Genomic DNA, 142,738 nt, shown 5'->3' with positions numbered 1-142,738 from the left:
TGCTGAACTACATAATGACATCAGAAGAGCCCTGCTGGGTCAGACCAGTGGACCATCTAGTCCAGCCTCCCGCCTCAAACAGTGGCCAACCAGTGCCTCTAGAAGGCCAACTACAGGGAAGAGAGGCTGAGGCCTTCCCCCTGTTGTTGCCTCCTGACTAGGATTCAGAGGTTGACTGCTTCTGAATGTGGAGGTTCCCCTCAGCCACCATGACCAGTGGCCACTGGCTGACTTCTCCCTCACAACATCTAATCCCCCTTTAAAAATGTTTATTCCTGTGTTTATTCCTGTGGCCATTACTACCCCTTTTGTACAAGACAACTTAGGACAACTGGTACAGACGGTTGGATCCAGCTCAGTGCTTCTGGGGGCTGCCAGAAAGAACCAGTGTGGCCCGATGGTTAGTGTTAGTCTGGGATATGGGAGGATACAGCTGGAATCCTCAATCCGCAAGTGATCTTGGACCAGTGACATACTCTCAGCCAAGCCTACATTACAGGATTGTTGTGAAGTTAAAACAGAGAGGAGAAAAGCAGATTTGGGCCCCCACAGGGCAGGGTTTCTTGATGACCCTTGAAGGGCTTCCCAAATGGGTTGACCCACTTCCCCCCTCCCAAAATGGCCAGTGATGGGCCTGGAGGGGGTGGGAAGGGGAGGGGCCCTGGGTGGGCGTGTCCGCAGCCCTGCTTTGCAACCACATTCTGCCCCATGGCATCACTTCTGGGGTTTCTCAAAGCCTGAAGAATATTTCAGGGTTTTCTCAACAGTAAAAAACTGAGGAAGGCTGCCTTAGGGTTAAAAGGCAGAGACAAATGAAGGTATAAAAAACTACCGGTGAAATGCCAAAAAGAGGATGTCTCGTAGGCAGAAGTCTCCTCTTGTAGCCCTTTCTTATATGCCAATGACTCAGATTAGCCTGGGGATGCTGGATGCTTTTTGCCACCTTCTGGACTTACAACAGGGGTTGCTGGGGAAGGGGCGGTAGGCTGTGAATCTCCTGCAGAAATCCTCATTCAATGGCAGCCAACGTGTCACAGCTAGATGTGTCCGAAACAGCACAGGCCTGTCACTGTCCATGTCCTGGTGGAGTTTTCTCTTTGCCTGCTGAGCTAGGAAGCAAACGGCAAAGCAAGAGAGATAGGCCTGGGCCGTAGGCAGCTCCTACGCTCTCGTCTTCTACACCGGCACAGACCTCCACTCGTCATGCTGTTTTGGACACATATGCTGCAGGGAGGCCGTACCTCTTACGCTCCCCAAATCTAGCAATCCCCCCCTCTGCTAATTTCACATGTGCTCAGCAAGGACCAACCAGGCACAAGAACAGGTGGACTGATCAGGACCTGGGCAGCGGGACGAAAGGCACAGAAGGCGTTCTAAGCCCGTTTTGGTTTTCCAAACCTTCAGCCAGATGCCGAGGGCATTGGTTCAGGTGGGCAGGACCATTTGCTTTTCTGCTTATGTAATTCTCTCCTCTATTCTATTCTCACAAGCGAGGCAGATTGAGCGCATGGCTTCTGCAGCAGAGCAGGGATTGCCCTTCAGAGAGCCGGCATGGTGTCGTGGGTAAGAGTGCCGGCCTCTAATCTGGCCAGCCGGGTTTGATTTCCCGCTCCTCCTCCACGTGCACCCAGCTGGGTGACCTTGGTCCAGTCACCGTTCTCTCAACTCCCCGACAGTTTTGTCAGAGCTCTCAGCCTCGGCTACCTCCCGGGGTGCCTCTTGTGGGGAAAGGGGAGATCATTGCAAGCTGCTTTGAGACTCCTTCAGGTTGTGAAAAGCAGGGTACAAAACCCCAGCTCATCTTCTGTACGACTAGCTTAGGCAAAGGCCAGCTTACTGGAAAACAGGAAAGGGACAAACTCCAAAGCCAGAGCGACCCCATTTTTATTTACACAGCAGCTTTCAGCACTGGCGGAGAGAGATGAACAAGGGCTCGGACCTTTTGCTTGCAACGTGAAACCATTTTATTCGGAGTAATCGCCGAGACGGGGTGCGTCAGCTGGGGCAGAACACCGTCCAGCATGGAGTTGACACCGTGAAGAGCTTGGAGACCAGAGCGGGTAATACAGGTTAGCTTCTACAGAAGCCGATGCCCTAACAACAGAGAGGCTGAGGTTGCTGTTTTCCGGGCAAGGAAGGCCAGCCCCCCCCCCCACCTCCCCCTCTGGAGGGGGGTCACAGTTGAAAGTGATGGAGGGGAGAGAACGCCTTCCGAGCAGCGCGGGGAAACCCAGGGCAACTTTAAGGCAAAGCCTTGAAGAAAGAAATGCTTCCTCTAAGATTGGCACACAGAGAGGCTGTGCCTCTTTCACTGCAGGGAAACAGGGCGGAGAGGAAAGAGATTCCCCCCCTCCCTCCCTCAAATGTTTCAAAGCTGGCTTTAGACTTTCACCTCGTGTCCGGGAACCTTCTCTTTTACTCTGAACGTGGCGGTGGATGTTATTCTTCGACCAGTCCCGGGGAAAGAGAAAGGACTGTTGGCGGCAGAGATCCAACGTAACCACGCTCCCCTCCGCTAAAGCAGCACCGGAACACTTCCCGACCCTCTCTCTGCTGTCCTCCGGCCCCTGCCCAGCAGAGACGTGGCACCCGTCCAGCGGCAGGAAAGGGGAGATTTGCTTTCCTCCTCCGAAAGCCCTCCTGGCAGAAGATGCTGGTTTCCAGGGGAAGGATCTGCCAGCCGGGAATTGCACGGCTGACGTTCAGGTGGTGTCGGCAAGATCCCTGCTGCGCCACTGAGGAGGACGAGGGCTGCCACGCGGGCTGCTCTGCTCCCAGCCAGCTCCTGCGCACAGTCCGGGCGGCTGCTTTATAGGAAGCCCTCCTTCCGGAACTGCTCCTGCAGGATGTTTCTGTACTCGTCAAAGCCGCCGTCGATGCGCTGCACGGTGCCGTTCCCGCACACCCACAGCTCCTCGCACACCAACCGGATGAAGCGCTCGTCGTGGGAAACGAGGATCAGGCCGCCCTGGGAGAAGGCAGACAGAGAACGCTTCAGGATGGGCCTGGAGGACCTTGGCTGCGCCGGCCCTGCATGGACCACCTGCATATTGCAGGGGGTTGGACTAGATGACCCTGGAGGCTCCCTTCTGTGATTCTCTCTGAGTCTGTGATTTCCCTGCAAGGCTCTGTAACTCATGTCCCCGGCCCTTCGCCATGGGCAACAGCTGTGGGCTTCTTGTTTGACCCTCTGTGCATTACGGAATTGAATTAATAAAGGCTAGGTTGCAGGTTAACATCCACGCCAAAACAAAACACAGCGCAAGGCTACATAAAAACATTTTATATAATAATAATAATAATAATAATAGTTTTATTTCCCACCACTCCCTAAATAGGCCCGTGGCGGGTAGCAAGAGTCTTAAAACCCACATTAAAAATCCCATTAAAAGTCTTTTAAAAATTCCCAACATGGCGTAAAAAAGTACCACTCTACCCCCTACCATCCAAGGCGATGGAGAATGGAGAGCAGTGATGTATACTTCGGACCCCGGGGGGGGGGCAATGCTCTACCTCGCCGACCCCAGCCTCAACCATAGACCTGGCGGAAGAGCTCCGTTTTACAGGCCCTGCAGAACATTGACAGCTCCCGTAGGGCCCACAGCGTACCCGGGAGCTCATTCCACCAGGTAGGGGCCAGGACCGAAAAGGCCCTGGTCGAGGCCAGGCGTACTTCTCTAGGGCTGGGAACGACAATCATGAACAATGGATCTTCACGCCATTGGTCAGTTTTGGTTTAATTTCTGTGAAAGAACACTCGCCTAATTTTATGGTTGGGGGTCACCACAACATGAGGAACTGTATTACAGGGTCACGGCATTAGGAAGGTCGAGAACCACTGGATTAAACAACTAACTCCTCTTGTCTGGCCTGAATCTACTGCCCGTTGGCTTTGTCGACCCACTTCCTCTCTGGATTCCAGCCAAGTGGCACCATCGTGCAGAATATGTCTGGGAAGCATTGCTGTATCCATGCCCACCTGGGTGCCCTCCCCTTCCCACCCCCTCCAGGCCAATCACTGGTCATTCTGGGAGGAGGACGTGGGTGGATCGACATGGCCATATATGTTTACATTGCCTGATAAATATTTAAGAAAGTTTAAAAATATATAAAAAATTAACTCCCATCCATTCAGGAAACCCTTCCAGAGCCATCAAGAAACCCCAGGGTGTCACAAAACCCTGACTGAGAAAGGCTGGCTTATGGAAGCAAAATCCTTTGCTCTATTACTGTGTGGAGGGTGTCTCTTTAAGAGCTCTGCCGTGTACAGGGTGGGGTGAAGGAGTATAGAAGATGTTGGAGGGAAGCCCCATCTGCACTGAGCTGCATGGGGTGTGTGTTTGTGTGCGTGTGAGAGAGTGAGATTTACCCGGAATTTATTGAGTGCCTTGGCCAAAGCCTCAATGGTCTCCATGTCGAGGTGGTTCGTCGGCTCATCCAGAATGTAGAAGTTGGGGCTGAAAGGAAGACAGAGAGAGAACTCCTTGAACCTGGGATCTGCCAGGAAGGATGCTTAAGACCACATTCTGAAAGGCACACCTTGGCTAGCTGACAGGGAGCCTCTTGCTCAGAGGTCCCCTGGGAGGTAGGTGGGGTTGAGAGAGCTTTAACAGATCTGCTCTGCAAGAGTAGCCCTAGAAGAACTGTGGCTAGGCCAAGGTCACCCAGTTGGCTGCATGTGGAGGACTGGGGGATCAAACCTGGTTCTCCAGATTAGAGGCTACCGCTCTTAATCGGTACACCAGGGGCAACCAAACTGTGGCTCTCTAGATGTTCATGAACTATAATTCCCACAAGCCCCTGCCAGTGGGCCATGCTGATAGGGGCTCATGGGAATTATAGTCCACAAACATCTGGCGAGCCACAGTTTGGTCACCCCTGCGGGCTTTCCAGACCATGTTGGCTTCTGAAGCTCAAGTTTGATTTGAAATATATTTCTTAGTCACCTCTCTTCCTTATGGAGCTCAGGGCTGCTTACCATATTGACACAAAATAGAGCATATATAAAATACATAAAGACCAAAATTTAAAGTCACAATTTAGGGCTGCTTTTGTCAAATGCAGTCCTAAATAAAACTCTCAGCTTCTCCCCTAAAGACTGAAAGCGCAAGCAGTTAGGCGCACCTTCATGAAGAGAGTTTTCTAAAATCATAGGGCTGCCACTGAAAAGGCCCTCTCTCGTGCACCCAACCAAATGAGGTTCTTTGATAGATGGGACAATCAGGAGGGCCTCTCAGTGATCTTAATTCCAGAGCAGGATTATAAGGGAGAAGACGGGCTTTCCGATACCCTGTTTCCAAGCTGTGTAGAAATTTCAATTCAAAACGAACACTTTAAATGAGGCCAAACTGGCAGCCAGTGTAATTGCTATATTACTGAGATCACCTGATTCCAGTAGCAGACCCCCAACCAGCTGTCTAACTGCAGCATTCAAGGGCAGCCCTAAGTACAGCACGCTGCAGTAGTCTAGTCTGAACTAAAGCATGGATCACTATGGTGAGATGTGACTGAATCGGGAACAGATGTCATGGATGCACCAGTCAAAGCTGAGCAAAAACCCTCTGAACCACCACAGGGCCCTGCTTTTCTGAGATGGTGACTGTGTCAGGTAGTGCAAACCTGGCTTTTCACGGGGAGCATAACCCCATCCAAGGCAGGAGAGATCTGAAGTCCCTGGTCTGCCTTTCTGCCAGCCCAGAGAACCTCTGTCTTGTCAAGATTATGTGTCAGGTTGTTCAGTCTCATTCAGTGAAAGAAGAAGACAGAGAACAACAACGTTACCAGGACATGGTCATCTGTGCAAACGCCACCCGGCTCTTCTGGCCTCCAGACAGGCTGGCAACGGGGCGGACCGCTAGCTCTCCAGACACTCCGTAACATCCTAGCTGGTGACGGTATTCCTCCTCTGTCTTTCCTGGGAAACAGAAAGGAGCCATCAGACCACTACTATTCTGCATCGTGGACTGGATCACTGCCCTAGCACCTCCCACCATGCATCCCCACAGGAAATCCCACCCTCGAAAAATCACCTGGGAACCTCTTGGCGAGTAACTCTGTGGCGCTAATGTCCAGGTCGAGCTGGTCGACGTGGTGCTGGCTGAAATAGCCGATCTTGAGGTTCCTGCCAAGAGAGGGAGGCAAAACCCTATTGTGAAACAGCCCTTCTCCTTTTCTTCTAAAGTTGGTACAAGTGCCATGTTCCCCCTCAAGGACAGAAGACAAGTATGGTCTGATTGAGGCGCCTGCAGTTCCCTTGAGATATACGTTACCCAGGTTCTGCCAGACGCCCCCCTGCCACAGCATTATAATTAACCTTTGGAGGGTGCAGAGGAGAGCAACAAGGATGACCTGGGGCCTGGGGAGTAAGCCCTGTAAGGAAAGGCCGAGGGACTCGGGGGTGTCCGGCCTGGAGAAGAGGAGGTTGGGAAGGGACAGGATGGCTCTCTTCCAATATCTGAAAGGTTGTCACTTAGAGGAGGGCTGGGAAAGGTTCCTGTTGGCAGCAGGGGACAAGGCCTGCAGTAATGGCTTTAAACAACGTGTAGAATGGCATTGACTAGATAGCAGGGGGAAATTTTCACAGTCAGAGTAGTTCAGCAGTACAATCGGCTGCTTATGGTGTGGTGGGCTCCCCCTCACGGGTGGTCTTTAGCAGAGGCTGAGCAGGTATTTAGCATGGATGCTTTAGGCCAGGAATGGCCAAATTGGTTCTCCAGATGTTCATGGACTATGAACATCTGGAGAGCCCCAGTTCGACCACCCCTGCTTTACACTGATCCTGCCTTGAGCAGGGGTTGGACTGAAAGGTCTCTATGGCCCCTTCCAACTCTGGGATTCTATGAATCAAGACCAGTTTTCCTATCACTTTTCATAGACGACTCTCCCCATCCCACCCCCTGGCAGCTCCAGCAAACCATTCCCCTCTTTGTACCTGTGGGCGTGCCTAATGCCTTGGACAGGTGCCAGGTCTCCCATCAAGATCTTCAACATCGTGGACTTGCCGGCTCCGTTCTCCCCGACCTGGATGAAAGGATGGAGACATTCCCAGATCTCCATCACTGGCCGGAGAATTCGGCAGGTGAGGAGCAGGCAACCTGGGGTACAGTGCAGTGGGGGCAGATCAAGATGGGCAGCTGTGTTCCATCAGCGTTCCCGTCTCACAGCTAAGCATCATACTTGGGGGTGTTTCTCAGCCCTGCTACCCCAATTCCTGCCCGTAAACCCCCCTTCCGTACCACGCAGATGCGCGACTCCAGGTCGGCGGAGACAGAGAGGGAGCGGAAGATGTAGTCGCCGGGTTCGTAGAAGAAGTCCACTTCGTCCAACTGCAAGATGGGAGGGGAAAACTTCTCAAAGCCGTCAGGGAACCTGTTGGAACGAACAATGAAGATGGGCACAAAAGGGAGAGGTACGGAGGGTCACCTGCCCCCAGCCCCTGAGCAGGGAAAATCACTAACTCCCACCTATTCATTAAACCTTCGAGCAATATTATGCTCAAGTGTTACACCTCAATAACATATTTAGCAGATTCAGGTGGATTCCTGTGTTGGCCCAAAGCAGACCACAATTTAAGTCCGGGGGCACCTTTGAGACCGACAAAGTTTTATTCACGGTGTGAGCTTTTGTGTGCATGCACACTTCGTCAGGTACAGTGAACAAGACATCCTGGATCTCTCTACCTATATACCACGGTTGAGGACATCTTGTTTTACTATACCTGAAGAAGTTTGCATGCCCATGAAAGCTTATCTGTTCCACTTAATATTTAAGGTAAGGGCTTGGAGGAGGACCGTATCTCATGACTTTGGCTCGCCACAGCACTGATAGAGCTGTTCTGACCGAGCAGTGATATCAGGGCTCTCTCAGCCTCACCCACCTCACAGGGTGTCTGTTGTGGGGAGAGGAAAGGGAAGGTGACTGTAAGCCGCTTTGAGCCTCCTTCGGGCAGTGAAAAGCGGGGTATAAAAACTAACTCTTCTTCTTCTGTTTCCCCATCTTTGAGTCGAGGTCTGTAAGCTTTGACATCCCCCTCTCAAGGCACAGGAGTGAAAGGGCCAGATCTCCTCGATGTTGAACACTTACTTCATGATCACTTCGGATTCCTTGTCCACCGGTTTTAGCTTGGGTCTAAAGAAATGGAAACAAAACCGAGTTCATCTCGAGAGGAAGGCCCACTTTCTTAGTGGCCGAGCCCCGACTGCAAGGCCTGGCGGCTCCGCCCCTTCCCTTCCTCCCACACCACAGAACCCAACTCACAGTTTCTCCAGCAGCTTGAGTTTGCTCTGGACTTGCGATGCCCGGTTGGCGTTGTAGCGAAAACGGTCGATGAAGACCTACGAGAGAAGAGAGGACCGGAGTTTCTCAAGCTATGAGAACTCCTCCTGCGGGGACTGAAAAGGAGTAGTGCTGGGGGGTTTGTACCCTGCTTCTCACTGCCTGGAGTCTCCAAGCAGCTCACAATCACCTTCCTTTTCCTCTCCCCACAACAGACCCCCTGTGAGGGAGGTGAGGCTGAGAGAGCCCTGAGATTCCTGCTCAGTCAGAATAGCTTTATCAGTGCTGTGACTAGCCCAAAGTCAACCCGCTGGCTGCATGGGGAGGAGTGGGAAATCAAACCCAGCTGGCCAGATTAGAAGCCACCCCTCTTAACCATGAAACCACGCTGGCTCTGAATACACGTATTAAAAGTAAACATGGCTACGATCCCTGAGCGCAAGAGCATCTTGCTGGTCTTTAATGGGATGACCTTTCCACAGAAGTACTCCTTGGTCTTCTGATGGGGCCGGATGTATATCGGCAATCTCTTCAATAACTGGAGGAACTGGGAGGCTGAGTGACCATATTCTGCATGTATCGCACATGAACATGCACGGAGGCGCATTATACTGAGTCTGACCTTTGGTCCTGCAAGGTCAGTCCTGTCTCTCCTAAGCTCTCCAGAGCTTTAGGTCTAGGTCTTTCCCATCACTCACTGCCAGACCTTTTAACTAGGTGAGGAGTACACCTTGTGCGTTAGGCATGCAAAATTTCTGTCTAATGCTAAGCTTTACCCCCCCTCCCCCCAAATTGGCTGCAGTTCTGGGTGCGAGTCCTGAGCTAGGGGCGGGCGCTTTGGCCTGAAGCAGCCAGCGCCATGGTGCTTGTGGGGGGGGGGGGGAGGCACCGGCGGGCGCACACAGGCAGGCGCAGAGCCCTGACCTTGTTTGAGGCTGGATGTATGTCTTTGGGGCCAGGGATCACTAGCTGGGGTACATCGACTGCTCTCCCCCGGGCTTCTTGAACATCGTTGACCTCCTTCTCCTCCACCCCCCCTTTTTTAGCAATGGGGGTAGGAAGGGGATCTTATTATTGTGCCGCCATGTTGTGACATTTTAAAGTCTTTTAATGGGAGTTTTAATGGGGTTTTTAAGACACTGTAACCCGCCACGAGCCATTTGGGAGTGGTGGGAAATAAATAATAATAATAATAATAATAATAATAATAATAATAATAATAATAATAATAATAATAGCCTCTGGGCATTGGCATCTCTCGCCTGGCAGGCAGTCTCCGAGATCCCAATGGCTCCCCCGTACCTGGATGTGCTCGCGGTACTGCTGCTGGGCCTCATATTCGCGCTGTTGGTTCTTCAGCCTCTCCTCCTTGATCTTGACAAAGTTCTCAAAGTCGCCGCGGTAACTGTCGAGCCGCTGGGAGTGCAGGTGGATGACGTCGGTGGCCACGGCGTTCAGGAAGTTCCGGTCGTGGGACACCACCAGGATGGTAGACTGCCAAGTCTGGCAAGGGGAGAGGACTTCAGATACTCAGCTCGATCAGCTACCTCCCCAAGGACACCTACCGCTCAGCCTCATTACGTACTTCATCAGATCAGACCCTTATATATTTCTTTAAAACACTTACTAGCTGCCTTTCGACCTCACAGAATTCAAGCCAGCTTACAGTGGAAATAGCACAAGGGTTGCAATAAAAGACTGAAGTTAAAATTCTCAGAACGGCTCATAAACAAAACCCAATTAAGAACAGTAGATTTTTATACCAACTTTTCACTGCCCAAAGGAGTCCCAAAGTGGCTTACAATCGCCTTCCCTTCTTCTCTCAACAGACCCCCCTTGTGAGGGAGGGGAGGCCGAGAGAGCTCTGATTGTACTGCTCTGAGAACAGCTCTAAGAGGGCTGTGACGAGCCCAAGGTGGAGGAGCAGAGACTCAAAACCGGCTTGCCAGATTAGAAGCTGCCGCTCGTAACAACTGCACCCAGCTGGCTCCCAACACCATGCTAAGCAAATGCAGTCCTAAATAAAATTGCCTTCAGCTGCCTCTTAAAAATCGAGAGTGAGGGGGCCAGGTACCCCTCCTTGGGGAGGTTGCTGGGGCCACCATCAAAAAGGTCCTTTCTCCTGTCCCCACGAAATAATCTCTGATCGGTGGGACAGTCAGGAGGGCCTTAATTCCCTGGCAGGAATTTATGCGCGAAAGCATGAACTGTAAATTGCTTTGAGACCTTCTTGGAGAGGCAGCTTAGAAATCTAAATACAGTATTTGCTGGCGTATAAGACTACTTTCCCCCCCTGAAAAACATGCCTCCAAGTGGGGGGGTCGTCCTATACGCCGGGTGCACTTCAGTTGGGATAGACATAGTGCCCATAGTGGCCCATAGTACTGTAATGTAATGTAACAAACTCTGTATTTTGAGTGGAAATGTTGGGGGGGTTGTCTTATACGCCCAATTGTCTTATACGCCAGCAAATACGGTACATAAATAAATATACATAAATAAATAATAAATTTAAAAAGCAAACACATTACACTGGGTTGGAATTGGAGGGGGACGGAACCCTCCTATGAGCTTAGAAATATATATATATTTGCTTTCCGCCACAGCACAGACCTGTAGATAGTTCTCCAGCCAGATGATCGCCTTCACGTCCAGCATGTTGGTCGGCTCTGGAAGTAAACAAAACAGCTGTTCGTGGACAAGGGATTTGATAGTTAATTTTCTAAAAAGGCAAAAACAGGGAACAAGAGTGGGGGATTTTTGGAAGCAGGGCTTGTAAAGTGTACGGTATTCAAGCCTTACGTGGCCTCTCTGAATATGTTCCCCAGAGAGCTCTTTAATCAAGTGGGGCCAATCAGCTTAGGATCCCTAGCCCTAAGGAAATCCACCAGGCCTCAGCCAGAGCTCTTTGGCCCTGGCCCCTGGTTGGCAGGATGAGATCCCAAGAGAGATCAGAGCCCTGTTGGAACTCTCCGAGTCCCGCAGGGCCTGCTAGACAGAGCTCTTCCACCACACCTATGATTGAGGCTGGCTGGCTGATTATCATTATATCCAAATCTCGGGCCGCCCTATCCCCCCTTTTGCCTTCCCCTCTCCGATTTCTCCAATTCTCACATCTAGCTAGAATCATAGAATCATAGAGTTGGAAGGGGCTATACAGGCCATCTAGTCCAACCCCCTGCTCAACGCAGGATCAGCCCTAAGCATCCTAAAGCATCCAAGAAAAGTGTACATCCAACCTTTGCTTGAAGACTGCCAGTGACTGCCAGCTAGCGATGAGTTAGTTATTGCTTCTGTGGGTGCAGCGGTGGTCATTGTGGCTTTTAAACTATTTTAAACTATCTTATTTTTATATTTGGTAAATGTATTGGCCTTATTAAATTTATAATATGTAAACCGCCCTGGGATGGTAAACCGCCCTGAGAGGAGCAGGATTAAAAAAAAAAAATCTCCAAATAGATAGATAAAAATGCACAGATTCTGGTTCTCCACCCAAACGATCCTCCATTTAAAGGAACTTCTGGGGCAGAAACCTGGAATTTCACTGCAATGAACTGAGGCCAGACTTCCAAGGTAGGAAGAGCAGGAAAGCAACACTTTCCTTAGGCTCAGCCAGTGTGCACAAGGCCGCATGTAAGTTTTGGAGTCAAGTATCGAAGCAGGAGAGGTGGGGAAGGTTGGCTCCAGGCCATTTCTACCTATTCCCTCCTTTCTGCAGAACTTCTTCATACTGTTCCTTGGGAGCTCGTACAAGCAGGGTGTCCCCAGCCCACTTTCAATGGTACTCCTATGGGGTATACCCAGGATACTTAATTGCAACGACGTTTACAGCTATGTACAAACTGAACCAAGGAGTTGAGTATTTTTTGCTGTCTCAGTTCAAACCTCCTGCCAGGTTTTGCAAAATGAGGAACATGCTGGTGGGATGCCTTTCCCCCCTGCTTGGTGCAGGTTCCCTTCTTTGTTCCTGACCAGGAATTGCCATGACGACAGACATTCCAAACATGGTTTGCTCAATTGCAGCAAATTTGGGCTAGAGCCGCCTGGAAGTGGCAAAGATTTTTCCTGGGAGAGAAGGGCAGTGCAAACTACGATCACACTTCTTATCTTCCAGAACTGGAGAAGAAGAGCTGGTTTTTTATTCCCCGCTTTTCACTACCCAAAGGAGTCCCAGAGCAGCTTACAATCGCCTTCCCCACAACAGACACCCAGGGAGGGAGGTGGGGCTGAGAAAGCTCTGGGAGAACTGCTCTATAAGAACAGCTCTAAGAGAACTGGGACTGGCCCAGGGTGGAGGAGGTGTGAGGAATCCAATCCGGTTCTCTGGATTAGAGGCCTCTGGTCTTTAACTGCAACACCACGCTGCCTCTTTTGGAAATGAGCCTGTGGACTATTTCTCTGCCCCCATCCTCCCTCCCGATACGCAACCTGGAAAGACTTACCATCAAGCAGCAAGAGGTCAGGCCTGATGAGTTCGCAGCCAGCCGGGGGGGGGGGGGGGGGCAGGGGAGGCAGGAAGACAGGAAGACAAGACAGTTTTAACATGGAGCCTCAGGATGAAGTCTGCTAGAAAAGCTGTCTTGATATTTTTAGTGCTTACAGTGGGGCTCTTGTGAATCAACAGATCGTGCAAGGTTTATGTTACTTTTCCAAGAGGCTGTGACCACCACCCCACCTGTCGTCAGCCAGACTTGCCCGCAGGTGCAAAAAGTGACCCGCCTTGGCCGTTCCCCACCTCAGCTAAGCATTTATGTTGTTTTGTCTCCAGAAGTTCTAGAATTTGGTGCCTAAGCAATGCCAGATTCAGTGACTCAAGCCCTGCAATTAAAAGTATGCAAATCCGAAACAAATATCCCCCGTGATCTTTCCTTGCATGCATATTTTTGCTGCACTTCCAAGCCCCAGCACTGCTGTCAATGCAATTTCTGGATACAACTGCCATGTAGCCAAATCAACAAGACGCACCTGGCAAAGAGGGCACGTGCTAAAGCCAGCCTCATCCTCCAGCCTCCAGAAAACTCTCTGGGGAAAAAGAAACAAACACCGGGGACGTCAGATACCCTGCATCCAGTGCCCCCCACCCCCCTAACGTGCCTACAGGTATGGCAGGCGACCTTGTGGTTGCAGTTGTTCCACAAGGGAATGCATACTGAGACGAGTCCAAATCTCTTCTCAAGCTGGGAAACATCACCCACCCACCTCAATCGCAACTGGAAAAGTTTAACCTACAGTAGTAAACCACCTACTTGGTTGTCTGCTGCTGCATCTTTGCACTGAATCCCAGCCCGGCCAGAATGACAGATGCTCTGCGGGAGGGAAGAGGAGGGAGAAGTGAGAAAGAGGGAGCGAATTTGCCCATTAGTTTGTCTCGAGTGTTGGGGGAAGTTCACAAACGAAAGAATGGCAATGAACTTCCACGAAGTTTGGCACAGTGAGCCTGGCAATCTGTGAAAAACAGAAAGCAGGGGTCCCCAACGTGGTTTTGCGGGGAGCGGAAAGCAGGGGTTTAAGTCGCTCATGAATCTCTATGAATCTGCTTGTTTTGCAAACAGGCCTATCAATTCATGTAGCTTTATGGTTCAGTTCGTGGCTGAGCCACAAATCATGGACCGATTCACAAAAATGCAGTTTGTGAACACTCTTGGTTCGCAATCTCAGCTCCGTGCAAAATACAGTTTGAAAGCAGGGATCCTTGTGGCTGGATCTGAGCCATTCTGGTCAAAGCTGCCTTCTGTGAGCTGCGTCCTCAACTGGGGTCTTTCCCCCTTATGAGAAGGGAAAGGAGTCGAATGCTGAGCAGGTGGCAGGAATGGCAAAGATCATGCAGACCTGCTCCCCCAGTCAGTCTGGCAGCCTCCAAGGCCGTTCTGATTCTTCACTTTTTAAAGTCCAACCAAATAAATTGGGGGAGATGGGAGAGGAAAACAAACTGAAGGGCAGGTTATAAAATGAATAAACTTATTGTTATTATTATGGTATTCCTGTCTCTACTGAATGAATCATAGAATCATAGAGCTGGAAGGGGCCATACGCTCTGCTCAGTGCAGGATCAGCCTCATCTTACCTTGCCGGGGCTTTGTCTGCCTCAATCTCTTCTAGCCGGGCATAGATTTCGGACAGCCTGGAGCCTTCGGTACCATCTCCCCTGAAACAGGACACAAGAACAGCATGCCAGGAGGTTGTGGGCAAAGACAGGCCTGTTCTACGCTGGATGGCTGGGGAACCAAAGATTTTACCTTCCAGAGTTGACCTGGGCTGTCAGCGCCTTCTCTTCCTTTAGCAGGCTTTCCCGGGTGGTGTCGCACTCCAGCACGCTCTGCAGGGCCGGTGTGTCGTCACCCGCCACTTCCTGCTCCACGTGGAGGATGCTGATGTGCGAGGGGATCCGCAGGTTGCGGCTGGCGATCATCTTCAGCAGGGTGGTCTTGCCCAGCCCGTTCCGGCCCACCAAGCCGTACCGCCGACCGTAGGCTAGGTTCAGCTCCGCGCCCGTGAGGAGGACGCTGCAATGGGAGAACGGGGTCAGCTACCAGCCCGGCTCAAAAATATGCCACTTTCCCACCTTGCTGTAAGGTCTCCTGGGCTTGGGGGTAAGGCTAGGCTGGGTGGAGGGCAGAAGGTCCCAGGCTCGCTTGCTGGGATTTGCAGCAGCTAAAGAAAGATCTTGCAGTAAAGACTCCAGAGAGCTGCTGCTGGTCAGAGCAGACAAAGATAGATAACTCATCTGGCTTGGGATAAAGTATCTTCGTATATGTTGGGCAGTAAACAAAGCTCTGAATCCCAGAGCCAGGAGGCAACATCAGGGGAAGGCCTTGGCCCCTATGCCTTGTTGTTGTTCCTTCAGACTTTCTCAACCAGGGTTTCCTAAAACCTGGGGTTTCTTGACGGCCTTGGAAGGGTTTCCACAAATGGGTGTGAGTTAATTCATTTTAAAATATTTTTGTAAATGTTGTTAAACATTTCTTGGGTGATATGACCATACATGGTCATGTTGACTCAACCCGCCTCGTCTCCCAAAATGGCCACTTACTTATTTCTTTCTTAGATTAGATTTTTATCCTGCCACTCTCTGGGGACTTGTGGCGGGTTACAAAAAGCAGAAATAAACACCAATAAAATAAATCATATCCCTCATGTTAAAAAATCCATAAAAGCCCATAAAGCCCCCTAAAACAGTGGCATAATCCCTAATCTTCCTCAATTTACAATCAAGCCACCACAGGTATAAGATACACAGAATATAATAGCGCTGGCTAGAGGAGGGGACTCAGTTGTCCCTGGAGAACCTGACCTTAACAAAAAACCGGGAGGAAGAGCTCCGTTTTGCAGGCCCTGTGGAACTGAGACAGCTCATTCCACCAGGTCGGGGCCAGGACTAAAAAGACCTTGACCCAAGTTGAAGCCAACCACGCTTCTCTGGGGCTGGGGACTCTGATGGGCCTGGAGGGGCGGGAAGAGGATGGGCCCTGGCTGGGCATGTCCACAGCTGTGCTTCCCAACCATGTTCTGCACGACTGTGAGACTTCTGGGGTTTCTCGAAGCCTGAAGAATGTTTCAGGGGTGCCTCAATGGTAAAAAAGTTGAGAAAGGCTGCTCCAGAGGAGCTGGTTGGCAGCTATGTGATTATGGCTACAGAGATCACTATCCTGACTCATCAGGGCTCTTCTTACATTTGCTTTCAAACCAACTGTCTAGTAGCCCACCTTCCTGGTATGGAGTCTTACTGAAGCTGTGTGCCCCAAGGCATCTGGCGGGGAGATTTCTGGCTCAGCTACCATGGAACAGCTTCCCTACAGAGACTTGTCTGTTTAGCAGCAAGAGGTTCAAAGGCTGAATGCACTCCGAGGCTCCTCCTTTCCATGTGGACCTCCCTGCTGCTTTACAAAGCCCATCAACCAACCACAAGGGCCCCGTAGACTTCCAACGGCTTCTCCCAGGCACTCCTGCCCGCAGGGTCTCTCCTCCTCCACTGGCGTGCAAAAGACTCACCGCTCACCGAAGGACACGTCAAAGTTCTCAATGCGGACATCGTAGGACTTGTTCTTGCCGGAGGTTTCCAGGCGGGTCTCCTTCTTGCTGGCAGCTTGGCTGGCGGAAGCCTCCTCAAGTACTCTGTGCAGAAAAGGCTATTAGAGGGAAGCAAAAGCGCCTTTCCCAAGCCACGGAGTAACGCAGCTTCTCAAAGCAAGTAATATTTGTGTCAGATTTCGTTCTCATGGAGGCGGTAAACTAGAGTCTGAGATGTAGCATTTTGGGGCATGCTTGACCAGGTAAGCTTTCTCTTTGCATGCTAGCAGTGGGCAATCTCCCACCTTTAATCGTTTGAAGAGCTGAAGGGGGAGGGGAAAGGTGGGGAACTGGTATTGACAGAGTTCTAGGAATTTCCCCCATCTCTATGGTCTTTACCAGAGGAAATTTCCAGCGTTACTCAGAAATGACATCACTTCCTCTTCCAAACGCCATCTCCTCCAGACACTGCCCCCCAAATCTCCCAGGAGTGATGGCAACTGGATGTTCCTCGTTGCCAGCCTCTTAGGAAGTACATGCCCCACCCCCACTGCCCGACTCTTAGAAGCAGGATTCATTTGCACTGGGATGGGCCCTTCGCTTACAATGGGTTGCAGGACTTCACGGAATCTCGCTCCTGCTTCTTGTTCTGCTTGGCTTTCAGGCGAGCTTCGGCCTTCTCCAGCTTCTTGGTGTTCACCATCTGTGGGGCAGAAAAGAGAGGCCAGGCTAGAGCAGGGGGGCTAGGCTGTGGGGCTCAGTGGGGGAGCAGCTGCTCAACATACACAACTCTGGCATTCAGCTGAGATTCCGCTATTGCGGCAGTAAAAACGTTTCGTATTGTTAAAGCATGTCTATCTTGCCTTCCTCCTTGGTTCAAGGCTACAGCATAACCTGCTGCAAAAAGGAAAGAGGGGAAAGCCGGCAGGGAACTCACTGCTCTGGAAAGGCAGCAAGAAGTTCAGAGGCAAGAGTAACGGGACCTCCGAGTTCTGGAGCACTTACGGAGGTCTGGTCTCTCTTCAGCCACAGCCCCGGGAGCATGTCCATACCGGAATCTGCAATCGGCAAGACGGGAAGTGAATGCATAGCTGTATGGGGAGTGAACAACACAACCCCCACCCACCCCCGGTGTTCCCAGACTAGGAAAAAGCACTGAACCATATGGACATTCAAGAAAAAGAAGAGTTGGTTTTTATGCTCTGCTTTTCTCTACCTGAAGGAGTCTCAAAGCAGCTGGCAATGAGCTTCAGCAATGAGAGCCAGCTTGGTGTAGTGGTTAGGAGTACAGACTTCTAATCTGGCGAGCCAGGTTTGATTCTGCACTCTTCCACATTGCAGCCAGCTGGGTGACCTTGGGGTCGCCACAGCACTGATAAAGCTGTTCTGACCGAGCAGTTATCTCAGGGCTCTCTCAGCTTCACCCACCTCACAGGGTGTGTGTTGTGGGGAGAGGAAAGGGAAGGCGAATGTAAGCTGCTGAGGCTCCTTCGGGTAGAGAAAAGCAGCATATAAGAACCAACCTTCTTACCTTCCTCGCCCCACAACAGATACCCTGTGAGGTAGGTGGGGCTGAGAGAGGCCTGAGAGAACTGCTGAGTTGAGTGCTCTCAGAGAAATGACTGACCCAAGGTCACCCAGCTGGCTGCATGTGGAGGAGGAGTGGGGAACCAAAGTGCTTCTTGATCAACTGGTGCCCACTGAAGATCAGTGATCTGAGTAAAAATATGTCAGAGATTTCCACTCCATCCTGAGAAAGTATTCAGCATTGATCTCCATGTGTTCTCACCAACACAGGATAATAGCAGCATGGCAGACTTCAAAACTGTCAACCCACAAGAAAACGGTTGGGCCACAAAAAGGTAGGTAACATATTTTGGTGGCTAGCACTGACTTTACGGCGATTGCAAACTTCCGCACCCAATTTACGGACAAAACTAAAAGCAGAAATAAAATCTGAAGTTGTGCTGGAGGTGGGGAGCGCAGGGAAGACTGCATTCCCTGTATCCTTCCCTTCCTCTAAGAGCTCAGAGCAGAATACATGACTAATGAAGTACTGCCTTTCTGAAGGTCACCCAATGAAACACATGCCCAAACAGGGAAGTGAAGCAACATACTGGTCAATGGCCCACTGCATTGCAGTGGAGTAGAGCTCAGTTGTAAAGTACCAGTTTTGCATGCAAACAGTCCTGTATTCAATCCCTGGCATCTCCAGGGAAAAGGATTGGGTAGTAGGGGATATCAAAGACTTTAACCTGAGACCTTGGAAAGCTTCTGCCAGTCCAAGCAGAGGCTGTGGTTCAAAGGCAGAACATCTGCCTGGCACGCAGAAGGTTCCAGGTTCAATCCCCTGACATCTCCAGTGAAAAGGATCAGGTAATAGGTGATGCCAAAGACCTTGGCCTCAGATTCTTGAGAACTTCTGCCAGTCCACGCTGGGGCAGTGGCTCAGTGGTAGACCAACTGCCTGGCTAGCAACAGGTCCCAGGTTTATAGTGATGGCCAGTAGCTCTGGTGGCTTTCCAAAGGGGAGGGCCTGTCGCTCAGGGAAGAGCCTCAACTTGACATGCAGAAGGTCTCGAGTTCAAGCCCTGGCTTCTCCAGATGAAAGGATCAGGTGATACAAAAGTCCTTAACCTGAGACTCTTTGAGAATGGGCTGTCAGCCAGAGTAGACACTGTTCACCTTGACAAGACAGTGTTAACCTTGACACTCCAATGGTCTGACTCCATACATGTCAACTTAATGTGCATTTCTTGGCTCTCACATCCTGCTATTGCTGTTCTGGGCTGGATTGGTGGTGCCCTCCAAGGTCCACAAAGCCTGGCCACAACCTGGCCACCAAAGTTGGAAGCACCTGCCCTGCCAAGAGGCACTACTCACCGTAATTATCTGTGATCTTAGAAAGCTGGATTGGAGAATCCAGGAGTACTTGTCGGTCTCCCTGTGAGTTCTCATTGTCCCTGTCAATCGAAATGGAATGTATCAGAAGAGGGAAGTTGTTCCACCCCCTTAATTGTTTTAGCTGCCCTTTACTGCCCTTTTGCGAAAGCGACTGTATCTTTTTCGAGGTGTGGCAACCAGAACTGAATGCAGTATCCCAAGTGAGGCTGCGGCACAAATTTATACAGGGGCATGATGATACCGCTTTGTTTTCAATCCCTTTCTTAATAACCCCCAGCATAGCCTCTGCCTTATTTGTTGCAGTTGAACATCTTCAATGAGTTATCTACCATGATTCTCTCTCCTGGCCAGTTGGCCAGCCCACTACCATGGTTCTCTCTCCTTGACAGACCCCTTTGGAGTGTCTCACAGTCCACCCTGGTTCTCACTGCCCTGAACAACTTAACCGAGGGACCGCCTAACTCCCCATGCCTGTCGCAGGCCTCTTTGCTCTGCGGGTTGGAATAGGCTGGCGCATGTGAAGGAAGACTGGTCTCAGCCAGGGCCAGGGTCTTTTCAGTCCTGGCCCCTACCTGGTGGAATGAGCTCCCAGAAGAGCTGAAGACTCTGATGGAGCTGTCTCAGTTCTGCAGGGCCTGTAAAATGGAGCTCTTCCGCCAGGTATTTGGTTGAGGCCAGGTCAAGAAAGATCTATTGGGCCCTCCTCTGCCCACCCCATTGAGGCGCTGGATTGAAGGGGAACAGCTGTGTTTGAAGGGGTATGGGGGAGCTGACGGATGGCTGGACTGTTTTATGTTCAGTTTGTGTTGTTTTATTCCATTGTTGCATACTGCCATGAGCCGGCTGGCCGAGAGCATGTGGTGAATAAGCGTAATAATAAAATCAAATAAAAATAAAAGTGCTGTTTGCAAACTTCGCCGCTTCACTGCTTCGTCCCAACTCCAAATCGTTAATGAACAATGTGGTGCTACGAAGGACCCCCTGGACTCGAATCTAGCTCTTCCACGGCATACCAACATGGCTACCTGCTGAAGCTCATCCCAAGAAGCCACTTTACGCATTTCTGGGTTCGATTCCCTACGGCCCTTTTCAGAGTTCCTTTCAATTAGCACTTTGCGCTTTGCCCCTTATTCCGGTATCGGTCAAAGGACACTTACAGGTGAAGGGTGTTGTACATCTGCTGGCAGATAGCACGGATGTCCTCGTCATCTTTGGAGTCTCGAGACACGTCCTGCAAAAGCTCACCAACGGCTTCAAACAGATCGTCCACTGATTCGAAGTCTGCGCTGCCACTGTGGAGGACACCTGCCAGAGAGAGATCATTCAAGCTCTCAGACTTCTGCAAAACTCTAGACAAAGTCCCTGTGGGAACTTAGGACAGCTTTTCTCAACTTTTTTACAGTTCAGAACCCCCCTGAAACATTCTTCAGGCTATGAGAGCCCCCAGAAGTGGCACAATTGTGCAGATTATGGTTGGGAAATACCCGGGGCCCCTCCCCTCCCCATCTATTCCAGGCCCATAACTGGCCATTTTGAGAGGGGGGGTGGTTGACCCGACCATAAATGGTCACATCACCCAATAAATGCTTAACAAATTAATTAAAATATATATAAAAATTAACTCCCATCCAGTCAGGAAACCTTTCCAGGGCTGTCAAGAAAAACCAGGGTTGCACAAAACCCTGGCTGAGAAAGCCTGACTTACAAGCTGTGAGAAGAGAGGGCCGATTTTATTTAAAACATTTGTGTCCTGATCTCCCCCCCCCATCCAAAAATCAGGTCCCCCAAGTCAGAGAGCACTCAAAAAGCCATTCAAAATCAATGTTAAAAACTACTACATACATGTAAACAGGAAGAAGGATTAGTCAAGGAACAACAAAATAAAAAGTCTTCACTTGCTGGCAGAAGGCACTGTGAGAGTGGGGACAGATGAATCTCCCTGGGGAGAACTTTAGCGGCACAGTAAGAGGCCCTTTTCGGGTTGCTGCCTGCCTATCCCCGGAAAACAGGCTGTGGCTCAGAGCCTCTAATCCAGGGGTGCCCAAACTGTGCACTCCTGTCCATGGACTATAATTACCATGGACATCTGGAGAGCCACAGTTTGGCCACCCCTGCTCTCATCTTTGTGCAGTAGATCGCAGGTTCAAACTCCAGCATCTCCAGTTAGGACCAGGCAGTAGGGGATGTGGGAAACCTCTGCCTGACTCCTAGGAGAGCCACTGCCGGTCAGAGTAGGCAGTTCTGCTCTTCATGGCTTGATGGAGTATGAGGCAGTTTCAGGTGTGTGGATGACCATTATAGTTGGGTAGGCTCATAGGAGATATTCTCATGCATCGGGAAGTAAAGGATAGCTCTCACAAACTAAAGCTGCCTGTATCAGGACCAGTTCTACTGAAGAGCTAACGTGATATTGTGGTTAAGAGTGCTGGGTGCTAATCCAGAGAACTGGGCTTGATTCCACTCCTCCACATGCAACCAGCTGGGTGACCATGGGCTAGCACAGTTCTCGTAGAGCTGTTCTCTGAGAGCAGCTGACTCAGCCCTGCCTTCCTCACAGGGTGTCCATTGTGGGCAGAGGAAGGGAAAGATGTCGATAAGCCACTTTGGGATTACTTCTGGTCGTACAAAGCAGGGTATAATTCCCCCACCCCCAAGGTGGTGCAGTTGTTAAGAGTGGCAGCTTCTAATCTGGCAAGCCGACTTTGATTTCCCGCTCCTCCACATTCAGCCAGCTGGGTGACTTTGGGCTTCTCACAGTGAATGAGCAGTCCTGTCAGAGCTCTCTCAGCCTCCCCTCCCTCACAAGATGTCTGTTGTGGGGAGAGGAAGGCGACTGTAAGCCACTCTGAGACTCCACAGGGCAGTGAAAAGCGGCATATAAGACCCACTCTTCTTCTTCTTAAACTGCTCATATAAGACCTAGCATCAGGGGATGAGCAGTGAAGGGTTGCGGAGGACAATCAAAGAGGATTTCTCCAAATTGGGTGAATGGACGCTGGTGGGGCAAAGAATTCAATATCAGTTACTGTGAAGTGGTATAAAGCAGAGCCAAAAAATCTGCTGAACTTGTGGAGACTAATCAGAAAGCAGATTTTTTTTTGGGGGGGGGGATGCTAGGTAATAACTCAATAAAAAAACGTTAACTCAGTATGTGACAGTGGTGAAAAATGCAAATACTAGAGGTCATTAGGGGACTGAAAACAGCCAGATCTATGGCGCGGCCCCTTTTGGAACAGCGTGTTCAGAGTTCTGGTTTCTGTTATCAGAACTGGACAGCAGGAAAGTGTTACAGAAAAGGGAGGCCACATTATAGGGAACACAGAGGTTTTATCTTATCAACTCTTTAAATCCAGCTTTAGGGATAATTTCTACACTACTTTTGTTACAGTGGCTTCTGTTTCAATGGTTTTTATTTTCATATGGTGTTTTTTAGTTGTAAGCCGCCTCCAGCAGAACCCTCAAGAGGAGGAGTAGAAATATACATCAGTTTTGTAAGAGCAAGTTCATGTCCATCCATGACAGGGCTGCCCACCTGAACCTATGAATTGTACCTAGACTCAGAATGAAACTGCGTCGGTCTTGATGGTCCTCCCCGGACTCCGACTTTGCGCTCCTTCTCCCAGTTACTGGGATCAACCTCCAGTTAGCACATTCATCCTTTCTTATTTGAAAACCAGTTTCCAAAGCATTCCAGCTCCACCAGTCCGAATCCTGGGCTGACCCCTGACCCTGCAGAGAAGCCTTAAGGCAGGGGTGGCCAAGACGGTGGCTCTCCAGAAGGCCATGGACTACAATTCCCATGAGCCCCTGCCAGCATGGTCAATTGGCAGGGGCTCATGGTCATTGTAGTCCATGGACATCTGGCGAGCCACTGTTTGACCCCCCCCCCCGCCTTAAGAGATCTGGACCCGGGCGGACAGGCGGTTTCCCCGGCCCAAAGAGACGGAGGGGCGATGCGGGGCCCTGTCGCCGGCCCTTTCCCTGCCCACGAAGCCGGTCCAACGGACGGCCACGAGCACTCGGCAGCCCAGCCGGCTCCACGGCCGGAGAGCCGCCCAGGAGGGCAGCCCAGTCCCTTCCCAGGCCAGGCCAGGCCGGCTGCCGCCTCGCCTCACCGGTCACGTAGTCGAACATCTCCCCGTCGAGTTCCGGGAACTCCCTCCGCAGAATCTCGGCGCAGGAGGCCGCCATCGCCGCCCGGCCTCCTCGGGCCTTCCTCAGTCACCGGCTTCAGGCTCGGCTGCGCCGCGGCGCCTGCTGGGAAATGTAGTCCGGGCGGGGAGAGGGCCGGTGGAACAGCGCGCAGGCGACTCGGGGCGTGTGCAAGGGACGACGGGAAAGAGAGGCACAAATCCCTCCCCCCCCTCCCGTCTCTTTCGGAATGTTGGGAAGGGAAGTTGAGCGGCCGTTCAACGGTTAAGCACATGGGTTGCCAACCTCCAGGTCAGGACTGGAAGTCCTTGCTGGCCGCTCTTCTGACTAGGGAGCTCAGCTCCCCTGGAGAATATGGCGGTTCTATTTTTTTTTTTTATTAGACACACATTTTATTTAAAGGTTGTACATTGCATGTTACAGGACTGTTATTCCTTAAAAACATTAAGACACCGTTTTATAATATAAAACAAAGGTGAAAAGAACACAACGTCTTTGCCTCAGAGACAACTTTGAAGAGACGGAGAAGAGAGCCATACTATTACAATGTACGTTTTAGAACCCAGTTGTTGTTATTTTTCCTTTCCAACTCATTTTACTGATCCATATAATCAGTATAATCCAGGGGTAGTCAAAAGGGCTCTCCAGATGTTCATGGACTACAATTCCCGTGAGACCCTGCCAGCATGGCCAATTGGCAGGGGCGCATGGGAATTGTAGTCCATGAACATTGGAAATGTTTAAATAAAGGCTGGCTAGCCATCTGACGAGGAGACTGATTCTGTGAAGGTTCAAGGGAGTGGCAGGTGACAGTGGATGAGCGAGAGGGTTGTGAGTGTCCTGCATGTTTCGGGGGTTGGACTAGATGACCCAGGAGGTCCCTTCTAACTCTTCTGATTCTATGATTCTAACATCTGGCATCCCTGATATAGTCTAAGATAGGACTCCAGAGAAAATGGCATTTCTATGAGGGTGAATTCTATAGACTCACACCCCTTCTGAACATCCTCCCCAGGATCCACCCCCAAATCTTAAATTCCTTTAAGAACAATGTTGCATAAGTCATACTTGCTTCATCCCAGATCAACATTACATATTGTTAGGATGTCGATGCGTTCGTTTGGACAAGAAGACACCATCAAGCAACGGTTTGGTTTCTTTCTGCTCTCCCTTTCCCCCTAATTCGGGGAACTCAAACTAACTAGCTATGATAGAAGAAAGAAATCAACCAGTTTGTCAGTGTAATTTTGTTGCAAAGGAGGAATTTTTGCAGCCTGGACTTGGCAACCCAGTTAGCAGTATTTATTTAGATATATGGGCTTCATAACTGCAGCATGGTTGTGAAGAGGGCTTCATTCCGAAGTATTGGGAAAATGGGATTCTTGGTGGATATGTCAAGACACCCTCCTTCCTTCAGGTCCTATTCATAGAATTATAGAATCGTAGAGTTGGGAGGGACCTCCACGGTCATCTGGTTCAACCCCCTGTACAATGCAGGAACTCACAACTATCTGCCCACCCACAGTGACCCCAATTTCATGCCCAAGCGATTCCTCCACCAAAAAATCTCCAGACTCCAGCCTGGCCTGGAGGAAATTCAAATACCATCCCAAAGCGGCAATTAGCAATTCCCTGGATATGCAAGGAAGGGCCACAAGAGACAAGCACTGGCACATCCCTTCCTGCCCACCCACTCCCAATCTGCCTAAGTTCACAAAATCAGCATTTCTGTTATCAGCACTCGCCCCCCTGCCCCCCCCCCTCAGAATTCCACCAATATGCTCTGGACCTGTTTGCATTGTTGCACTGTTGTATTGTTTATATTGTTTATACTGTTATATTGTTATATGGTTACAAACGAATAGTTATTATTATTGTAAGGTTATTCACATGTTTATAGACTGTTTTATGTATTGTTCTTTGTTCTTATGTAAACTGCCCTGAGCCTCTGGGGAGGGCGGTATATAATTATAATAAATAAATAAAATAAATAAATCTCATCTGATCCCAGAGAAGGTAAGCAGTGTTAGGTCTGTTTAGTACTTGGATGGGAGACCTCCAAGGAAGTCCGAAGTATCTGCACAGCAGCAAGCCTTGGATGCAGCTTGGCAGCACTTTCCACCAAATCCCTGTCAATACAGATGCCTCAGCATACTCTAAGAACTTTCTGGCTTGGCAGAACTTAGCTAAAATTAAAAGACTCTCCCTTCCCAGAGAATGACCTGAGGATGTTTCGGGAGTTATGAAATTACATGTTAAGAAATGCAGTGAGGCAGTGTGGCCAACCATGTGCCCACTAAACCCTTGTCCCTCATGGCTACTTAAAAGGGCCGATGAGAGGATAAGCACCCTCTTCTGGGATATAATTAACCCCTCCCTCTCAACCGGAGAATTCCCGGAGGGACTGAAGGAGGCAGTAGTACGGCTGAGAGCCTGCCAACTACCGCCCTGGCTCGCACATGGCATTTCTAGGGAAGGTGGTGGAAAAGGCTGTCATGGAATAATTATCAGCATTCCTGAGCGAAGCATTCCTGTTACAAATAAATAGTATTGCCATGTTCAATAGGGGCCACTAGATGGCAATGCAGGATTATGTAGGATCATAGATTATACTTCAACTGGGATTTATTTTCAGCAAAGTTTCCCTGGCAGACTTCCGGCCTGGCCGTGGCGTAGAAACAGTGTTGGTCGCCCTGACATTTGTCCTCTGTTGCCCCCTGGATCGAGCCGGCTCAGTGCTGCTCGTGTTGCTCAATCTCTCAGCGGTGCTTGACACAGCTGACTGTGTGCTTTTATCTTGCTGATGCTGGGAAAGGAGGGATAGCCCTCCAATGGTTGGTCCCTTTCCTCCAGGATCACGGATAGAGGGTTGCAATTGGAGAGAACCAATCTCACTGTGGCCAACTTCTAAGCGGAGTGCAGTTCTCTCCCCAATTCTATTCAGTTACTATTCGGTTACTTTATGCCCCCTCTTGCCCAGCGGGTACGGAGGTTCGGGCTGGGATGTCATCAATATGCTGATGTCACCCGGGTGGGATTGAATTATTTGTATTATTTGTAGTTGCAATTTTACTTTCTTGTTTAGATTGTCTATGAAAACGAAAAATCAAACGTAAAAAAAGGGCAATAACATAAATAAATAAACAAAAAGGAAAAGGAAAAGAGGGATTTGCTTGTTTAATATCCCAAGAGCGCATCCAATCCCAGGGGGAGGATTACGGAACTGGGGCGGTATTTCCAAATCGCTTCCTCCATGTAAGGACAAAAGTTGTGACCGATAAAATTGAAGGAAGGCAAACAAACAAACAAACAAACAAACAAATCAATCAATCAATTGGATAAACAAATGGAATCAATCAATTAAATTTAATCATAGAAACATATAAGTAAATATAACACAACAACAACAACAACAACAACAACAACAACAACACATATTACAAATAAACTGCTTTGCCGGGTTCAATGGTGGCCACTAGATGGCAATGCAGGATTATGTAGGATCATAGATTATACTTCAACTGGGAAATCTTTTCAGCAAAGTTTATTTTTTAAAGGGTATTTTGCCTATTGAGTTTTTAAAAACTAAAATATTTGTATGAATGTTTTATTCTTTACAATAAATTCACAATTGATACTAAATGTTTCTTGTTTTACAGGTAGAATTGCAATATATATATATTTAGAAAAATCTGTAGTTAATTGGGAGGCCTGTAGAACGAACACTATTTTCAGATAAAACATAGGCAGAGCTGTGTGCAATTCTGGGGCAAGATTTGTCTTTTCGGCAACATGCTGATGTCAGGACATCACATCCAGCGTAACCTGGAAAGGACGTCATCCTTTTGTGGACCTGCTCTAGTATTTGCCTCAAACACTTATAATTTAGTTTTGGGTTAAGACTATAGAATCCCCAGATACACTGGCAACATGTACAGATTGTGCCAGAAATGATGTCCTGGTATCAGCATGAAGCTGACATCCACATACTAAACTGGGGGGGGGTGTGTGTTGCAAATCCAACAGAAGACAGAATCAGAATACAGGATGATCTTGATAGGCTCGAGAAGTGGGCTCAACTGAATAAACTGAAATTCAATAGTGACAAATGTAAAATTCTGCATTTAGGTAGGAAAAAACAAATACCCCAATATAGGATGGGGGAGACTTGTCTTAGCAGTAGCATGTGTGAAAAGGATCTAGGAGTCTTAGTAGACTATACATTGAACATGAATCAGCAGTGTGACTCAGTGGTTAAAAAGGCAAATGGGATTTTGGGCTGTATCAAACGGAATATCTTGTCCAGTTCACGGGAGGTAATGGTACCGCTTTATTTTGCTCTGGTTCGGCCTCATTTGGAGTACTGTGTTCTGTTTTGGGCACCGCAGTTGAAGAGGGATGTAGACAAGCTGGAGCATGTCCAGAGGAGCGCAACAAAGATGGGAAGGGGTTTGGAGACCAAGATGTATGAAGAAAGGTTGGGGGAACTTGGTCTGTTTAGCCTGGAGAGGAGACGACTGAGAGGGGATCTGATAACCAAGTATTTAAAATGATGATGCCATGTAGAGGATGGAGCAGAGTTGTTCTCTCTTGCCCCAGAGGGATGGACCAGAACCAGTGGGATCAAATTAATTCAAAACAAATTTTGTCTAAACATCTGGAAAAAGTTCCTGACAGAGTGGTTTCTCAGTGCAACAGGCTTCCTCGGGAGGTGGTGGGTTCTCCATCTTTGGAGATCTTTAAACAGAGGCTGGATAGCCATCTGACGGAGAGGCTGATTCTGTGAAGGTTCAAGGGGGTGGCAGGTGACAGTAGATGAGCAATAGGGTCGTGAGGGTCCTGAATAGTGCAGGGGGTAGGACTAGATGACCCAGGAGGTCCCTTCTAAATCTACTATTCTACGATTCTATATGGATTTTACCTGGCATTTTCTCCCTGCCACCCAGCTTGCAACAGGTAGAGCAGGTGGAGGGCAGGTGGTCTCCCTATATAGGTAGAACTATTATATAACTCGTGTTATCTATATTGTGTTGTGCTTGCGATGTGGAAATCCCTGGTCATGATTAGCTAGGCCTCTCTGATAGAATGGAGTCTTTGCCAGCTTTCCAGGTTCTCAGGGAACAAAGCCTTCAGGATGTTGCCCGTTCTGCATCCATGGGGAAACAAGATTGCAAAGATAGGCCAAAGGCATGGTATCTTTGAGGAGCCCTGAAGAAGAAGAAGAAGAGTTGGTTCTTATATGCCGCTTTTCTCTCCCCGAAGGAGTCTCAAAGCAGCTTACAATCACCTTCCTTTTCCTCTCCCCACTACAGACACCCTGTGGGGTGGGTGAGGCTGAGAGAGCACTGATAGTCCTGCTCGGTAGAACAGCTTTATCAGTGTTGTGGTGAACCCAAAGTCACCCAGCTGGCTGCATATGGGGGAGCGGGGAATCAAACCCGGCTCACCAGATTAGAAGTCCGCACTCCTAACCACTACACCAAGCAGGGAGATACCTGGAGAAAATGGTTGCTGGGGGGGGGGCAGTGTCCAACTATGGCATTGTCCCCTGCCGAGGTCTCTTCCCTCTCCAAACCATACACTTCCTGGGTCCCCCCCCCCCAAAAAAAAAAAAATCCCAGGCATTTCCCAAGCAGGACAACCCTACCAAGGTTCAGCAGAGACTGCCAGCTAATGGTTCAGATCCTATATGGGCTGAAAAAAAGGGGGAAAATTGTTTTGAATCTGATGCTGGCCTGATTCTGTGTCAAGAGGTTCTGTTTTAGGAGGCTAATTTGCATGTGGGAGGGGTCGAGAGGGTGGAATTTTCAAACTGGGGGACAGTTGGAATGACAGTTGGTGGTTCTTCTCCCCACCTGTCCCCTCCATTGAAAGTCTGAGGGAGTTTCACCACAGTGTCTCTGGAGACAGAGAACTCTTTTGTCTGACAGGAGTCGTAGAGAGTTCCCAGGCCGTGAGGAGGCTCACTAGCCTCTTTGGAGCATCTCTGCAGTCGCTCTGAGGGGAAAGCAAAAACCAAACGGGGAAAGTGCCTGACATTGGCTCACTTTCTTGCGTGCTTCTGTATTTATTTTATTTAAAACACTTTTCATGCCACCTTTCCACCCAATCAGGATCCGTCTTTCTGTATGTCCACCTAAGGATCTCCCTTTGCCCATCGTGAACGGTAGGAACCCTGCCTGCCACTGTGACTGGGGAAATTTCCTCTCACAATCCTATATGGATTTATGGTTTTCCTATTCAGAAGGCGTTTACTGGGTGTCTTAGTGGGGTGAGCTTTTAGTTCTGATCGATGAGCTTGCCAGGAAGATCCGAGGGTGCCGGGAAATGTTGATTTGCATCAATATAACGAGGCTTTGATTACAAGGGATCATGTCATTAATGAGGTCTAAGACTACAGAGAACAGTTCCCCAGGAGAAAACGGGTGCCTTGGAGTGTGGACTTGATGGCATTGCATGACAGGACAATACTGATTTTTTTTCCAGCACCCACTTCAACACGCTACAAGCCGAGAAGGCAAATGTTACTGAAGAGTTTATTCAGAAAGTTGGGTCCCCTTTGTCTCTGACAGGTCTGGAGACTACTAGCATAATACAGTGCCAGAACTCTATACAGCACACTTGAGCAGATTCATAGCATAGCAGACTAGGAATAAAACAGGCTTTTGGGGGTGAAAGTGAGCATAAAATCTGCCTGAATTCATTCTTGGACTGTGGTACCTAAACAAAACATTTCCCCCCTGCAGCCCCGCAAGGAGATGCCAAATGGGCTCAAAACAGGCTCCTGCACCCCCATCAATTTTCTCATGAGAAAACCGTGCTTGGGGAGGAGCTATTTCACCATATATGCTGTTCCACATGCACCGACTCTCCATATGAAGTTGTGAAATTCGTTAAATCCCCTCCAGCATATTTTTTTGCATGGGAAGACACCTCAGGGAAGAGGTAGTAGCCCTTCCTCCTTGTGAGGAATTCAGAGTTCATTTGAGCTCACTTTTAAAAAAAGGCATTCCCGCAACTGCTGTGTGGAATAAGATAGCATATAGTCCAGGGATGGCCAAACTGTGACACCCCAAATATCCATGGACAACAATTCCCATGAGCCCCTGCCATGTGCCATGAATTGTGGCCCATGGACATCTGGGGAGCCACAGTTTGGCCACCCCAGATACAGCATGATACTCAGATGAGCATTAATGGGACATAGAAAGTCTGGAACAGTGAATTTAATCAATGGGAGCAGAATATTGGATGCAATTTAAATTAATGATGCAGAAATGGATAGGAAGAAATAAGCTGTTCTAATGCAAGTTGTGGCTTAGGAGTCACTGAAACAGGGAATAGCACAGAGCTTGTAAGGTCCTGGGGATATTGTCAGGCCTTTTACGGGCTCTGAACTGACTTCTGTCACTCCTTCCGGCAGCTTGAAGGTGAACGCTCTCAGCAGAGTGGTGAAGAAGGTGAAAAGCTCCATCATCGCCATCGCTTTCCCGGGACACGCACGGGCTCCTGCGAGAGCAAGGAAAACAAAGCCAGCAAGTAAGTCATAGCTCTACCTCTCCGGCGTCTTGTATGAAGGTAGCCCGCATTCATGGCAACACTGAACTAAGTTTGGATTTTCTCCTTTACCTGCGCCAAAGATCAAAAATTCTTCCCTGTTGACAAATTTTCCATCTTGGTCCAAAAAATGATTGGGGTTGAACATTCGAGGGGTCTCCCATATCTCGGGATCATAAATAACTGAGTGGACATCTGGAACCACCATGGTACCCTGCAAGGAAGAAGCAGTTGGTTTAGAGTAGAGTTGCGCGCTCTGGCGCAGTTTGGCCACTTCGGTGATCATCAAAGCCTGAGGCGGCCAGAGCCACGGTGCAGAGGGGACGGCCGGCACGCCAGTTGGTGTCCACGGCACAGAGCTCTGCACCTGCGTGTGGGCACTGGATTGCGTACCACCACCGCCCCTCCCCTCTGCAGCGCTGGCCACCTCAGGCTTCGATGATCGCTGAACCTGCCAAACTGTGCCGGAGTACGCAACCCTAGTTTAGAGTGCGCCCGCTCCAGCACCACCCGTTTTGGTCCCTCATTCCGTGCCGATCCTCTTGGAGTTCCAAAGATCCTCCTGGAACTCAAAACTCACATCTTTAAAATTAATACCCAAATAAATAAATCTTTATTCTTATAAGCCGCCCTTTCTACACAGCTCAGGGCAGGTGACACCACGGTTAAAATGACTGGTTGAGAACAGAATAATTCCTCATGTAATTTACCCTGAACTAATTAAACAGACCTCAGGGTTCAAATGTTTTGGGAGTAGGTCAGGCTTTCTCAATCTGGGGTTTCTATATAAAACTTGGAAGGGTTTCCTGAATGGGTGGGAGTTCAATAATGTTGTGTGTGTGTTTTTTAGGTTTGTTAAACATCTATTGGGTGATGTAACGATATATAGTCAATCTGCCCCCCCCCCAATGGCCAATGATGGACCTGGAGGGGGTGGGAAGGGAAGGGTCCCTGGATGGGCGTGTCCACAGCTGTGTTTCCCAACCATATTGTGCATGATCACGTCACTTTTGGAGTGTCTCAAAGCCTGAAGAATGTTTCAGGGGTTTTTCAATGATAAAAAAGTTGAGAAAGGCTGGAGTAGATCTTCAGTTTCCAGTACTGAGACCTGGGCAGAGTCTGCACTTACTTTGTTTATTCCATTGTCAATCCTGTTGAATTCAGATCGCTTTGAACTCGGATCTTCCTCTTCCCCCCCCCTCCCCATTGAAACAGGATAGTATTCTGTACGTGGTTAGGGTAGTTCAGAAGGGGGGGGGGGAGCCAAGCCTCTTTCTTTCTTTTCTTGAAGGGGGAGGGGGAGAAGCCAAGCAGGGAGCATTTATCTTTTCTTGGAGGGGGGTGGGTGGGAGAGGATCGAAAAAGGCAGAGAAGGGAGAAAAAATCCAGGACCGACAGAAGTTGAGAGAAATTAGGGGCTTCTCCTTTAAGGTAAGTTTGTCACATGGCCACCTGTGGCCAATCACGGGTCCTCTACCATGGAGGAGAAAATAGTGCTCTAGGGTGGAAAATAGTGCTCTAGGGGGGAAAACACACACACACTGAGGCACTTCTGGGAGCTGTTCATCCAATCCCTGGATGCTACCTAACAATCATAGGTTACCATAGATGACGTAAACTACTTTGGTGAATGTAGAAGTAGTCCTCTACAGTAGGATCCTTTACACTTTTGGGGAAGTGAGGACAGACTGGTTATTCTGGAAGTGCTTCAGTGCGTCGATGAAGCCATGGCTAGCCCTGTGCTAGCTTGCATTCTGTGTCCAGGTGCGATACAAGGTGTTGGCTTTGACCACTGAAACTCTAAACTGCTCAGGCCCAGGGAACCTGAAGGCCTGCCTTCACCCATTCCAATAGGGTAGAGGCCCCTTGGATAATGTTTGTTCTTGAATTACAGAACCGCATATTGAACAATCTATCGTACCTTAGGAATGAAAGCACCAAGAATGGTCACGTCCTGCATACACAGTCTAGGGTTCCCAGTTAATAAAATACATTTGAAACGCTGGATCTCATGAATCACAGCAAAGGTGTAGGGCACTTTCTTCCGATCTTGATAGCTGATGTTTTGGGAGGAACCGAAAGCATCTTCTAGTTCCTTCTGGACTTTCTCTGGGGAAAACGATGGGAAACGTAAGATTTATTTGGGGTAATTCATTTGTTTTGTGGAAAATTAAGCAATCGTTAGGAGATCTTTATTCCATCTGAAATTAGCTCATGTGGTTACCTTAAAAAAACTTGGTAGCAACAAATAGAAGATCCTGGCAATTTAAGGGAGACACATTATCTCCATCGTAGAAGGAAGAACAGAATCTAGGGAAAAAGGAACCAGAGCTGCCTAAACTCAAAGCAGAGTTGAATGCTCTCTGCCTCGTTCACTTGAATGCCTCATTTCTTGTTAATTCCCAACTCTGCATTTACTAGAATCCAGCGTATTGTCCAATGTAGTGGGTCTTAATCCAATGCTTTCTACCAGTGTGCCACTTAGTACTGCACAAGGAACAGATTTTTAAAAGGACATAAACATCACTCTCTAAACAAGGTACGCATTTTGAAAAAAGAGAGCTCTGTGTACAAGAACTGTGAGTATGAGCACTCAGTGGTGCACCTGGGTTCCTCCACTGGCTGTTCAAGAGAATTGCAGCCTCAAAGAAACAGATATAGGATGGAGGAGACTTGTCTTGGAAGTAGCATGTGCGAAACGGATCTAGGAGTCTTAGTGGACCATACAATGAACATGAGTCAACAGTGTGACTCGGTGGCTAAAAAGGCCAATGGGATTGTGAGCTGTATCAAACGGAGTATCGTGTCCAGATCACAGGAGGTGATGTTACCGCTTTGCTCTGCTCTAGTTTGGCCTCACCTGGAGTCCTGTGTTCAGTTTTGGGCACCCCAGTTGAAGAGGGATGTAGACAAACTGGAGCATGTCCAGAAGAGGGCAACAAAGATGGTGAGGGGTTTGGAGACAAAGACATATGAAGAAAGGTTGGGGGAGCTGGATCTGTTTAGCCTGGAGAGGAGACGACTGAGAGAGGATCTGATAACCATCTTCAAGTATTTAAAAGGGTGCCATATGGAGGATGGAGCAGAGTTGTTCTCTCTTGCCCCTCCAGAGGGACAGACCAGAAGAAATGGGATGAAATTAATTCAAAATTCTGTCTAAACATCGGAAGAAGTTCCTGACAGTTCAAGCGATTTCTCAGTTGAACAGGCTTCCTTGGGAGGTGGTGGGTTCTCCATCTTTGGAAATTTTTAAACAGAGGCTAGATAGCCATCTGACAGAGAGGCTGATTCTGAGGGGGTGGTCAAGAGTGGGGCACAGAAGGCAACTGGCTGGCTGCTGGACAGACAGGCAAGCCACTTGGAGGAGGAGTCAGGGGCAGACAGCCACCCTTAGTGGGTATTATGTGCTGAGACCAGCTTCTCCTCCAAGCCCTTGCCAGAAATATTAAGTGGAATAGATGAGCTTTTGTTTGCATGCACACTTCTTCAGATACATTGAAACTGAAGTCACCAGCTTTAGTCCAATCTTAGCTAAATTTACTGCTCAGTTACTTATGCATTTTGACTATAATAATCCCTTCCTGGCACTATCCTCACCCTTTACCTATATGTAAAGGTTGATGACTTCAGTTTCAATGTATTTCAGCCCATTAAGACATTATAGAACCCTAGTGCAGGAAGAAATCTATTTCTGTACAGGGAAAATTCACAATCATCATACGAATATAAAAGCAGAAGTCATGTTGGATCAGGCCAATAGCCCATCCAGTCCAACACGCCAGGTGCCATCCGGAGGTCCACCAGCAGGAACCGAACTCCAGAAGCCCTCGCACTCTTGCACCAAGAATATAGAGTGACACCGTCCTTGACAGCATGTTCCAGCTATATCTTGTGGCTAATATCCACTGGAGGATCTCTTGAAGCTCCAGCCAATTCTTCACAGACCCCCACCCCCTACAGTTCATACTGATATATAAATCAGCCTCAAGTCTGAACTCCTTAGTGAGTTGTAAGAATACGGTGGCCCTTGTTTAGATTGCACAATTCTGATTCACCTTGGATATCTGGATGAGTCACCATGAGAAGCAGTGCCCATTGCAGAGTGGCGCTAGTTGTGTCTGTCCCACCAGTAAAAAGGTCGGAAATACACTGAAACAGGTTGGCGTCATCGTATGTTGAAGTGGGATCATTCTTGCTCTATGGACAACAGGAAACAAAATGACAATGATTTTTTGCTTCAGTTTCCAATACACCATCCCATACACTGGCACATCCCTTCCTGCCCACCCACTCACCATCTGCTTGTTCATCAAATATTTTAAGATTACACTCTGCCCCAGGATGACTGGCTCGAGACAGGGGCAGTATATAAATCAAGAAATAAATCAAGAAATAAAATGACCTTCTCCATCTGAAGCAGATAGTAGTCGATGAAATCCCGTGGATCATGCACGGCCAGTTGCGCCCTATGCGCTTCCGTCTCTTTCATTGCATGCGAAAGTACAACATCTACAGCATTAAAGACTGCCTTGTATGGCCATCTGATATGTTTCATGAGCCCAGGTAGGACTTCATACATCTGCAAATAAATGAAAGCAAACCCTGCCCTTCAGTCAACGGGCCGAATAGCCCCTTCACCACCATGAACTGGATTACACTGACGAGCAAGCACATTAATACTATTGTTCCTGGGTCAAGATATGTATGACAGAGAGATGTGTGAACTGCGTCTTAACTTTTTTTGTTAGTTCTCCATTCCCAAAATCCAGTTACAGGAAGTGGCCAGTTTTAATAAATGATTAGCAGGACTAAAATTGCTCCGGTCTCAGTTGGAGGATGAGGATATTCTTGACTGATGGGGTGATTTAGCTCATTGAAAAAGGAGGCAGGGACAAATCTTTTCCTTCCTTACTTTTGATCCGATATAAGCTCTGTGATACAAAGATCTTGAGCAATGGATAGTCTCTCTTAATCTCTTATCACCCGACAGACAAAACGAGAACATTTTTACTTGCGGCTGCTAGAGTTCTTTTTGGATTCCTGTCAGAAAATAAAAAGGTAACTAAATCCTATATGTTCTATATGTCTGAAGGAATTTGCAAACATGGTTAAATAGAGCGCCTCCTGAGTACAAAGGGCACTCCGGAAGGATATGGACTATTGTGTCAGTCTTACCTAAGTGACGGAGCAGATTTGTTCTGAATTAGATAAACACATGAACCTACCCATCATAACTGCCAAGGAGTGAGCATTTAGCCTTGCCAGAATGAACGCTCTTAGCAGACTTTGAAAAGACAACAGATAGGTGCCGGAGGGAAGAGATTATTAATTAATGAATTAATTTATTATTATTAAATTTATTGCCCACCACGCGTGATGGATTACAGATGTCCAGTAAAACGCCAATAAAACCCCATTAAAACGGACAGCAAAAATTACAATAAAAACAGAACAACATGGCAGTAAAACTTCCCCAACTTCCCCCCACCCCATAAAAACACTCTAGGGGGAAATAAGGAGGGTCACAATGACAACTGACTGCTAAGTACACCAGGGAGGTGCCACAGATCTTCCTTGCCACACCCAGCCTCAACCAAAGACCTGGCGGAAGAGCTCCGTTTTGCAGGCCCTGCAGAATGCTGAAAGCGTTGGAGGTGGAATATCAAGAAATTGGGATGAACCGGTGCATCATGCGTCACTTTGGTGACTGATTGATTTCACACCATTTCTCATCAAAGCAAATACTGTATGGGAGCCCATGTTTATTTATTTGTTTTTTCGGCTTCTCTACTGCCCCTCACTTGGTGTCTCAGGGTGGTTAACCCTTCTGGAAGATCAAAGTATTATTGTGTGCCTCCAAGACTTAGAGATGACTGCAAACATGTTTATTTGTGAAAACAGTGGAGCTAAGAAACTCTGCTGCATTTAATTTGAATAATTAATTTCCAGTAACGGACTTTCCCTGAGCAGAGGTGATGGATCAAGCCTTCAGCTTCTCACAGAACTATTTTATCATCCATGCAGTGAGAGGCCCTAATCTCTCCCCAAGTCAACAGGAAAGGAAAATACTACTCACAAGATGAAAAAAGGTGCCTCCAAATTTCATATTATATTCCATGGCATCCAATAGCTTGAGGAATTCTTCATCATCAACAGAATACCGGTGTCCAAAAACCAGAGCACATATCACATTGCAAAGTGAATTAAAAATCGGTAAAGAAGGATCAGTAGGCTGCCCTGCAAACCAAGGTATATGCAAAATATTAATGACTAGGGGTAAAGCCCGTTGTATCCAGGAATACAACAGGTACTAGAGCTTAGTGGTGGGAAGAAGAAGGAGAGGGTTGTCCTGCATGCAAGGGCATGGGGATGAAGGAGTGTTTTTGGGGGGGTTGTGGTAGCAAATGGAGGTGTGGTAGTGGTGACATGGATGTGAAGAAAGTGCAGTAGGGAAGCTGCCTGCCCCAAAGTTCATAAGAGGGAGAAGGTGGCAGTTAGGGTGGTGGTGGGGTGCCAAAAATGAAGGATTATCTTCAGAATACATCCCCCCTGTGTCAAGCGCTAAAAGAACTCACAACAAAACTTCTATAATGAGAAAATTTTAATGGAAGTTTACTCTAGTCACTGTAACTCAAGAAGTCAAATCTACCCCACAATAGAATTGCAAGCCCTTTTCAATACAATTCTCCCGCCCAAAACTTGAATGTTCCCAAGGGGAGGGGTGCCCTCTTCCCCAGGTGCCATCCCAGGCATCCTGCCAGAGGTGCTACAATTAGCACGTCCTTGGACTGGCCGGCGCCTACTGACAAGATACATTGTTGCTGTTACAAAAAGCAGAGCGAGCGGGCAGGGATCAAAGCACAAACAATTCAGAGCGGGCACTACAAAGCATGATAACATGGGAACAGAGAATAGGCTTGGGTTACATGGAAAGCCAGGAAAAAGAATAGTGAAATACAGACAAGATGGGGTAACCCCTGTTCATGGACAATTCATGACAGAGAGCAGGCACTGATCCTGACACCCTGCTGTTTGTGATGGAAGCTACAAAACTGATGTTGTGTAATTTGTCATTCTCCGTAAGACATATCCTTACTAACTCCTGGACCCACAATGTCAAAATCTGGTATTTTCCCAGCAGGAATCACTCAGGTTTGGGGATACTAATGTAATTTGCTTCTCAGATGCTATGCTAATTTAGGAACAACCGTGGCAAGGCAGCTGGTGTTCTGTCATGGCTGGTGGACTTCCTGAAGGCACCTGGGTTTGGTCTAATGTTTGACACAGAGTATGGGATTGGAAAGGACATGGCTACTCTGAACATTTCTGAAGCACCCTAAAAAGGCAGCACTAAAGTCATTCACACATCCAAGAAGTAATGAATCAGAAGACAATCTTCAAAGATTTCTGCAGAGCAGGACATAGCACCCTAATCCCAGTAAAACATACCCTTTGTACGTGCAAAAGTCTCCATAAGTTGACGGGCCTCATCTTCTATTTGGCTCTGTACACTCTCCTTTCCCATTCCCAGCTTCTGCATGGTAGCTATCCCAAACTTCCTCTGCTGCTTCCATGTGTGACCATTTGAGAATACAATACCTGAGGCCATTAAAAATCAACAAAACATTATAACAATTTATGTTTAACTATTACTTAAATCGTTTCTAAGCATTCAAGAGCTACCTGTTATACATGGGTTGTGATTCTGATGAAGAATCAGTCAGTGTCTGTTATACTGGGTTTTGACATATATTTCAGAATCCAGAGCCTCAGCATCGGAAAAATGTATGGTGTAAATCTCAGAAGGCTATATGTTAGCTCATTAAAAAAGTTGAGAAGTGGTATTGTGAAACTTCAGCTTTAGAACGCTTTTGGAACAGGGTTAGGACACCAGCTCTCGAGACTCTTCCAGGGAAGTGAAACCCTTCTTATTTGATCCTTGGAGTCAAGCAAGCGGTAATGGAGGGTGGCACGCTGACTCTCAGTCGAGAACTGGTATTTGGGATCCCTCTCAACTTTCAGATGAGAGCCAGTCGTTTGGCCCTACAACATGACTCATGTGTACATTTATTTTATTTTAATTTTATTTATTACATTTAGATATGGATGATGTACTTGTGATCTGTACTCCTTTATTGTGTAAATACTGAAAACAAACACTGGTATGAAACAGCCAGCTAGATAGCTCTCTATTGTCATAGCCAGTGTCCTTTTTCCATGACTCCTCTACTATTCTTGCTTCTCCTTTTTTTCTTCTCCCATGGCCTCTGTAACAGAAAGAGAAGGGAATTCCACTTCCTCCTTTGTGTTTCTAAACTTCTGTGTGATAGATCCATTTTGAGTTGCAGCATGTAACCTCTAAATTGAAGAGCTCCTGTATGAGCTATAGGAAGATATGTACTTTCTTGTTTTTTATCCTGGTTCCCCTACCCTGGCAGTTCTACTAAATTAATTTATTATACTTTAACACTTCCTTGCCTGGTCTCATCATTAGTAACTCTGCAACTTTTAAACACAAAATACCCAACAGCTTTTAATGGAAACTTACCTTTTTCGTTGACTATAGCTTGATAGAACGGGGTGACCGGTCTCCCAGAGAACACCTCTGAATGCTTTATAAGGCCTTCTTTCATAGCGTGAAATCCAGACAGTATTACCACAGGTGTAGACCCTACCCATACAGTATAAATGTTTCCATATTCCTTTGCTGTCTGCAGTTTGGTAGAAACAGATGAATTTTAGTTTTTTCCCAAATTCGGCTTACCGTCTATCTTTCTTTATGGACTGGCAACTTCCATTTCAATATATATGAAGAAGTGTACTTTCACAGGAAACTTTATACTTTGAATAAAACTTGTTGGTTTTAAAGGTGCCATAGGATTTGAACTTTGTTAATCTTTTTAAATATTTTTAATGACTCAATACAGACTCAATATAGGGTGGTTTGCCAGTGCCTTCCCCAGTCAGTACCGTTTACCCCCCAGCAAGCCAGGTACCCATATATATATGAAGGGAATTGAGGAAATTCAGATCAATTTCCTGAATTTCCTCAACTCCCTTCATATATATATATATGAAGGGGGCAACTGAGGGGGAACAAGAATAAGAGTTGGTTCTTTGTTGTTGTTGTTATGTGCGAAGTCGTGTCCGACCCATCGCGACCCCATGGACAATGATCCTCCAGGCCTTCCTGTCCTCTCCCATTCCCCGGAGTCCATATTGGACACCTTCCGACCTGAGGGGCTCATCTTCCGGCGTCATAACGTTTTGCCTTTTGGAACTGTCCATAGAGTTTTCATGGCGAAGATACTGGAGTGGTTTGCCATTTCCTTCTCCAGTGGATCACCTTTTGTCAGAGCTCTCAGCTATGACCTGTCCGTCTTGGGTGGCCCTGCACGGCATAGCTCATAGCTTCACTGAACTACGCAAGTCCCCTTGCCACAACAAGGCAGCGATCCTTGAAGGGGGGAGTTGGTTCTTAGATGCTGCTTTTCTCTACCCAAAGGAGTCTCAAAGTGGCTTCCTTCCGCCTTCCCTTTGCTCTCCCCACAACAGACACCCTGTGAGGGAGGTGAGGCTGAGAGAGCTCTGATATCGCTGCTCATGGTTTTATCTCGGAGTCCCTCCCATCCTGTGGTTCCCGAAGGTCCCCCGTCCCTCCAAATCAACCTTCTATGGAGATTGGTGAGCTGCATCAGGGTACTGTCCCACATTCATGACTGTAATCATTGACATACTATTCCCGACCTGTGTAGGTCAGGCATAGTACCAAAACGTTAGGACCGACTCTTGAGATGCATTTTGGCTCATTCTCGTTTTTCAGAAGATTATTCAGAAACCACCACCCCACCACCCCGTACCTCAGCAAACATGTCAGGATGAATTCGGAATCTCGCCTGTATAAACTTGACAGCAACCAGATGCACAGGAGGCCCGGGAGGATACTTCTTCCGTGCTTGGAACGGGTTCAGGAAGTGGAGGCCCAGGAGACACACCAGCACAACCAGCAGTATTGCCTGGGTCCACATAATTCTGCTCCTTGGCCTTGGTATGGCCTTCCGAGTTAAACCCTCTTGGTCTGTTGACCGGTTTTTCCCCTCTTAAAAAGGATTTTCTCTTTGGGACTGTTGCAATGCATATAAGCAGCCTCTAGGGGGCAAGTGACTGCTTTGCAGGCCGTAGAGTTCTAGCCCTGCAGGGCTCCTGTATGGGAGTCTGCAGCAGAGCAAGCTGGTGGAGAGGCTGGCTGCAAGAGGGCCTGGCTAGAGAGAGCTAAATGAAAAGTGCTCTTTTTATTTAATGTATTGATTCGGGTTTATAAACCAGCCTCTCCGCTCGAGCAGACTCAGGGCAATGAACGACATATGTCCAACGACAGAATTAAAACCACCGTTTTAACAATTATGAAACCAATTCGAAAAAATGCTGCCCTTGGGTGTTGAGACCCGGGTGGGATACAGGAGGCAGGCCAATGGGATGTTGATATTTTAACTGGCCTAGGCCGTAGGCCTGGTGGAAGAGCTCTGCCTTGCAGTTGAGGCAAGCTGATGTGACCTACTGTTCATGATACTACAGGGATTGGAATAGGTGGCCCGTACAGCCCCTTCCAACTCTATGGTTCTGAGTCTATCATCTCATTAAAGAGATCATCTCATCATCTTATTAAAGTCATGTATGCAGTAAGCCTTTTGACAGTATGCCCACAGACTATAGGAATAGTATGTTAGCACATGTCATGATTCACATGATTAATGCCAGTCTGTAATCCTGAAGGAGCAGAGGAAACTGCCTTGGTTGTTTTGTTAGAAGAGCTAGCTGTGTTTACTAACAAGAATGATTCCTTTGTTGGTTCTCCTGCAGTGCTCAATGTGGATTTTTGATTCTCAGTCCGTTAGGTATAATATTCAATCTTTTAAAAATTATTACAGCCCTTCCAACACACCTTACATTTGTGCATCCTGTTGCGCTCCATCCAAATCAAATAGGTTTTGTCTAAGATTGACCTGATTGATCTTACTGTTGCTCTGGAAAACAGTGAAAATTAAGTACCAAAAGTATTAAAGTCCATTTTGAATGAATGAATGTAGCTGATTGAAAACATTTATTCTTACGAGTTCAACTATGTATTGCTTTGCTTATTTGTGTTATATGTTTGGCTTTACCTTTTAAATGCCTTGACCTTGTTCTAGTCACAGGAATTGTGGATGACTATGACTATGACAAATTTAAGTCCAGTGGCACCTTTAAAACCCCTAAAACCAACCAAATTCAAGGTATAAGCTTTTGTGTGCACACACTTTTCCTCAGATACAATGTTTCCTCAGATACAAATGCACACATTAATTAATTAATTAATTAGTGTGCCGCCGCTCCCCGACAGCTATCGCGGCGGTTCACAGCATAAAATTCTAAAAATAATAAAATCCCAATTTACCCAATAAAACAGTATCACTAAGATGGCAGTAATATAGAATCATAGAATCATAAAATTGGAAGGGGCCATACAGGTCATCTAGTCCAACCCCCTGCTCAACGCAGGATCAGCCCAAAGCATCCTAAAGCAAATATCCTTATTTAATCTTCCCACCTTGTTCAGGGTCCTGATCTTCCCCTAGTGAGCCCCGATATTACTGCTTGGTCAGAACAGCTTTATCAGTGCCTTGGCGAGCCCAGGATCACCCAGATGGCTGCATGTGGGGGAGTGCAGAATCGAACCTGGCATGCCAGATTAGAAGTCCGCACTCCTAACCAGTACACCAAACAGCACTGGGACCGTGCATCCTTAGAGAACAAGAGGTACAGTGAAGGCCGGGCACCAGGTACTCCCAGAGCTGATGGGGAGAACCTGGTGTCACAGTCCATGGTTGGGCAGTCACACTGGAAATGTTCCATTTGCTCATGAGTATAATATGGGTCCTATTGTGCAGCCATTACAGGCCCATCTGGGTCCCAAAGTCCCGGAGCCTCGTGAAGCTATGAAAAGGTCTCCCTTGAGAGGTTGGCTCAGCTGGTGGCTACAAGCCTTTACCCAAGCCCAATGGTCTTTTGTTTTGGGGCTGCAGGGCTGCCCTGGTCCAGGGATGGCCTCTGTCTTTGGTCCCTCAAGATGGCTTGTTGCTGCTTTTGCCACCACATAGTTCTCCAGTATCCTTATCAAAATCTTCAAGCTTGCTTCTCAGGACCCACACCCTAAACTCAAGGGATATGACTTGCTTGGCCAGTATCTTTTCCACCCGGGTGACTTTACCCAATATCATTGGACCTAGCCCCTGCTTCACAAATTCTGTAAGCTCTGCAATGGCTCGATGAGGTAGGCCTCCTCACTTCCACTGTCAAGCTCAGAACTGTGGATGAAAAAATATTGAAACAAGATGGGGGCTTCAGGGATGTCATAGCCATCTGGTCCTTCACTTAGGCTCATAAGGTGAATTGAGCTCCTCTGGTAAGATAAGATCCCAGAATGTAAGACCAGGTCTGGGTTGGATAATTCCTGGAGACTTTGGGTGTGTAGCCTGGAGAAGATGACATCTGGGGAGGAGAGAGAGCGCACGAGGGCATAATGCTATGGCAATTACCCTCCATAATGGCCATTTTCTGCAGGGAACTGGTCTGCAGGGAACTGTTATATTTCCAGGACTTCTCCAGGCCCCATCTGGAAGTTGGGAACCCTACAATATCTCACCCCTTCTAGCTAGGTTATAGGGCCTAGCTAAACTCAAAACTGCCACAACCCCTCAGATTGCGTGTTCCGTATTCAGTAGGGATGTGTCCACTGAGTAGGGTTGCCAACCTCCAAATGGCACCTGGAGATCTCTGGCAATGACAACTGACCTCCTGATGACCAGGATCAAGCCCCCTGAAGAAAATGGCTGTTTGGGGGTGGGGTAGACTCTATGGCATTCTCCCCTGCTGAGGTCCCCACCCTCCACAGGCTCCATCCCCAAGTATTGCCCAAGCAGGAGTTGACAAACCTCCCAAGGTTCAACAGAGACTGCCAAATATCTTATATGGCAGTGGTTCTCAACCTGGGGGTTGGGACACTTTTGGGGGTTTAACAACCCTTTCACAGGGGTCATGGCAGTGTGAGCAGCCCTTCTCTCCAAGGGGGTCTCAAAGTATCTGACATTGCTCCTCTTCCAGTGCATCCACACAACAGCCTTGTGGGGTAGATCAAGATAGAGCGTTCGTCTGTCTGGAGCAGCAGAAAAGAGTGAGATCAGCGTGGTGGGACAAGAGGCAGAACTGAACTGAGAAACCCCAGAAAAAAAACACAATTTATATCCAATCATGAACAATGGATCCTCATGCCATTGGTCAGTTTTGGTTTAATATCTGTGAAAGAACACTTGCCTAATTTTAATTCCTCTTGTAGAGAAACTGTATTGTACAGTTCCTGTACAAGAGGAACTGTATTAAAGGGTTGCGGCATTAGGAAGGTTGAGAACCACTGTTATACGGACTGAAGAGAAGAGGGGGTGGAATTATTTTGACTCTAATGCTGACCTGGTTCTGTTTAGAAGCCAGGAGGCTAATTTGCATGTGGGAGAGGCCGAGAGGGTGGAATTTTCAAACTGGATGACAGTTGGAATGACAGTTGATGGTTCTTCTCCCCAGCCCAGCCCAGCCCAGCCCAGCCCAGCCCAGCCCAGCCCAGCCCAGCCCAGCCCAGCCCAGCCCAGCCCAGCCCCTCAAGCCTGAGGGAGTTTCACCACAGTGTCTCTGGAGACAGAGGGACTCTTTTGCCTGTCAGGAATGGTCGAGGACACTGTGAGGAGGGTTAGGAGCCTCTTTGGAGCATCTCTGCATTTGCTCTGAGGGGAAAGCAAAAACCAAATGGAGAAAGTGCATGAATTTGACTCACTTCTTCTCTGGCTTTAATGATTATTCGTTTTATTTTATTGAAAACATTTTTCATGCCACCTTTCCACCCAGTCAGGACCTGTCATTCTGCCTGCTTGCTGGGAGGTCTTCAAGGTGCCACTGCTGCTTCACTCCCACATGGTTACCCGCTTGAATTTATGCAAGGATATGAAAAGAGTATCATAGAGTGTGAGGCTTAGATAAGTATTAATGGGGTGCAGAAACTAAGGAACAGTGAACTGAGCCAATGAGAGCAGAATGGAATTTAAATTAATAATGGAGAAATGGATATGAATGGAAACAAGCTGCTCTAGTGATTGTTATTGGTCAGGAGTCACTGGACCGGGGAACAGCACAGAGCTTGTAAGGTCTTGGAGATATTGTCAGGCCCTTTATGGGCTCTGAGCTGAGTTCTGTCACTCCTTCCGGAAGCTTCAAGGTGAATGCCCTCAGCAAACTGGTGAAGAAGATGAAGAACTCCATCATCGCCATCACTTTTCCGGGACACACACGGACTCCTGCGAGAGCAAGGAAAGCAAAGCCAGTAAATAAGTCATAGCTCTACCTCTCCAGCGTCTCGTGTGTAGGTAGCTCGCATTCGTGGCAACGCGGAACTAAGTTTGGACTTTCTCCTTTACCTGCGCCAAAGATCAAAAATTCTTCTCTGTTCACAAATTTCCCATCTTGGTCCAAAAAATGATTCGGGTTGAACTTTCGAGGGGTCTCCCATATCTCGGGATCATACATAATTGAGTGGACATCTGGAACCACCATGGTACCCTGCAAGGAAGAATCAGTTAGTTTAGAGTGCATCCACATCAGCATTGTCTGCTTTTCTCCCTCCCAGTAGATCACCCTGTCCTCCCCAAGCCCCACCCCCAAATCTCTAGGAATTTTCCAACACAGAATTTGCAACCCTAGGCCCACCTCAAGTCTTAGATTGGTTGATATGTAGGGTTGTCAGCTCTTGGTTGAGAAATACCAGGAGATTTCAGGGGTGGATTCTGGCAAGAGTGGGATTTGGGGAGGGACCTCAGCAGGAGTCCATACTCCAAAGCAGTTCTCCCTGTCACAGTGCTGGCATGACCTGGTTAGCCCTGGCAAGCCTGATCCCGTCAGACCTCGGAAGCTAATCAGATTTGGCCTTGGCCAACACTTGGAAAGACGACCTTCAAGGAATACCAGGGTCATGACTTGGGGCAGGCAGTGGCAAACCACCTCCAAACATCCCTTGCTTGGCTGCCAGATAATCTTAGGATCTCCTGGCGACGCTACACATATCCCATATAATAAATGTCTTAGTGCTGATCTTCTTGGAGTTCTAAGAATCACCTTGGAACTCTGAGCTCACTTTAAAATTATATCAAACACAAAAAGAGTCCTCCTGAATTAGAGCAGGGTAGAGATGCCAGTCTCCAGGTCAGACCTGGGGATCCCCTAGACTGAGTCTCAGCTCAGCTCCAGTTCCTGCATTGGAGCATGGACTCCTGCTGAGGTCCCTCCCCTCCCCAAATCCCACCCTTGCCAAAATTCACCACTGAAATCTTCTGGTATTTCGCAGCCAAGAGCTGACAACCCTACATATCAACCAATCTAAGACTTGAGGTGGGCCTAGGGTTGCCAATTCTGTGTTGGAAAATTCTTAGAGATTTGGGGGTGGGACTTGGGGAAGGCAGGATGATTGTCTGGAGATAGCTCTGGACTGGGGACCATCTTCCCTGATTCCACTTTTGATGCTTTACCTGGGTGTGTCCTTCTTGGTGCCCTAGGGTTGAAAAAAACAGGAGTAGCCTCACCGCACAAGATTAGAAGCAAGAATGGGACTGATGGGGCAGGCCTGGTCCAGCAGGGGTGGAGATGATGCCACTGAAGCAGACTCCAGTGGGGGACAGTCCAGCCAGAACTTGCTGGAAGTAATGATAGATAGGACTCTCTGCAAGGAGGAGGACCTGAATGCAAGGAGAAGGAGGCCGGAGTCAAAGTAGGGCAGGGCAAGGGTAAGAAGTAATGAAGGGGATTGGCCAAGGCACCAGCTAGGGTGGAACCCAGCTCAGGATTAGGTGCTGGTGGTGGAAGGGTGGAGTCAGCAGAGATTAAAAGAGGGAATCCCAAACATAGCAAGGAAGGAAAAACAGACATAGAACAATAAAATCAGAGTCCAGTGGCACCTTTAAGACCAACAAAGATTTATTCAAGGGGTGAGCTTTCGAGTGCAAGCACTCTTCTTCAGACTAGCTGTGAGATCTGCTGCCTATGGAAGAGAGGGTGAAGCAAGCCCCTTTGCTTCCATTTCTGAGGCTTAGGGAGGACACAAGGCCCTTAGAAACATGTAAGAGAGGAGTGCCTCAGGTCCAGTGTCATATACTCTACCCTCCAAAGCAGTCATTTTTTCCAGGGGAACAGATGTCTGTTGTCTGGTGATCAGCTGTAATACTGAAAACGCTCCAAGTTGCACCTGAAGGTTGGCCATCCTGTCATGGACCTGTGGGTCTCCTTCTGAGAACCAGCGTTGGCAGAGACCAAATTGGTGAAACTCAGCAGGGAACTTCTTTAGCTGTTGCATTTTTACTCTGAAATTCCTCTCCGCAGAAATTGAGAATTCCTTTAACATACCTTAGGGATGAAAGCACCAAGCATGGTCACGTCCTTCACTGTTAGTCTAGGGTTCCCAGCTAATAAGATACATTTGAAACGCTGGATCTCATGAATCACAGCAAAGGTGTAGGGCACTTTCTTCCGATCTTGATAGCTGATGGTTTGGGAGGAACCAAAAACATCTTCTAGCTCCATCTGGACTTTCTCTGGAGAAAACGATGGGAAACATAAGACTTATTTGGGGCAATTAATTTGTTTTGTAGGAAATTGGGCAATCGTTAGGAGATCTTTATTTCCATATGAAACTAGTTCATGTGGTTACATTTTAAAATATGCACCGAATGGTATCACCCAGCTTGGGGTAGTTAAGAGTGGCAGCTTCTAATCTGGTGAGACAATTTTGATTCCTTGCTCCTCCGCATGCAGCCAGCTGGGTGACCTTGGGCTCATCACAGCCCTGTTAGAGCTTTTCTGAGCAGTAATATCAGGGCTCCTCATCTACCTCACAGGGTGCCGGTGGGGGGGGGGGAAGAGGAAAGGGAAGACAATTGTAAGTTGCTTTGAGATTCCTTCTGGTAGAGAAAAACAGCATATATATATATAAACAACTCTTCAGAAGATCCTGACCTCTTTAGGGAGGCAAATTATTTCCTTGATAGAAGGAAAAATAGAATCTAGCGAAAAAGGAACCGGAGCTGCCTAAACCCAAAGCAGAGTCTAAACATCAGGACGTTTCTCAGTGGAACAGGCTTTCTTAGGAGGTGGTGGGTTCTCCACCTTTGGAAATTTTAAAACAGAGGCTGGATCACTATCTGACAGGGCTGATTCTGTGAAGGCTCAAGGGGCTGGCAGGTTACAGTGGATGAGTGATAGCATTGTGAGTGTCCTGCATAGTGCAGGGGGTTGGACTAGATGACCTAGGAGGTCTCTTCCAACTCTATTATTCTCTGATTCTCTGATTCTATTGCCTTGCCCATTTCAATGCCTTGCCTTGATTGCCTTGCCCATTTCAATGCCTCACTTCTTGTTAATTCCCAATTCTGAATTTCTTAAAATCCAGTGCATTGCCTAACATAGTGGAGCTGAACCTTTAATCCAGTCCTTTCTACAGAGTATGCAGTAAGTATCACTGAATACTCCACTAGGAAGACATTTTCAAAAGGACATAGCTTCACCCATGAATCCCAGTTCATCTTAGTTCTTTCCTCTATGCAGCATCACAATGCAACATCACAATTCTGGCTAATTCTATCACCTTGTACTGCTATTTTCATGTTACAGGTGCTTCCTTCATTCTACTTCCTTGCCCATATTATTCTTGCTGTAGGTGACAAATATCTAAAAAGAACTTTAACTTGCCTGTCTAAATTAATATCTAAGACCATTTCCACACTGAGAACTTCACTGCCCCAACTCCTGTGCAGGAGCATAAATTGGGGGCAGATGAGCCACACCGGGGCAAATTCTCTCATGTATGGGTGCCAGGGCAACTTGCCACGACTAAGACTCCAGCCTGCAGCCTGGCATGAAACCTCCAGTGCATAAATGGTCCAAGATACCCAATAAACAGATTTCTGGTCTGAGTCAAATCTTTTCCCCTAATAGTTTTGATATTTCTTCATGAATATTTCTCCAGAAATTGTTAGCTTTCTCACAACACTACTATTGGTGATAAAAGGTCCCCACCTCTTGACTACACTTCCAACAGTTACCATATTTGCCGGCGTATAAGACGACTGGGCGTATAAGACGACCCCTCAACATTTCCACTCAAAATACAGTACTATGGGCCACTATGGGCAACTATGTCTATCCCAACTGAAGTGCACCCGGCGTATAAGACGACTCCCCCACTTGGAGGCATGATTTTCAGGGGGGAAAAGTAGTCTTATACGCCAGCAAATACTGTACTTGCTTTTGATTTTTTCCATTTTAAAAATCTTTGAAGTTTTTAGGTTTATATACACATTCTTTCACATAATAACTTTCTGAAAATTTTAAACCTTTCCCCCACATTTGTGGCCAAAACCCAGGTGCCATTAGGATGCTTGCCAGTGGTGTGAGAACTCCAGAAGCTCCCCCCCCCCACACATACTTTTGTCCCCTAAGCACCAATAATACAGAGTAACACTACTCCAGACTGAGGGCCATTCCACACCAGGATCTATGTAGCAAATTGGTTTTGGAACGAAAAAACGCCATTTTAAATAGTGGAATTGGTCGTAATGCATACCTGCCTTTGTAGTGGAATCCAGTTGCGTTTCTATCATTTCCCACAGGTTTCCGGTCTCGGCAAAAATCGCTAGCCAGGAAGCGATATTGCCGAGCTTTGTCCCGCCCCTGGCCGTCAATCAAACGAGCAGCCAATGGGCGGCCGTTATCATGCTCCCAGAAAGCCCCTTTCCCTTTAAGGAAGGTTTAAAAAAAAACACGTTGCAACGAATCTGCGTTGATTCGTTGCAACGGAGAGAACCATCTAGCTAGCAGGTGGTGTTTGAGCTGCCGTTTCATCATTGCCACGCTCCCCCCGAGTGAAACCCCCCCCGCATGGGCGCTATTTTTGGCCGAAAATAGAATGAAAAATAAAGGGAAAATAAACCAGCAAACGGGGCTGTGTGGTGCTTGGTGCTTGGTGACTTAAAACAGCTCTGGGGAGGGACTGCAGCTGGGGAAGCCTCGCTGGGTAAATGAAGGCTCGCCGGTACGTTGATCTCCGCTTGCTCCAAGAAAAAAAAAATGGTGATCGCTTCGCCGGAAGATCAGAGGAGAGAGCCAGGGGGAGGGACTTTGCAGAAACTGCAACAATGGTAACACACAGAACTTTCCCGCTAGTGTTGCAGATTGGTTGCAAGAGTGTAGTGCTTTCCGGAGGGTGAATCCACTTTTTGGGATTTCCCTGAAAGCACTACAACGAAGTGCTTTTTGTGGATCGGTTTCAGGAGTGTGGCAGATTGTCAACGACGTTGTGCATAACAGCAAATTAGTAGCAATTTCAATTTGCAACCATTGTGCAATTTTGAACGAGTGTGGAATGGCCCTGAATGTTCCATCTATAGACCTCTTGAAACTCCCATCAACTCTTCACAAAACCCAGCTTGTGCTGGTATATTAATCAGCCCCGCTTTATGAACTCTTTAGCAAGCTGCCAAGAATAGAGTGGCCCTTGTTTACATTGCACAATTCTGATTCACCTTGGATATCTGGATGAGTCACCATGAGAAAGAGTGCCCATTGGATAGTGGCACTTGTTGTGTCCGTGCCACCAATAAAGAAGTCGGAAATACACTGAAACAGGTTGGCCTCATCGTATGTTGAAGTGGGGTCATTCTTGCTCTGTTATGGACAACAGGAAACAAAATGACAATGACTTTTTGCTTCAGTTCCCAATATACCATCCCAAGGACCCATTCATTTTTTTTCTAGATAGAAGGGGGAAGGATATAATGGGATGGACTCTACAATCTGAACAATGAAGGAATGTCAGCTGTTTTTTCATCCATAGATATAAATAAGGCGGTGCAAAAAGGACAGAAGAAGCTTCAGAACAGTACAGGCTAATGGGGAAGAGAAAAAGAGAACAGGGATTTTGTCAGGTGTTCTTTCCGTTTCCCACAGGTGCCCCTACAAGTTCCCTCTCTGATCTCTCCAGGTTGCCCTGATCATTGTTTACTGCCCCCCCCCCCCCCCCATATCTGGTGCTCTGAATTCCAGCCTGCTCGCCTCCAGTATTTCACACCTGGCTGGGTTCAAACACTTCCACCCTGAGAAAGGATTTCTGGCACTCCTGGTAAAGAGGGGGGGGGGAGACAGTTCTACTAGTGTAGAACTAGCCTATAAAACCTAGGTACAGTTGCAATTTCCCTGTTCCGTGTATTGCCTCAGCTAAGTGATCGCCTGTATGTCCTATCTTCAGTAAAACTAACTTCTGATGAAATGCCGAAATGTAGTCATTGAGTTGGGAAAGTGAGGAAGGGTTTCACAGCTGCACTTTGCCTTGGGTTCGTGAAAGATTTATTGCTCCCTGTTTTGAAAAGAGAATTGGATTGCGTGGCTTTAACAATCATGTACGATTTTAAAATGTTCATTCTGAATTTCTCTTATCTGTGGTGTCACTGTGGTCCTATCCCTGATTAGAATGGTTCAAGACTGGAAATGGGGATGATAGTTTCTGCCTTTTGAATTTATTTATATCAGTGCAGCAGAGTTCTGAATTCACATTTTGATGGGGAGTAATAATAACAACACATTTTTATTTATACCTTTCCCTTCCCCTGGTTGGCTCCGAGAGTCTGGCACCACCTCCTTAGGTAGCATATTATGATGCCTGGTGTAGTGGTTAGGAGTGTGGACTTCTAATCTGGTGAGCCAGGTTTGATTTCATATTCCCCCACATGCAGCCAGCTGGGTGACCTTGGGCTTGCATTGCCATACAGCCTTACCCCCTTTTCCTGGTTCTTTCTGTCCTTCTAGGGTTGCCAACCTCCAGGCAGGACTTGAGCAACCCTTACTTTCTCCATCTCTAGCAGACAGTAGTCAGTGAAATCCCGTGGAGCGTGCACTGCTGGCTTCTCTCCAGGATGACTGGCTCGAGAGAGGGGCAAAATATCAATCAAGAAATAAATCAAGAAATAAAATGACCTTCTCCATCTGAAGTAGATAGTAGTCGATGAAATCCTGTGGATCATGCACGTCCAGTTTCACCCTATGTGCTTCTGTCTCCTTCCTTGCATGCGAAAGTACAACATCTACAGAATCAAATATTGCCTTGTATGGCCATTTGATATGTTTCATGAGCCATGGAAACATTTCATACAGCTGCAGGCAAAATAAAAACAAATCCTTTACTTCATTCCAAGCTGAGGATTGTTGCTGCTGTTATTCTGTTTTTAAGTCATTTTTAAACCATCTCTCTTATAGGGCTTGAGACATTTTATAACATGTCAAAAGTACCTTGGTCTATACTTTATTTATTCCATTAATATTTAAAAATTAAGACCCTAAAATAACCAAATTCTGTGCCCGGCAATTAGTATTGACGAATTTACTGTCTACTTGTTACACCCTCCCCATACTTCAACCATTCTTTCATTCTCCTGGGGTCTGTCCTGGGGCAATCTGTCCTCGTGGGTGAAACTCCTCCACCCGCAGGCAGGGTCACAATTCTTTGGTGCTTCTCCTCTGTTTCCCTCCCCTGTCACCAGCCCTGTGTGCTCTGTTTTAGGGCAGCATTGCTGAGGTGGCCTTTCTCAGCACACTAACACACCGTGTGCACCTGTATCTGGGTGAGCCCTTTCTGAGAGCCAGCTTGGTGTAGTGGTTAGGAATGCAAACTTCTAATCGCGTGAGCCAGGTTTGATTCTGCGCTCTCCAACATGCAGCCAGCTGGGTGACCATGGGCTCACCACAGCACTGAGAAAGCTGTTCTGACCGAGCAGGAATCTCAGGGCTCTCTCAGCCTCACCTCCCTCACAGTCTGTTGTGGGGAGAGGAAAGAGAAGGGAAATGTAAGCCACTTTGCGACTCCTTCGGGTAAAGAAAAGCAGCGTATAAGAACCAACTCTTCTTCTTCTTCTTCTTCTTCTTCTTCTTCTTCTTCTTCTTCTTCTTCTTCTTCTTCTTCTTCGATGTTGCTGTTGGCGGAGGCAGAGCAGCATTTGGCTTCTCCTTCCTTGACTCCAAGCTCATTGCTGTATCCTTATTCCTGTTTTGTAATCTGCTGCCACCAATTTTTACTCCAAGCATTTATTGCATCATCTCTTAAGGATACAATGTCATGAATTAAAAGTTCCCTAGCTCCTGTCAAGTTGTTGGAGATGTGAAGGAAAGATCTCTGCTATCTCACACCAGGTGATAATATTCCCTGTCTGATGTCAGACAGTGATCCAAATACAACCGACTTGGCTGCCCAAGTATTGCTTAAGATCATGTGATCCTAGGAGCTCTGTCTGTGACCCTGGAGAACTGATGCCAGTCTGACTAGACAGTACTGAACAAAAGGTAGCTTCATGTATATATGTATACTTTATTGTTTCCAGCCATAGGCCATTACAATGCCAGCAATATAACTTCATGTATAAAACCGTTCTCCCAGCACTATTTTGTCACCAATGCAGTGAGACTCCCTAATCGCTCCCCAAGTTAACAGGAAAGCAAAAGACTACTCACAAGATGTAAAAAGTTGCCTCCAAATTTCATATTATATACTATGGCATCCAGCAGCTTGAGGAATTCTTTATCATCAACAGAATACTGGTATCCAAAAACCAGAGCACATATCACATTGCAAACTGAATTAAAGATGAATATTGAAGGGTCAGTTGGCTTCCCTGCAAACCAAGGTATACGTAAAACATTAACACTAACTCTATTATCAACATGGAGAATGAGATTTCTAAGACAGGAAATAGCTGAACATGAGATGACTTTTCTTGATCTCTCCACCCCCTTGGTATTAGATAAAGTTTCAGTCCTTTTGCATGCTGATGAAATGGTTCTGTAACCAATAAACCAAGACAGATGATATAGACATAAGCTAATTTTGATGATTTCTGTATGAAGGAGAAGTTTAGCATTAATTACTTGGTTTGTGTGTGTGTAGGGGGGAGATGGAGATCTATCTAAGAACTATGAATGGACTATAGATGTGGCAGGCATAACTCACCAGCAGAAAAGAAAGCTAAGAGTTTTAGAATTGATTATCAGGATTATCCGGGAAGTTGCAGTGCTGAAAATGAAGAGAATCAGAAAAACCTGTCCCAGGTGAGCTCCAGAATTCATCCCCCCTGTATTATGTGTGGTGGAAATATTCAGTGGAACAGATGTTCTCCTGCGTACAAGAAATACATGTAGTACAGTCCTCTGATAAATGTCTGAAATGCATGAAACATCAAAGGCTTAACCCAAACTGGTAAACTTTAAAAATGCTTTTGATGTTTCAAGTGTTTTTGAAGTTTACCAGATCAAACTTTTGTAGGCCAGCAACTTGGGGAATATGGTGTTCCAATTTTAATAGGCAATATCTTGCTGACAAAAAACAGTAACTACAGTTGCCAGCAGTAGGCCACAGGCAAGGGCAGATATTGCCAATTAAGCCCAGTGTTAGCAAGGAGACTTGATTGCTACAAAAGCAGCCTGCTGCAGAATGCCTAGCTGTGCAGAAGCCAGAAGATTCTTTGGAGGAGCCATGACAGAAGGCATAGTGTTCACGGCAGCTTCAGAGGGGGATGCAGGGGAGCATTTAAAGATCTTGTCCAGTAGGAGATTTGGGAGTGGATCCTCCAAAGGGTACAGTGCCCCAGAGTTCACCCTCAAAGCAGCCATTTTCTACAGGGGAAGTCATCTATGTTGTCTGGAGGTGAGCTATAATTCCGGGGGATCCCCAGATCCCACCTGGAAGCTGGCATTCCTAAGCCTCAATGGGGTACAATGCCACAGAGTCTCCCCCTCCTAAACAGCCATTTTTTGCCAAGGGAGCTGATCTTTATAGTCTGGAGATGAGCTGTAATTTCAGGAGATCTCCAGGTCCCATCCAGAGGTTGGCTACTCCTGGGTTGGAAATATTCCTTGAGGTTTGGAGGTGGGGCGTCAAAAGGGTACAATGCTGATCCTTTTTGGTTTGGAGAAGATCAGCAGTGGTGGAGACGAAGGGCAGGCTGAAGCTGGGGGCAGAGTAGTGCAGCTGTGTCCTGCAGCCTAAGTGATGGACTCTGGCCTGCTCTTACCAACAACAGTTTTCTAGAGCCCATTGTATTGTTTTGCACAATGGGCTTAATTGCTAGTCTAGAAGTTTGCCAGTATTTTGCAGAAGAATGTATTGGTCTTAGGCCTCACCCTTTCTAGATTTGGCTCCACCGCTTCAAAACAAGGGCCACTAAAATCCATTCCATTGGCCACCGACACGCAGCTGCTTTTCATTCTTTTATCCCTATGCAGCTCCTCTAATGTGTGTCTTATCACAGTCTACAGATCAGCTTAGAATGGGATGGATTGTCAAGCATAGTGTTGTTCCTTGGGATGGTTGGTATGCATCTTCCTCTGGCTGTGGGGAGTCCCTTGTGCCTCGCAAGTACCTACATGTTACCGGAGGTGAATGCATTAGGCTTCCCTGTTAGAGACAGTGTTTCATCAGATTTTTTTTTTTTACCATAGCTCACATAACGCCTTAGTTATTACACTGGAGGAGAATCATTTACCAACCATGAAATAGCCTGAGCTACCTCACGCCAGATACTGAGATCCTTGTAGCATGTGTTACTCACACAAGGTTATTTTGGTCAGAGCTTTTAGAGCATCGGGAGTGGAGAGCTGCCATCAACCCAGAGCAAGCAGACTTATTAATAATAATAATAATTATTATTATTATTTAATTTATTGCCCGGCTTGTGGTGTGTTACAGATGTCTGATAAACCCTCCAATAAAAACCCCATTAAAAGAGGCAACAAAATAACAATAAAAGCAGAAACAACATGGCGATAATACATTCCCCAACCTGTGCCCCCCCATCCATACTTCTGGGGGAAGAAAAGATGGTCAAGTTGGCAACTGATTGCTGCATAACACTGGGGGTGGGGAGGCCACCCCTCTTCCTTACTGCCCCCAGTCTCAACCATAGACCTGGCGGAAGAGCTCCGTTTTGCAGGCCCTGTGGAATGCTGAAAGTTCCTGCAAGGCCCACAGCTCACCCAGGAGCTCATTCCTCCAGGTCAGTGCTAGGACTGAAAAGGCCCCAGCTCTGGTCAAGGCCAGGTGTTCTTCCCTGGGGCCAGAAATGCCAGTACGGTGCCACCCGCAGAACGTAAGGCTCTGTGGGGGGCATAGGGCGATAGGTGGTCCCTCAGGTATGTGGGTCCCAGACTGCATAGGGACTTAAAGGTTAAAACCAAAACCTTGAACTGGATCCGGACAGCAACTGGTAGCCAGTGCAGCAGCCTCAGCAGTGGCTGAATATGGGCCCTTGATATGGACCTTCCTTACAAGAAGGAAAGTCTGCAAACACACAGGAAAAGTCTTTGGGTGGCTCCGTAATTGAGCATTTGGACATTTCTTTAAGGCTTTATGTAGGGTAGGCAGTGTTCACCTCTTGAGAGAAGAAAGGACAGTTGGCTGTTCAGCATAAAGGATGCCTTGCTTGGCTGGCTGCAGGCATAGGTGGGAGTACTGGAAAGGCTTTTCCCCCTCCCTCACTCTGTGGCAACTTTGTGCATCTGGGCAGATCCTTTTGGAGACTCTGGCCTACAGGCTTGCCTTCCCTGGTTGGGGACTCCTTTATGGAATCTTTGGGTCTGGGCCACCATATGGAACACCCCACTCAGGGGTTGTGCTTGGGTTAGTACCAGGTGACAAGTGGCACTACTCAGTGGAGTAGTAAGATCGGGGATAGCGCTTTTTAGGTTGGTGAATCCACTTTTTGGCGTGCACCAACTGGCGCTTTAAAATGGCAGATATAACGAGCAGTTTGGGAGGTTGATGACATTGTGCGGAGTACCCAGAATATAGAGTCTTCAAAAGGTAAGTAGGATGCTGAAATTATGGTGACTATGCATGGCTTCTCTTGTGTTCTTATGGTCGAACAGTTTGAAGCACCCTCAAAAGGCAGCACTAGATTAGTTATGTAGCAATTACCAGAGGATACACAGAAATATTCAAAATATGGAGTTTGCCTCTGCCTTCATTGTTAGTGAAGGCAATAGGTATGTCACAGCTCCCTTGGCTTATTTGACGAATCTTGAAGTGCCTAATCACTGGAGGGCCTTCACTTTAGCTCGCTGCAATGCCCTTCCCTCAGCTGTACTTGAAGGGCGATACAAGAAAATTCCCTATGGTGAAAGGAAGTGCCCCTGTGGCTCTAGCCAAATAGAAACATTGGAACATATCCTTTTGCATTGTCAGTTTTATAATGACAATCACCCCATATTTATCACACCATAGTTACATAAAGTCCCAGGGCGTTCAGGACAATCATATATCTCCCTGCTGCTCACAGACACACTGTTCCATCACATATAGTGTCGCCATGTTTTGTGCTGCAGCCATAAATAGGCGGCGGAAGTTGACTAAAACTTAACAGACCCTGGGAGCAATTAGAAAACCTTACCTATATTTCCATATCCATTTAGTTTTAAATTGTATTTTAGCAGACTCATAGTCAAAGTGTTTAACATAATGGTATTTTATGAGTAAAACCATGCTTTAGCCGTATTATTTCTGTAACTGTGAAATAGTTTTGATTTTGCTGGTCTATGACCGTAATTAAGATATGTATGTAGGTGCCTGATGTTTGTACTCAGGTGTTTTGTTATTGATAGATTCTTAATGTAGAATAATAGAATAATATAGTTGGAAGTGACCTCCTGGGTCATCTAGTTCAACCCCTTGCATGGTGCAGGACACTCACAACCCTATCGCTCATCCACTGTAACCTGCCACTCCCTTGAACCTTCACAAAATCAGCCTCTCTGTCAGATGGCTCTCCAGCCTCTCTTTAAAAATTTCCAAAGATGGAGAACCTACCACCTCCTGAGGAAACCTCTCTAACAGTCAAGAACTTCTTCCGGATGTTTAGGCAGAATTTCTTTTGTATTAATTTCATCCCACTGGATCTGGTCCATCCCTCCAGGGCAAGAGAGAACAACTCTGCTCCATCCTCTATGTGGCAGCCTTTTAAATACTTGAAGATGGTTATCAGTTGTTCTCTCTTGTAATTCAATGGAATTCAAAACAAGAACAGTAATCCAGGTAAACTTGTCATTTGACCTAAGAATCTGGATATAAAGACGCCGTCATTGAGCTTACTTTTCTGAGCTTCAATCAAAATCATGGTTTGAATTATACTATTTGCATACATGGATTGTTTGTACTTTGGTTTATATCTTAGCACGAAACTAGTTTACACATGAAAGAAATAATGAATCAGAAGACAGTCTTCCGAAAAGATGTCAGCTGAACAAAACATGCCTCCCCAGTCCCAATAAAACTTACCCTTTGTACGTGCAAAACTCTCTACAAGCTGATGGGCTTCCTCTTCTATTTGGCTTTGCATACCCTGTTGTCCCATTCCTAGCTTCTGCATGGTAGCTATCCCAAACGTCCTCTGCTGCTTCCAGGTGTGACCATTTGAGAATACGATACCTGAGGCCATCAAAAACCAATGAGATTACACTGCGTAGAAATTCATTGACAATTTTTAAAGGCATTAGCCTAGAAACCATTAACTCTCACGTCATCCATGTTTAAGCATTCAAAAGCTACCTGCTGTGTTAAGGATTGAGATTCTGATGAAGAATCAATCCTTGTCTGATACATTGGGCTTTGGAATGTTTTTCAGAATCCAGAAGATGAACATTGGAGGAATGTACAGTGGGAAATCTCAACAGTTCCTCCTTACAAGGCAGGGAATGATAGTGCTTTCAGTTGCTAGCCAATGCTACCTACCTAGCATAACAATCCCATTCTCATCACCAATATTAAATTTGTGGGTTTAGTAAAATGTGGACAGTCAGCTCCGAAGAAGAAGGAGAAGAGTTGGTTCCTATATGCCGCTTTTCTCTACCTGAAGGAATTTTAAAGTGGCTAACTTCAGGGATAGGCTAAAGGGGGCTAAACTTATAGAGACTGAGCACAAAGATCTTGGGGTTGTAGTACACAGTCCAATGAAAGCATCAACCCAGTATGCTGCAGCAGTGAGAAAAAGGCAAACTCTAATGTTAGGGATGATTAGGAGAAGGATTGAATATAACATTTATTTATTCATTAAATTTTTAGCCTGCCACTCCCGCAAGAGGCTTGTGGCAGATAACAAAGATCTACCATAACCCTCTCCATAAAACAACCCCTAAAAACTCCAGCAATAACCAGTAGCTAAAAACACTCTCCCCTGACTCTCATACAGACAACATCTGGGTCGTGAGGAGTGGCTTGATGTCCTGGCCCAGCCTGGGGAGGGACCCCTGATCTTACCTACCCTGGCCTCAACTGAAGACCTGGGGGAAGAGCCCTGTGTAACTGATAGCTCCGTCAGTGCCCTCAGCTCTCCTGGGAGTTAATTCCACCAGGTGGGGTCAAGACCAACAAGGCCCTGGCCCTACTCGGGGCCAGGCAAACTTCCCCTGGGCCTGGGACCTCCAACAGATTAGCTCCCACAGAGTTAAATGACCAGTATTGTGATGCGTCTCATTTGGAATACTGTGTACAGTTCTGGTTATTGTATTCTAAAACGGACATTGCAGAGCTGTAAAAAGTACAGAGGAGAGCATCTAAAACAGTTAAGGGCCTGGACCACCTTTCCTAGGAGGAAAGACCGAAGAATCAGGGACTTTTTAGTTTAGAAAAGGGGAGACAAGGTAGTTTTATAAAATTATGCATAAGGTTGAGAGAGTTGGCAGCATTTTTCCCCTCCCTCTCCCCAAATCCTAGAACTTGAGGTCATCCAATGAAGCTGATGGGCAGTAGATTCAGGACAGACAAAAGGAAATACTCCTTTACACAGCAAGTGATTAATATGTGGAATTTGCTGCCAGAGGATGTAATGATGGTGACAGGAAAAATCAGCTTTAAAAGAAAATTAGATTCATGGAGAGACTGATCTATTGGTGGCTCCTAGTGATAGTGTCTAAAGGGAATCTCCATGTTCAGAAGCACTAAAACTCTCAATATATATGCCAGGAGACAGTATCAGGGGAAGTCCTTCACCGCTATACCCTATTTTTGGCCCTCCAGAGCAACTGGTTCCAGCTGTGTGAGATGGGATGCTGGACTAGATGGGCCACTGGTCTGATCCAACAGGGCTCTTTTGAGGTTCTTATGAAGGCCTTGGCCTCTATATCCTGTTGTTCGCCCTCCAGAGGAACTGGCTCATGGCTGCGTGAGACAAGATGGGGAACTAGATAGACCACTTGCCTGGTCCAGCAGGGATCATATGAAAACAGCCCACCCCCTCAACCGAGCTGTGGGCTGCAGCCATACAGAATGATGGGTTACTTTATGCTGGATAGAGGAATTCCCAACTGGCTGAAACTTCCATGGTTTTCCTACCCCGCCCCTCCAAAAACTGTTCTTGAACATTCCTTGATCATTTGTCTGGAAGAAAACCAAGAGGCCTTTCATGGGAGCTTACCTTTTTCATTTACTATAGTTCGAAAGAATGGGCTGATTGGTCTCCCAGAGAATACTCCTGAATGCTTTATTAACCCTTCTTTCATAGCGCGTAACCCAGACAGTATTACCAGCGGTGTAGTTCCTATCCATAGAGTATAAATGTTTCCATATTCCTTTGCTATCTGCAGTTTGGGTAGAAACAGATCAATATTAAATTTCCCCCCCAGATTACGGTGATCAACATATTGACCCGATGCGGTTTATCATTATACCAGGGGCAAAGCCCGTTGTATCCAAGAATACAACGGGCGCTAGAGCTTGGCAGTGGGAAGAGGAAGGGGAGGAGTTGTCCAGTCTGTAAAGGCATGGGGTTGAATGTGTGTGTTGTGTGGGAGGTTGTGGTGGCCTGGTGGCAAGTGAGGGTATGGGTGTGGAGATATGGGTGTCAAGAACCTGTGGTGTGGAATGTTCGTTGAGTGTGGGAGAGGACTTTGGGAATTTTGGCATAGTGGTTACAGATGAGCTTTCCAGAGCCATGTCCTCAGATATGTGAAGGGGAAATCAGACTGGAGACTCTTCTTAGGGGAAGATTACATGGCAACCAATTCCTCCCAGTTCTGCGTCATTTCCCTTCTTGTGTGAATTAGGCCACATTCACTGAAATGCCCCTCTGCCCTAATATACATGGGCAGTACACAGGTGTCCGCCCTGTTCCTTCTGTCTCCCATGTTTTCACTGTTGGTAAAATGTTATGTGCCCACATGCTTCTTTCATGGTTGCTCCTTAGAAGAACGGATTTTTGTACCCTATTGCTTACTACCCAAAGGAGTCTCAAAGCGGTTTACAAACACCTTTTCCATTCGTCTCTCCACAATAGTCAACCTGTGAGGTATGTGGGGTTGTGAGAGATCTGAGAGAACTGGGAATGGGCCGCAGTGACCCAAAAGGCCTCGGGTGTCTCAAAGCATTTTCCAATCGTCTTCCCTTTCTCTCCCCATAGCAGATTCCACATGAGGGAGGTGGGATAGTGAGCCTCACAGGGAAGCTGGCAACCCTTAAGAGGAAGACACTCTCTGCACAGCAGTCTTGACCTTAATAAGGTTTTTTATCCTGTTTTTTTTTATTTGCCAGGCCAAGGTTATTTGCCAGGCCAATAAGTCATTACAGTTACTATTTGTCTCCAGACATTTACTTATTCTTTATTTACAGTTTCAGGCTGTAAATATTTATTTAGATCTTTCTGCACTTTCCAGACTCACAGGACTGATGCTGGTCTGCCTGTCTGCACCCCAGAATACAAACAGTTGCTGGTAAGGGCTGGCCATAACCCATAGGCCAGGAGGGACACTCCTGCACCACTCCCTACCAACTGCAGGCAAAAATGGCTCCTTTGAAGGCATTGTACGATTTTGAAGTCCTACCTCCAAACCTCCAGGAATATTTCCAACCCAGGGGCAGCTAACCTCCAGGTGGAGCCTGGAGAGCTCCTGGAGGTACAGCTCACCTGCAGAGTATAAAGATCAGCTCCCCAGGCAGAAAGGGCTTCTTTGGATAGGGTTGTGGTAGAGAAGAAACATTTAAGGCCTCCCACACAGGTTGTTGTTGAATTGAAAGACTTGAGGCCTACTGCACAGGGTTGTTGTGCAGATGAAACAGGAGACAAAAGAGCCAGTTTCCTCTGCAGAATAACGCTGTGCAGTGGCCTCAAATCTGCAGAGAGTTGCAAAGAAGAAAGACACATGGCTTGGCTGTGTCTAACCTCCGGGTAGAGCAGTATTTTAAGTGAGAAGGGGCTTTTCTTTGGCCTCCCTGTCAGGCAACTGTTTGGCAGAAGAGGAAAGTTCCCTCCCACCTCAAAAGGAAGGCCCTCAGACTCCCCTGCGTTGCTCTTAGAAAGGCCTCCTCCCCTCAGTCAGGGGCTGTTAGAGGCTCCTTCGCAGCAGGCCTGAAGGGGGGAGGGGGAGCACTCTGCAGCCTCCTGCCAGCTCTGTCAGGGTTCTGAGGCAATTTGAAGTTGGACTTGACAGTTAGGACAGCCTTGAGGCGAAAAGGGCTGGCACAGACTGTGTTCTCATCCCCCTTGGCAGCCCTGCTGACCTCCTCTCCCAGCGGTGGTCAGGGGCAGACTGGCAGCCAGACTGGGCTGGGTGAATGGAATTTTGGTCTGTCCTGGTGAGGGGCCAATTGGAAGGCGCTTTGCGCACCTTCCCATTGGCTACTTGGCCCTGGATGGACACTTCGCGGCTCCTGATTGGGCCCTCTGAGTTTTTATCCTGGACAGGGCCTGCCCTAACTCCTCCCCAGGTGGCCTTACCCTTTTATTTAATAGGAGCGGTTAAAGATGGACTGGCAGTTTCCATTTCAATGTATTGGAAAAAGTGTGCAAGCCCAGGAAAGTGTATACCTTGAATCAAACCTTGTTGTGCCGCTGGACTTGAACTTTATTAATTTTTTCCCCCAGATTAGCATAGGGAATTATGTGCTGACTTAAATTGCTTTCACACAAAGCTTATGCCACACACACACCTCTCAGGTGCAGCCAAGGGTTTCTTTGACTGAGCTTGGCGCCTTCCCAAACTGACTTTATATCTGATCTTTGCTGAGCTATTATGCTCAGAGTAGGTTTAGTTCTCATCAGCGTGGAAGCTGTGTTTTTCCAGTTTCTCATTTCCCCTCATGCCTCCCATTACCCCATAATGCTGAGCTAGCATTATAGTAATTAACCTACTGTGGAATTTAAAAACAAGAAGAAAAAGAGCAAACACCACCAGCAGCCTGAGTGTAGATAATCCTTCTTTGTTATTAGATTAACTAATATGCCTGAGAGTCAGTGTGGTATCTTAACATTTTATACACAGGTATATTTTGTATTGCATTTCCATTGCTCTGATGTAATTCCGTAATAAACTTACTGCTACTATTCTTGCCTTGAAAATCTTATGAGGGTACCGTAAGTTGACTGTGACATGTCAGCAACAACAACTACAATATGTGGAATTTGTATTTTTTGTATTTATTTTAGAATTTAGGAGGTGGTGGGTTCTCCATTTTTGGAAATTTGTAAACAGAGGCTGGATAGCCATCTGATGGAGAGGCTGATTCTGTGAAGGCTTAAGGGGGTGGCAGGTTACAGTGGATGAGTGATAGGGTTGTGCATAATAATAAAAGGGAAGAGAGCTCAGACAACTGAGAGCACGTGGAGAGAGCTACTGGGGAGAGTTGCTGCTGACCAGGTGAGGCGATTGTGCTGACTGGGTGAGGTGATTGCTGGGTAATTGTTGGGAGGCTTAAAAAGGGCTGCTCCTCGCCAGAGGCAGAGCTTAGACAACTGAGAGCACATGGAGAGAGCTACTGGGGAGAGTTGCTGCTGACCAGGTGAGGCTATTCTGCTGACTGGGTGAGGTGATTGCTGGGTAATTGTTGGGAGGATTAAAAAGGGCTGCTCCTCGCCTGAGGAGCAAGGGCGAGAGACAAAGGGCTCTTGGCCTGTGGCTCTTAGCCCGGGGTTCTTGGCCGAGCAATTAGAATCAGTAGATTATATTTCCCTAGTACTTGCACTGCCTAGACATTACAATGGACCCCCAGGACACTCATCCCATCATTTGCAGTGAGTGTGACATGATTCCCTTCCTCCCAGAAGACAAGATGGACTACAGCTGCCCCAAGTGTAAGCTGGTAAGACTTTTGGAGGAAAGGATTAGGAGATTGGAAAACAGAATTATTACTCTGACCCAAAGTAAGAAAGGGGAGGAGTTCATAGACCAGTGCCCTGCAACTCGGAATAAAGAGAATACAACTAGTCCTGAAGAGGATAAGGAGATTGACCACCCTAGGGAGCCTCTGCAGACAGTTCGGAAAAAGACTCAATGGCGAAGAGCGAGACAGTTCTCGGGGCCTTTGGAGCTCCAGAATAGATTTCAGGCCCTTGCAGAGGAGGTGCAAGGGTCAACGAGGGAAGAGGTCCCAAAACAAACTCTGACAAAGGGAAGAGGCCACGGGGACAGAAGGAAATGGAGTTGAGAAGAAAAGAAAAAGGAGAGTACTGGTAATTGGAGACTCCCTGCTAAGAGGAATGGATCGCCATGTGGCTGGGCCCGACCCCCTAACCCGAGAGGTGTGTTGCTTGCCAGGGGCGAAAATTAAAGATGTTTCAGAACGGCTGCCCAAACTCCTCAAATCTACGGATCACTACCCATTTGTGATGGTCCATGTGGGAACGAATGACATGTCTGTGAATACCATCGCTCCTATTAAAAAAGACTATCAAGATCTGGGGAGGAAGCTCAAGCAAATGGGGGCACAAGTGGTATTCTCTTCAATCTTGCCTGTCAAGGGAAGAGGAATGCGTCGGGAGAGGAAGATAATGGAGGTGACTCACTGGCTGTGTACTTGGTGCCGGCAGGAGAGATTTGGTTTCTGGGACCATGGGATAGGCTTTCTTGAGGAAGGCCTACTAGCACCTGATGGACTGCACTTATTGAAACTGGGGAAGAATGTGTTTGGTAGGAACTTGGGGAGATTCATCAGGAGAGCTTTAAACTAAAGCCACTAGGGGAAGGAGACGATCAACATAGGGAGTGTATGGAAGGAAAACGATCGGAGGCAGCCCAACTGGCAAAGCCAACTCATAGGGAACCAAAAGTAAAAGGATTCAGATGTCTTTATACTAACGCCTGAAGCATGGGCAATAAGAAGGAAGAGCTGGAGCTTCTCATGCTGATGGAAAGGTATGATCTAGTAGGCATCACAGAAACTTGGTGGAATGATTCTCATGACTGGAATGTAATGGTGGATGGATATGAACTGTTCAGAAAAAACAGAATAGATCAAAAAGGTGGAGGAGTGGCACTGTATGTGAGGAAAGGGCTTACCTGTCAGGAAATTCTAGTGAAGGAGAGCATATCTACAATGGAAAGCATCTGGGTGAAAATAAGCGAGGGGAAAACAAACAGTGTGGTGGTTGGTGTCTGCTACCGACCACCTGACCAATGAGAGGATGTGGATGCTGCACTTTGTGAGCAGCTTGAGAAAATATCCAAGTGGCAGGACCTTGTCATCATGGGTGACTTTAATTTCCCAGATGTGTGCTTGGATACAAACTCTGCGAAGCGTCCTCAGTCATGCAACTTTCTGACCTGCCTGGCTGACAATTTCATTTATCAAATGGTAGATGAACCCACAAGAGGTTCAGCCATACTGGACTTATTACTGACCAACAGGCAAGAGTTGGTGGATGAGGTGAAGGAGGTGGGGACCCTAGGGGGAAGTGACCATGTCCTCATAGAATTCCTTTTGAGATGGGGAGCCAAGGAAGCTTGTAGCCAGATGCGGATGTTGGATTTTCGTAGGGCAAACTTTAATAAACTCAGAGACATGATGAGTGTCATACCATGGACGAGAATGCTGGAAGGGAAGGGAGCATGTGAAGGGTGGGCGCTACTCAAACAAGAGCTATTGCATGCTCAATCAATGACTATCCCAGAAAGAAGAAAGCACTGCAGGAGCTCTAAGAAGCCCATTTGGATGAACAGAGAACTTCAAGAGGAACTAAGAAAGAAAAGGAAAATGTTCAGGAAATGGAGGGAAGGACAGAGCTCTAAAGAAGAGTACCTACAGGTTACTAGGCACTGTAGATCAATCATCAGAAAGACCAAAGCTGAGAGTGAGCTAAGATTGGCCAGGGAAGTCCATTGTAACAAGAAAAGATTTTTCAGTTATGTGAGGAGCAAACGTAAAGTCAAGGAGGCAATAGGCCCACTGTTGGGTGCTGATGGACAAACTCTAACGGAAGATGCAGAGAAAGCAGAAAGGCTTAGTGCCTATTTTACATCTGTTTTTTTCCCACAGGTCAAAATGTTTAGGCACATCTAGAGATGGCCGTAGCCAAAGGATAGTGTCTGGGTGGCAGGTTAACATGGATAGAGAGGTTATCGAGAGGCATTTAGCTGCACTGGATGAGTTCAAATCCCCTGTCCGGATGAAATGCACCCGAGAGTGCTCAAAGAACTTTTCAGAGAACTTGCACAGCCCTTGTCCATCATCTTTGGAACCTCTTTAAGGACTGGAGATGTCCCGGAGGACTGGAAGAGAACAAACGTTATTCCGATCTTCAAAAAAGGGAGGAAGGATGACCCGGGAAACTACAGACCAGTGAGTCTGACCTCTGTTGTGGGTAAGATAATGCAGCAGATATTAAAGGGAGCGATCTGCAAACATCTGGAGGACAATTTGGTGATCCAAGGAAGTCAGCATGGATTTGTCTCCAACAGGTCCTGCCAGACCAACCTGGTTTCCTTTTTTGACCAAGTAACAAGTTTGCTGGATCGTGGAAATTCGGTTGATGTCATTTACTTGGATTTTAGTAAAGCTTTTGACAAGGTTCCCCATGATGTTCTGATGGATAAGTTGAAGGACTGCAATCTGGATTTTCAGATAGTTAAGTGGATAGGGAATTGGTTAGAGAATCGCACTCAAAGAGTTGTTTCATCAGACTGGAGAGAGGTGAGTAGTGGGGTACCTCAGGGCTCGGTGCTCGGCCCAGTACTTTTAAACATATTTATTAATGATCTAGATGAGGGGGTGGAGGGACTACTCATCAAGTTTGCAGATGACAACAAATTGGGAGGAAGTGGCAAATACTCCGGAAGATAGATTTCAACGAGATCTGAACACAATGGAAAAATGGGCAAATGAGAACAAGATGCAATTTAATAAAGATAAGTGTAAAGTTCTGCATCTGGGTCAGAAAAATGAAAAGCATGCCTACTGGATGGGGGATACGCTTCTAGGTAACACTGTGTGTGAACGAATCCTTTGGGGTACTTGTGGATTGTAAACTAAACATGAGCAGGCAGTGTGATGCAGCGGTAAAAAAGGCAAATGCCATTTTGGGCTGTATCAACAGGGGCATCACATCAAAATCACAAGATGTCACAGTCCCATTGTATACCACACCTGGAGTACTGTGTGCAGTTCTGGAGGCCTCATTTCAAGAAGGATGTAGATAAAATTGAAAGGGTACAGAGGAGAGCGACGGAGATGATCTGGGGCCAAGGGACCAAGCCCTATGAAGATAGGTTGAGGGACTTGGGAATGTTTAGCCTGGCGAAAAGGAGGTTGAGAGGGGACATGATAGCCCTCTTTAAGTATTTGAAAGGTTGTCACTTGGAGGAGGGCAGGATGCTGTTTCTGTTGGCTGCAGAGGAGAGGACACGCAGTAATGGGTTTAAACTTCAAGTACAACGATATAGGCTAGATATCAGGAAAAAAATTTTTCACAGTCAGAGTAGTTCAGCAGTGGAATGGGCTGCCTAAGGAGGTGGTGAGCTCCCCCTCACTGGCAGTCTTCAAGCAAAGGTTGGATACACACTTTTCTTAGGATGCTTAGGGTTGATCCTGCGTTGAGCAGGGGGTTGGACTAGATGGCCTGTATGGCCTCTTCCAATTCTATCATTCTATAATGCAGGGGGTTAGACTAGATGACCCATGAGGTACCTTCCAACTCTATTATTCTATGACTAGAAAATAAGCCCACTGCAGTCTGAATGCAGCAGACACTAGTGGGGATCGGGAACGTCAGGGGCCGGCTCTGCAGGCGTGGTGGGCCAGGGGCCGGACCCAAGGGCAGTCATGGGGCAGTTCGCAAGGCGGACCGGGCTCATCCTGGCTCCCTCCCCACCCGCGGCGCGGCCTACCAGGTGCTGAATGTGGTCAGGGGGTGAGGCCAGTGGTGGTGCGGCAGTAGTCGAGCGGCGTGGGCGCTTCAAAGTCTGGGGCAGCGGGGGCTGCGGTGGGACTGACGGATGGCGATGGTGGCCCTGCGAGCAGGCCGTTGGTCGATGCAGCGCGGAGGCGGAGGGGTCCAGTGAGGGAGTGAGCGGGGCGGACGGCTTGGTGAGTCCCATGGCGGGACATTCGCGGCTGTGCGGGCCGGGGGGCGATTTGTCGAGGAGGCGGCTTCGTTTGGAGGCGGCGGTGGAGCTGGACGCGTCGGGCGGCCATCCCTGGGCACATGTAAATCTGGAGGCGGCTGGACGCCGGGCAAGGACGACGGCGTGCGGCCCTGAGTGGTTGGGCGGGGAAGCATCAGCCGGGCGGCTGGAAGGGCATGCTGGTAATGGTGGCGGCGGGGCGCCATTGGGCAAGGTGGAAGCGGGGCAAAGCGCCTCTCGATTAGTCAGCCCTGCGCCCAGGGACCAATTGCAATTGGTCACTTGGTGCAGGACTGACAATCGGAGGACTGACTATCGGACTGACAATCGCAGGACTGACAATCGGAAGGCCCAATCGGCAGGCGCTTCACGCCTGCCGATTGGGGTCTCCGATTGTCAGTCCAGAGGAAGGGGCCTATGGGCACCCTTCCTCATCACGGACAGGGCTCACCTTGGGTGCCCTTACCAAATTATTTAATCCGCTCCGCTAGGAGTGGGTTAAAGATTCTATCATTCTATATGCTGCCACTCCTGGGTTTACCAGCTTGTCGTGGCTTCCAGGATCTTGTGGCTGATACCTGGGGTGGAATTTGTATTTAAAACACAGATCTGACAACTTGAATTAGTGATTTTATCTCAGAATCCCTCCCATCCTGTTTTTCCTAAGGGTCCTCTGTCCCTCCAAAGCACGATTTCATGGAGATCAGTGGGCTTCAGTATGGTATTGTCACACATTCATGACTGTAATCATTTATATACATGTCCATCTCTGGAAGACTTTATTTATGGTCATTTAAACCAAAAATTTTTTAGATGTACTACTATACAATGAGCCTCTTGTGGCGCAGAGTGGTAAGGCAGTGACATGCTGTCTGAATCTCTCTGCCCATGAGGTTGGGAGTTCAATCCCAGCAGCCGGCTCAAGGTTGACTCAGCCTTCCATCCTTCCGAGGTCGGTAAAATGAGTACCCAGCTTGCTGCTGGGGGGTAAACGGTAATGACTGGGAAAGGCACTGGCAAACCACCCCGTATTGAGTCTGCCAAGAAAACGCTAGAGGGCGTCACCCCAAGGGTCAGACATGACTCAGTGCTTGCACAGGTGATACCTTTACCTTTACTATACAATAGTAGTTTGTAAAAGGGAAGGTAATACATTAAAAGGTTAGAAATGCATCAACAATAAAACTTAAAAACTTCACCATAAAAGTCAACATTTAAAAGCATTAAATACTGGACTATGTTCATCTCTGTATTCCTCATGTAGTTTTATAGCCTATGTAGGGTTCATGTCCCCCTTCAAGGATTGCTGCCTTGCCGTGGCAAGGGGGCTTGCGTAGCTCAGTAAAACTATGAGCTATGCCGTGCAGGGCCACCCAAGACGGACAGATCATAGCAGAGAGCTCTGAGAAAAGGTGATCCACTGGAGAAGGATATGGCAAACCACTCCAGTATCTTTGCCATGAATGAATGAAGCGACTGGGCCAAAGCCAAAAGGATGCTCAGTTGTGGATGTAACTGGAGGTAAAAAGACAGTTGGATGCTGTAAAGATTTTTATTCCATAGGAACCTGGAATGTCAGATCCATGAATCAAGGCAAGCTGGACGTGGTCAAACAAGAGATGACAAGACTGAACATCGACATTTTAGGAATCAGTGAACTAAAATGGACAGGAATGGGTGAATTTAATTCAGATGACCATCAGGTATACTACTGTGGACAAGAATCTCGCAGAAGAAATGGAGTAGCCTTCATAATCGATAAGAGAGTAGGAAAAGCAGTCTTGGGATACAATCCCCAAAATGACAGAATGATCTCAGTTTGAATCCAAGGCAAACCATTCAACATCACAGTAATCCAGGTCTATGCCCCAACCACTGCTGCTGAAGAGGATGAAGTTGACCAGTTCTATGAAGCCCTACAACACCTTCTAGAAGCAACACCAAAAAATGATGTGCTTATCATCATGGGGGATTGGAATGCTAAAGCAGGAAGCCAAAAGATAACCGGGTTAACAGGCAAGTTTGGCCTTGGAGTACAAAATGAAGCAGGGCACAGGCTGGTAGAATTTTGTCAAGAGAATACAATGGTCATAGCAAACACTCTTTTCCAACAACTCAAGAGACGACTCTACACATGGACATCACCAGACGGCCAACACAGAAATCAGATTTACTATGTGCTCTGCAGCCAAAGATGGAGAAGTTCTATCCAGTCAATAAAAACAAGACCAGGAGCTGATTGTGGTTCAGATCATGAGCTTCTTGTTGCAAAATTTAGGCTTAAATTGAAGAAAGTAGGGAAAAGCACTAGGCCACTCAGGTATGAACTAAATCATATCCCCGACTAATATACAGTAGAAGTGACAAATAGATTTAAGGAATTAGATCTGATAGTCAGAGTGCCTGGAGAACTATGGACGTAGGCTAGCAACATTGTACAAGAGGTAGCAACTAAAAGCATCCCAAAGAAAAAGAAATGCAAGAAATCAAAATGGCTGTCTGAGGAAGCTTTACAAATAGCTAAGGAGAGAAGGGAAGTGAAAAGCAAGGGAGAAAGAGAAAGATACACCCAATTGAATGCAGAATTCCAGAGAAAAGCTAGAAGAGATAAGAATGCCTTCTTAAATGAACAGTGCAAACAAATAGAAGAAAACAATAGAATGGGGAGGACCAGAGATCTTTTCAAGAAAACTGGAGATATGAAGAGAACGTTTCATGCAAAGATGGGTATGATTAAGGAACAAAATGGTAGGGACCGCACAGAAGCAGAAGAGATTTTAAAAGGTGGCAAAATTATACAGAGGAACTATACAAGAGCGAGCTAAACATCCCTAATAAACATTATGGGGTAGTTACTGACCTGGAGCCAAACATCCTGGAATGTGAAGTCAAATGGGCCTTAGGAAGTCTGAGCAACAATAAAGCTAGTGGTGGTGACAGCATTCCAATTGAACTATTCAAAATCTTAAAAGATGATGCAGTAAAAGTGCTACACTCAATATGCCAGCAAATTTGGAAAACTCAACAATGGCCACAGGATTGGAAAAGGTCAGTTTACATTCTAATCCCAAAGAAGGGCAATGCCAAAGAATGTTCAAACTACCGCACCATTGCACTCATTTCTCATGCTAGCAAAGTTATGCTCAAAATCCTACAAGCTAGGCTCCAGCAATATGTGGACCAAGAACTTCCAGAAGTACAGGTGAAGAAGCAACAGTGAGAACTGAACATGGAATCACTGATTGGTTCAAAATTGAGAAAGGAGTTTGGCAAGGCTGTATTGCCCGTTTAACTTGTATGCGGAGCACATCATGAGAAAGGCGGGGTTAGATGAGTCACAAATTGGGATCAAGATTGCAGGAAGAAATATCAACAACCTCAGATATGCAGATGATACCACTCTAATGGCAGAAAGTGAAGTGGAATTAAAGAGCCTGTTGATGCGGGTGAAGGAGGAGAGTGCGAACGTTGGCTTGAAACTCAACATCAAGAAAACGAGGATCATGGCATCTGGGCCTTCAATTCCTGGCAAATAGATGGGGAAGAAATGGAGATAGTGACAGATTTTATTTTCCTGGGATCCAAGATCACTGCAGATGGGGACTGCAGCAAAGAAATTAAAAGACACTTACTCCTGGGGAGGAAAGCTATGGCAAATTTAGACAGCATCCTAAAAAGCAGAGACATCACCCTGCCAACAAAATTGCGTTTAGTCAAGGCTATGGTCTTCCCAGTTGCAATGTATGGCTGCAAAAATTGGACCATAAGGAAGACCGAGCATCAAAGAATCGAGGCTTTTGAACTCTCGTGCTGGAGGAGAGTCTAGTGAGTCCCTTGGACTGCAAGGCGAACAAACCGGTCAGTGCTAGAGGAGATCAGCCCTGACTGCTCTTCAGAAGGTCAGATCCTGAAGATAAAACTCAAATACTTTGGCCACCTCATGAGAAGGAAGGACTCCCTGGAGAAGAGCCTAATGCTGGGAGCGATCGAGGGCAAAAGAAGAAGGGAACGACAGAGAATGAGGTGGCTGGATGGAGTAACTGAAGCAGTTGGTGCAAACTTAAATGGACTCCGGGGAATGGTAGAGGACAGGAAGGCCTGAAGGATCATTGTCCATGGGGTCACGATGATCAGACACGACTTCGCACCTAACAACAACAAAGGGTTCATGTGTGGCTCTTGAGATGCATGCATGACTAAAGAAAAAGTGGATTTGCTATTCTTTAATTATAAGCCATTATAGCTGTATAACCTTGCTTTGACAGTTTTGATGAGTATTATTCCTTTGAATTGATTAGGTTTGTTGTAAAGATCCATAAAGTCACAGCTGACTTAGAGTGACATAGTGGGGTTTTCAAGGTAAGTGGCATTCAGAGGTGGTTTGCCATTGCCTGCTTCTGTGTCGGGGACCCGCTTGCTAACTGAAAAAACAGGGTGCCCCTTTGAAGAAAACGTCACGCCAGGCCTGGTGAACGATACAACAGGAACAAGCTTTATTTTCAGCAACGTGGAGTCCGCTGGTATGGAGTAAGAGCTTCCACCGAACTCTAGGTGGAAGCTCCCTTTTATACAAAACCCACCTCCTTAGGCTGTATTGCCCCACCCAGTACTTGCGGAGGGAACATGCTGATACAATCATGACTCATGCACATATGCGAGGTTTTCCGGGGTTCCTGATGGCCCATTTTCCTGGAACAAAGGGCCATCTCCGGGCCCTTGTCAAAAGGTGGAGGGGGACATTGAGGTTCTTTAGCGGCCATTGCCACCTCAACGATCGGGTGGGGCGCCCAGCTGCCGGCTTGCCTATGATCACCATGCCCTACCTCCGTGATCGCGGGCGCCTCTGATGGCGGGGTTCGGTCCGGTTCCCAAGCCACCAAGGACCGAACCACGACATTCTGCCCCCCCAAAGGTCCATTCTCCAACCCCCCGGGACGGCCAGGATACCGCTTGTGGAAACGTTCAGTGAGTCGGGGCGCAAGGACGTCCGCTGCCCAGACCCATTCCCGGTCCCCCAAAGCGAAGTCCTTCCATTCCACGAGGTACTGCAACTTCCCCCTGTGGAGTCTAGAGTCCAGGATATCCGCCACCTCGTGGTGCTCCCCCCCCGGCAGGACCTCGGGCGCTGGCGGGGAAAACACGGGGTGCCAAACGTCACCGTCCGGAGTTTTTTTTAGAAGGCTCACGTGAAAGACGGGATGGATGTGCCGGAGGTTCTTGGGGAGCTTGAGCTTGACCGAAACTTCGTTGATCGGGGCCAAGACCTCGAAAGGCCCCAAAAACCGAGGGCCTAGCTTCTTGCTGGGCAAATTCAACCGTAGGTTCCGGGTGGAAAGGTAAACTCGATCCCCCGGTCGGATCTCCTCAGCTGGTCGTCTCTTCCGGTCGGCGTCCTCTTTCTGCGCTGCCTTGACTTTGTGGAGCTGCTCCTGCAGCGACTTCCAGCAGCTCCCGGCACGCTTCCCCCACTCGCGAAGGTCGGCCGATTCCCGGGCGGGGACCTCTCCAAGCTCCGGGAAGTGTCTCAGGTCTGTCCCGTAGACGACGGCAAAAGGCGACATCTCCGTGCTGCTGTGGTCTGCGTTGTTGTACGCGAACTCGGCCAGGGGGAGCAGGGGCACCCAGGTGTCTTGATGATAGGAACCGAAACACCGCAAGTACTGCTCCAGTACTTGATTAACCCGCTCGGTCTGCCCGTCCGTCTGGGGGTGGTAAGCGGAGCTCAGCCCTTGCTCGATGTCTAACAGGCGCAGGAAAGCTTGCCAAAACCGGGACACGAATTGTGAGCCCCGATCGGAAATCACCTTGTCCGGCAGCCCGTGCAGTCGGAACACGTGATCCAGGAACATCCGAGCCAATTGTGAAGCACTGGGGACACTGGCGCAAGGAATGAAATGGGCCTGTTTGGAAAATAGATCTACCACCACCCAGATCACCGTTTTCCCCTTGCTGGGAGGCAAGTCTGTTATAAAGTCCATGGAGATCACTGACCACGGCCGGGTCGGGACCTCGAGCGGGTGCAGCAGACCTTTCGGCTTGCCAACCCCCGGCTTGCAGGTCAGGCAGACAGGACAACCACTGACGTAAGCTTTTGTGTCCCGCCGCAGACTGGGCCACCAAAACCGCCGCCGGGCCAACTTCCAGGACTTTACGAAACCGAAGTGCCCGGCGGTCTTAGCATCGTGGCAGAGGCTGAGGGCTTCCCGTCGTAGCCCTTCCGGGACGTAGACAGCCTCCCCCCTCCGCCAGAGACCGGAGTCCAAAATCAAAGAGTCCCGGAGCTCAGCCAGCTCCTCGTCTGTCCCGTAGGCTGCCACTAGGCGGTCTCGGAGCGGGGCGGTCGCCGGGTCGGGCTCCCATTCCTCCCTGGCCCGACGCCTAGTGACGACCCCCCGTCCCAGCTGCTCCTAACCAAACACGGACCTGGTGCAGGGAGCGTACCCCTCCCCATAATGCGGCAGACGGGAGAGGGCGTCCGCGAGGAAATTCTCTTTGCCGGGGATGTGACCAAGCTTGAAATTGTACCGCGAAAAGAACTCCGCCCACCTCATCTGCTTGGCGTTCAGGGATCGCGGCTGCCGGAGCGCCTCCAGATTCTTGTGATCTGTCCAGACCTCGAACGGCTCCTCTGTTTCCTCCAGCCAATGCCGCCATTCGGTGAGGGCGAACTTAATCGCAAACGCCTCCTTCTCCCAGGTAGACCAGTTCCGCTCCGTTTCGGCGAATTTTCGTGAGAGGTAGGCCGCCGGCCTCAGCTGTCCCGCCTTGTCTCGCTGCAGGAGAACCGCCCCGGCTGCTGCGTCGCTGGCGTCGACTTGTACCACCATCGGCTGGGTTGGGTCGACGTGCAGTAGCGTGGGCTCAGACGCGAAAGCTTGCTTGAGGGCCAGGAACGCTGCCTCCGATTTCTCATTCCAGCCGAGCGCTGCGCTGGGCCGCGTGGCGCGAGGGCCTCTCCCCTTGGTACCTAGCAAGTCCGTGAGGGGAGCCACTACGGAGGAGTATCCGGGGATGAAGCCTCTAAAAAAGTTAGCAAACCCCAGGAAGCTTTGTAGCTGTTTCCGGGTGCGGGGCCTTTCCCAGGCCAGCACCGCCTGCACCTTCTCGGGGTCCATAGCTATGCCCTGGGCTGAGATGCGGTAGCCCAAATAGTCCAGGGAGGGACGGTGGAATTCACACTTAGCCAGCTTCACGTATAGGTGGTTTGCCAGCAGGCGCTTTAACACCTCCCTCACCAGGGTCACGTGCTCTTGGGGATCTTGGCTGTAGATCAGGACGTCATCCAAATAAACAACCACCCCCTGAAACAGAAGGTCCTGCAACACCTCATTAATTAGACTCATGAAAACCCCAGGTGCCCCGCTTAAACCGAACGGCATCACTTTAAATTCGAATTGTCCCAATTGACAGTTAAACGCTGTTTTCCACTCATCCCCCTCCCGGATGCGTACCCGGTAGTACGCCTCCCTTAGGTCCAGCTTAGTGAACAGAGTCCCTTTGCCCAGCCGGGCCAGCAAATCCGGGATCAGCGGGAGGGGGTAAGCGTTCCCCGCTGCGATGGCGTTGAGGCCCCGGTAGTCCTGGCACAGCCGTCGGGACCCATCCTTTTTCCGGACGAACAAGACTGGAGCTCCCATGGGACTGGAAGCGGGCCGGATGAAACCTCGGGCCAGATTTTTACCCAAAAACTCCCGGAGGTCCTTGAGCTCACCCTCACTCATCTTGTAGATGCGCCCTTTGGGTAGTACCGCCCCCTCTGGGATGTTGATGGCGCAGTCCGTGCGGCGGTGTGGGGGTAGCTCGTCCGCTTCCCGCTCGCTGAAAACGGCTGCGAGGTCTCGGTACTCTGGCGGGACCTCGGGCTCTGGTATCTCCTGCTGCGCCGCCGCCGCTCCCCTGGGACGCGCCGCCGTCCTCTTGTGGCTGGAATTCTCGTGGGGGACCCGATGCCGTGCACCCACCGTCAAGTCGAACTTCAGGGTCCCCGCCCGCCAGTCCACCACGGGGTTGTGTTCCTTCAGCCAATCCAGGCCCAACACCGCCCGATATCCCGCTACGGGGACCTGGATCAGCCACCGCAGCTCTTGGTGGTCCCCTATGTGGATGGCGATAGGACCCACCTCCTCCCCGAAAGGTCCCCCCTGAATCGGGCTGCCGTCCATCTGGACGAAAACCAGGGGAACCTTCCGAATGCGCTTCGGTAGCCCCAAAGCCCGGGCTATCTGGGGGTGGACCATGCTGTGGTCGCATCCAGAGTCCAAAAGAGCCTCCCCCACCCAACTTAGTCCGTTCTCCGGGTTCCGGAGCTCTAAAACTACCACGTTCGGAGGTCGCGCCTCATGCTTTAGGGGTTTTCCCTCGCACCGCGGGACCTGCTGCCCGGCGCCGTCTACAGCAGGTCCTGGCCGTTTCCCGTCGCCTGGGCGCTTCCCGGTTCATTGCGGAGGTCCTCCGCCCGGCGTGCCTGCTGGGGGCGTGTCGCACCTCCCCCCTGGGAGAGCCCGCGGTCCTCCCCCCCTTGCCGTTGGCACGCTGCTGCGAAATGTCCTGACCCCCCGCATTTCAGGCACAGACCTTCCCGGCGTCTCCTTTCCCGCTCGGGGTTCGGGGGTCGTTTGGGGCGAGAGTTGTCGGGACCCGGTCTCGGCGCCTCGGCTGACCCGCCTTTGGCCTCCCGGGGGGGTGCGGCGGCCCAACCCAGGCTGGCTTCCAGCTTGGCGACCACAAAACACCACCCCTCCAGTGTAGACAGATCTTCTTCCGTCCCCTTGACCACGGCCCATTCCCTGAGCTTCGGGTTAAGGCCCTCCCGGAAGTACTCGATTTGGGTCTCCTCGTTCCAGGAGAACACCTTGCCTGCTTCCCTCCGGAAAATGTCTATATAGTCCATAACCCCCCTAGTACCCTGTCGAAGTCCCTTGATCCGACTCTTTGCCTTGTCCTCAGCCTGGGGGTCCTGGAATCGTCGGCGGAGCGCGACCACGAAGTCCTGCAGGTCCCGCGTTGCCGGGTCGCCGCGCTCGGCCAACCCTAGATACCACTGACCCGCCTTGCCCTGGAGACACGAGGCCACCCCCCAGACCAAGTCCTCGGAGTCCTCATACCGGTCTCCATACCTCCGGGCATGCGTCAGCGCGTGGAGGAGGAACTGCGGGAGGTCGTCCGGCGTCCCGTCGAAACGCGCCTTAAGCTCTGGGGGGGAACGTTTTGGAGAGTAGTCCGACCCCCTCCGGATCCGGGATTCTCGGCGTCCGCCGTCTCGTCCTGCTCCGCTCCACCGGCTACCAACTTGCCCAACGACGCCGTGCCGCTCCCTGCCTTGCACGTCGCTCCTGCGTTGGTCCGGCTCTCGCCGCCCCGTCGGCTCACCCGCTCCCCCGAGATCCTCTGCTGTCTCGCCTCTCCGCTGGCCGTCTCGCCTACTCGGGACTGAAAACTGCTCCGGGTCGGGGTCCGGGGCCCGCTCACCAGGGCCGGGCTCGTCCTCGTCGCTGGAGACGTCCTCACTCGACGCGATCCCCTCCGCCGTTGTATTACCAGTCCCTCCGGGCCCGGCCCGAGCTTGCTCACGGGCTTCAGCTGCCTGCAAGCGCCTGGCCAAGTCCGCCATGGCCCGCCGCAGGTCCTCTAGGGATTCCTCAGGTCCTACCGGGCGAAGCGCCTGCCTCAGCTGGGTATCCCAGGTTGGGGCCAACCCCCCAGACCTCGGCGCGCTCCCCGCCGTGCTTGGGAACCCCATGGCCCGGCGCCTTCCCTTGGCCGCCGCTGCCGAGGGTCTCGGGGTCCCGGACAGCTGCTCCTGGCCCCCCGATTTTCGGAGGAAATCTCCCGGGGACATTAAACTCATGTTCCCGGGGTTCGTGGGGGTCGAGACCGCCCCGTTGCTTGAAAACGCCATCTCTGGATCCGTCCCGATAAGCGCTCGGATGCGATGCCGACCCTGGAGTTCGGTGGGAAGCTCTTACGATGTCGGGGACCCGCTTGCTAACTGAAAAAACAGGGTGCCCCTTTGAAGAAAACGTCACGCCAGGCCTGGTGAACGATACAACAGGAACAAGCTTTATTTTCAGCAACGTGGAGTCCGCTGGTATGGAGTAAGAGCTTCCACCGAACTCCAGGTGGAAGCTCCCTTTTATACAAAACCCACCTCCTTAGGCTGTATTGCCCCACCCAGTACTTGCGGAGGGAACATGCTGATACAATCATGACTCATGCACATATGCGAGGTTTTCCGGGGTTCCTGATGGCCCATTTTCCTGGAACAAAGGGCCATCTCCGGGCCCTTGTCAAAAGGTGGAGGGGGACATTGAGGTTCTTTAGCGGCCATTGCCACCTCAACGATCGGGTGGGGCGCCCAGCTGCCGGCTTGCCTATGATCACCATGCCCTACCTCCGTGATCGCGGGCGCCTCTGATGGCGGGGTTCGGTCCGGTTCCCAAGCCACCAAGGACCGAACCACGACATTCTGCATCACAACCGTGGTATTTTTTAGAGGTCTCCCGTCCCAGTTCTAGCTAGGACATTCCCTGCTTAACTTCCAAGATCTGATGAGATCAAGCTAGCCTGGGCTATCCTGGCCAGGATCTCATTTCATTTAGCTTTTGATTATTTCATTTAGAGGACAAGTGTGTCTTAAAGTGAGAAAGATGTATTTCATCTTCATAAATATCACCTTCTTTATAAAAGTTGCCATGTAAGTCTTTCTGCTGATGGTTTCCAGTCAAAGGAGATCTTCCATTGGGTGACCATATCTTTTGTACTGGGCACATAACATGCAATAAATGATGCATATAAATGATGTGTATAAATGATTACAGTCTTTTAAAAAGCATTCTACTATGGCCGGAGGGATGCCAGTTAATAATAGAATGGCCTTAGCTGGAAAAGCGAAAATGGCATCTGGTACATAGCTACCCCCTGAGATGTGAAAAAGTTGTAAGAGGGCTGAAGACTGCACTGAAGCTAATTCTTTAGCAGTGTACAAGAATCCAGCTATTCTTCTTCTGAGGGGAAACAGTGAAAGAAGCATGTGGGCACATAACATTTTATCAACAGTGAAAAAATGGAGACAGAAGGAGCAGGGAGGTCACCTGTGTACTGTGACTACCCCATGTGGATTAGGGCAGTGGGATGTTTCTGTATCTGTGGCCTAATTCACACAAGAATGGAAATGAAGTGGTAAGCAGAACGGGGAGGAATGGGCTGCCATGTAATCTCCCCCTAAGAAGAGTCTGCAGTCTGATTTTCTCTTCACATATCTGAAGATATGGCTCTTGAAAGCTCATCTGTAACCATGACTATGCACTTCCAGACTGGACAACCCCTCCCCTTCTTCCCACCCCCAAGCTCTAGCACCCGTTGTATTCCTTGATACAACGGGCTTTGCCCCTAGTTCAATATATGGCTTAAAATAAGATGAGCCCAAAAGATGAGCATGACATGCATAAAACAAATTTAGAACAGATGCTTGAGGCAAATGAGGGGGATTTGTTATTTATTTATTTATTTATTTATTTATTTATTTATTTATTTATTTATTTATTTATTTATTTTAGATTTATATACCGCCCTCCCCGAAGGCTCAGGGCGGATGAAAGAATTTGGAAGTTTCTGTGGCTGTTGCATCCCTGGCGCCATTTCACTAGGCACCAAAACCTCAACAAGCCTTCCAAACTTTGAAGAGCCAGTTTGCAAACAAATTGCTTCTACTACCATGTACTCCAGATAACTCACATCAGTGGAGTGGAACTACAGTATCTGAGAATGGGAGTTGTTGGCCATCAAGGTTGTGTTTAAAGTATGGCATCATCACCTGGAGGGTGCCCATCAAAATGCTCCAACTGGACACCCTTCCATGGCAGCACATGCAGCTGGGAGCACTGTTAGCCCAGTGTTTGCAAAGAAAGGATAGGGATGGGGAGATAGCAGCAGTGGCCCTGACAAGAACTCTTGTCTGCAGCAACTGGACCATTTCAGGGTGTTCTGCCATGTATTCTTGGTGGCAAAAGTGGGAGGAATTCTGGTGTTCTGCCCACACTAGTAGACCTCCTGAAGGCACTTGGGTTTTGGTGACTGTTTGATTGGATCGACCACTAACTTCTCTTATGTTCTCTTTTGTTCTTATCAGTGTTATTGTGAATATATTCTGGAAAGCAAGGCACAGCAGCGCAGTTGCTTTCTGCTGCAAGATCTGATTGGTGGCTATTGATTAGAATTTTCCTACACCAGCTATATCCCTTTTGACTCTTTCCTGATCCTTTGAGGCTGAATTCTTTGTGATCTTTTAAAAACCAGGCGGCAAGGCATGGGGGCATTCAAAGAAAGGAACCATTCATTGTGGTTTCCATTTGTATTTGTTACCTTAATCTGGAGGGGGTGGGGGTCAGAAACCTTTTGCAGTTAAAGGACTAGAGATGATGTCAAAATTCAGAGCAAGAAATAAACGAAGTGTCAGTATGCATGGGATGGGTAATTCGGGATGGTGACTCTGCCTCCATCCCAGCCCTGGCCTGGCACAGTGCCCTGGAAGGCCCGTGGTAAGGGAACGTGGGATGCCGTGGGTGCCAGCGGGGACTAGGTCAGCCCAGTGCCATGCATAATCAGTGCAGTGCATAATCCTCCCCCGACATCTGGATGCTGCATGCCCCTGTCAGCTCTGCAGAGCTGCACAGCTGGCTGGGGCATCCCCCCACCCACACCGTGGTGGGAAAGCGGCATACCACTCCCATGCCATTGTGCAGTGGGGGCCCCAAGCCCCCCGCACCCTCCTACTGTAACCACTGCTGGGCAGCACACTGGGCTTTCCAGCTCAGCCGTTGTGTCCGTGGGCATAGTATACCAGGGCAGTCCGTGTATGCCAGGGGATTCCCTTCCCCATGCATACGTGGGAACCACCAGGGCATGTCGCCCCAATGCAATGCCCGGCGGCAGCAGCCCGGCATGGCTGCTGCCATGTATAATGGGTCTATGAGAGTCTTTGCATAAAGACATATATGCATATATATGTGTGTATATATACCAGCCTTTCTCAATATTTTAACCATTGAGTACTCCCTGAAACATTCTTTAGGCTTTGAGAAATCCCAGAAGTGGCTCCATCGCACAGAATATGGTTGGGAAGCATAGCTGTGTACATGCCTGCCCATGGCCCCTCCCCTCTAGGCCCATCATTGGCCTTTTTGGGAGGGGGAACAGGTCATATCACTTAATAAAAACTTTTCCAGGGTTGTCAAGAAACCCCAGAGTTTCACAAAATCCTGGTTTAAGAAGCCTGGTGTAGATAGATGCATATGCATATATAGCTTTAACATCACCGAAATCAACATATCTTTAAACCGCCCGTGGCGCCGTGGGCGCCACGGACTAAATAAATGGTTAAGGGCTTGCTAGGTGGGATTTGTCCGTGATGAGGAAGGGTCCGGATTGGACCCTTCCTCACGACAGACAATCGGAGGGACCAATCGGCAGGCGCTTCGCGCCTGCCTATTGGTCCCTCCGATTCCCAGCCCCAGCAACTGCGAGCCGCGCGCAGCGCGGTTCGCAGTTGCTTCCGGCCTGACGCGGCGAGAGGCACGAAGCTCCCAAGGGAGCCCCCGGCAGTTGCACGGAGCGCGGCTGCCGGGGGCTCCCTGCCTGGCGGCCTGATGCGGCGAGAGGCGCTTCGCACCTCTCGACGCGTCAGGCCGCCACCGCCGAAAGAACGCCGCCCAGGGCAGCCACCGCCCCATCGGACCGCCGCTGCCGCCGGAAGAACGCAGCCGAGGGACCACCCACCCACAGTGAGTCCCTAGCGCCCGCTGCATTTAGCTGCAGCGGGCTTGATTACTAGTTGTTTTATAATTGATGAAGTTTCTGCAGCCCCAAATACTGGATGCTCTAAGTGGTTTATCACACACTAGGACTCAAAATGATTAATAAGCATACACAGGGCCACCCTGTGTGGTTATTTTAGAACACGTATCAATCAGTGTATGATTTGTATTTCGATTGCTGTCATTTCCCTTTCTGTAAATCATCTCCAAGAAGCCGTTTAGTCCAGTAAAAATATTTCATTGCCATTTTCTTCACAGGGTCCCCTTTGATATCCTTTAACCCCAAGGTTTCATTTTCTTTTTTTAAAGAACCCTGTTCTGTCCTGAGCAACCGGTGCCCTCAGAGCCACCGATTTCAGAGTTCTTTGGCTGGTTATCATTTTTCACCAGATTGACTATCTTTAACCGCTCCTATTAAATAAAAGGGTAAGGCCACCTGGAGAGGAGTTAGGGCGGGCCCTGTCCAGGATAAAACCTCAGAGGGCCCAATCAGGAGCCGCGAAGCGGCTCCTGATTGGGCCCTCCATCCAGGGCCAAGCGTCCAATGGGGAGGTGCGCAAAGCACCTTCCAATTGGCCCCTCACCAGGACAGACCAAAATTCCATTCACCCAGCCCAGTCTGGCTGCCAGTCTGCCCCTGACCACCGCTGGGAGAGGAGGTCAGCAGGGCTGCCAAGGGGGATGAGAACACAGTCTGTGCCAGCCCTTTTCGCCCCAAGGCTGTCCTAACTGTCAAGTCCAACTGCAAATTGCCTCAGAACCCTGACAGAGCTGGCAGGAGGCTGCAGAGTGCTCCCTCCCCCCTTCAGGCCTGCTGCGAAGGAGCCTCTGACAGGCCCCGACTGAGGGGAGGGAGGCCTTTCCAAGAGCAACGCAGGGGAGTCTGAGGGCCTTCCTTTTGAGGTGGGGGGGGGGGCTTTCCCCTTCTGCCAAACAGTTGCCGGACAGGGAGGCCAAAGAAAAGCCCCTTCTCACTTAAAATATTGCTCTACCCGGAGGTGAGACACAGCCAAGCCATGAGTCTTTCTTCTTTGCAACTCTCTGCAGATTTGAGGCCACTGCACAGCGTTATTCTGCAGAGGAAACTGGCTCTTTTGTCTCCTGTTTCATCTGCACAACAACCCTGTGCAGTAGGCCTCAAGTCTTTCAATTCAACAACAACCTGTGTGGGAGGCCTTAAATGTTTCTTCTCTACCACAACCCTATCCAAAGAAGCCCTTTCTGCCTGGGGAGCTGATCTTTATACTCTGCAGGTGAGCTGTACCTCCAGGAGCTCTCCAGGCTCCACCTGGAGGTTAGCTGCCCCTGGGTTGGAAATATTCCTGGAGGTTTGGAGGTGGGACTTCAAAATCGTACAATGTCTTCAAAGGAGCCATTTTTGCCTGCAGTTGGTAGGGAGTGGTGCAGGAGTGTCCCTCCTGGCCTATGGGTTATGGCCAGCCCTTACCAGCAACTGTTTGTATTCTGGGGCGCAGACAGGCAGACCAGCATCAGTCCTGTGAGTCTGGAAAGTGCAGGAAGATCTAAATAAATATTTACAGCCTGAAACTGTAAATAGAGAACAAGTAAATGTCTGGAGACACATAGTAACTGTAATGACTTATTGGCCTGGCAAATAACCTTGGTCTGGCAAATAAAAAAAAAACAGTGAAAACATGGGAGACAGAAGGAACAGGGTGGACACCTGTGTACTGCCCATGTGTACTAGGGCAGAGGGGCATTTCAGTGAATTCACACTGAATTCACACACACCTAATTCACACAAGAAGGGAAATGACGCAGAACTGGGAGGAATTGGTTGCCATGTAATCTTCCCCTAAGAAGAGTCTCCAGTCTGATTTCCCCTTCACATATCTGAGGACATGGCTCTGGAAAGGTCATCTGTAACCACTATGCCAAAATTCCCAAAGATCAGTCCTCTCCCACACTCAACGAACATTCCACACCACAGGTTCTTGACACCCATATCTCCACACCCATGCCCTCATTTGCCACCATGCCGCCACAACCTCCCACACAAGACACACATTCAACCCCATGCCCTTACAGACTGGACAACTCCTCCCCTTCTTCTTCCCACTGCCAAGCTCTAGCGCCCATTGTATTCTTGGATACAACAGGCTTTGCCCCTAGTATAACAATAAAAAAGTACCTCGTTGAACATGTCAGGATGAACTTGGAATCTCGTCTGTATAAACTTTGCAGCTACAACATGGGGAGGAGGTCCTGGAGGATATTTCTTGTATTTTTGGCGCAGTTTTAGAAAGTGTAGAATCAGGAGACACGGCAGCACGGCGACCAATATTGCCCATATCCACATAATTCTGCTTCTTAGTCTTGGTGACCTTCAAAAGTCTCTGCTGTGTTGGGCACTCTTTGTCCATTGACCTGTTCTCCCCAAATGAGTAGTGTTTGGTCTTTGGGGCATTCTTTTATACTCTCCACTTATTAAAGATGCATAGTCAACAAGTCTTCTGACAGCATGTCCAAGCGCTGTGGAAATAACAGATCTCTACACCGCATTATTCACATGATTAATGCCACTGGTAGTGCTGAAGTAGCAGAGGAAACTCCCATAATTGCTCAGAAGATCTAGGTGTATTTACTAATGGGGAGTCAGAGTGGCGTGGTAGTTAAAATGTTGGCCGAAGATCTGGGAAATCCAGGTTTGAATCCTTACACATGCCATGAAGCTCACTGGGTAACCCGGGGTCCGTCACATTACTCTCAGCCTACTGGAGGCAGGAAATGGCAAACGACCTCCAAACGTCTCTTGCCTGGTATCCAGACAACCTTAGGATCTCCTGGCTCCAGTGCACCATACAATGAATAATATTATTGGAAAAGAGTGCTTTAGTTGGTTCTTCTGCAGTGCTCAATAGCAACCAATAACTTGGTATTTTGAATAATGCAATATTTTTCTGGGCCACCTAGCTAAGGTTTCTAGGCTTTCTTGGAAAGCAGATCCTAGGGGCATTTCCACACACCAGCAAAAACAGTGTTATACCAGCTGAATGGACTAGCGCTAAACATTATTGTGCCTCCCGCACCCTCCTCACCTTTTTGCTGCCTCGCTCTAATCTGCTGCCTTTTTGCGCTTCTCACCCTCCACATTGGCTGCTGGAAATGGCAGAAGAGAGCAATGCCCTAGGAGTTCAACCCTTTGACAACTGTTCTATAAATTGAATGAATAAATGGTGGCAAAATTGGTGAAATCACTTCCCTCAAGCAGTGTTTTGCATGAGAAATCTGCTTAGGGAGAGGCAGTAGCCCTTCTTCCCCATGATGCATTTGGAGCCCATTTGAGTGCTCTCTCTCTCTCTCTCTTTTTAAAAAAGAATTCCCTGTGTAACCTATTCCATTTAAGTGGCAATACCAAATACATCTTTATTTTTTTAAATAAAAGAATGGAGAACATTCACATCCATGACAATATGATCCCACCTTGTGAAATCTGCATTAATGAAAATAACTATAAACCAACTTCTGAAGATATCATATTTGGAACAATAATCCAATATATTCAACAACATCCAAGAAGTAACAATTCAGGCCTGTTGTATTTGGGCAGACCAAGGTCTCAGTCTTTCTGATTTATGTTTGGGCAGTCCGTTGAAGATGCATCAACTTGCAACTCTACTCTGTGTTAGAAGGTCTTCACCAAAGTCTCTGGTATCCCTGAATACTCAAGATGGAAGGCATCAGGATGCAGATAACAATTCAGTTGTTCATCTAAAATGTTAATATATGGGGCGTTTCTGCTTGTGCAAAATGTAGCTGAACAGCCTCTGAATGCTGGTGGCATATTCAGGCCCTTCCACATGACATTGCCGACATCCCAAGGCTGTCCAGTAGCTGGATTGCAATTTGGCCATTTTTAAAGTGTGAGGCGGAATATCCAGAAAACTGGGGGCATTTATGCACATTGCCCAAAATAGTGAAATGCTCATTGAATGCTACAGGGGAGGTTGGAATGGCAGTCAACATGCATGTGCCTGCCGATCCCAATGGAGAAGAGGGTGGCTGTGGTACCTCGCCAGCTCGACATGCTACAGGCTGGTTTCGGAGCAATTCAGACTGGAAATGTCCACCATTGGTGAGATCGTGCTGGAGTTCTGCTTCACAATGCAGGCTGAGCTGTACAGCAAGATGATGTGACTTGGCAACTTAATTGGCAAGGTAGGTAATCTTTGGAGCTCCATAAATGTATGAAATGTTTTTTTTTCTACTAGGAAAAACCACAGCCTCAAGTCACAGAATCACAGAATCACAGAATCTTAGAGCTGGAAGGGGCCATGCAGGCCATCTAGCCCAACCCCCTGCTCAATGCAGGATCAGCCCTAAGCATCCTAAAGCATCCAAGAAAAGTGTGTATCCAACCTTTGCTTGAAGACTGCCAGTGAGGGGGAGCTCACCACCTCCTTAGGAAGCCTATTCCACTGCTGAACTACTCTATGAAAATTTTTTCCTACATCATTGTACTTGTAGTTTAAACCCATTACTGTGCGTCCTTTCCTCTGCAGCCAACGGAAACAGCATCCTGCCCTCCTCCAAGTGACAACCTTTCAAATACTTAAAGAGGGCTATCATGTCCCATCTCAACCTCCTTTTCTCCAGGCTGAACATTACCCAATTACCTCAACCTATCTTCTTAGGGCTTGGTCTCTTGGCCCCAGATCATTCTCGTCGCTCTCCTCTGTACCCTTTCAATTTTATCTATGTCCTTGAAGTGAGGCCTCAGAACTGCACACAGTACTCTAGGTATGGTCTGACCAGTGCCATATACAATGGGACTGACATCTTGTAATTTTGATGTGATGCCCCTGTTGATACAGCCCAAAATGGCATTCGCCTTTTTTACCGCTGTATCATACTGCCTGCTCATGTTTAGTTTACAATCCACAAGTAGCCCAAGGTCTCGTTCACACACAGTGTTACCTAGAAGCATATTCCCCATCCAGTAGGCATGCTTTTCCTTTTTCTGACCCAGATGCAGAACTTTACACTTATCTGTATTAAATTGCATCTTGTTCTCATTTGCCCATTTTTCCATTGTGTTCAGATCTCGTTGAACTCTATCTTCTGTAGTATTTGCCAGTCCTCCCAATTTGGTCTCATCAGCAAACTTAATGAGCAGTCCCTCCACCCCCTCATCTAGATCATTAATAAATATGTTAAAAAGTACTGGACCTAGTACTGAACCCTGAGGTACCCCGCTACTTACCTCCCTCCAGTCTGATGAAACACAAATGACAACAACTCTTTGAGTGTGGTTCTCTAACCAATTCCCTATCCACCTAACTATCTGAAAATCCAGATTGCAGTCCTTCAATTTATCCATCAGAACATCATGGGGAAACTTATCAAAAGCTTTACTAAAATCCAAGTAAACATCAACCAAATTTCCACGATCCAGCTAACCTGTTACTTGGTCAAAAAAGGAAACCAGGTTGGTCTGGCAGGACCTGATGGAGACAAATCCTTGGATCACCAGATGTTTGCAGATCGCTCCCTTTAATATCCCTTTAATATCTGCTCCATTATCTTCCCCACAACAGAGGTCAGACTCATTGGTCTGTAGTTTCTCGGGTCATCCTTCCTCCCTTTTTTGTATATCGGAATGTTTGCTCTCTTCCAGTCCTCCGGGACGTCTCTAGTCCTTAAAGAGGTCTTGAAGATGATGGACAAGGGTTCTGCAAGTTCTCCGGAAAGTTCTTTGAGCATTTTCAGGTGAATTTCTTCCTGGCCAGGGGATTTGAACTCATCCAGTGCAGCTAAATGCCTCTCGACAACCTCTCTGTCCATGTCAACCTGGCACCCAGACACCATCCCTTGGCTACTGCCATCTCTAGATGTGCCTAAACCCTTTGACCTGTGGGAAAAAACAGATGTAAAATAGGCGCTGAGCCTTTCTGCTTTCTCTGCATCCTCTGTTAGAGTTTGTCCATCTGCACCTAACAGTGGGCCTATTGCCTCCTTTACGTTTGCTCCTCACTTAACTGAAAAATCTTTTCTTGTTACAATGGGCTTCCCTGGCCAATCTTAGCTCACTCTCAGCTTTGGCCTTTCTGATGATTGATCTACAGTACCTAGTAACTTGTAGGTACTCTTCTTTAGAGCTTTGTCCTTCTCTCCGTTTCCTGAACATTTCCCTTTTCTTTCTTAGTTCCTCTTGAAGTTCTGTGTTCATCCAAATAGGCTTCTTAGAGCTCCTGCAGTGTTTTCGTCTTTCTGGGATAGTCATGGATTGAGCATGTAATAACTCTTGTTTGAGTAGCGCCCACCCTTCACATGCTCCCTTCCCTTCCAGCATTCTTGTCCATGGTATGACACTCATCATGTCTTTGAGTTTATTAAAGTTTGCCCTAAGAAAATCCAACATCCGCGTCTGGCTACAAGCTTCCTTGCCCCCCTATCTCAAAAGGAAATTTACGAGGACATGGTCACTTCCCCCTAGGGTCCCCACCTCCTTCACCCCATCCAACAACTCTTATCTGTTGGCTAGTACAGTATGGCTGAACCTCTTGTGGGTTCATCTACCATTTGATAAATGAAATTTTCAGCCAGGCAGTATGCATTTATGTTCTCCCCCAGCCAGGTACATGCTAGAATGGAGGACAAACTTCTTTGCATGTGGTTTTTCCACTTAAACCTTCCTCCTTTGTCCATTTCTCCACTACAGAGCATGGACAGATTTATTAGGCATGGCTTCCCACATTGTTTTGTCACAGTGGATGGTTGCCACATTCCCATAAGAGCCCCAGAAGGTAGCATCAACAAGTTCAGGATCAGGAAGGATTTCTGCTCCATGCTTCTTCAGGGACTGTGGACCACTCCAGGCATTTCATAGATGCACAGGTGGGCTGGAATGGAAGATGTCCAACTTGCACAGTGCCATGGACGCAGGGGTCTTTGTCCTAGGAAACGCAACAGTAACCATCAAGAAAGTCCAGGTTCCAGCTCTGATCCTAGGTCATGCTGTATATCCCTGAGAAGGTGGCTCATGACACCCTACAAATGGCCACGCACCAATAGTCAAAGCTATTACAATCTTAGGCATTCCCATGCTAGAAATGTGGTGGAGCAAGCCTTTGGGAGGCTTAAAGGATGATGGAGGTATTTGAAAGCAAGGCTCCATGTCCACCTTGATAATATAACCGCTCTTGTGATTAGAACCTCTTGTGGCGCAGAGTGGTAAGGCAGCAGACATGCAGTCTGAAAGCTCTGCCAATGAGGCTGGGAGTTCAATCCCAGCAGCCGGCTCAAGGTTGACTCAGCCTTCCATCCTTCCGCTGTGGGGTAAACAGTAATGACTGGGGAAGGCACTGGCAAACCACCCCGTATTGAGTCTGCCATGAAAACGCTAGAGGGCATCACCCAAGGGTCAGACATGACCCGGTGTTTGCACAGGGGATACCTTTAACTTTACCTCTTGTGATTGCTTGTGTCATCCTCCAGAACATACCTGAGAAAGGGCCACGACAGGTGAAGGAGGAGAAGAAGAAGAAGATGAAGAAGAAGAGTTGGTTCTTATATGCTGCTTTTCTCTACCCAAAGGAGTCTCAAAGCAGCATTTAAAAATGGCAGGACATGTGGGGGGGCGGGGGGGGCACCTAGCAGCAATCTTGAAGTTTAAGAGGAGCAAGTAGCAATGGTGGTGGATGAAGAGCCACCCATCACAGAGCAAAGAAAAAGGATTTATACTGAGGGGATCAGGGTTAGAGACATCAAAGCTAAGTTCCTTTATAGTCACTGGGTGGATAGATCACAGTGATTTTCTCTTCAATCTATATAAATTATAAAGTTTGCATTGTTCATTTAAAGGTCCAGATTCTCTGTTCTTGCTTTATTTCTCTGCATCATCTGGGAAGGTGTTCCACAGGCTTAGGATAGGTCTTCGCCACAGCCTACACTACAGTCCACCCCCTGTGGTTCCTTGTGTGCAACAGGGATATCTGTTAAAGTTGCCCATCCTATTGACCAAGGAATTTGATACATTTTAAAAAAATATGGGAGGGGTGATTATTTGTTGCTCTGCTTGAAAATTCCCGTTCTCCAACATGTCCACACCACGCAAGGGAGGCTGTTGGCAGAAGGCAGAAATTGAGGCTCTCTTGGAGCTGGTACAGGTGTCCAAAAGCCTGTCCCGGTTGATGGCCAGAACAGACATGCAAACTAGGAGAGCGTATGTTATGCTGGCCAGAAAGCTGGCAGCAAGGGGCTTCAACCAGACCTGGGAGCAAGTCCAGATTAACTTTAAAAGGGTAAGGCTGAACTTTTTAAACAGTCTGGAGCAGTGTCAGAGTGTTCCTCAGGAGACTAGAAGAACTCCCTTCTACTCCCAGATGATGGCCATCTGGGAGGCAGCAGGATAGAATCATAGAATCACAGAATCATGGAAGGTGCCACATGGGACATCTAGTCCAACCCCCTGCTCAACACAGGATCAGCCCAAAGCATCCTAAAGCATCCAAGAAAAGTGTGTATCCAACCTTTGCTTGAGGACTGCCAGTGAGGGGGAGCTCACCACCTCCTTAGGCAGCCTATTCCACTGTTTAACTACTCTGAGTCTGAAAAACTTTTTCCTGATATCTAGCCTATATCGTTGTACTTGTAGTTTAAACCCATTACTGTGCGTCCTTTCCTCTGCAGCCAACGGAAACAGCATCCTGCCCTCCTCCAAGTGGCAACCTTTCAGTTACTTAAAGAGGGCTATCATGTCCCCTCTCAACCTCCTTTTCTCCAGACTGAACATTCCCAAGTCCCTCAACCTATCTTCATAGGGCTTGGTCCCTTGGCCCCAGATCATCTTCATCGCTCTCCTCTGTACCCTTTCAATTTTATCTATGTCCTTCTTGAAGTGAGGCCTCCAGAACTGCACACAGTACTCCAGGTGTGGTCTGACCAGTGCTGTATACAATGGGACTATGACATCTTGTGATTTTGATGTGATGCCCGTGTTGATACAGCCCAAAATGGCATTGGAGCAGAGGAGGCATCTGCATCCATTACAACAATTTTCTTGGGTGTGTGGTCAAGATGGCGTTCTGAGAGGATTGCTTTGCAATCACTGAAGCCTGACAGGGGCCAATTGTGGAAGCACAACCCAGGAAGTTCTAGGGATCTCTTGGGGCCGTTTCCAATCCTTTAGGGAGTTTCTCTCCCTGGATTATAGGCTGTCAGCATTTCATGTCAAGAGGACGACCGCCACATTTTATTTTGGACTAATTTTCCAAGCTTGAAACAACCAGCCAATAATAGCCTGCATTCTTCCTAGAGAATCTTTTTTTTCCTCTCCAGTTTGAAGAGAGCAGTAGCTGGAGGAACGCAAAAAATGTGAGTGTTCTGCTTGCTTTCAGTTTCTTCCAAGATAGGCATTCCAGTTCCACTCCTCCCCCTCCGCTCCTTGCCCAAACTAATTTACAAGAGAATTCTTTCTTCGGGCGGGAGGCAAGCCAGCTAAATATACTCGCTAAAACGGACAATGAAAGAGCTTGAGAATTTGTTAATGAGAGTTCAGGGGAAGTTCCTGAAAGAACACGGAGATTTTGCAAATTAAAGATGTCCCAGAAGAACTTGGGAAAACAGATCTAAGGAAGGAAATCGCAAAAAGCCTCAAACATTACAGACAAGAGGAAGAGATCCGGATTGACAAAGTATACAGAACCTACTTAAAGGCGACTGCAAGCAAGAATCAAGCAAGAGACTTTTTTGGCCCTGACAGAAAGGCAACCAGAAATACTCTATGCAGGAACCATCAGGCGACACCGCTGAGTGTGGTGGATCAAGAAACACAAATACTTCGAGACCCGCAAGCAGATACATCATGGAAAAGAACACAATTTCATTTTCTGCGAACACCTGAAGAATGTGATGAACAGTGGAGCGTTCTCTTGGCTTCCTGTGGGAAAGCAGCAGTAACTCTTAGGTCAGGGCCAATATATGAAGGGAACTGACTATACTACCTAAGACAATAATAGAATATATTCTTATAATAGATTATACTCTCATATGTATCAACAATTACTCTGCTAAGAAAGATGGTAATAACTTCTAGATCAGGATTAATATGTGATGGGAACTGAATATGTATGCTAATATGTATGCTAAAAGAGGATGGCAAACTATACTTTCATATGTATCAACAAGACAGCAGCAGTAACTCTTAGGTCAGGGCCAATATATGAAGGGAACTGACTTTATACTACCTAAGACAATAATAGAATATATTCTTATAACAGATTATACTCTCATATGTATTAACAATTATTTCGCTAAGAAAGATGGTAATAACTTCTAGATTAGGATTAATATGTGATGGGAACTGAATATGTATGTTAAAAGAGGATGGCAAACCACACTTTCATATGTATCAATAAGTATTTGGTTAGTTGATTGTTCTTTTCTCTTTATAATTTAAGCGATGGGAATTGAGCACGTACATTTCAAGATAAGAATGGATTGTGTTTTTATATAGATTAATGATTACTCTGTTAGCCGGCTGTTTCCTTTTTCTTTTTTTTCTCTTTCTCCCCATTTTTTTTGTAAACTTAAGAAAGACAGCAGTAACTTAGGCTAGGACTAACTAGCAATGGTAACTGATTATATATTGCTTGAGATAATATTAGAATATACTATGTATGGTATACACGCATAGACGATGTATAGACTGTGTACTAATAATTATTTATTAGCTGGTCGTTTTCTTTTTCTCTCTTTACCTTTCTGTAAATGCCTTACATAACAACAAACAATAAAATCTCAGAAATAAAAGGAAAAAAAAACAATTTCTGATGGTTTAATAATGGACTGAATGCCTTCCACCCCCAAGCAATTTTGTCAAAAACATAATGACAAGGCAAAACTTCAAGATTGCTGCTAGGTGTCCCCCGGGTAGAATATGTGGACGCTTTAAGGGAGTTTTCCAACCAAAGGCCATAAACCAAAGGGATCCAACCAAAAGGGATCCCGACGATCACGGGCCAGGGGCGCTATGTTTGGGGGAGGAGGCTGGACAAGAGAAGGGTTGGGAGTACTGGTGTCCCGTATAGGGCCCGGCCGTGGAAACACAACCGGTGTTCTGGGTGTGCTCGATTCCCTTCTAACCTCCGTCCCATCCCCAGGGATGTGAGGGTGGAGGCTAAGGGGAAAGTGGGTCTGACATTGGTCTTGTGCAATGCAAGGTCAATCAAGAACAAGGCTGCGACTCTGCAACACTTCTTTGCGGAGTCAAAGGCTGACCTTGCGTGCATAACGGAGACCTGGCTGAGAGATGGAGAGGAGGTGGCCTTGAGAGAACTAGCCCCAGCAGGATACTCCGTTCTTCACCAATCCCGGACCCACAAGAGAGGAGGGGGGTGGCAATCCAGGCCAGGCATTTTTCTACTTTCGCCAGGCCCGGCTACTAGCGCCCTACCTGTCCCCTGACCACTTGGCCACAGTGATCCATGCGACAGTCACCTCCAGAATAGATTTCTGTAACTCGCTCTACGCGGGCCTACCCTTGTCCCTGACCTGGAAACTACAGCTGGTACAAAATGCAGCTGCCATGGTCCTCACTGGAACATCTTGGAGGGCCCACATCCAGCCGGTGCTGAGGCAGCTGCATTGGCTGCCAATTGCTGCCCAGATCCGGTTCAAGGTTTTGGTTTTAACCTTCAAGGCCATACGCGGGTTGGGACCCACATACCTGAGGGACAACCTACTGCTCTATGCCCCCCACAGGGCCTTACGCTCTGCGGGTGAGAACCTGTTGGTCGTTCCCGGCCCGAAGGAAGCGCGCCTAGCCTCAACCAGGGCCAGGGCTTTTTCAGTCCTGGCCCCTACCTGGTGGAATGAGCTCCTGGGTGATCTGCGGGCCCTGCGGGATTTGTCAGTTTTCCGCAGGGCCTGTAAAACGGAGCTCTTCCACCAGATCTATGGTTTAGGCTGGAGTCAGCGAATCAGGGACATCGCTCCCCCCCTAGGAGTTGGAGTGTACGCTACTCCCCCATCCTTTCCTCTTAACCTCTTTGATAATTGGGGGAGGGATGGGATTTTTAGCCGTCATGTTAGTAGATTGATGTTTTAATGGGAATTTTAATGGGATTAGTTGTTGTCACCCGCCTCGAGCCTGTCGGGGAAGGTGGGAAATAAATATAATAACAACAACAACAACAACAACAACAACAACAACAACAACAACAATAATAATAATAAAGGGACTCTTAAGGTGAAAGGGTAGGTGAATATAAGGCTCAAACAATGTTTTAACTCCATTTTTTTCATAGAAGCAAATGTTGGTTCAGTGACACCTATGTCCACTTGATGGCCACACAAGAACATGCCCCCCTTAAAGTGACCCACACCATTGTCCCCCATGAGTGGCCAATGCCTGGTGTTTCCATTGTAAATAGTTGGCATGCCCTCCCTCATTAGAAGAGGCATCTTGAGGCTTGGTCCTTTCCTGTTAGATACCCACCTCTTTCATTCAGCCAAACAACACATCAAGATACTGCAAAAACATTTATACTTTATTGATGACAACACAAAACAAGACCCTCACTTCTCTTTCCCCTCTTTCTTCTGCTTGCTCCTCACCTCTTCAGCAACTCTGGCACCAAGAAGACTTGGTGGATGCCACCATCAGTCCCACCCATGCAAGGAGAGGGCCACTGAGGGCGCAGAAATTGAGAGTGCGAAAGAGGAGGGACCATTCACCTCTTAAAAGCGCAAAAGATTTTTTATTTCGTAATGATAAATACTGGGCACATGGGCAAGCATGACATGAGACCTTTCTAACTTCCTCCCTCAAGTGTTATTTTAGCACAACCCCATGCCACTCACCCTGAAGACTTCCCCGCAGCCATCGTGTCCTTGGAAAAGAGATGCATGTCAGCTTGTAAGTGTGACCTACGTGTAATGTAGTGGTATTGTCCAAAGCTTGCCCACATTACATTTTGGCCTCTAATGTAACCAGTTTACCAATGTTTTCCCCTTATTTCCACAGTGTGTGCATTTGGAGAGAGAATGGGCACGATGTACCGCTGGAGGAGGAGGGGAGGAGTGATATGGACCGCCAAGTGAAAGAGCTGAGGAAGAGGGCGGAGGATGCAGAAGAAGGAATGAGGAGGGGGGAGGAGGGAGAGGGGATGTAAATAGTTCTGGGGGTTGATATGATATTGTGGGTGGAGGGTGGGGTAGGGTGTTAAAAATGTTGTTGGCTTTATTGTTGTGTTAGAATTCTTGTAGGTGAAGGAATGGAGGCCTTGAGGGAGAGAACGAGGGAGGGTGGTTTTGATGTGTGTTAATAAAAACAGGTTAATAAATGTACAAATCTCAATATCAGCATCCTTTTCTTTCTTTAGTAAACATTTAAAAAACACCCCCACCCACCATGGCAACCACAAACCTTCATATATTACTGGAAGTGATTCCTCACACTTTAAAGGTGTGCCACATTTCATCACAGCTGATGGAATGCAAAAGAGCACTGCTGTAGAACAATAAACTTTTTTATTTTTAAACGTGGGTGGTAGGATCAGAAGAGAACTCTCAAGGTGAATACTTCTCCCTCGGCTTGATTACTCTCTTCCTTTTGACCAGGCATCTGGTCTGTGTTGCCTAGCTAGTTTCAGGATTGTGTGTGAGGAGTGGAGGCTGGTGGTGTTGGGGGTGGGGGTGGGGTCTGTGGAGTGGGGAGCTGTGGTGAGTTGGCCTGCTCCTGTACTTCCCGGGCCTGTTCCCATATTCCCCTGGCCTCCATGAGGACCACAATCCTCTCCACCATGTCTCCCATCCTGTCCATAGACTGGACAGTCCCATGAAGGATAGCAGTGCTTTCCTGCATCGACACAGTGACTGCCTCCCTCGCTAATCTAGTTTCCGCCCTGTAATTTTGCATCTCCCTACTGGAGAGCTCCATTTTCACCCTCTCCAAATGCTCCATGGATTCAGCAATGGTCCTGTACTGCTCCATGTCTTCTTCTCCCTGCTGGAGGAGCCTCTGGCCAAGGTTCATTAGCAGGGAGACACGTTTCTGCCTCCTCTGCTCCTGCATTAGGCACTCCTCTGCAAAGACGCTGCCTCTTGGAACCTCAGCAGGCCCCTGGGCTGCATGTTCCTCCTCCTCCTTTCCAGACACTTCTCCTGCAAATAAAATGAAAATTAAGTTATCTATTGGGTTGTGTGTGTGTGTCTGTGGGTGGGTGGTTAAACCCATTCTCCACCCAGCAGCCTTCTCACTCAAAAGGCTTGGCAGCACTCACTGTACGTTCCTTGCCCTCTTCCCTGAGGAGAGATTAGACTCTCAATGGGAGGGAAGGAGACATGTGCAATGCTGGTTTACCAGTTGCACATTCCTATGGAAGTGAAACTGCTTACAATCCCTGTAGTTAACTGCTAAGGCTTTCCTCCAGGTGCATCCTGTGGTCGTGGGGTGAGAATCTGAGAAGGAACAGCTGCAGCATGCACGGAGGGAGTTTGTGAGATGTAGTCTTTGGAGTCCCCCGTCAAGGATTGCTGCCTTGCCGTGGCAAGGGGGCTTCCGTAGTTCAGTGAAGCTATGAGCTATGCCGTGCAGGGCTACCCAAGATGGACAGATCATAGCAGAGAGCTCTGAAAAAAGGTATTCCACTGGAGAAGGAAGTGGCAAACCACTCCAGTATCTCTGCCATGAAAACTCTAAGGACAGTACCAAAAGCAAAACAATATGACGCCGGAAGATGAGCCCCTCAGGTCGGAAGGTGTCCAATATGCTTCTGGGGATGAGCAGACAGCTAGTACGAGTAGCTTCAGCATGAATGAAGCGACTGGGCCAAAGCCGAAAGGATGCTCAGTTGTGGAAGTAACTGGTGGCGAAAAGACAGTCCGATGCTGTAAAGATTTTTATTCCATAGGAACCTGGAATGTCAGATCCATGAATCAAGGCAAGCTGGACGTGGTTAAACAAGAGATGACAAGACTGAACATCAACATTTTAATAATCAGTGAACTAAAATGGACAGGAATGGGTGAATTTAATTCAGATGACCATCAGGTATACTACTGTGGACAAGAATCTTGCAGAAGAAATGGAGTAGCCTTCATAATCAATAAGAGAGTAGGAAAAGCAGTCTTAGGATACAATCCCCAAAATGATCTCAGTTCGAATCCAAAGCAAACCATTCAACATCACAGTAATTCAGGTCTATGCCCCAACCACTGCTGCTGAAGAGGATGATTTTGACCAGTTCTATGAAGCCCTACAACACCTTCTAGAAGCAACACCAAAAATGATGTGCTTATCATCATAGGGGATTAGAACGCTAAAGTAGGAAGCCAAAAGATAACCGGGATAACAGGCAAGTTTGGCCTTGGAGTACAAAATGAAGCAGGGCACAGGTTGGTAGAATTTTGTCAAGAGAATACAATGGTCATAGCAAACACTTTTTTCCAACAACCCAAGAGACGACTCTACACATGGACATCACCAGACGGTCAACACAGAAATCAGATTGACTATGTGCTCTGCAGCCAAAGATGGAGAAGTTCTATCCAGTCAATAAAAACAAGACCAGGAGTTGATTGTGGTTCAGATCATCAGCTTCTTGTTGCAAAATTTAGGCTTAAATTGAAGAAAGTAGGGAAAAGCACTAGGCCACTCAGGTATGAACTAAATCATATCCCCAACGAATATACAGTAGAAGTGACAAATAGATTTAAGGAATTAGATCTGATAGATCTGATAGATCTGATAGAGTGCCTGAAGAACTATGGACGGAGGTTAGCAACATTGTACAAGAGGTGGCAACTAAAAGCATCCCAAAGAAAAAGAAATGCAAGAAATCAAAATGTCTGTCTGAGGAAGCTTTACAAATAGCTAAGGAGAGAAGGGAAGTGAAAGGCAAGGGAGAAAGATACACCCAGTTGAATGCAGAATTCCAGAGAAAAGCTAGAAGAGATAAGAATGCCTTCTTAAATGAACAGTGCAAACAAATAGAAGAAAACAATAGAATGGGGAGGACCAGAGATCTTTTCAAGAAAACTGAAGATATGAAGAGAACGTTTCATGCAAAGATGGATATGATAAGGGACCAAAATGGTAGGGACCTCACAGAAGCAGAAGAGATTTTAAAAGGTGGCAAAATTATACAGAGGAACTATACAAGAGCGAGCTTAACATCCCTGATAACCACGATGGGGTAGTTATTTTCCTGGAGCCAGACAACCTGGAATGTGAAGTCAAATGGGCCTTAGGAAGTCTGAGCAACAATAAAGCTAGTGGTGGTGACAGCATTCCAGTTGAACTATTCAAAATCTTAAAAGACAATGCAGTAAAAGTGCTACATTCAATATGCCAGCAAATTTGGAAAACTCAACAATGGCCACAGGATTGGAAAAGGTCAGTTTACATTCTAATCCCAAAGAAGGGCAATGCCAAAGAACATTCAAACTACCGCACCATTGCACTCATTTCTCATGTTAGCAAAGTTATGCTCAAAATCCTACAAGCTAGGCTCCAGCAATATGTGGACCATGAACTTCCAGAAGTACAGGCAGGATTTCAAAGAGGCAGAGGAACTAGAGATCAAATTGCCAACATACGCTGGATCATGGAGAAAGCTAGGGAGTTTGCAGATGATACTACTCTAATGGCAGAAAGTGAAGAAGAACTAAAGAGCCTGTTGATGCGGGTGAAGGAGGAGAATACAAAAGTTGGCTTGAAACTCAACATCAAGAAAACGAGGATCATGGCATCTGGCCTCTCAATTCCTGGAAAAAGATGGGGAAGAAATGGAGATAGTGACAGATTTTATGTTCTTGGGCTCCAAGATCACTGCAGATGGGGACTGCAGCAAAGAAATTAAAAGATGCTTGCTCCTGTGGAGGAAAGCTATGGCAAATCTAGACAGTATCCTAAAAAGTAGAGACATCACCCTGCCAACAAAAGCGCATTTAGTCAAGGCTATGGTCTTCCCAGTTGCAATGTATGGCTGTGAAAGTTGGACCATAAGGAAGGCTGAGCGTCAAAGAATTGAGGCTTTTGAACTCTGGTGCTGGAGAAGGACTGCAAGGCGAACAAACCGGTCAGTCCTAGAGGAGATCAGCCCAGACTGCTCCTTAGAAGGCCAGATCTTGAAGATGAAACTCAAATACTTTGGCCACCTCATGAGAAGGAAGGACTCCCTCGAGAAGAGCCTAATGCTGGGAGCGATTGAGGGCAAAAGAAGAAGGGGACAACAGAGAATGAGGTGGCTGGATGGAGTAACTGAAGCAGTAAATGCAAACTTAAATGGACTCCGGGGAATGGTAGAGGACAGGAAGGCCTGGAGGATCATTGTCCAAGGGGTCACGATGGGTCAGACACAACTTTGCACCTAACAACGACAAAGTCTTTGGAATAAAGTATTTATTAATCTTCTAGGCATAAAAAGAGAAAGAAAGCAGAGGGTGTTTGCATGCCACCAATACAAAAGACAACTTTCCTCCTTAGAAGGTAACCTCCTGCTGCTTACAGGCAAACCATCAGCACCCTTTTCAAATAATCAGAACCAGAATGAAAGAATACCCACTGATCTCAGTGGCAGAGGAGTCACTGCCTTGGTCTTCCTCTGGCTCGGAAGATATCTGCTGACTTGGCTGGGTTGAAGGCTTGGGAAGTTGGGTCTCTGTATAAAAAGAAAAAAACTGCACCTCTAGCAACCCAGAATAGTTGCCCCGAGGACACACCGAGGAAGGGATTACCAGAGACAAGCAGTGTTTAATGCACACTGGACCTCTTATATTAGGCAGGACAAAGGCAGAGCAACCAAGGCAGCGGCAGCTCTGGGCAGCCCATGCAGAGAAACAAATAAGTATATAAACATCTGCCACACAACAGAGGTTCAGGTAGCCTAACCTGCAACTCAGGCGCCCTATGCTTACCTGAGGCTAGGGGAGTAGAGCAGCGGAGACTGGATTCCTCCTCTGGTGGGATTGGAAAAAGGTTTCAGGTAACCATCTCCCACTCTGCATGGATCTTTGGGTGAGACCTTCCAGTGGATGGTCCCTTGTTGGGATCGTCTGGGTGCTGCTGGCCGCTCTTCCTCTGCCACCTGATTCCTCTTTGTTAGTTTTAGGCTACAAGCAACCCTTTCGGGCCACCCATCGCCATCACCCTGCCCATGGATTCCCCTTTGAATAAGGGCAGGTTACCAGAGCTGATCCAGAAGCTCACTTCAGCCCAGGCCAATTGTGGCCATGAGCCCGCATTCACATGGCCACCTCCTCGAAAACTTCCCATTTTCTTTGGGAGATGGTAAGGGCATTTTGAACATTCTCCTCTGTAAAGATGGTGAGAAGGTCTCTGACCTTGGCGTCCCTCCATGTAGGTCCCCTGACACTAGCCTGGAAGCTCAATGCCTGGGAAGTCTGCTGCGAGGTGAACACCATCTTGTCCTAGACATGAAAGACAGATGGCCAGCCAAGGAAGCCAGTTTTGTTTTTCTTGCTTCCCGCCTCGCTCTGCCCAGGGGAATTCTCGACTCCTAATTGGATCAGGAGCCTGGCAACATAGATTAACCTGATGGGATCATGAGTCCACCTGAATTCTTGCTGGCAATTTTTCCTTTGTCCGCAAAACATGCGGTCACCACCAATTTATTTTGCAGGCGTATAAATGAAGATTGTGAGCCCACCCAAAACAGTTCTGTGGCAATGGTATGGTGATGATCAACAATTAAACGAGCTTGGTACATAATGTGCCCATTTAGTGATGGCGAAGCAGTCACAGTTAGGGAACATAAGACATTTTTTAGTGGGGTTTGCTGGGGTACGCAAAAAACATGTCACCTTTGCGATGCTTTGAGAAGTTTGAACACTTCATAGCTTTGTGAAATGATAAACCTTTGAGAAGCAAGCTTTGTGAAACATCACTGAATAAAATGTGCTTCCGTGAGTCTCTCCTACTAGCCTCTCCTACGTGCGTATACACATATTGGTTGCCTTAGACACATTGCCATTTTTAAAAAGAAAAAAAAATCCTGTTCCCAGGATCAATGGAGAGGGAGGGTTGTGTGAGGGCGGGACATTGCAGAGCAGATTATAGTGCGATTGAGCCTCCATATGTTTCTTCTGCTGGTTGCCTGCCAGGTGCCAGCCAGTGGACAGCGCTATTTAGGTTAGTGAATCCACTTTTTGCGATTCCCGAAGTCGAACTTTAAAATTGAGGATGTACCAAGCCGGTTACTGCTCAGACGCTTGATGTTGGTCATATGGAGGGGCCAGAATATAGCGACTTTTTCCGGCAAATATTACGCTACTTTTCATGGGTGCGGAAATCCCCTGGATTTACCACCCTAAATCACGCAAACCTCCAGTGAGCCTTCAGTGAGCCACCAGTGAAAAGACGGTATGGAAGGGGAGATGTGCGATAATCTTGGCAGCTTTGTCCCTCACTCCCACCCTCCCCTCTCCATTTCCTGCTTTGAGTAATTTTTTTCTTTTTTAAAATGTCGTGGTCCATGTTGCAGCAGGACCAGAAACCTTCATTATCCAAGGTGAAATAAAATATTATTTAAAGTGTCCACGGTCTTCTTGGGATCAGGTAGGCAAAACACAGCCCCATTTCTATTTTCTGGAGTTGGGAAATGAGCTGGGAAAGGGGGGGGGAAGGTGATCTGTCAACTTCCTCCCTGTCATTCAGCCATGCGTGCACTTTGTTTTTAAGCTCCCTATTAGCACAAAATATCTTTCTGGCTTCAGTTACCTATCCAGCCTTCTCACAACTGGGGCTGGCAAAAATAGTCCCATTTGCATCTTCTAGATGTGGGAAATGAGCTTGGAAATTGAGGGGCAATTGCCCATTCTTACAGGGGGTCTGACATTTCTCCATAGCAACGGGGCAGTCTTGATTTTATTAAAAATGCATATATGTTGTGGCATTACCGCACAGCAATGCAGAAGTGGCTTTTAAAAAATTAATTTAGCGGCTGGGGCGAGGGAGAAAGTTTCAGTCCATGAGAGAACTGCTGTGCTGTGATTGGTGGCTTGCTGTGATTGACAAGCCAAGGAGAGAAGGGAGAAGCTCACCTTGTTTTCCCTTGCAGCCTCGCTAGGAGGCAAAGAACAGCGATGGGGCAGAGGGAAAACTGGTACATCTTGGAGGGCCCATATCCAGCCTGTGCTGAGGCAACTGCATTGGTTGCCAGCTGTGGCCTGGATCGGATTCAAGGTTTTGGTGTTAACTTTTAAGGCCATCCACGGCTGACCTGGTGGAATAAGCTCCCGGAGGAGGTGAGGGCCCTGACAGAGCTATCTCAGTTCCTGCAGGGCCTGCAAAACGGAGCTCTTCCACCAGGTATTGGTTGAGGCTGGGACCAGGAACAACTGAGGCCCCTCCTCTGGCCAACAGTCTGCCATCTTGCAAACTCCCTCCCCGTGATGATGATTGACTATGGATAGGGAAGGAATGGGATTATGCTGCTTCTTGTGTTTTATGTTATGGGGGGGGGGGAGGGTTGATTGGTTTGATTTGACCCGTCACGAGTCCATGGAGAGCGGTGGGAAAGAAACTGAAATAAAAAATAAATAAATAGAACCTCTGAAACAGAGAACTGAGTCAATGAGAGTGGAATAGTGGATGGAATTCAAATTAATGAAGGGGGAACGGACATGACAGGAAAAGCTGCTTGTTTGATTGTTATGGATCAGGAGTCACTGAGCCTGGGGACAGCACAGAGTTTATAATGGTGTGGAGTCATTGTCAGGCCTTTTACGGGCTCTGAGTTAACTTCTGTCACTCCTTCTGGCAGCTTGAAGGTGAACGCTCTCAGCAGGCTGGTGAAGAAGGTGAAGAGCTCCATCTTTGCCATCTCTTTCCCCAGACACATGCGAGCTCCTGCAAAAGGAAGTAGAGCAAAGCCAGCAAGTGAGTAATAGCTGTACGCATTCTACAGTATTTGTCTGCCTTATTCAGCAGCTAGTGTGTGCAAGAAATTGAGTCTCCTTGAAGAGAGCCCCCTTTCATAGCTGAACTTATAAAGTCTGGACTTTTGCATTTACCTGCACCAAAGAGCAAAAGTTCTTCTCTATCCACAAATTTCCCATCTTTGTCCAAAAAATGGTTTGGGTTGAACTTTTGAGGGGTCTCCCATATCTTGGGATCGTAAACAACCGAGTGGACATCTGGGACAACCATGGTACCCTGCAAGGAAGAATCAGTTGTTAGAGTATGCCCACACCAGCACCAGCACCACCTGCTTTTGTCCCTCACTGTCTCAGTGCTGGCATTCCAAAGATCCTCTTGGAACGTAGAACTCACTTCTTCAAAAGTATACCATAACTTAACATAAAATAATATAAGGAGCTCGGTTGGGTCAGACCAGTGGTTTATCGACTCCAAGTTCTTGTTTTGCACAGTGGACAGATAGTTACCCTGGAGGGCAAATAGTGGCTCCTCACACTGGCATTCAGAGATTTGGTGCAACTGTGTATGGAGGTTCCCTTTAATCACTATGAGTAATGGCCCTTGATGGACCTCTCCTCCATGAATCTGTCCAATCTGTTTTAAAGCCATCCATGCTTATGGCCATCGCTACATCCCCCTGCCCATGATTTTCACATTTTAATCATTTCCTGTGTAAAAAAATACTTCCTTAATGATATTGGAAGTTGTGCCTATGATCCTATCAACATATCCCCCCAAAACCTGTACAGTTTGAAAAATGAAAAGAAATATGTGTTTGCTTGGCAATGGGGCTGATGCAACTGGAACACTGTAGATAAAAAGGTAAAGGTATCCCCTGTGCAAGCACCGAGTCATGTCTGACCCTTGGGGTGACGCCCTCCAGCGTTTTCATGGCAGACTCAATACGGGGTGGTTTGCCAGTGCCTTCCCCAGTCATTACCGTTTACCCCCCAGCAAGCTGGGTACTCATTTTACCGACCTCGGAAGGATGGAAGGCTGAGTTGACCTTGAGCTGGCTGCTGGGATCGAACTCCCAACCTCATGGACGGACAGCTTCAGACAGCATTTTTGCCGCTTACCACTCTGCGCCACAAGAGGCACTGTGGATACATTTCTTAAAATACACTTTGGATAATGTTTGTTCTTGAAATACAGAACTGCAACTATAACCGTCTATTATACCTTAGGAATGAAAGCACCAAGAATGGTAACATCGTCCACCGTTAGTCTAGGGTTCCCAGCTAATAAGATACATTTGAAACGCTGGATCTCATGAATTGTCGCAAAGGTATAGGGCACTTTCTTCCGATCTTGATAGCTGATTATTTGGGAAGAACCAAAAGCATCTTCTATCTCTTTCTGGACTTTCTCTGAGGAAAATGTTGGAAAAAACATTTTATTTATTTATTTATTTGATTTATTACCTACCACTCCCAGGATGCTGGTTCACAGTGGGTTACATCAATAAAACCCCACAATAAAAATATAAAATTATCCCCACTTTAAAAACCATTCTTCCTTCCTGATGACAAGTGCTAGCCTCAGATCCCCCCCATCTGTTCCGTATTTATGAGATTTATTTTGGATAGTTCTTTTGTCTGTGTAAAGTTGAGCAATCATTAGGAGATATTTATTTCATCTGAAATTAGTTCATGCAATTACATTAGGAATATACACTGAGTAGTGGCGGTAGCAATAAATAGAAGATCTTGACTTCTTAGGGAGACACATTTTCCTTATGATAGAAGTATTATTATTATTATTGGATTAATAAACCTCCCTTTAAAGCTAGAAGTAGTACACAACATATTAAAATTTACATAAATTCAATAAAAGCAAAAGAATCTAAAAATAAAGGAACCAGAGCTGCCTAAACTCAAAGCAAACTTGACTGGTCTTTATTGTCCATTTTAATTGCTCCCTTGTTAACTCCCAATTCTGCATGGCCTGGAATCCAGTGCATTGTCCTTCTAGTGGATCTTAAATTTAATCCAAAATTACCTACCAAGAGTGCAACAGTATCACTGAATACCTCACAAGGAACATTTTTTAAAAGGACATAAACAGAACTCTGTAGACAAGAAAAGGTATACATTTTGAAAAAGAGAGCTGTGTGTATAAGAACTGTGGGCATAAGTACCCAGTGGTATACCTGCTATCCTCAGTTGGCTGTTAAATTATACCAAACAGCTATAAGGAAAAGGACTGAAATCAGGGTTCCCCATCTCTAGATGATAGATATCTCTTTGCCTGGAGAAAATAGTTGCTTTAGAAGCTATGGTATTATACCCCCTTTTAAGTCCTTCTCCTCCTCAACTCCTGCCCTTCCCAGACCCCACCCTGTGGGTTTGTGGGTTTACAGATTGTTTTTATGATGTTTATGTCCAATTGGTGCATATGTTTATGGATTCTTGTTTTATATTGTTATATGTTGTTTTGAACCCTGAAGAGGCAGCATAGAAATATATTCTAAATAAATGATTACATTCAATCCATAAAGATAAATTCAAGTGGGCAGCCTTGTTGGTCTGAAGCAGAAGAACAAAAATTGAGTCAAGTGGCAATTTTAAGTTTGTGAAGGAATACATTTTTCTCTTTGGAGATCTGAAATGAGTATACCCTCCACTGATTTCTAAGCCCCCCCCCCCTTGGAAGAAAACAGGCAGAAAGGGGGGGGGTCAGTTCTATTCCTTTTTAGATTTAACTCAGCCCGTCTTCATAAAAATGCTAATAGGTTTAGGAAATGGAATTGCCAAGCTCTCCCCTCCAAACATGCTACAGAGGCTCAGAGATGTCAAATACTAGAGAGACTTTTGGAAAGATTTCCTTGAGATCTCCAGAAAAACCTGGACAGCTGAAGTAACCTTCAAAGTAATGAAAATGCTGCAGCTTTCTAAGCTCAGGAGTCTGTCTTACATTCTAAGATCTGATAGGGCATGTATAGAGAGCGGGACAGAGGAATTGCATTTTACCTAGTTCTTTTGGATCCATTGCTCAATCTTGTGCTGTGCTAAAAGTATGCTTGTGAACATACAATAAATTTCAATAAACTTCATAACTCTGGATGCTGGTAATGATTCTCTGTACCACATAGACATCCATCGACTTGGACACACTATTGTAAAAGGGGAATCAGAGGGAAGGCAAGGAAATTGGCAAGTGGCTATTCCTTCATGGGCACTCAAGACAGTAAACTGTCTCCTTGAAGACCAAGTGCTGGGCAGCAAGAGACAGAAACAAGGCCTTGGAAAGATTTGGAAGAGAAGCTAAGAGCCCTAACACTCCCAGTGGGCCATTTCTTATAAAGATCAGGTGGTGGCATTGAGTTACCTGAGAGAGAAAGAAAAGCCTCTCCAGGTTTTCTGTAAACTGTTGAGGGAAGAGTGGAAAAGGATCTGCAGGTTGGATTAGTCCTGTTCCACCATGAAGACCAACAAAGGTTAATTCTGGGTAAACTTCCAGTGGCACCTTTAAAAGCCAGCTTGGTGTAGTGGTTAGGAACGTGGACTTCTAATCTGGCGAGCTGGGTTTGATTCCATGCTCCCCCACATACAGCCATGGTGACCTTGGGCTTGCCACGGCGCTGATAAAGCTGTTCTGACCGAGCAGTGATATCAGGGCTCTCTCAGCCTCCCCTCCCTCACAGGGTTTCTGTTGTGGGGAGAGGAAAGAGAAGGTGAATGTAAGCCCCTTTGAGACCCCTTCAAGTAGAGAAACGCAGCATATAAGAATCAACTCTTCTTTTTCAGTAATATCAGGACTCTCTCAGCTTCACCTCCCTCACAGGGTGTCTGCTCTGTGGAGAGGAAAAGGAAGGCAAATGTAAGCTGCTTTGAGATTCCCTCAGGTACAGAAAAGCGGCATTTAAGAACCAACTCTTCTTCTTCTTCAGTAAGATCAGGGCTTTCTCAGCCTCACCCACCTCACAGGGTGTCTGTTGTGGGGAGAGGAAAGGGAAGGTAAATGTAAGCCGCTTTGAGACTCCTTTGGATAGAAAAAAGCAGCATATAAGAACCAACTCTTCTTCAATTAAGTTTTATTCTAGGTGTAGCTTTCTTGTGCATATACTTTTTAGATACATTGAAACAGAAGTCACCTCCTGAGCACCCTCCCAAACCTCGACCTATGTATACAAATTATGTGGTGATTTCAGTACAAACCTGGAGCAGGAAGAAATCTAATTTTATACAGGGCAAATTTTCACCAGCTATCCTCCCACCAAATGTTCACAGCTTGTTTGTGCTGATATATTAATCAGGCCCAGGTGATGAACTCTTTAACTGAGTTGCTAGGAATAGAGTGGCACTTCTATACATTACCTAGTTCTTACTTACCTTGGATATCTGGATGAGTCACCATGAGAAGCAGTGCCCATTGCAGAGTGGCACTTGTTGTGTCTGTCCCAGCAACAAATAAGTCGGAAATACACTGAAACAGGTTGGCGTCATCGTATGTTGAAGTGGGATCATTCTTGCTCTGTTATGGACAACAGGAAACAAAATGACAATGACTTTTTGCTTCAGTTCCCAATACACCATCCCAAAGACCCATTCAGTTTTTTCTAGATAGAAGGGGGAAGGATATAATGGGATGGACTCTACAATCTGAACAATGAAGGAATGTCAGCTGGTTTTTCATCCCATAAAGGTAAAGGTATCCCCTGTGCAAGCACTGGGTCATATCTGACCCTTGGGGGTGACCCCCTTCTAGCGTTTTCATGGCAGACTCAATACGGGGTGGTTTGCCAGTGCCTTCCCCAGTCATTACCGTTTACCCCCCAGCAAGCTGGGTACTCATTTTACCAACCTCGGAAGGATGGAAGGCTGAGTCAACCTTGAGCCAGCTGCTGGGATTGAACTCCCAGCCTCATGGGCAAAGCTTTCAGACTGCATGTCTTCTGCCTTACCACTCTGCGCCACAAGAGGCTCTTCTATTATTCTAATGTAGTGTTAATAATATAATTCCATTATTTTACTATATTATCTCCATAAAAATCATATAGTGTATTATATACAATTAAAGATAAAAAAAGAAAATAAATTCCACAGTTTAAAGAAAAGCTATGGATGGTGGTAGCAGAAAAAGGAATTTGATTTGTTGGCAAGATAGGAGCTGGCAAAGCATCTAGTTAGTACAGTAGGGTTCTATTTGCCCCTTTCACCCATTATGCTGTTGCATTCACCGTCAGAATGTGAGAAAAATATTTCTCAGATGTCTATTTAGAGGGGATACTTATTACATTTGCAGACGATACTAAACTGGGAGTAGTGGCAAACACTACCGAAGACAGAATCAGAATACAGGATGATCTTGATAGGCTCGAGAAGTGGGCTAAACTGAATAAAATGAAGTTCAATAGGGACAAATGTAAAGTTCTGCATTTATCTAGGAAAAACTAAATACACCAATACAGCATGGGAGAGACTTGTCTTGGCAGTAGCATGTGTGAAAAGGATCTAGGAGTCTTAGTAGACCATACATTAAACATGATTCAACAGTATGACTTGGTGGCTAAAAAGGCAAATGGGATTTTGTTCTTTATCAAATGGAGTATTGTGTCCAGATCACAGGAGGGGATGGTCCTGCTTTACTCTGCTCTGGTTCGGCCTCACTTGGAGTACTGTGTTCAGTTTTGGGCACCTCAGTTGAAGAGGGATGTAGACAAGCTGGAGTGTGTCCAGAGGAGGGCAACAGAGATGGTGAGGGGTTTGGCAACCAAGGCGTATGAGGAAAGGTTGAGAGAGCTTGGTCTGTTTAGGCTGGAGAGGAGATGACTGAGAGGGAATCTAATAGCCATCTTCAAGTATTTAAAAGGCCACCATATAGAGGATGGAGCAGAGTTCTCTCTTGCCCCGGAAGGATGGACCAGAACCAATAGGATGAAATTAATTCAAAAGAAATTCCATCTAAACACCAAGAAGAAGTTCCTGACAGAGCAGTTTCTCAGTGGAATAGGCTTCCTTGGGAGGTTGGTAGCCCTGGAAGCATTCATTCATTCATTCATTCATTCATTCATTCATTCATTCATTCATTCATTCATTCATTCATTCAATCAATCAATCAATCAATCAATCAATCAATCAATTTATTAACCTCCCCTCACTATGATGTCTCTGGGTGGTGTACATAGAACCAGTAAAAGACGGAATGTACATTAAACTACTTTAACATACTCATTTCAATTAATAGATGACAGCAACATAACTTAGAAACATGAGCAACTGTAACAATTGAGAAGGTGGAGATTGTGAGCTTGGGGCAGTGAGGCTACCTGACAGGGATAGATCTGGCTGCAGGAGGCCCTTCATCACTAATCTTCAGCAGAAAGCCTGGCAGAAAAGCTCTGTTTTGCAGGCCCTATGGAACGGTTTAAGTTCCATTAGCGCCCTGACCTCATTGGAAAGCTCGTTCTATGAAGTTGTGGCCAGGGTCAAGCTGAATTCACAAAATGGATACATACCCTCTCCATCTGAAGTAGATAGTAGTCGATGAAATCCCGCGGATCATGCACTGCCAGTTGCGCCCGATGCGCTTCTGTCTCTCTGCTTGCGTGCGAAAGCACAACATCTACAGCGGCAAATGCCTTCTTGTATGGCCATTTGATATGTTTCATGATCCATGGGAACCCTTCATACAGCTGCAGGAAACATAGAAGCAAATCTGAGCAAGCACATTCATTCTTAGGGAACGGAAGATTGTTCCTGGGTCAAGATCTAAATGAGAGGGAGGAGACATGTGAAGGACACCCCAACTGTGGGTTCGTTCTCAGTTCCCAAAACATAGCTCCAGGAAATGGCCATTTTAAATAGGCGATTAGCAGGATCACGCTGCTTAACTCTCATTCGGAGGATGAGGATATCCTTGACTGATGGGCGATTATCTTTCCCATCGAAACAAAAGGCAGGTACAAATCACAGCTTCCTTTGATCACTACCGGGTGTCACTCTGCTCTTCCTTTCCTGCCTTCTGCAGGGAGTGAAGGTGACATTTGGAAGTTTTGCTTTATGATGGTCCTAGAGTGGCTTTTGCCTCAGTTTTCCTCTTTCTTTTCCTCACGTTGTTGAGGTTTTTTTTGGGGGGAGGAGGAGTTAAATCCTCTGTCTATTTTTATGTTAGCTCAGACAAAGGCTGAAAGAAGATCATCATCCACATCAGAACATTAAACCACAGAGTACTTATTTGCAGCTCTGAGGTCTACCAGTATATAATTTTGTTACCAAGCCCATGGAACTTGTCAAGTTCTGCTGGGCCTGCAAGACAGAACTCTTCTGCAGGATGAATGGTCAAGGCCAGCTAAGAAGCTTACGAATCTAAATGCCAGCCCTCCCTCCCCTCCTCCCTCCCTCTCCCCTGTAGTTAACATCACAAATGGTCTCAGTGACAATCATTGGTGCAGGTAACAGTTTGGGTAGAGTTTCTAAAATTCACTGATTGATTTTAATGTTGATTCATGCATAATACCGTTCTCCCAGCACTACTTTAGCATCCATGCCGTGAGATACCCTAATCTCTCCCCTAGACAACGGGAAAGGTGAAGACTACTCACCAGATGAAATACGGTACCTCCAAATTTGACACTATATTCAATGGCTTTCATGAGCTTGAGGAATTGCTCGTCATCGACAGAATACCGATGCCCAAAAACCAGAGCACATATCACATTGCAGACTGAATTAAGTATGGGTAATGAAGGGTCAAAGGGTTGCCCTGCAAACCAAAATAGATGCAAAACATTAACGGTAGATTTAACTCTCTTGTTAATATGGAGAATGAGATTTCTTAGGCAGGGAACGGCTGGATGTGAGACGTCCTCTCTTGATCTCCCCCCACCCCTTTGGTGTTAGAGAAAGTTTTAGTCCTTCTGCATGCTGATGAATGGTTCTGTTATCAACAGTCCAAGACAGATGAGACTAATGCAAACTAATTTTGATGCTTTCTGTAAGAGGGAGAAGTTTAGAATTAATTACTTGGGGGGGGGTTGTTGAAAGCTATCTAAAAATATGAATGGCCTATAGATGGACATCTCACTGAACGGTGTAAATCTTGGGACACAGTTTAATGAATAACTTAGTTGAAGAATTGATTACAATTTCACAAACCATTCAGCAAATTATGAGATTAAAAAAAAAAAGAAGAAGAATGGTTATATTTATCAAATTTCTAGACTGCCCTCTCAAGACCGGCTCAGGGCGGTTATATTCAAAACACATCCCTCGTAGGATTTGTGATGACAGTTCGGTTATCTCTTTGTAGCAAGCATAGCTCACCAGAAAATAAGGCTAGGGGTTTTCAAATTTTTCCACCCGTTTCAGGATGATCATGAACAAATTACTCCCGGTTATCTCCAGAAGATGCTTCTGTTATTTGCGACAGATGTGACAATTGTCTATTCATGGCAGGCATGATTCAGCAGATAATAAAGCTGGCAGTTTTAGAATTGATGATTTGGAAGATCATGGAAGTTGCAATGCCCCCAAAATTGAAGAGAATCAGAAAAACCTGGCTCAGGTTAGCTCCAGAATGCATCCCTCCCCCCAATAATATATTATACAGTCCTGTATATGTTTAGGAGTTGTTATTCTGCAATTAATCTCATTAGGATGTGAATATCAGGAGCCAAACTGAGAGTGGGATACTCCGAAATGGAACTGAGAGAGTATAATGGGGGGGGGGACAATTCCGTGAGAAGCGATGGGCAAGGATGAGGTGGGTTCTGGTGAAAGAACCTGAAGGTGACTGCAGAGGGCATGCCTTCCTACAATTGGAGCACAGCTCTTCCATGATTATTTTTACTCAGCAGGAGGTACCTCTCTTTTGAATGGACTTTGTTCTCAAGGGAAGTGTGCAAGCTAAGGCAGAAATTCTATGAGCCCAATAGTGAGAGGTCAGCCCTCCTTCTTTTTCAAGGACCACCCCTCCCCGATATCAATATATTGGGCAATGTCTCAGGTCCTCTCCTCCTATTGAAGCCCTTTATCAAAGGCTTTGTTCTAGCTATCATCCAGGCTTGCTTCTTTATAGGAATGGCTCCCTCCTCCTTGTGCCAGTTTGGTGGTGGGGAGGGGAAATTATGAAGCGAGTCCTAACTTTGTTCCAGTTTGGCAGGCAGTGTTAAGACATCATGCATGCCTTTGACAGGCACTAGACTCGATTTCAGCCATGGCTGATAAAGGAGCTACTGCTGAGGTTTTGATTTGTATGATCCTTTTGATGTTCATGTCCTGTTGCTAGTTATGGCTTGTTTGGTAAGCTGTCTTAAAGTAATATTTAAGGAGATAAAGTAAGTTCACACATCCAAGAAGCAATGAATCAGAAGACAATCTTCACCAAAGATTTCTGCAGAGCAGGACATGCCACCCCAGCCCCAATAAAACATACCCTTTGTATGTGCAAAAGTCTCCACAAGTTGATGGGCCTCCTCTTCTATTTGGTTCTGCACACCCTTCTTTCCCATTCCCAGCTTCCGCATAGTAGCTATCCCAAACTTCCTCTGCTGCTTCCAGGTGTGACCATTTGAGAACACGATACCTGAGGCCATCAAAAAACAATGAGATTATACTGTGTAGAAATTCATGTTAACGGTGATTAGAAGAAGAAGAAGAAGAGTTGGTTCTTATATGCCGCCTTTCCCTACCCGAAGGAGGCTCAAAGCGGCTTACAGTCGCCTTCCCATTCCTCTCCCCACAACAGACACCCTGTGGGGTGGGTGAGGCTGAGAGAGTCCTGATATTACTGCTCGGTCAGAACAATTTTATCAGTGCCGTGGCGAGCCCAAGGTCACCCAGCTGGATGCATGTGGGGGAGCGCAGAATCGAACCTGGCATGCCAGATTAGAAGTCCGCACTCCTAACCACTACACCAAACTGGCTCTCTAGAGTTCTCACCGTAGAAATTCTCGTGTCATTCATGTTTAGGCATTCAAGAGTTACCTGTTGTGTAAGGATTGGGATTCTGATGACGAATCAGTCATTGTCTGATACACTGGGCTTTGGCATATTTTTCAGAATCCAGAGCATGAACATTGGAGGAATGTATGGTGGGAAATCTCAGAATTATTATTATTATTATTATTATTATTATTATTATTATTATTATTATTATTATTATTATTATTAATTTATTAATTTATTTATCAATTATACTTATATACCGCCCTCCCCGGAGGCTCAGGGCGGTTTACATTATAACAGAGAACAATACATAAAACAGTCTGTAACATGTATAACTGATAACTAATAATTGTAACCAAATAACAGCACAATATAACGGTATAACAATATAGTACTACAAACAGGTCCAGGGCTTATTATTATTATTATTGGATTTATTACCTGCCACTCTCAGATAAGCTGGCTCATGGGTTACATACAAAATACAAACAATAATACAATTGCCAATAAACCCCCCCCCCCATTAAAAACCCCATAAAATTAGAGAAAAATACAAAAACCATATGGTGGAAATAATAACATTTTATCTAACAGCCCCCACTAACAGCCTGGGTGCCTAGAGAGGGGTATTTCCCCTAACCACGCCAGTGGACCGGCGTGGAAACATATTTTCCAGGGGGGGGAGTCTCACCTTATGTTCTCGTAGCACTAGCCCTGACCTCAACCATAGACCTGGTGGAAGAGCTCTGTTTTGCATGCCTTGCGGAAAGCTGAAAAACTCCTCCTGGACCTAACCCCCCAAATCTTCTTAATCTAGAGGGCAAGGTGCAAGAGGGTGCAGGTAGACTTTGCTACTGTCACTCCTATGGGGGGGGGAGGCCCTGATCTTCCTTGCCATCCGGCCTCAACTCTGTTTTGCAGGCCCTACGGAATGCAGAAAGCTCCTGCAGTTACGCTACATCGGGTTCTCATCAGTTAGAATGAAACCTGAAACAACCCAGTTTGATTTTTGAACATCCCTTGTGTACTGAAGCAGTGAAAAAGTTAAATTCTGTGTTGGGGATTATTAAGGAATGGATTGAAAAGGAAATCTCCCATAATATACAGATCTCCCTGTCTCTCCCCAACCAACCAACCAACCAACCAATAAATAAATAAATAATTGCAAAGCTGGAAAAAGTATAGAACAGTATAACTAAAAGAACAATTGGGTGTGAGTATCTTCCTAGGAGGAAAGACTGAAGACAGAAAAGAGACAACCAAAAGAGACAGTTTAGAAAAGAGACAACCAAGAGAAGACATGATAGAGGCTTATAAAATTATGCATGGAGTGGAGAGTTGACAAAGAAAATGTTTCCCCAAATATGAGAACACGAGGGCTTCCAATGAACCTGATGGGTAATTGAAATTTTGACACAGCAGGTGAATTCGCTTGGAATTCAATGCCAGAGTTTGTAATAACGGTAACAGGAGCAAACAATTTTTAAAAGAAATTAGCTAGATTCATAGAAGATAGGTCTCTGGAATAAAATTAGTTCCCTGGAATAAAAACAAGATGGCTGATACTTTCTGGGTGCTCCTTTGAAAAAAAATAATCCCTAAGATTCCTTTATTAGTTCTCTGGAATAAAATTAGTTCCCTGCAATAAAAACAAGATGCCTTGAATGGGAACTTACCCTTTTCTTGTGCTACAGCTTGATAGAATGGGGTGACCGGTCTCCCAGAGAATATTTCTGAATTCTTTATTAGCCCTTCTTTCACAGCACGAAATCCAGACAGTATTACTATATGCAGAGTCACTCCCCACAGAGTATAAATGTTTCCATATTCCTTAGCTGTCTGCAGTTTGGGTAGAAACAGGTAAATGTTACTTTCCCCCACTCCAGATTTAGGTGGGTGGCCATGTAAATAAATACAAATACAAATACAGATACAGATACAGATACAGATACAGATACAAATACAGGTCTATCAGTATACCTATCAGTATGGGCAGCAAATTCCATTTCAATGTAGCTGGGAAAGTATGTCTGTGCACAAAAATTTATACCCTGAATAAACTTTTGTCGGCCTTAAAGGTGCTGCTAGACTCGACCCCCCCCCCCCCCCGCCACTTGCCCCAGATTAAAATGTGGATTTCAGCGTTCTGCACCTCTGTTGACTTAGATTGCTTCTGCACAGAGTTTTTGCTCAGTACATCAAAGAAGTTCCTGTAGGCTTCCTACATGGTATTTCATAGCTTCCTTGTAAATTGTTTTGAGTGCAGGAATGGGATTCATATAGAACCTGAAATGAAGCTTAACCTTCACACACACACTTGAAAGAAAGGGCTTGGTACAAGAGATTGATTTAATCATACATCTTCTCTAGAGTCTCAGCAATTAGGAAAGTCTGAGAGTTTAAAATCTGAAGAGTATCCTTCTCAAGTACCTTTTCCTTGCTGAGTTGGTCAGGAGAAGGCAGCACGGATTTATGTTTAGGCCAGCCTTTTTCAACTTTTTTACCATTGAGAACCCCCTGAAACAGTCTTCAGGCTTTGAGAAACCCCAGAAGTGGCAAAATTGTGCAGAATATGGTTGGGAAGCATAACTGTGTACATGCCCACCCAGGGCTCCACCCCTCCCCACCCCACCCCACCCCCTCCAGGCTTATCATTGGCCAATGGGGGGCTGGGCAGTCAAAGTAACCCAATATGGTCGTAAAGGTAAAGGTATCCCCAGTGCAAGCACCGGGTCATGTCCGACCTTTGGGGTGACGCCCTCTAGCATTTTCATGGCAGACTCAATACGGGGTGGTTTGCCAGTACCTTCCCCAGTGCCTTCCCCTTCTGGGGCCAAGGGACCAAGCCCTATGAAGATAGGTTGAGGGACTTGGGAAAGTTCAGCCTGGAGAAAAGGAGGTTGAGAGGGGACATGATAGCCCTCTTTAAGTATTTGAAAGGTTGTCACTTGGAGGAGGGCAGGATGCTGTTCGCATTGGCTGCAGAGGAGAGGACAAGCAATAATGGATTTAAACTTCAAGTACAACGATATAGGCTAGATATCAGGAAAAAAATTTTCACAGTCAGAATAGTTCAGCAGTGGAATAGGCTGCCTAAGGAGGTGGTGAGCTCCCCCTCACTGGCAGTCTTCAAGCAAAGGTTGGATACACACTTTTCTTGGATGCTTTAGGATGCTTAGGGCTGATCCTGCGTTGAGCAGGGGGTTGGACTAGATGGCCTGTATGGCCCCTTCCAACTCTATGATTCTATGATTCAGTCATTACCGTTTTACTCCCCCCCCCCAGCAAGCTGGGTACTCATTTTACTGACCTCAGAAGGATGGAAGGCTGCCTTGAGCCAGCTGCTGGGATTGAACTCCCAGCCTCATGGACAGAGCTTCAGATTGCATGTCTGCTGCCTTACCACTCTGCGTCACAAGATGGTCATATGGTCATATCACCCAATAAATGTTTCAGAATTTAAAAAAATATTAAAAATTAATTAACTCCCACCGATTCGGGAAACCCTTCCAAGGCTGTCAAGAAACTGTAGGTTTAGGCGCTGGAGGGTTGTGAGTTAGTAATGGAAGAATTAATTTGTAATTCATTTTCCTCTGAGGGAAAAAAAGTTATCTTGCAGAGGTGAACAACTATTACTGGTTTTAATATTATAGTCAAAGAAAGTATCCAGATTAGTCTGTCTGTTTGCTGGAAGCCTACTATAAAACATAGAATTAATTACTGCTTTAAAGACGTAAAAAGGGAATTAATATAAATGAATAAAAGTGAAGATAATACAGGATCATAAAAATAAAAGCCTCGCAGATGGGGCATTGCCCCTTAACATTCTGCAATAGCTCTTTGGAACTGGATTGTAGTCATTTACAACTTTAAAAATAAACAGTTTAGAGAACCAAACCTCCCCACATAACCTGACAAACAGCTGATCGCGCAGAAAAAAGTCTCTCAATGGCATCAGTTTGATCTGTGGGGGAGGTTTGATTCAGCCCTCCATGCATAGTTTGACAAACAGCTGATCCCACAGAGTGGCTTCTCTCCCTAGGATTGGTTTAGGCAGTTGTAGGGGTCTGGCTTGAACTGTCCTTTCCCATGCAACCTGACAAACATCATAAATGGAGAGGCTTCTCTCCAGGATCATCTGTTTGTTGGACTGCATGGTGAAGACTAGTTAAAACCTGCCTTCTTCTCAGAACGGATAAATAATGAAACACAAATGCAAAAATGGAGTTCATAGGCTGAGGAAGAGTGCTTGCACTCGAAAGCTCACGCCTTGAATAAATCTTTGTTGGTCTACTACTGGACTCTGATTTTATAAATGCAAAAAATATTATACAAATTGAAAAAGTATACAGACAATTTTAATAACAATATACAAATTCTACAAAACTATTCTCAAATACAATTGTTGTTGTTGTTAGGTGCGAAGTTGTGTCCGACCCATCGCGACCCCATGGACAATGATCCTCTAGGCCTTCCTGTCCTCTACCATTCCCCTGAGTCCATTTAAGTTTGCATTTACTGCTTCAGTGACTCCATCCAGCCACCTCATTCTCTGTCATCCCCTTCTTCTTTTGCCCTCGATTGCTCCCAGTATTAGGCTCTTCTCCAGGGAGTCCTTCCTTCTCATGAGGTGGCCAAAGTATTTGAGTTTCATCTTCAGGATCTGGCCTTCTAGGGAGCAGTCAGGGCTAATCTCCTCTAGGACTGACTGGTTTGTTCGCCTTGCAGTCCAAGGGACTCGCAAGAGTCTTCTCCAGCACCAGAGTTCAGAATTCTTTGACGCTTGGCCTTCCTTATGGTCCAACTTTCGCAGCCATACATTGCAACTGGGAATACCATAGCCTTCTTATCTCTTCTAGCTTTTCTCTGGAATTCTGCATTCAATCGGGTGTATCTTTCTCTTTCTCCCTTGCCTTTCACTTCCCTTCTCTCCTTAGCTATTTGTAAAGCTTCCTCAGACAACCATTTTGATTTCTTGCATGTCTTTTTCTTTGGGATGGTTTTAGTTGCTACCTCTTGTACAATGTTGTGAACCTCCGTCCATAGTTCTTCAGGCACTCTGTCTATCAGATCTAATTCCTTAAATCTATTTGTCACCTCTACTGTATATTCATCGAGGATATGATTTAGTTCATACCTGAGTGGCCTTGTGCTTTTCCCTACTTTCTTCAATTTAAGCCTAAATTTTGCAACAAGAAGCTGATGATCTGAACCACAATCAGCTCCTGATCTTGTTTTTACTGACTGTATAGAACTTCTACATCTTTGGCTGCAGAGCACATAGCCAATCTGATTTCTGTGTTGACCATCTGGTGATGTCCATGTGTAGAGTCGTCTCTTGGGTTGTTGGAAAAAAGTGTTTGCTATGACCATTGTATTCTCTTAACAAAATTCTACCAGCCAGTGCCCTGCTTCATTTTGTACTCCAAGGCCAAACTTGCCTGTTATCCCGGTTATCTTTTGGCTTCCTACTTTAGCATTCCAATCCCCCATGATGATAAGCACATCATTTTTTGGCGTTGCTTCTGGATGGTGTTGTAGGGGTTCATAGAACTGGTCAACTTCATCCTCTTCAGCAGCAGTGGTTGGGGCATAGACCTGGATTACTGTGATGTTGAATGGTTTGCCTTGGATTCAAACTGAGATCATTCTGTCATTTTGGGGATTGTATCCCAAGACTGCTTTTCCTACTCTCTTATAAATTATGAAGGCTACTCCATTTCTTCTGCGAGATTCTTGTCCACAGTAGTATACCTGATGGTCGTCTGAATTAAATTCACCCATTCCTGTCCATTTTAGTTCACTGATTCCTAAAATGTTGATGTTCAGTCTTGTCATCTCTCGTTTAACCATGTCCAGCTTGCCTTGATTCACGGATCTGATGTTCCAGGTTCCTTTGGAATAAAAATCTTTACAGCATCGGACTGTCTTTTCGCCACCAGTTACTTCCACAACTGAGCGTCCTTTCGGCTTTGGCCCAGTCGCTTCATTCATTCTGGTGCTATTCGTACTAGCTGTCTGCTCATCCCCAGTAACATATTGGACACCTTCCGACCTGAGGGGCTCATCTTCCGGCGTCATATCGTTTTGCCTTTTGAACTTGTCCATTTGGTTTTAATGGCAAAGATACTGGAGTGGTTTGCCATTTCCTTCTCCAGTGGATCACCTTTTGTCAGAGCTCTCAGCTATGATCTGTCCATCTTGGGTGGCCCTGCATGGCATAGCTCATAGCTTCACTGAGCTATACAAGACGCCTTGCCATGGCAAGGCAACGATCCTTGAAGGGGGTCAAATACAATACACTCTATAAATTATCAAAGGAACATATGATACATGAAGAAGTCAGAGAAAAATATACAATATTTCATGATATCTCCTATGTACAATATTTCAAAAAGTCTCAAGAGTGCAATATTATATAATGTCTCACAAGCAATCAAAACAAATGTTTATAACTCCCAACAGGACCCAGGCGTTCAGCCCGTTTTGCATCAGCTTCTGCAGGGGGATATACAAAGGAGGAAACAAGTGAATAAGGCTTTTGTTTTAATATATAGAGTTGGTTGCAATTATAGAAAAGAACACACAAAGACTTACTGGCTGGCTGTGCCGCAAGCAGGTACTTAGAATAAGTTACTATCCAAACTAGAACAAGTGGAATTTTTCAGACTAACAATAAAGACAACAAACGTTGTGTGTCTCATATGTGGCTAGAAGGTTAAACGAGGGGAGGAAAACAATAATGGAGGTGACATTTCTGCAGACCTACGAGCAATAAGTAAGCTAAATAAAGATTTCAGTAGCACGAGAGATGAGCTAATTAAAGAAATAAAAAACTACGTTAGCTCCTGCAAAAAAGAATTTTCAGTGAACATTATGTACTAGAAGACAAGTGTGGTTGAAAATGCTAAGCAGATTGTTGGGATCCAAAACCAACTGAAATAAATGGTGCCAGTAGTTAGAGAGGTTCAAGAAAGACGCAGATAAAAAGTTGGAGATAACCCAAGAGAAGGTTGAACTTTTGGAAGTTTCAAGCAGGGACAGAAATTTAAGATTTCGTGGAATTCCTGAAAGCTTTCGGAAGAAATATCTAAAGCAAAAGTTTAAAAAGCCAATTAAAAATTCCTACAGAAAGATGAAGATATAGGCATTGGAAAAAAATAACAGGGCCAACTATGCAACCTAGGGATATCCTGACAATATTTAATAAGAAGATCAGAGACTCAATTTTAAGTAAAAACAGAGAAACATTTCTACTCTTTCAAGATCAAGAAGCAAAGTTCTTTCAGGACCTGCATGCAGATTTACTAAGAAAAAGAGGAGAATTTCATTTTTTGTGCCAGATTTTTATTCGGAAGGAGGTCAGATATTACTGGAAGATTCCATTTTTGCTAGAAGGAGTCCTATCTTCAGGCAGACACACCATTAAAGCCATTGAAGAAGCTAAAATTCTGACTGCTGAGCTGGAAAAAGGTAAACAGTTTGAGGACAAAGGCAAGAAATAAAATGGAACATTTGAAAATAATTTCTGTAAATATAAATGATTTGAATGCCCCTGGGGAAAGATCCAAAACTTTTACACAATTAAAGAAATTGAAAGCAGATGTTATCTGCATCCAAGAAACTCATATTAAAAAGAGTCATGAATATCTTTTGGAAGTGAAAAGACTGGGAAAAGTGTATTCAGCCTCTGCACCTTCAAAGCAAAGAGGTGTAGTCATTTATGTTAGTCCAAAATTGTCAGCACAAGTGAAATTTAAATTTCTCCAAGGAAGATAACTTTTTTTTAAAGCTTAAATTGGCAAATGGAAAAGAATGTACATTGGTGAACCTTTACACTCTTTGAGTTTTCAAAATTACCATGGATGACTAGAGGGTGACATAACAAGAATAGGTGATTTAAATGCTGTGCCTGATCCAATAATGAATCCAAATTGTGAAAGGAAGTTTTAAATCACCTTCATCTAGCATCATTCATTGACATTTGGAGAGACCAAAACAAAGCCAAGTGGCAATTTACTTAGTCAGCACAATAGCCATCATATTCCCAAATAGTTAAATGCTGGATAACTAAGGGAATGCTCCCTCAGTGAAAATCAGTAGAGATCTTACTGGCCACTTTCACAGCTCATTCCCCCATTGAATTAATCTTGATACAACAAAGGGGGGGGCATAATAAGATGTAGACTCAATGAAATAGTTTTAGAGAACCCTGAAATGCTGAAAAGATGTCAAGAAGCCCTCAAATATTTTTTTAGATGTAATAACACCACTGAGGACACTAAGATGACTATCTGAGAAGTAGGTAAAGCATTTATGAGGGACAAGTTGATGACTTATTGTGCTACTCTGAAAAGGAAGGCCAGAGAAAAAATTCCCAATATTCTGACGAGGCTGCAGGATTTGGAATTTCAACATAAACAAACACCCATGAAGACACTTTAGAACAAAAATTAAGGACCTACCCCTGGAAAGAGATCTACTACAGACAGAGGAAATTAGGAAGAAGCTTAATTTTTGAATACAAAAGAATTTTGAATTTGCAGATAAACCAGGTAGATGGTTAGCACATAGACTAAGAAAAGCATTTGAAAGAATGATGATGAAAAAGGGAACAGCAATTTGCTACACGGAACAAAAAATTCAGGATTGTTCTGTGGAATTCTACAAATGTCCTCAAACAAAAACCCAAGCAATTCAAGAGTTTCTAGCAGATATCCCAACAAATAAGATATTCTTGCCGCTTTGCCACAAGTCTTCCTCCATACTCACTCAAGTCGTCTCACTTCCCTCTTCCTCTGCTGAAGCTCCCTGATTTACCATACAGCCTGTTTGAAGTGAAGGCAGAGAGGACATCTAGGAACGATCTTATCAGTGGCAGCTGCCAAGTGGGACTGCCAGTCTTCCACTAGCACTGCCAACGAGTCGCCAGGAAGTATTAGTTTTGGTTCTGGATTCACTTTTCCCTACTGTCCCATTTATCACTATCCTCTCTTCATTTGACACCAGCAAGGCATATAAAATGGATTTACTTGTTCACCATGGCTGCTGTAACTTTCACTGGTAAAGTGTACATTATGTAGGAGGTACCTTCCAACTCTGTGATCCTATGTCCCTCCACCCTGGCTATCTGGATCTTCACTGTATCTTTGTTGGTCCCATAACAGAGATAAGACCTCATTCCTGCAACATTGGATGTGTGCTGGCAGGTAAAACTTGGGCAGCATCTTGGGATAAAGGCACATACTGCCTTGTAAAAATGGTCACCAGCTCAGGATTGGGAAATACCTGAAGATTTTGAGGTGGAGTCTATGGAGGTCAGGGCTTTCTGTGAGGTGTAATGTCATACAGTCCTTCCAAAGTGACCATAACCTTCAGGTGAACTGATCTATGTCACCTAGATATCAGTGGTTATCCCAGGAGATCTCCAGCCACCCATCCAACCAGGCAAGTTCTATAATCAGTAATGCTCTCCAGAAACTTATGACAAATCAGTGTTACTGTGAAAACACTCTGGCCTCTTCTTCAAAGATATGGAAGAAGTCTTGCTTCAAGTAAGCAAACACGTCCTGCCGGTTCTGTTCTCTTACTTATTTACTTCCACTTAAAAAAAAAACAAAACTTGTTTTGCTTATTTCTCTTCTTTTGAAAGTCTTTTAAAAAACCAAAATTACCAGTTTAAAATTTTCGGAACTTTGCCAAGTACTTTGAACAGTGTTGCTGGAATATTGAACTAATTGATGAAATAAATGAGTGAAGTCTATGCATCTTCAAGCTTCTGTTAAAAACCATTGCTTTTTTAAACTATTAGAACCTAGCCAAGTACAAACTGGATCCCTGTGCTCTGCTGTCATGACATTAATTACTAAAACAAAGGCCAAGTTTATGTATAAGCATTGAAAAACAACTGTTTTTAAAACGAATATTTTGATCATCTTTGATATAATTCCTTCGATACAAAAGACATCACTGTAGAATCTGGGTGAAACCAGGAGGTATTCTGCATGGAGCCAAATAAAACTCTTTAAAAAACAACCAGTTTAGACCGCTTTATTATTCTACAATCGTTGTTCTGCATTGAATACAGTCTGTTGAAAAACTACGTTCCAATCTCTCTGCATGAAACAATTCATAGCCCTGCCCCCTGTAGTTTTGCCAACTCCGCTTTGTTATCTAATGCAGTCACTAATCTGCATAACTAAAGAGTTTCTCTGCATGGCTAATAGGCCGTCTCAGGCAGGCAGGAGAGAAATGAATCAGTGAAAAGCATCTTTCAGAAACAACGCTTAAAAGACACTTAAAGCACCAAAGAGGCAGTTCACCATGCAGAGCAAAATCAGTTTTGCAGAGTAAATTAACTCTTCTGTGCAGAGATCAGAAAAACAACGATGTATTTAGTGAGTTTTCATCAGCTTATCCATCATGCAGAAGAGGCCCTGTTCTCCTGAGAGGCTGACTAACTTTAGCTTTAGTTTCTATTCAATGGGAAATGCTGCCTCTCACTGTTCATAAGTATAAATGACATTTTCAAAATGGATCTTTCCAAAACAAACTTTTAAATGCCAAAACTATCTGAAGGTATTGAAAGCTTTGATAGGACAACTCCCCCCAAGAAATTGACAAAATGCATGCTCAGTTATTGCAGACATCAAAATCCAAATTATGAGCCACAAACAATCATGTCAGAACAAGGATTGTAATGAGAAGGAATGGACTGGATTGCTGGATTATGATGATGATGATAATTATATTTGTTATCCGCCACTCCCAAGCAGGCTCATGGCGGGTTACAGGTGTCCAGTTAAAACTCTCATTAAGAACCCATTAAAATGGACAAGAAATACCGATACAGATGCAAGCTGAAGTGCTGTGAACCTCAAACTGTTTCAAGAAATCTCAGATGGAAAATCAAAGAAAATTTAAAACCAATAGTGAACCTGAGAGACTTTCTCCAGCTACAAGAAGATGAAATAAAATTTACATGGAAATGTATCATTAGAGGTAAAAGAGAAAGAAATATCACCAAACATAAAAGATCAAAGAATAGAATGCAGAAATTCTACCTATGTTTAAGACGCAGAAGCTGTTGTTAGGAAAGACTGCTGGGGATAAAAATCTTTCTGGCCAAAAGGTGAAAATACTATTTCTCATAGATATCTTGGCTGATATGATAATGGTGATCATGATGTTATTGTTGAAACAGGTTAAAATATTTATTTATTATTTCAATTCATATCCCACCCCACTTCATGGACTCGTGGTGGGTTACCCAAAACCAAATAACAGTCATAACCCCTAAAACCATAAAAACACATAACCCTAATCTCTCCCCCATTCTACAGTCGATCATCACAGGGTAGAAATTCACAGAATGTTATCTCCTTGCGTTTAAATGAGAATATGAAAAAGGGGGGAACAATCAAATAGGAAAGATTTTTTTAAAAAGAAAAACACTTTTGGATATAATATTTTTAAATACAATAGTCATGAAGTCAAAACACTTTTGAAAAGTTGGATGCAATAATGTAATAATGCTATGACATCTTGGACCTGAAAAAGATATTTTAATACATTAAATTAGGAAAGTAAATTTTTTTAGAGATATTAACAATGATTGGTGATGTATTCTTAGATAGAAAAAGTATTTTATTTTTCAAAACTAAGCTTATAAAGGGACCTAAAGCTCAGCAAAAAAATGACTCTTTTTATTTAGGTATAAGATAAGATATTTTCTCTTTTTGTCATATATCTTATTATTATTTATTGATTTAACAGAAAATATTTAAATTTGTCAGTGCTCTAGCACCATAATCATAGAATCATAGAATCATAGAGTTGGAAGGGGCCATACAGGCCATCTAGTCCAACCCCCTGCTCAATGCAGGATCAGCCCTAAGCATCCTAAAGCATCCAAGAAAAGTGTGTATCCAACCTTTGCTTGAAGACTGCCAGTGAGGGGGAGCCCACCACCTCTTTAGGCAGCCTATTCCACTGCTGAACTACTCTGACTGTGAAAATGTTTTCCTGATATCTAGCCTATATCGTTGTACTTGAAGTTTAAACCCATTACTGCGTGTCCTTTCCTCTGCAGCCAACGGAAACAGCATCCTGCCCTCCGTTAATAATATTTCTCTTTTTGTCATATATTATGGTGCTAGAGCATTGGCAAATTTAAACATTTGCTGTTAAATCAATAAATAAAAATGTTTATAATTCAAGTTTTGTTTTGTAATCGATCTGACAGTAGTGATAGTGTTCTTTCAGGTCAAAAACTTGGACTGTTAATGTTTCAAGTCCAGTAGCACCTTTAAGAGCAACAAAGAGTTATGCAAGAGCCAGCACTCTTCCTCAGATTATCACTCGAACGTTCACGCCTTAAATAAGTCTTTGTTGGTCTCAAAGGTGCTACTGGACTCTGATTTTATTGTGCTACTTCAGACCAACACGGCTCCTCATTTGAATCTAATGTTTTACGTATTATTTGGAAATTATATTTCTAAAAGATAAGAAAGTTTAGGTGTGTGAAATTTGATACAGGGAAATTTCTTTTGAAAATGTAAGTCTGTGATTACATGAAAACTATTTTGGTGGGGGGAAATTTGAAGAAGAGAGGAGTAACTGTGCCCTTACTTTTTCTTTCTTCTGCTTTGATAAAGGTTATGTGTAACAGGCTTCCGGAGGGAGGCGGGGTGAGTTCTTCTTTTTTGGAAGCTTTTAAGCAGAGGCTAGACAGCTAAAAAAAAGTCTCAAGCTGCTTAATTATGGCTGATGGGTTTTCTCCTGTTGATTTTATTAATTTAACCAGATAGTGAGTGGGTGGGCAGGAAGGGATGTGCCAGTGTTTGTCTCTTGTGACCCTTCCTGGCATACCCAGGAAATTGCTCATTGCCGCTGTGGGATGGTAGGTGAATTCCCTCCAGGCCAGGCTGGATTCTGGAGATGTTTGGTGGAGGGATCACTTGGGCATGAAACTGGGGTCACCGTTAGTGGGCAGGAGGTTGTGGGTTCCTGCATTATGCGGGGCATTGAACTGGATGGCCCTGGAGGTCCCATCCAGCTCTGTGATTCTATCATTCTAAAAAGGTAAAGGTATCCCCTGTGCAAGCACTGGGTCATGACTGACCCTTGGGGTGACGCCCTCCAGCGTTTTCATGGCAGACTCAATACGGGGTGGTTTGCCAGTGCCGTCCCCAGTCATTACCGACCTCGGAAGGATGGAAGGCTGAGTCAACCTTGAGCCGGCTGCTGGGATTGAACTCCCAGCCTCATGGGCAAAACTTTCAGACTGCATTGCTGCTGCCTTACCACTCTGCACCACAAGATGCTCTTCTATTATTCTAATATTATTCCAGACTAATATGTTTAAAATTTAAGTAAGAACGGGTATGTGAAATTGGATGCATTTAAAAATTGGCTATTTCATTTCTTTTATTTAGCTCTGTGGTAATATGTGGAATATGTAGAGCCTCTTGTGGCGCAGAGTGGTAAGGCAGCCATCTGAAAGCTTTGCCCATGAGGCTGGGAGTTCAATCCCAGCAGCCGGCTCAAGGTTGACTCAGCCTTCCATCCTTCCGAGGTCGGTAAAATGAGTACCCAGCTTGCTGGGGGGTAAACGGTAATGACTGGGGAAGGCACTGGCAAACCACCCCGTATTGAGTCTGCCATGAAAACGCTGGAGGGCGTCACCCCAAGGGTCAGACATGACTCGGTGCTTGCACAGGGGATACCTTTACCTTTACCTTTTAATATGTGGGAAAGACAATGTTTAAAGTGAGGTTTATATTATCATTTTCTGATGTCATAATAAGAACGGTTGTAGAGAGAAAATGTAAATAATGTAATACAAGTTTTGATTGTAATGTGTATGTCAGTCACTTAAAAATGGAATATATATAAAAAGATAAACATATAACAAAGCATGCATTTTCTCCAGGGGAACTGATCTTTGTAGTTTGGAGATGAGCTGTATTTCCGGGGGAATCCCCAGGTCCCACCTGGAGGCTGGTATCCATAGAGGACAACCGCCCATGTAATTTTGGGTTTAGTTCCTGCCCTGCAATCTGACGCAATTATTAATCACCAAGCATATCTGACACATGATACACCCCAGCCCTGCCGGGTCATGGATGTGCTACCCAACTTGCAGCCAGATGTACGTCAGAGAAACTTGCCTTAAACAGAACTTGTTTGATTAGCACTGGGGAAAAAAAAAGATGCTGCAAATGGGGTGAAGGAGATTCTGGCTTCCCACCCAGCCCACTTTGGCTAGAGGCAACAGCAGCAACTTTTCAATTCTTGTGCTCATTGTCCATGTACTTGTGCTTCTGGTAATGACATGCACGTGACAGGCAAACCCACATTACAACAGACAGAGGAAGGTTTAAACTTTGCCTACCATGAACAGAGGATTGATTCAAGTGGGTAGCTGTGTTGGTCTGAAGCAGCACGTCAAAACAAAATCAGAGTTCAGTGCACTCAAAAGCTCACACCTCGAATAAATCTTTGTTGGTCCCTGGACTCTGATTTTGTTTTGATGAACAGAGGAGACACACGCAGGCTAATTACCACAAAGCCCCAAATCTGCACCTGCTTCCTCTCGAAGGAAAGATAATCAGGTCTAGCAAGTTTTATGGGAAAGTTCTGCGGAAACTCCTGAGTCATCAGCGTTACTGTGAAAACATTCTGGAAAACAAATGTTTCTTGCTGCATTGTTCCCAATCCCTTTTGACTCTTCCCCTCTCCTTTGAGGCTGAATCCTTGTTGACCTTTTTTACAGCCAAGCAACATGATGCCATGATGCGGAGAAGGAGGGATCAAAGAAAAGAATTCCTCATTGCTGTTTTCATTTGTTTTCATTGCCTTCATTCAGGCAACCTTTTTATGATGAAAGGGCTAGCCAAAATTCAGGGCAAGAGCGCAGCAAAAAGCCAGTGTAAGAAAGATTATTTGCATAAATAAATATAAAGATAAACACACACACACGTGTGTATATATGTATATAAACACACACACGTGTGTATATATGTATATAAACACACACACATGTGTGTATATATGTACACACATGTGTGTGTGTGTACATATATACACACATATACACATGGACAGACATGGACACATACACACACATGTGTATGATACAGAATTTTAATTGTAATAATCTTTAGAATTTTATAACCGTCCCTAACATTTTCAGTCATGCCTGTAATTTTATCCCACAGGTTGTAAACCGCTCTGAGTCCACGAGGGAAAGGCGGGATAAAAATCAAACAATGGATAAATAAAAATAAATACCGTATTTGCCGGCGTATAAGACGACTGGGAGTATAAGACGACCCCCCAACATTTCCACTCAAAATACAGTACTATGGGCCACTATGGGCAGCTATGTCTATCCCAACTGAAGTGCACCCGGCATATAAGACGACCCCCCCCCCCACTTGGAGGCATGTTTTTCAGGGAGAAAAAATATTCTTATACGCCAGCAAATACTGTATATATATAGCTTTAATATCACTGAAAATGCCATGTTGGTTAATAACCTGTTACGTTTCTGCAACCCGAACTATTGGTTGATTTGAGTCTTTTATACAAGCTCTCAAAATAACTAATAAATATCCACAGGACCACCCTGGGGAATTATTTTAGTGCTCTAGCATAAACCTGTGCATAGTTTGCGCTTGGATTGCTCCGTCATCTCCTGTTCTGTCAAACATCTCTACAGAGCTATTTTAGTCCCATGAAAATCTTTCCCTGCCATTTCCTTCACATGCTGATGATTCTAGCATCCTGTGGTTCCCTTCAACATACCTTAAAGTTTCTTTTCAAAAGTGCCATAGTTCATTTTGTACTGAGCAACATTTGTCCCCAGAGGCATAGATTGCAGAGCATAATCGGCCTTATCTCTCCCCCCTCCCCAGCCAATTGACAATTTAGAAGAAGAGTACCTCAACAAACAGGTTAGGATAAACTCTGAATCCAGCCCAGATAAATTTTGCAGCTATTATATGTAGAGGAGGTCCACGAGGGTACTTCTTGAAAGTTTTGAGCAGTTTCAGAAAGTGTAGAATCAGGAGACACACCAGCACAGCTACCAATATTGCCCGTATCCACATAATTATCCTCCTTCGTCTTGGTATCCTTCTAAGGCCTCTGGTGAATTGAATGCTCTCTGACGGCTTGTTTTCTTCTCAAGAGGTGCCACCACCTCTCTCTTTCAAACATCCTTTTATACTTCCCACTCCTTAAAGTCACATACGCAACAAGTCACCTGACAGCACACTCAAGATCTATAGGAATGTGGTCCTCCAGGCACATATTTCATCATCATACCTCAATATTACCATGATTATTGCCAGTCTGTAGTACTGAAGTAGTAGAATAAACTTCCTTGGTTGTTTTGTTAGAGGATCTAAAGGAGAGGGTTTTTAAATTCTCTATTTAAAAAAAATCATGTATTTATATCTCATCATTCTCCCCAATGGAGACACAAAGTGGCTTCCATTGTTCTTATCTTCACAACAAACCTAGGCCCATTCCGCACAAGGTTCAATGTGGCAAATTGCTTTCGGAAAGAAAAAACGGAATTTTAAATAGTGGAATTCAGCGTTACACATACCTGCCTTTGTAGTGGAATCCAGTTGCATTTCAATCGTTTTTCACAGGTTTCTGGTCATGGCAAAAATCGCTAGAAAGGAAGTGATTTTTTTCGGGCTTTGTCCCACCCCTGGCCATCAATCAAACAAGCAGCCAATGGGCGGTTGTTACCATGCTCCGGAAATGCCCCTTTGCCTTTAAGATCAGGTTAAAAAAAAAAGAAAAACACACGTTGCAACGAATATGCCTTGATTCCTTGATTCCTTGCTTCCTCCTAATGTAGATATCCATCTAGCTGGCAGCTGGCCTGTGAGCTGCCGATTCATCATTGCCACGCTCCCCTGAGTGAAACCCCCCCCCCATGCACGGGCGCGATTTTCGGCCGAAAATAAAGGGAGCTTGCAAACGGGGCTGTGTTGTGCTTGGTGACTTGAAGTGAGCTTTAAAGCAGCGCTGTGGAGGGACTGCAGCTGGAGAAGCCTCGCTGGGTGAATGAAGGCTCGCCGGTTCGTTGCTCTCCGCTCGCTCCGAGAAAAAAAAATGGCGATCGCTTTGCCGGAAGTTTAGAGGAGAGAGCCAGGGGGAGGGACTTTGCTGAAACCGCAACAATGGTAATGGACAGAACTTTTTTGAAACTGTTGCAAGAGTGTGGCGCTTTCCAGAGGGTGAATCCACTTTTTGGGATTTCCCTAAAAGCGCTACAACGAAGCGCTTTTAGTGGGACTGTTTCAGGAGTGTGGCAGATTGTGTACGACATCGTACATAACTGCATATTAGTAGCAATTACAATTTGCCACACTCCTGCTACATTAAACTTGTGCAGAATGGACCCTAGTTTAGGCAGAGTGTCATCCAGTGAGCTTCCATGGCTTGTGTGGAGATATGAACCTGGGTCTCCCAGGTTAGTCTGACACTCTAACATTGCTGTGTAATAAGATCTACTATGCGTGTTTATTAACAAGGAGAACTCGATGGTTCTCCTGTAGCGTTCAATAGCAATCTATGACATGGTGTTTTTAATATCAAGGTATTTTGTATGGGCCACCTAGCTGAGGTGGACTTCAATAGTATTGTCTTCTAATGCAGTTCCTTGGAAAACTGGTCTTACGTGTTCTTAGGATATTTCTATCCAATCACTTGGCAACTCATCTATGACGCCTTTCAGGCTTTCATGGACACATGACACTGCCTTCTCCTGAGTCAGACCCTTGGTCCTTCAAAGTCAGTGTTGTCTACTCAGACTGGTTCTGCATGCCAAGCAGATGTTTTATCACTGATCCACAGCTCCCCATATTATCTCCTAGGTTGTTCATCTAGAGATCTGGAGTTCCATCTCATCAATATGTGAATACCGCACAACTGTGCCTCTTGTTTTTTCCCCCATTTCATCCAATCCTAGAGAGGCAGTGGGAAGTTTTAATCCAGTTTAATTCAACCAAGATTAAAGTTCTGTGGGTTGGAAATAGGCTGATAGGGAAATAGATGTTTGGCCTGTTCTGGGTGGGGTTACACTCCTCCTAAAGTATCAAGCACTTCAGGATTCTTTGCTGACCATAGAAAGGCAGATTGTAGTTTTATGAGGATTCCTTTATGATGGGCCCCCTACACACTTCTCCACTCTGAGGTAAATGTTCCTTCCAAAGACTGAACAGGCCCAAGAAGCATTATAAAATAAGAAGGGTGACTGTCCCTCCCTGTCACTGATAGAAGATTTGACTTTAACCGAACCCTGGAACAATAAGAGAAGATGTAAAACCCTACTTCCCTGAAACCTTTTCAGAATGGCACTGAGGCAATGTTAAAATCCAACAATCCCAAAAATGTCATTCACAGGGGAGGGATAGATGGAATGAGGTGTTGTAAAAAATCAGTCGTTGGTAGAATATGTAGATCTAATGCACAAGTTTTAGAGAAGTAGTTTCTGAGCAGTTGTTGTTGTTTTACTCGGAGAGGATTTAAAGCCATTTATTTGCTCCCAAGAGTGCTCCCAAGAGTGCTCACAGATGACATGGGAGGGGTGAGCACTCTTCCCTCAGCCTGTTTTCTGCCACTGTGGAAAGAAAACACACTAGCAAACTCTCAGATTCTGCTTTTCTCAGATTCTGCGGCAATTTTTTTTTATGTTCAAAAAAGAGAGGAAAGAACAAAACATCAGATCTATAGATATATGCACAACAATAATATACTATTATCTGCAGAAGAATTCATCTGTGGTCAATCCCTTACACAATCTGAGGTATGGCTCTCTTCAAGGAGGTGACTTATTCCTTACTAGGGACCAAGCCCGTTGTACTTGTAAATGGGCGCTAGCTGTGCTTTTGAGGCCGGGGGGAAGGTTTCCTCTCCCCCCCGGCCCAGAAGCGCACCCGCAGCTTCCCCGAAGGCTGAACTCTAAGGCATTTTTAAGTCCCACCTCCAAACCTCCAGGAATATTTCCAACCCAGGGGTAGCCAACCTCCAGTTGGGGCCTGGAGAGCTCCTGGAATTACAGCTCAGCTTCATAGTATAAAGATCAGCTCCCCAAGCAGAAAGGGCTACTTTGGACAGGGTTGTGGTAGAGAAGAAACATTTAAGGCCTCCCACACAGGTTGTTGTTGAATTGAAGGACTTGAGGCTTACTGCAAAGGGTTGTTGTGCAGATGAAACAGGAGACAAAAGAACCTCCGCAACAGCGTCCAGTTTCATCTGCGGAATAACGCTGTGCAGTGGCCTCAAATCTGCAGAGAGTTGCAAATAAGAAAGACACATGGCTTGGCTGTGTCTAATCCCTGGCCACAGCAGTATTTTAAGTGAGAAGGGGCTTTTCTGTGGCCTCCCTGTCAGCCATCTGTTTGGCAGAAGGGGAAAGTCCCCCCCTCAAAAGGAACACCCTCAGGCTCCCCTGCGTTGCTCTTGGAAAGGCCTCCCTCCCCTCAGTCAGGGCCTGTCAGAGGCTCCTTCGCAGCAGGCCTGAAGGGGGGGAGGGGGAGCCCTCTGCAGCCTCCTCCCAGCTCTGTCAAGGTTCTGAGGCAAAGTTACAGATGGACATGACAGTTAGGACAGCCTTGGGGCGAAAAGGGCTGATATAGCCTGTCCAAGCCTCTGTTCTCATCCCCCTTGGCAATCCTACTGACCTCCTCTCCCTGCGGTGATCAGGGGCAGACTGGCAGCGATATCTCCAGATTGCCCCTGGCTGGGCTGGGTGGGCGGGTCGGGAGGCCGCGCATTCTGATTGGCCCCTCACCTGACTGGCTGGAATTCTTGTTGGTCCAGGACCAAGGGGCCAATCGTTGCCCCTGTTTCATATCCTGGACAGCCCACCCCCCTTAGCCTTACTGTTTTATTTATACCACACCCCACATGGTTTACAGATTCCCTATTCTTTCTCACTTGTGAAATCATTCAACCAGCAATATTTTAAAGACTTCTGCTCCCCAAAATGAGGTTTGAACCACCACATGTCATAGACCACACATTCAGGGGATTTCCCCCTTTGATTTCAATATTTCAGGGTGATTAGGTTGACCTATGCCCTTATTCAGCCCTCATAAGGGCCACAGGGGGAGAGTCCGTTGGGGAGTGCTAAAATCCTTCTTACAGGACGATTTTGAATTGTTAATCCCTTGCCCTAGATTTTTTCTCCAAATAACATGGAGGGCATTACTTTGGTGCCAGATAGCTCCCTCTTGAAAAGAAAAAAATATATAATAGTCCACATTCTCCTCATAGTATCTACTCTTAGATTTGACAAATGTACCTTCCATGTTAGTGTTTTATCGAATGTTATATCCAGATATTTATAAGAGCAGCATTTTTCAATTTGTGTGCCCAGGATACTCCAGGCAAAAAAGTTTTTTTTTGGGGGGGGGAGCACTTCATAAAAACCATCACTTTGGTTTTAATATAGTTGATAGACAAGCCTTGATCTTTACAGCATAAGCCTGGGTTCATAGAATCATAGAGTCTCTTCATCCCTAGTCTAGTCAGTGATATCAACAACATGTCGTCAGCACACAGGAGAACAGCGATTGTGGTCTGTCCAATAGTGAGTGCCATAAGCTGGGGGCCCTCCAACTTTTCTACCACATCATTGATATAGAAGTTGAGCAATAGGGGGATGACACAACCCCCTGTTTTACACCCTTATTACCAGAAATGACCTCATCCAGATTACCTAAATCCCCTACCTTAATTTTAACCATGGCGTTTGGATGAAGTTACTCATTTTTTACTTATTTTTATTTTATTTTATTTATTTTATTTATTTTAGATTTATATACTGCCCTTCCATACGGTTCTGGGCGGTTTGATCATGACATGACCATATATAGTCATGTCAACCTGACCCCCCCTCCCAAAATGGCCAATGATGGGCCTCAACAGGGTGGGGAGGGACTCCAGGTGGGTGTGTCCACAGCTTCTCAGCTATGTTGTACATGATTATGCCAGTTCTGGGGTTTCTCAAAGTATAAAGAATTTTTCAGGAGTTTCTCAATGGTAAAAAAATTGAGAAAGGCTGATCTAATCTCAACTAATCTCAGGTAACAGTAAGCCAATTCTCTGGAACCAATTCTATGGAATGCCCTGAGGATACACAGTTTATTCCAAAGTTGTTTTCCCATATGTAAACAGCTATTTTGAGATGCCTTTGGGTATTATATTCCCAGACTGGCTTATCCTAATGTACTAATCCTGTTTTGTTTACCGTGTTCTTCTTGTTCATTGTTTAGTTTGAAAAGATGTCTGGAGCTACAGAAGATAGAGCTAGAAACTCACAGATCAGAGCCATGGTATTATTTTGCTTAGGAAATACTGATATTCCTTGGCATGGTTTCTGAAATATTTACGGCTAGGGCTAGGTTTAGAGAACTGAGAGCGCCGTGAAAAGTGGCAAATTACCTGCCAATACAAAAGTATAGCCTCATGAGCCTCTTGTGGCGCAGAGTGGTAAGGCAGCGATATGCTGTCTGGAGCTGTCTGCCCATGAGGTTGGGAGTTCGATCCCAGCAGCCGGCTCAAGGTTGACTCAGCCTTCCATCCTTCCGAGGTCGGTAAAATGAGCACCCAGCTTGCTGGGGGGTAAACGGTAATGACTGGGGAAGGCACTGGCAAACCACCCCGTATTGAGTCTGCCATGAAAACGCTAGAGGGCGTCACCCCAAGGGTCAGACATGACTCGGTGCTTGCACAGGGGATACCTTTACCTTTACCTTTTACAAAAGTATAAATATTTCTGAAGTTCCAGCTGGAAAAGTTGCATTTAAATCCCATTGATTTCAATACAAGTTAGTGCACCAGCAATTTGAAGGAACTTTGGTTGTAGCAGGAAGTGTGGTGGAGCTTCACAGCTGGTCACAGGATGTTTGAACTCCAAGCTTCTGCAGGTCCAATCTGCTGTCATCTGACCAGCTGCAGCATGGGAAGTTCCTAGGGGTTTAAAGTCAGTTTCTGGGAAAGAAGAAGAGTTGGTTCTTATATGTCGCTTTTCTCTACCCGAAGGAGTCTCAAATCGCCGTCCCTTTCCTTTCCCCACAACAGACACCCTGTGAGGTAGGCTGCGGGAGTCCTGATATTACTGAAGAAGAACAAGAGTTGGTTCTTAGTTGGCCGCTTTTCTCTACATACCCTCAAATACCTTACCAGTACTTTTTGTGTTTGTTCTCTAAGCCAAATACAGATTAGACAACATATTTCAGCTACCGGTGTAGTTGACCCGAATAACAGCCAATTTTTCTGACTTTTATTTGAGGATATTCAGCTAAGCCTCCCAGGTCTTTGTGCAGTGGTGAGAGACACCTTCCTGTCACAGGCAGATCCCGGAAAACAAAATCCGAAAAGCTGCCAGCCATTTTATCCTATCATCTTGGCAGATCTACCTGTCAGTTATTTAAAGTGGATGGCAGCCATTTAAAGCATCTGACTCCTTGCCTTCCAAGCGAAGGAAAGTGAAATGGGTGGACTGTCCAAATAGTTAGGTTTAAATGGCTGGCAGCCATTTATGCAACCCGTTTCACTTGTCCCCGCTTTGAAGTGGGAGCTGAGCCTGCATAGAAATCTGCAGGCTCAGTTGTCTGGTAGGCTCTGCTGCATGGTTGCGTTCAAATGGATCCACACAGCAGACCTCAAGCCAATCTTGCAGGGAGAGCTCTTACCTCAGGATCAGCTGTTTGGTGGGCTTTGCTGACCCAGGTCAAACTGGGCCATCCAGCAGACTCCAAGTTGTTTCTGCAGAGAGACATCTCTCCACAGGATGAGCTGTTTGGTGGACTCTCCTAGGCAGCTTGAAGTCTCACGCCGAGGCAATTAAAGGGATTTAGGTCCCTTAAATGCCTGGGACTCGGACCTCACCCCAAGTCATATCCAATCAGGATCTTTTTGAGATTTTTCAGGCTCAGCCATTTTCGTAGCTTGAAAAAGAGTAGAAAAGAAATCTGAATGAATTAATACTAGAAAAATATTGATAAGGTATTTTCTAGGTATTTTTGACTGCTTGGATGTCGACTTCCCTGGGCCCATGGGCAGATGGAGCCTATCTGAGTCCCACCTGGGGCTTGGGAGTGGTGGGGCCCCACCCGGGCCTCTGAATACAAGATGGAGAAAGGACTTTTTCTATGGAATCCTCTTCCTCACTCTTTGTCCCTGTCTCCGAGGGGACTACTGAGGTGGCCTTCCTCACCACACCTGGCTGCTCCATCTCTCATCTGCCTTTTTTTCCCTCCACCATTTGACTCCTCTTGCTATCCTCCTCCATCATTCTCTCCTCTCTCTCTCTCCTCCTGTCATATGTCCTGTCTCCTCTGCCTGCATCCAGTCACGAGCTTCACTCCCTTCTCCCTTTTATCCCCCTCCCATTTTAGCTTCCTTTATTCCTGCTCTTCCCCTGGACCTTCTTCAGGCTGACTGTAACTTCTGCCTGCCCTCAGGGTGGGTGGATGTGGCTCATGTTGCCTTGTCCAGGCCCAACTGGGTGGGTCCCGGCAGCTGGATCCTGGGAGGTGGCCTGCTTTCTCACTCATCACCCTCACAATATCAGGCTTGGTGTTGCTCCTGCACCATGCCCCACTGCCCCCGCAGTATCTTGGCAAGGTTGCAATGAGGCTTTGGTGGTGCTGCTGGCATCCCTGGGGGGGTCTTGATCGGGCCCCTCCTGCTCCAAAGTTGGCATCCTGCCCGGCCTGGCAAGCAGTTGGGTCCATACAGCCTCAGCAGTGAGCGGCGGTTGGGACGGCAAAGTCCAGGCTGCCAGCCAGGAGACCAGGGAGTGCCAGACATTGGATTAGTCAAATGCCCACCCTAATTCTAAATCTAGTTTAAGTTTGTATTTCTCCCTATGACTGCTGCATTCCTGCCACAGTGCTGCTGTAACTAGTGATAATTTATGCAGCGGATGGAAAGATTGGACATTTCCCCCCTCCGAACTTTGTTGGTGTTCTTCTTGACATCATAATTGTTCTTTTCTGCATTGAGTAAGACTTCTCTTTCCAGTCTTGGGCCTCATACAATCTTGCAAATGTACCTAGCGACCAACCTGTGAGAGATGTCCTGAGGAAATTGTTATAATGTTGTCGGCTAGGTATTACATTGCTGTAATCCGTCCCCCCCCCCCCCCCCGCCCCACTCTCTCACTCTCTGCACTTGGAATAAGGATTTAAACTCTTGCCATAGCTATGCTGTTCTCTGCACCTTCACTAAATATAAGTTTTATATTGCACTTTCATTTCTTTAACCTGAATCCAGGAAAGGCCAGCATGGTGTATTGGTTAGAAGCAGCGGCTTCTAATCTGGTAAACTGGGTTTGATTCCCCACTCCTCCATGTGCAGCCAGCTGGGTGATCTTGGATTCGCCACAGCCCTGATAGTGATGTTCTGATACAGCAGTTCAGTCAGAGCTCTCTCAGCCTCACCTCCCTCACAGGGTGCTTGTTGTGGGGAGAGGAAGGGAAAGCAATTGTAAACTGCTTGGAGACTCCTTTGGGAGTGAAAACCTGTTCTTCTTCTAATCCCAATTAAACACTGATGTTTTTATATTCTCTTTTTCTTTTCTCCTCCCCTTTTTTATACAGGGTTCCCTTTAATTTAGCCAGTGAGGAAACTATCATTAATCTGCTAATTTTTCTTGTTAAGCTTCTCCCCCATTTGCTTTTTAATTTGCCATGTTGCTAATTGGGCCTTGTGGCAGGAATGGAATTCCCCGATATGAGGGGTGGTACCATTGCCGGATCTAGATTGTAGAATCTAGATTGTAGAATTCCTAGAGATTTGTGGATAGAACCTGGGGAGGACAAGGACCTTAGGGGGAAGCAGTGATATTAACTCCAATTAGTCTTGAGATGTAGTGGGTAAGAGTGGCAGCCTCTATGCTAGAGAACCAGATTTGATTTCCCATTCTTCCTCCACATGCAGCCAACTGGCTGACCTTGGGCCAGGCAGAGTTTCTGTCAGAGCTCTGTCAACCTCACCTATCTCACAGGGTATCTGTTGTGGAGAGAGGAAGGGTAGGTGATTTTCAGCCCCTTTGAGACTTCTTCCGGTATTAAAAAGTGGGGTACAAAACCATCTCTTTTTCTTCTTGTGGAAAGGAGTGGGGCCTATCTGAAATTCTGTCTAAACCTCCAGAAGAAGTTCCTGACAGAGCGGTTTCTGAGTGGAATAGGCTTCCTCGGGAGGTGGTGGGTTCTCCATCTGTGGAAATGTTTAAACAGAGGCTGGATAGCCATCTGACGGCGAGGCTGATTCTGTGAAGGCTCAAGGGGTGGCAGGTGACAGTGAATGAGCGATAAGGTTGTGAGTTTCCTGCATTGTGCGGGGGGTTGGACTAGATCAGTGGTCCCCAACCTTTTTATCACCAGGGACCAGTCAATGCTTGATAATTTTAATGAGGCCTGGGGGGGGGTAGTCTTTTGCCGAAGGATGTCGCCTCCGTCTGAGCCCTGCTCCACTAGCTTTCCTGCCGGCGCCCCTGACTTCCCGCTGCCCACTGGGGGGCGCTGCCAGCAGCAGCTGTGCAGTGACACGCTGAGGGGGAGCCCCAGCCATGGCGGCCGCCGGAGAGCACCAAAGGAGAGCTGATCCACGGACGGGTACCAGTCCCCGGACCGGGGGTTGGAGACCACTGGACTAGATGACTCAAGAGGACCTTTTCAACTCTAGGATTCTATGATTCTATGGATTCTATTATTTTAAACTGTAATTCCTCTACTGTGGTAGAACGAAAGGTTAATGTTTATTGACAACTCCTAGAGCAGGGGTCGTCAACCCCCGGTCCGTGGCCCGGAAGGCCTCAGTAACGGGCCGCCATGCCTGCTTCTCCCCCCCCCCCGCAGCAAGAAGCTCACCAGGCCGCTTCGTTCGCGGCCCGGCTAGCTTTTTGCTGCGAGAGGGTGGGGAAGAGGTAGGCGCAGCCGGCGACACGCCGGTGGACACAAACGCGCATGTGCGGAGCTGCCGTGTATGCGCGTTTGCGCCCTCTGGTGGTGAAAACGCTCGTGCGCAGCAGCTTGCGCAATCACGTTTTCAACACCAGGGGCGCTATCGTGCATGCACAGCGTCCAATGCGCTGGCTCTTCCTCACCCCAGTGGCAGTCCTCAACCCTAAAAAGGTTGGGGACCGCTATCCTAGAGTATTGGATGGGAAGCTGTCAAGTATCAGTCATTACTAATATAGTTCCATAGGTGTGATTGGAAGGAGAGATTTGGGATTGATTAAATTATTTCCACCTTTGTCAGAAAGCTGATTGTCCCAAGTTATTTCGCAACACATTTTTCACTTTGAAATGCCTTGGAAACATATACACCGTGTACATACACCCAAGTTCTATATTTATGATACCCACTTCTGTATGTTATATATAAAGAAGAATGTCTTGGCTTTGACCTTTAAAGGGATGACCTGGGTCCCTGATAACTGAAGAATCACTTCTGTCCATGACTACTATGCCATGTCATGTCCTAGCTTTTAGTCTAGAAATGTTCTTTAGGACAGAAAAAAAGAACCCACTCTGTGGGCACAAAAAAAGAACCATGGCCATTAAAGGACCAAAACATGGGTGAGATATCATGGTGTTAGCGAATCCCCTTGCTGGCCGTACTTCAAGCAGTTGCAATTCAAACCAGAGTTTACCTGGTAGGAGAAGGAATTGATGGAAGTCTCTCGAATGCAGGGGATGGCACGGAATACCAAAGGTCTGACTGTCAATAAATAGAGAAGACTGGCAGGAGGGAAGGCAGCATGGTATAGCCTGATCTCTTAAGATCTCAGAAACTAAACAGAGTCAGAACTTGGAAGGGAGACCATCAAGAACGACTCTGCAGAAGAGAGCAATGGCAGACCACCTCTGCTTCTCAGTTGCCCCTTGCAGGAGTTGCTAGAAGTCAGCTGGTGTCTACCAGTTTTGTTGGTGTCCGCCCTCATACTTTCCTTTTAATTATTTGTAATCCACTTTACACACCGAGGCAAGACCGGATGGAGAAGAAAGGGCTGGTGAGTCCCCTGTGGAAAAGATGAGCATATGTGCACATAGCAAGCGACTTAACAAGCAACATAGTTCTTGCCATTGGCATGCTAATGGATTTTCCAGATTGCATTTGTAACTAGGTGTACCTGGATTGCAGGTGAAATTCCACGACAGGTTGACACTGAGTAAATTAAGGCTTGTCACGTCCTTGCTCTCAGTCTAGAAACATTCATCCCAAACCGTGCTAATCTGACACACCAAGCACGTAAAACTGCAAAGAGTAGAGAATGACGTCCTATTTGTTGAGATGTAAATCAGGTAGACTGCTCATGACAAAAGAAGAACAACTAATAAATCCATGTGGAATGGAGACTGATGCATATGTTTTTAAATCTTATGGCAAGACTTGGTTCCAATGGGAGGTGGGTTCCCACGAAGAAATCTCAAAAAGCATGGAGGGGGGGGGATTGAATTGTCAGTACAGACTAATGGAGTGAGTTTCAGCTATTGTAAAGTGACAATATTCATTTTATTTATTTATTTATTAGTAGTAGTAGTAGTAGTAAATTTATGATTTATAATAATAAAAATAATAATAATATAATAATAAAATAAATAAATTTATTGCTCGCCACTCTCAGAATGGTTTGTGGCGGATTACAAATATGTCCAATAAAAGCCCCAATAAAGCCCATTAAAATGAACAATAAAAAGAAGAACAACTAATAAATCCATGTGGAATGGAGACTGATGTATATGTTTTTAAATCTTATGGCAAGACTTGGTTCCAATGGGAGGTGGGTTCCCACGAAGAAATCTCAAAAAGCATGGAGGGGGGGGGATTGAATTGTCAGTACAGACTAATGGAGTGAGTTTCAGCTATTGTAAAGTGACAATATTCATTTTATTTATTTATTTATTTATTTATATTTATTTATTTATTTATTATTATTATTATTAGTAGTAAATTTATGATTTATAATAATAAAAAAATAATATAATAATAAAATAAATAAATTTATTGCCCGCCACTCTCAGAATGGTTTGTGGCGGATTACAAATATGTCCAATAAAAGCCCCAATAAAGCCCATTAAAATGAACAATAAAACACAACAAAAGCAGCAACAACATGGCGAAATCACCTCTTCAACCTCCCCCCAGCCTCCCCTCCCTACCTCCAGGGGGGAAGAAAGAGGGTCAAGAGGACAGTGACCGCTGCAGGGGGCCCACACTGATCTTCCTTGCTGTCCCCGGCCTCAATCATTATATGCCACCACTCCCAGCCTGCCATTTTGCAGCAGCTGAGAACAATAAAACATACAATAAAATCATATAAAAATACAATCTATAAACCTTCAGAATCCTGGCCCCCATCCCATACCCAACCCACCAAATCAGTACCAAATCCCAAATCGCCCAGGATGATCTCACAGCGAGAACCCCAGAGGAGGGACAAGATCTTTCATCAGCCTGGCCTCAACCAAAGGCCTGGAGGAAGAGCTCCACTTGCAGGCCCTGCAGAACTGAATTGTGAGTTAATCAGTCCAGGCATAATGCCTCATTTTTAAGCCAACACAGTTGCAGAAACTTGATCTAAAAAGAAGGAAAGGAAAACAAACCACCAGTGCAAATGTGTGTGTTAAATACCCTACTGTGGCTTTCGATTGATGGTGACCTGATGAATTAACAAGCTACCTTCAGAGCTCATGTTAGTTTCGCTTTGATAGGTTCTTGTTACTGAAGAAGTTTTCGAAACTTGCCAATTACTGCAGGCTTGTTTCAGCTAAGCAGATGAACTGAGCTGATTTGTATTACATTCCTATATGCTTAATTACTGGCATATTGGTGTATTAACTCATATTCAGTAATATGAAAACCTTGTTATTTGATATAGCCTGAATCTGATTTGCATTCTAGGGCTATTATCTCCTTGTACACATGAAAACAGTTTTTTGTTTACTACTAGTAGGGCTGCCAGATCCCCTATGGCAGTGGTCCCCAACCACCGGGCTGTGGATGGTGCCGGGCCGTAAAGTCCTCGGCACTAGGCTGTGGCACCCTCTCCCCGCCCCCCCCACACCGAGAAACTCCCTAGGCCGCGAACAAATCGGCTGCCAAAGCGGCCGATTAGCTTGTGGCCCGGCCAGCTCCTTTCTGCAGGAGGGGGGAGAGGGAAGTGCAGCCACCGGCATGCCAGCGGCGCAAACGCGCATGCGCAGCAGGTCTACGCATGCACGTTTGTGGCCCCACCAGGTGTGCAAACATGCATACGCAGCAGTTTCACGCAACACGAATGCGCAGGGGCTGCCACACAGGCGCGGCACCCGGATCACCCCCCACACTGGTCCGCAACCCCAAAAAGGTTGCAGACCACTGCCCTATGGCCACCATAATGGGATGGGGAAGTAGGGTTACCAGATCCAGGATGGGAAACTTCTAGAGATTTGGTAACAGAGCCTTCAGAGGAAAGGGACCTTAGCGGAGTACAATTTAATGGAGATCCCCTTCTAAAGCATCTATTTGCTCCAGGGGAACTGATTTCTTTAGTCTGGAGATGAGCTGTGATCCCGGAGGGTCCCCAGGTCCCACCTCCAAAATATCCTCTTTTTAATAGCCTCAGGCACCCACAAAAACTGTATCCAACTACTAAGAAATGAATTTCCAAATGAGAAATATGGCCAAATCATTCTGCAGCTCTGGATGATTTTGGAGGTTCATTTTTTCCCCAT

The 142,738-nt window shown here is 46.5% G+C and overlaps 4 protein-coding genes and 1 long non-coding RNA gene across 6 annotated transcripts; 1 reads left to right on the top strand and 4 right to left on the bottom strand.

The window, feature by feature from the left end:
• Positions 1-1,940: 1,940 nt before the first annotated feature.
• ABCF3 (ATP binding cassette subfamily F member 3) lies at positions 1,941-23,511 on the bottom strand. Its single transcript, XM_077348205.1, has 21 exons — positions 23,301-23,511; positions 20,343-20,490; positions 19,165-19,244; positions 17,287-17,339; positions 16,887-16,984; positions 16,264-16,386; positions 14,511-14,777; positions 14,339-14,419; positions 13,521-13,580; positions 13,240-13,296; positions 12,717-12,739; positions 10,888-10,943; positions 9,577-9,777; positions 8,257-8,333; positions 8,083-8,127; positions 7,236-7,368; positions 6,932-7,020; positions 6,030-6,121; positions 5,782-5,914; positions 4,370-4,457; positions 1,941-2,968 (listed from the first exon to the last, which is right to left on the bottom strand). The coding sequence occupies exons 1-21, from the start codon at positions 23,374-23,376 to the stop codon at positions 2,810-2,812; spliced, it is 2,139 nt and encodes a 712-aa protein (XP_077204320.1). The 5' UTR covers positions 23,377-23,511; the 3' UTR covers positions 1,941-2,809.
• A 5,678-nt stretch (positions 23,512-29,189) lies between these two features.
• On the top strand, positions 29,190-95,288 carry LOC143842898 (uncharacterized). Its single transcript, XR_013233389.1, has 3 exons — positions 29,190-29,503; positions 30,761-30,876; positions 95,173-95,288. It is a non-coding gene; the product is annotated as an uncharacterized LOC143842898 (long non-coding RNA).
• LOC143842896 (cytochrome P450 2C3-like) lies at positions 30,581-40,953 on the bottom strand. The gene is made up of 9 exons (XM_077348201.1): positions 40,755-40,953; positions 39,443-39,605; positions 38,344-38,493; positions 36,971-37,131; positions 35,297-35,473; positions 34,950-35,091; positions 32,816-33,003; positions 30,967-31,108; positions 30,581-30,846 (listed from the first exon to the last, which is right to left on the bottom strand). Exons 1-9 carry the CDS (start codon positions 40,920-40,922, stop codon positions 30,656-30,658), a joined length of 1,482 nt encoding a protein of 493 aa, XP_077204316.1. The 5' UTR covers positions 40,923-40,953; the 3' UTR covers positions 30,581-30,655.
• On the bottom strand, positions 44,750-59,491 carry LOC143842897 (cytochrome P450 2J4-like). 2 transcript variants are annotated; one of them, XM_077348203.1, is made up of 8 exons: positions 59,306-59,491; positions 58,328-58,477; positions 53,515-53,675; positions 51,988-52,164; positions 50,541-50,682; positions 47,368-47,555; positions 45,393-45,534; positions 44,750-45,272 (listed from the first exon to the last, which is right to left on the bottom strand). In XM_077348203.1, exons 2-8 carry the CDS (start codon positions 58,416-58,418, stop codon positions 45,082-45,084), a joined length of 1,092 nt encoding a protein of 363 aa, XP_077204318.1. In that variant the 5' UTR covers positions 58,419-58,477; positions 59,306-59,491; the 3' UTR covers positions 44,750-45,081. The 2 variants fall into 2 exon arrangements, with proteins under 2 accessions (XP_077204318.1, XP_077204317.1); XM_077348202.1 differs by having other exon boundaries at positions 59,310-59,491.
• Positions 95,289-101,556: 6,268 nt separating the features above from the next.
• Positions 101,557-129,166, bottom strand: LOC143842895 (cytochrome P450 2J2-like). Its single transcript, XM_077348200.1, has 9 exons — positions 128,927-129,166; positions 114,656-114,818; positions 112,468-112,617; positions 110,636-110,796; positions 109,550-109,726; positions 107,424-107,565; positions 104,272-104,459; positions 103,185-103,326; positions 101,557-103,020 (listed from the first exon to the last, which is right to left on the bottom strand). Exons 1-9 carry the CDS (start codon positions 129,092-129,094, stop codon positions 102,830-102,832), a joined length of 1,482 nt encoding a protein of 493 aa, XP_077204315.1. The 5' UTR covers positions 129,095-129,166; the 3' UTR covers positions 101,557-102,829.
• Between the last annotated feature and the right edge of the window lie 13,572 nt (positions 129,167-142,738).

This window comes from Paroedura picta, chromosome 8, assembly GCF_049243985.1.
Source record: "Paroedura picta isolate Pp20150507F chromosome 8, Ppicta_v3.0, whole genome shotgun sequence".
Lineage (NCBI taxonomy): Eukaryota > Metazoa > Chordata > Lepidosauria > Squamata > Gekkonidae > Paroedura > Paroedura picta.
Note: the sequence above shows the minus strand (reverse complement) of the source record. Positions and strands in the feature narration are given on the sequence as shown.

Excerpts from the sequence above, each read along its gene's own strand:
- ABCF3 (XM_077348205.1), bottom strand. The coding sequence starts at position 23,376 with ATGGCGGCCTCCTGCGCCGAGATTCTGCGGAGGGAGTTCCCGGAACTC. Across the intron at positions 12,740-13,239 it reads GCACGTGCCCTCTTTGCCAG|GCCTGACCTCTTGCTGCTTG; the intron begins GTGCGTCTTGTT and ends CGAACTCATCAG. Across the intron at positions 9,778-10,887 it reads GGCTGGAGAACTATCTACAG|ACTTGGCAGTCTACCATCCT; the intron begins GTCTGTGCTGTG and ends TCCCCTTGCCAG.
- LOC143842896 (XM_077348201.1), bottom strand. The coding sequence starts at position 40,922 with ATGTGGACCCAGGCAATACTGCTGGTTGTGCTGGTGTGTCTCCTGGGC. Across the intron at positions 37,132-38,343 it reads GACTTTTGCACGTACAAAGG|GGCAGCCTACTGATCCTTCT; the intron begins GTATGTTTTACT and ends CTTGGTTTGCAG. Across the intron at positions 30,847-30,966 it reads ATTTTTGATCTTTGGCGCAG|GAGCCCGTGCGTGTCCCGGG; the intron begins GTAAAGGAGAAA and ends TTGCTCTCGCAG.
- LOC143842897 (XM_077348203.1), bottom strand. The coding sequence starts at position 58,418 with ATGCAGAAGCTAGGAATGGGACAACAGGGTATGCAAAGCCAAATAGAA. Across the intron at positions 53,676-58,327 it reads GAGTTTTGCACGTACAAAGG|GGAAGCCAACTGACCCTTCA; the intron begins GTAAGTTTTATT and ends CTTGGTTTGCAG. Across the intron at positions 47,556-50,540 it reads GACTCATCCAGATATCCAAG|AGAAAGTCCAGATGGAGCTA; the intron begins GTGAATCAGAAT and ends CGTTTTCTCCAG.
- LOC143842895 (XM_077348200.1), bottom strand. The coding sequence starts at position 129,094 with ATGTGGATACGGGCAATATTGGTAGCTGTGCTGGTGTGTCTCCTGATT. Across the intron at positions 112,618-114,655 it reads AGCTGTAGCACAAGAAAAGG|GTATCGTGTTCTCAAATGGT; the intron begins GTAAGTTCCCAT and ends TGATGGCCTCAG. Across the intron at positions 103,021-103,184 it reads ACTTTTGCTCTTTGGTGCAG|GAGCTCGCATGTGTCTGGGG; the intron begins GTAAATGCAAAA and ends TTCCTTTTGCAG.